We start from the raw sequence: 144,179 nt of genomic DNA, 5'->3' as shown, positions 1-144,179 counted from the left end.
TATAAGCATTGACTGTGTATTTGTTTCGTTTCATTGAGGTATAAATCGAAAAACCGATGTGCAAACTTTTGTAAGAATCCACTACGCAGATTCATACAATTTGCACATCGGTTTTTCGATTCATATCGCGGATTCATACAATTTGCACATCGGTTTTTCGATTCATATTTCAATGAACTGAAATACAAACACAGTCAATCGTTAAATAAGCGACTACGTCCATAGCACAAGCATAGCACAGATGTTTATATTACGTCACTTTGAAAATACTAAAGTGCTGAAGCGCCATAGTTGCATGTGATTTCAACATATATGAAGTAGAGGTTAATTCCTTGTGGTCTTTACTTATTTCGTGATAGGACTGCCAATTTGATGAACATTTGCGATGAGGTGTTTCAAAATAACCACACAGAAGATTAAGATTTTCTGCATTATTATTCCCAAAAGTAATGAGGCATGTCTCCAGTGATGTTCCATACACTGCAATAAAGTACTGACGTTCTGTTAGGATAAGAAAGACAAACGTGATATTGATTGTATTATATTCTGCAATAAAGAGTGTCATGTAATCTGTGCAGTCTGGTAAAATCAGCAGCTGATAGCACACAGATAGGTAGACAATACATGCTGAGGAATCATATAAATCTTTTAAAAAAATCGTGTTGAGGCTTACTCTTTTCGCGAACACCTGGTGTCATCACTGCTTTACAGAGGTCAATTCATATAATTTCCACACTTATCTGCCCTTTACAAGTAGAATTTGTTTCGGCACAAATTATAGGCTGGTTGTTCTCTTTCATTCATAATACATATCTACGAGTCAATGAAAGTCACGTGCCACAGGTGATTTTAACTTAGCTCAATCGAACAGCTATTTTGTACATAGAAATATCAATATATTTTAATTCTTTCATAGTCGGCAAGATAAATTTGTTGTAGCAGTATCACTCATGGTATGTGTGTTTTTATCCATCCCTCGTGGTATAAAACCTAACGCGGGACGCACACTACTACCATACTATTACAATCAGTACAGTGTTTTTGCATGATTCAAGGGGCGGTCGGGTAGCCTAGTGGTTAAAGCGTTAGGTCGTTACGCCGAGGACCCGGGTATGATTCCCGACATGGTACAATGTGTGAAGCCCATGTTCCCCGCCGTGATATTGCTGGAACATTGCTGAAACCATACTCACATTGCATGATTTCAGGGTACGCCTACTTTCTTCCTCGTATAGATGTCAGTTGTGTGAGAAAAATGGAATATTTTATTCATTATTTGTTGTTTTAATATATTTTAAATATTTCACTGCGGTGTGTGAATAGACATACATTGAGTTCAACAGAATAATACTTCAAACGCATTAAAAATTGACACATATTAATTTAACACCAGACAATGGCCGCCCTTTAGAATTCAGGGGTCCGTCCCATAAAGTTTTTGTAGCGCTTACGTGATCGTAGCTCCCATACGTTAACAAAAACAGTAATTGTCGCTGCGCTAGAATCGCTTTGTAGAACGGGGCTCAGCACCACCACGTTTACAAACACCTCACAATATACTATGACGTCATTCGTGAAATTTGTTGCGATGTACACTGGCGAAACACTGCAATTCCAGGATATTGTTATCAAACAGTGGTTTCTTCAGCAGGTGAGTAATAAATCACATCTCCATAAGGTTTCCAAATAATGTATTATTAGATTAAATCAGCAGCTTTTGATTTGACTATTTGAGTGATACACAACTTGATTTCAAATGTACTATACAAAGATGTACTTGTCGCCAAACTTCAGACTACAGCTGCGGACACAATACCAAATATTTCACTTATTTCTCTTTTCTGACTTTTGCCTCCCGAATGAGGATGATATTAATACAGACGAAAACATGCGCCAAACCAATGAGCAGTTTGAATGGCCTAAATACATGTTAAGTGTAATGCGTATGACTTGGGTTGTTGCAATGTGTGAGCTGACGGAGGTTATCGTTGCTCTATCGACAACCTTGCCCAAATAATGTGATACAGCTGCAGTATTTGTCACGACTGTTTTGTTATTCCCATGCTTGGACACTATATGCTGTTATAGAAGAGTATATCTGATACAATGAAACCCTACCAATCCGGACAGAATTATCGCATGTATATATGTAAACCGGACCAACGAGGTAGCATTGTATTCTAATATTTGATTAAAATAATAGTGTTACCATTCGTAGGATGCTTAAAGGAGACCAATTACAAAAATACTTTTTTAAGACATGTGAAAGAGTCTTACAAAGTACTTATTTACACCAAAAAAAATCATATGTGATTTCATTGTTTTTTTTATAAAAAGCATCAATCTACTGCCCTGATCCCACAGTCAGCATATTGAAATCCCAGCTAGAGGCCCAGCTGTAGCTGTGACGTCATAGTACAGAGACCTCCGCCTTATTGTTTCGTCGACATCGCATTAATCTACATGACAATGAAGTGCAAAACTGGGTATTGTGTGGTCGTGGGGGTGGACTTGTTCATCAAACAAAAGTACCAAGTGTCTTTTATCTTGAAATTTCCAAGCGAAAGGCCTATTTTGCGAGGAGGAATGTTGGGATAAGGCGTTGTTAGTGAGGAGGAAAGTGGAAACCGACTGGACATGCCACTTTGATTCTTGCATTTTGAGAATTTGTTTATGATAGAGATCAAAACAAACTAAACGAACATGGTTACGAAAATAAATTTATCATTCACTGTTACATATAACCCATGACTGACTCCCCTCGTACAACAATTACAAAGGACCATGCACATTGATCAGATTACATGCTAAGGTCACATATTTGGCACAATTTTGGTGTGCCTAAATTTACATATTCATTTCATGGTCTTGAGTACATGATGCTGTTGTCTGATTCTGCAAAAAAGGTCCCTCTTACTTTATTCACAAAACATGCAGGATGTTTTTTTCTACATTTCTTACAGTGCCAAACGAAAAGAGTAAAATTACTGAAAAAATATCGAAATGGAAACTTTTACACCATTAAACATTTTTAATTTGTTGAATCTGCATACAAAATACGATGTTATAGGAGTTCCGCGTACCACATAGTTGAGTATTGAATACCCTCTAAATAACCCCCTTCAATCCCGCGTACCAAATCGGGCCTGGAAGCCTCATTTATTTGGACGTCTATAATAAACTCGACTTGAAGTTGAGAGTCTTTTGTGTGCAAAGTACACTCTTCAAAACAAGAAACGCACAGGTAGATTTTTAGTAAATTTATTGTACCTAATAAAGTCGATATATTTAATTTAATATGATAAATACAAATATGAAATTTTGGAGCTCGATAGTCACATGTTGTCGTTGTACAAAGGCATTGAAAACTGTTCATTGTCATATGTGTACGAATTCTGTCCTGCGCCATTCTGCTTGTAACGCGTTGGTCAATTGTGGGAGTGTTTGCGGCGTGTTAAGACGTTGATGTACACGTCGATCGAGATCATCCCAGAGGTGTTCGATTTTGTTGAAATCTGGAGATCTCGCACGAGCTGTGTGCGGTGGAGCGTTGTCCTGTTGAACCAGCTCCCTCTGGCGGTCAATGATTGGAAGAAGGTGAGGTTGAAGAATTTGATTCATGTAGCGATTTGCTGTCAAACTTCCCTGAACCAAAACCAAGTCAGATTCTCTAAGTGTAGGATATGACCCCCCACACCATGACACTTCCGCCACCGAAATTGTCGAATTCACGTTCACAATGTGGAGCAAAACGATTATTTTGACGATGATAAACACGTTGTCTTCCATCTCACCGGTAAACATGAAAAGATTTGGTAAATATCTGTTGTCAACGAGTTGGGTGTTCACATGCTTTGCAAATCCTGCAATCGACAGAAATCTGAACCACATTTTACGAACCGGATTTCGATTTCGATGCGCGATTTTGATTGGACTATGCATAGAATCGTTAGTCCAGCCAAACTGTAACTCCATAATACTAGCCAAGTTCGGCAAGTGTGGAAACTGGACTTTTATAGTCAGTTAACTCACTTGCCTCGGGTAGATGACTAACCACTGGCTCATATCGATATAGACGAATATGTGTAGGGTTCATTGAGCGAAAATTCAACGTTTTCATCGATGGCATTGTCAGTTGATGCCATGGCGAACACTCATAATCTACCAAACACAATACAGAAACAGTGATCGTCTGTAGGTCAACTCTCCACTCTGCCATGTGCTGACAACTCTGCTAATTAACGCTCTGTAGTTTCCGGAATATGAGTAATTTTAACGTTTTTTTTGTCACAAATATATTGCTTTCGAATTTTCTCCTTCAAGATACTTGTTTCAACATGCTTTATAAATGTTTTAATCAAATATTAATATAAAATCTTCTTTGAGCATGTGGTTCGATACAACCATGCTATTATGATGTCAATTCTTATACATAAATAAGTCAACAATGATAAACTTCACAAACGATGTATGAATGGAATGGAAACAAAGGTGAGGTGAGGTGAGGTGAGGTGAGGTGAGGTGAGGTGAGGTGAGGTGAGGTGAAGTGAAGTGAAGTGAGGTGAGGTGAGTTGAGTTGTGGTGAGGTGGGGTGAGGTGAGGTGAGGTGAGGTGAGGTGAGATGAGGTGAGGTGAAATGGGATCAACGTCGAGTTCAACATTATTGCATGCATATAGCGACCTGCAGGCACGTGTGTTTCTGTGCGTGTGCGTGCGTAGGTTGTGTGCACTAGTCCGGACTAAATCACTACAAAGTGTCAGAACAGAGATACGTTGTGGCATGTAGTTTCACTCAGTGCCATGTGGTGTCATGAAAGTGTAATGAGTGAGTGGGTATGATTTTACACCGCTTTTAGCAATATTCCAGCAATATCACGTTGGGGGTCACCAGAAATGGACTTTACACATTGTACCCATGTCGGGAATCGAGACGTGACGAGCGAACGCTTTAACCACTAGGCTACCCGACCGCCCCGAAAGTGTAATGAGAGTAAGTTGCATGCAGATTCATTTAGTATCATGTAGAGTCATGTTGACGCATGTAGTGGCATATAGAGTGATGTAGAGCACGAAAATATCTTGTAGTGTCCTGTGTTGTCAAGCAGTGCCATAAAGCAGTATCTAGTCTCACGTAGTCATTAAGGTACATGGGTTGTGTTGGGTGGGTAACATGGAAACTTGTTTCTCATGGTCATAACAAAAGTCTCTATTGTCACACACACACATGCAAGACTGGTGTTTGTCGTCTTTACGCATCTTTCCTCGCAGTTGAAAACAAATTGATTAGGTAGCACCTTAAAATGGTGGTCAGCTAATGCGTCGCAGTTTTGACAAGAAATATGTCAATTGTTTAGTGCGCTATCACATCTAACAGTAGTCTACATAGGAATAACAACATCAGATCAAATAGTAGTTTGTTTTGATCTAAAATTGGATTGGATTCATAATGTGATTCGAAGTCAAGTTTATTGTAGTCCCGTGAAAGATTAATCCATACATTTCTCGAGGTCTTGTTAGTTTAGTGGACGATGTTTGTATGGACATGGTACATAAATAACTTCAACAAAAAGGAAATGTAGCTCAATAGAATTGATCAATTGATTATTTTTTCAGAATCACATCCAGGCACACTTGACGTTTTGTACTTTTTCATCACTGTCGATGGTGTTACTGATGTAAAGTCTGCGCTTGTGTCAGGTCTGATATTAACCCCAGATCGACATATCAGTAAACAATATGGAATGTTCTGAAATGACCGTGTCCTCGTTATCTACTGGTCAGATGCCCCTGTCCCTATTCCCAGGACCCCCTGTCTTGTCCAGGGCAGACTGTGTCTCTCTGTGTTTCTTCAGTGCATACTGTACCACAATGTTCTACAACAAGGAAACCAAGTCTTGTCTTGTGATGGAAGCCTTCAAACAGACACTGCTGTTTGCCACCTCTCAGCCTATTGAACACCTGGTGTTGGGTAAAGGTAAGATTTGTGATCTTTTATCGTTACATGTGTTCATAAGGACCTACAATTCAGGTATGAAATAGAAGGAACATCGAGGATATGGCATGTACAAGAAAATAGATAAAATACATGAACTAATCTGTACCTTAAGGCTGTCTGTGTGTTATTTTTTTGTAACTATTTTAAAGTCTCCATGTTAGTACAAGGCCGATTCCTGCCTGCCTGTTTTCAAATATATAGTATTAATTTCTTTGCAATGTAATTGTTTGGCATGTAAAAGTACCAGGCTAATTCCCGTCTGACTGTTTTCAAATATATGGTATTATATGGTTACAATGTACAATATGCCATTAAGCTTGTTTGCTTACCTATTTCTTCGAACATGATTGGACATATTGGTAGTAACAGCCAAGCAGTAATCTAAACCTTTCTAAAAACAACCACAGTTCAGCACAATAGCTCTGTTCATTACTAGTGCCATCAATAATTGATAGAACATGTAACACTTTGGCAAACTTAAAAGAATCCTTCTAAGCATTTTCAACATTTTTCCTAATCAGCATAGAACATGTAACCTCCCACTGATGCTAACATCTGTAACACCCTGCTGAAGATTCAATTGATAACCTCCGCCTTAGAAGGATTGAATATATAACATTTAACAACGGATATATTGACAATAATTTACGAGTGACGAGGAATGATGGATTAACTGTCCCAAGTGAAAGTAATGTTTGGATTGATTCTGCAACAAGTAAGGATTATTTTGAAAGAGTCTTTCAAGTTAGCATATGTCATACTTTTTCCGTGGTTATTCTCTCCCCTGCTGTCATCGAATTCGTTTTCTACCACAATTATGCTTAAAGGTATCATGATGTTCTATGTATTATTTCTGGTATTTCTTCCATTTAGTTTCAAGGGAAGGGCATGTCGCTCACAATTGTCAGTTTTGATCACAAAGACGTTAAAACGGTTCAATGACTATATTATGTTCACTATTCTTTCTACCAGATTTCCTTTAAAGTTCACAGGATCGTTCACTTGTATCCGGATACGAATGTTAACATTGTTGTTTACATGCAAGCAGACTATTTGTTCCATCAAATTTAATGTACTTACAAATCTTAATTAGTTTTTATGATTTGTTTATCACATGTGTGAACGTAATTTATTTGGATCAATAATAAATATAGTTTTTGAATGCTTTTAGTTGAAAATGACATGTCTCGTTTGGCAAATTTGTTTGTTAAAAAAATGACTAAAATCTCCCATCCTATATTGGTAATAAAATCTGTAACCTCACACGAAACATTGAATCTTTAGTTCACTATTAGGAAAGATTGTAACCTACTAGGTTCAATAACGTAGTCCCCATTCCCCAAATTGAAAATATATGTTTACTCTGTACGTTAAATGTTTTAGTGTGAAACCAACAAGTAACCAACAAACAGTATACAATCAACAAATGTATTACAAAATTCACTAGTTTTAAAAATCAGTACTTACTGTAGGACAATTACAATGGCAGTACACAATAGAGTGGTAGTACAACATTCAATGGCAATACATAATATGATGACAGTGGTCAGTATCAAATACCAAAAAAAATAGTGGTGATAGCAAAAATCAGTGGTAACAATATATTCGCCCAGCAGTGGCAGTGGTCAAGCTTCCGAGATTGGATGTTTTGGGGAATCCGAGGTGATAAGGGATTTTCACACAAAAACTGGTCTTGATGTCATGAAATGTGAGAGATGAAACAGGCACGCGCCCCCTCCACTTATATAATCCAGCTTCCAGAACTTTCCACAAAGTGCCAGACCAGTCTAGTGTCACAAGAACATCGCAGAATAGTCCACATGTTGACATCCATCTATGTTATTCTGGAAGTTTACACATCACAGGAAGCATCTGAATACAGTAATTTCTTCACCACTGCCTACATTAAATGTTACTACATTCCTGACAACTAATCATTGCTAATTAACTTCTATATATAAGTTTATATATAAATCCAAAGGGTTTATAAATCTAAATCATAGAATGGGATAGCTTCGCGCCTTTGATAGTGGACTGCTCTTTTTCTGCATTGTATTGTATATCTACCTCACGTTCATATCGTATTTCACGCACGCTAGTGTTCAACACCAATCATGAAAATGTATGTCCCGTCACATATGTATCTTACCCCTATATTTTATGCAAAGTCTCATTAATGATCAATGTCTATCTCTTATGTAACGATACGTCAGTGGTCTGCACCTTTCTAAAATACCACAGGGCGGTCGCATAGCCTAGTGGTTAAAACGTTTGCTCGTCACGGGTTCTATTCCCCATATGGGTACAATGTGTAAAGCCCATTTCTGGTGTCCCCTGTCGTGATATTGCTGTGATATTGTTAAAAGCGGCGTAAAACCATACTCACTCACTCATATATCACAACACATTAATGTTATACAACTAAGTCTTATGGCATGTCACGTCAAAATCATATGCCTACATGTATGTCACGTCATGTTAATATTCTATACCTATCTCATATGTTACATAAAGTTTGTGCTTTATACCTTTGTCTTACGTCACGTTACGTTAGTGTCCTAGACTAGTCTTGTCATTGTACGTTTTGTGTTCCAGCTCCCTGTCCGCTCGAGTCAGGCTATCTATACAGCCGGAGACTGAACATGTGTTACAAGAAACACACCGACCCTAAACTGTGGACTGACGCCAAGACAGCATGCTCAGCAGTGGGCAGCTACCTCGTCATCATCAACAGCGCTGAACGGAACCAATTCATGTACGACATTGCTGCAGATATTGGTAGGTCACGTGTAGGATGTTTTATGAGTCAGTGAATCATTCAGTCAGTGATGAGTGAGTCAGCGAGTGAGTGAGAGGGTGAATCAGTCGGTCGGTATGTTCGTCAGCCTGAGGTACGATAAGGCACACTCAGCCAAGTCACACATAATAACCACCCAATCCTCACAAGTCGCCCATTTGTGATTAGCCTTTTCTGCCCTAAAAGCGCCATAAATGCATATCTGGATAGAAAAATATATAACTATTTCTTTTTTATGTACAAGAGTCCTGACAATGCACTATTTCAGCCGAGCTTATGCAATTGTTGGATCAATTTCTATTACAGGACCGTTTTGGACGAGCGGGAATATACTGGGATCATCCTGGAGATGGGGAGACAACTCTTCAGTTGCTGAGCCAACTTTCTGGAGCCCCGGGGAACCGAACGATCATCTAACCGAGAAATGTCTCACCTTCTGGGACCTGAGCCTCCCCAACAGCTGGCACGGTGGTGACTGTTACTCCCATCCACTGGCCTATGTCTGTGAAATATCTATGTAGATTTGAACAGTTCTGTTTTGATTTTTGTTTTTGTGCGTGTGTGAGAGAGTATGTGTGTGTGAATTTGTGTGTGAGTATGTGTGAGTGAGTGTGTGTGTGTGTTAAAATGCAGTCTGATGGAATAATATATAACGCCGATTGTATTGTTTATTGTATTAAAGAAGTCGTATATCCATAGAGCTATCTCTGATAGTTGTTCTGATAACAGGATATAGTTTCGATGGATTCCCCAAGGATTTCTGTTTCAAGAGGTATTACTTTATATACTCCAAGGGTGAGTGAGTGAGTGAGTGAGTGAGTGAGTGAGTGAGTGGGTGGGTGGGTGGGTGGGTGAGTGAGTGAGTGAGTGAGTGAGTGAGTGAGTGAGTGAGTGAGTGAGTGAGTGAGTGAGTGGTCGAGTAAATATTTATTTACGTCGCATCAACAGTACAGTCTTGGGTAAAATTAATTGCTTTATCACTATATTGATAACTAAAACTGTCATCACAGACCAGGGTAGCCTGATGCTGTTTTAATGCGCATTGAAGTGAAACAGAAATCCCTTCCAAGCAATAAAGTTTGGATTTTCAGTTCATTTAGTAATCACCAGAGCACATTCTATCTTAAAATTAAAACAAGTCTTCAGTTATGTGCATCTACAAAATGGTAATATGACAAGTAAGAGTAAACTAATTCAGACACGCGCACCAACCGTTTTCCAAGTAATGATCAACGACTACGGGCGTCCATAGATGACACAAGCATAGCACTGGTGTCACTTTGCTAATACTGAATCGCTGAAGCATCCTAGTGGCATGTTATTGAGACCTATATGAAGTTGAGGTTAATTCGTTTGCGGTCTATACTTATCTCGTGATAGCACTGTCATTGTGATTAATATTGAGGTTTTTCAAAATAACCACACAGACTATTAATTTTTTCTGCATCATTATTCTCGGTTGACAATACAGTTCCACTGCTGATGAATCTTATAAAGCTTCCATAAAATCGTGCAAACTGATTGCTTTTATTGAGGTATTAGCCCAAACCCCTCACCTCCATGTCAGAATGTTGAGATCTGATTGGTGAATGCGATCTGGATAAAGTGCGACGTATCCTGTCTGGAAGGAAATTTTGTTTTGAGCGGAAGAAAAAATCCTTATACCCCTCCGTGAAGATAATTTCTCAGTGGAATGATAAAACTCGTGCACCCCGCTACGAAGCAAAAAGTTGCACGTTGTTTACGTGAAAGTCACGTGTTACAGCACACATTAACTCAGCCCAATCGGTTTTTTTCAATATGTTTTAATCCTTTATAGTTGCAGATTGAAACTTGTCGTCAGAATACATTTGTCGTGGAAGTATCACTCGTGGTAGATGTGTTTTTATCCATCTCTGATGGTATAAAACCTAACGCGGGACGCACGAAGCCACATACATGTATACCCGGAGTGATACTACTACAATGTATGATACCACTACCATGGGGAGGGCATACACTTCCGCTTATTTCAGTACAGTGTTTTTGATTGTTTTACGGTGCGCCGGGTTTCGTTCTGATGTATAGGTGGCCACTGTGTGAGATATATAGAATATTTTATTTATTACTTGCCGTTTGTAACATTTTTCAAAATATTTCTCTGTCGTATGTACATAGGCAGACATCTACGTGATCCACAGCAATAATCCCTTTGAGTTTAACAGAATAATACATGTATTTCAAAGACATTAAAAGTTAACAAGTATAAATTTAATACCATAAAAGGGCTTACCTTTAGAATTCAGGGGCCCGTCCCACAAAGCTATTGTAGCGCTAAGGTGATCGTAACTCCCATACTTTAACATAAACTTGTGACTGTCGTTGCGCTACAATCGCTTTGTAGAACGGGACCACAAAGTTTACAAACTTGTCACAATACCCAATCACGTAATTTGTGAAATTTTGTTGCAAGGTACAGCGGAGAAACAAATTACGTCAGCCTAGCAACAAGGTTGTTGGGGTCATCAGGAGAGCATAAGCTTTTCACAGTGATCTAGCATCTCTACACACAACGTAAATGAGTAAGCCCCGGGATGTTGGGAGTTTTCAGTATTTGTCAGTGAAACTAGTTTCAGCTGTACATGGTCAGCGAGTATGGTTTTACGCCGCTTTTAGCAATATTCCAGCGATATCACGGCGGGGGACACCAGAAATGGGCTTCACACATTGTACCCATGTGGGGAATCGAATCCTGGTCTTTGGCGTGACGAGCGAACGCTTTAACCACTAAGCTACCCCACCGCCCCTCGCAGAACATAAGGACGCGCTTTTGTATTAAAAACTGTGTAATACCAGCATATTGTTATTTAACAGCGGAATCGTCAACGGGCGAGAAATGAATAACATCTCTCCATTAGGGTCTAAAACGACTAATTATTAGATTAGATCGAGGACAGTAGCACTTTTTGACGATTTGTGATAAACACAACTTGATTCCACATGTATTATCTTAAGATGTACTTTTCGCCAAACTTTAGACTGCAGTTGATGCGCAAGTCACCCAATGCAAATATGACATTAATTTCCCTTTTCTGAGTTTTGCTCCCGTATGAAGATGTTATTGATACATAAAAAAACTTGCGTCAAACCAGTTAGCAGTTTGAATGGCCTCAATACCTGTTAAGTGTAATGTGTATGACTTGGGTTGTTGCAGTGTGTAAGCTGTAGGGGTTGATCGTGGCTCTGTCGACAACCTGGCCCAAATAATGCTCTGGATTCCGTGATACAGCTGCAATATTTCTGACTACTGTTTTCTTATTCCCATGCTTGGAAACTATATGCTGTTATACCAACCAGGTAGCACTCTATTCTAATATGTGATAAGATAATATTTCTGACAACTGTTTAGTTATTCCAATGCTTGGACACAGTGTATCTTTACATAAATAAGTTAACAATAATAACTTCACAAAATGTTTTTTACGCATTAATTCACAAACGATAAGCGCAACGATACAAAATCACTGACATCGTTCAGCGCAATGATACAACAGAAGCCCCGCCCACTACAGTATCAACCAATCATTCTACACTAGTTCCTCGATGGGCGCAGGCTAATTTATTCGAGTTTTGGGAAACAAAGGTGAGGTGAGGTGAAATGGGGGTTTAACGTCGAGTATATAGCGACCTGCATGTACGTGTATCTGTGTGTGTGTGTGCGTGCGTGCTAGCGTGCGTGCGTACGTGCGTGCGTGCGTCTGTATGTGTGAGTGTTGCTTGTATTGGTCCGGACTGATGCCGGTTTTTAAAATCACTCCAAATTAAATGTACTCGTGAGAGTTTTATTTTGTGTTCCTTTTTGAAACAAGCAATATGTTGTTATCTATTCAATGATTTGTCTGTTTACACTGTTTAAAGTACACAGATATTTAATTGTGTGCTGCTAATAAACACCAGAATCCTGTTTGAATATAATGAACAGTTTCTGGAAAGCTGTGTCAAGGAAAGCTCGTGGAACTTGGTTTGGATATCGTGACTGTATTGTGCAATTTTTTAATGCATCTTGTGATTTAAAAGTATATTCTAAACTCGGTAAATATGTAGCATTAGTCAATGATACCTTTAGAAATCCTACACGAGGTGTGACTAGCTGGATCAGAGACATGTAGTGTCATGTAATTTGTGTCATGTTTATGTCATGTAGAGTTATGTGGTGTCATGTAAATCTCCTAAGTGTCATTTACTGTCATGTAGTTGAATGGAGTGTAATATGCGTGTAGTTCTATTTAGTGTCATGTAGTTGAATGGAGTGTAAGATGCGCTTAGTTCTTTTTAGTGTCATGTTGTTGAATGGAGTGTATGAGGCGTGTAGGTCCATGGACAGCCCTAAATTTACATGTTGTGCCACATGATGTCATGTTGTGTAATGTTTTGCCACAAAGTGCCATGAGTTGTCATGAACATGCAGTCATGCAGGTGTCCTAACAATCTCATTAAAATCAGATCTTAGTTCTCGCTATCGCTAAACAAAGATCTGAGGACATCCCATTGCGGGTCACGTCAGAACGACCTTTCATCCGACCAATCAGAGCGTCGCTTACCAGATCATGAAAGTGACAGTCGGAATGTGTTTTCTAATCATGCAACCACGATATATTTAACACGGGGTATTCCGAACGACAGTTACGGGTTTTATGATTATATCCATACAATCTAGGCCATCTATAAACCATTCCAGAATGTTCTTCTGATCAGTTTTAATTTTTTTAATCGAGAATACGTCAAAATATGTTTCGAAGCGTCGTCGCCAGTCGTAAAGCTCGAGAAAGCTACCTTCTGATTGGCCAATGTCGATTACTTGTCAGTCATTTCCTTGGTCGGTCAAAATTCGCGAAAGGTCGTTCTGACGTGACCCGTAATGGGATGTCCTCAGATCTTTTTTTAGCGGTAGCGAAAACTAAGATCTGATTTTAATAAGATTGGTGTCCTGAAAGTTAATTGTAAGGGAACGTTTTGTATTGTCCTCTTTTTCGAATAAACATGGAATAGTGCCAGTGAATTTTGGCCAGATGTGTTCCATACTCCTTTCGAAGGCTGGTATGTTTGTGAAAAACTTGTTTCTCTTGGTAATAATGAAGGTCTATAGTAACACAGACACAGACAGACAGACAGACAGACAGACACACAGACACACACACACACACACACACACACACACACACACACACACACACACACACACACACATCGTGAGACAATGCATATGTTTACGCATCATTCTTCTCAGTGAAAACAAATTGATAATGTAGCATCATTTACAAATGGTGTTATCGAGCATGTCAATACTTCACGTCGTCAACTAAGGCTTATCAGATTCCCAGACAGCGCGTACACCCATTATGACAAGAAACATTTCAGTTGTTTAGTGCAGCATCACTGTTTTACACCAGACTAAACAGAATTAATCTTGAAAGTCTGTTTTGATCTTAAATCGGATAGTATTCATAATATGATAACACATTATGTTAAGCTACAGTCACACAGGCAATGCAACAGCAATGCAAACTCTTGGCGACTGATTTACTTTGCGACCGACTGGCAATCGCTGAGACCGGTGCAACGATCAATCAGCGATAGGTTTTGCAACTTGTCAGTGATTTATCGGCAACTGTTCACCGCAGATACGGCGAAATGTTTGCAACTGGTTGAGACCGATCGGTGACTAGTCAGCGAATCATCGGTGACTTGTTGCAACTGAATTGGGGACTGTTGGTGACTACTTGTCGATCGATCACCGATCAAAACATAATGCATATAAAAAGCGTGCTCTTCTGAATCAAATCATTTCTTTGCAAGTTGTCAAGATGTTAACAGCAGAACAGTTGCAGTTGCTCCGCCTGCAAAGAATACATCAAAATGCTGCAGTTGCTGCCAGGATGGTGTACAGAAGAATGAGAAGGACAGGGCGAAAGCTGTATCGACTGAGACCTTAGATCGCAAGAAGGCCACAGCTAGGAGACTATGAGAATCTGATGGCAGAGTTGGAGAGAGAAAGTCGTGGTGATTTCGTGGGCTACCTCAGAATGGAGCCTGTCAACATCGGGCCTCTCTGGCTCTTTTTCCTCATTAGGTATCCGCCTCTTCTTTTGTTGAGATATTGTTGGCTCTGGCTGAATTGTAGCAGACCTGTGCACCACAGCAGTTGTCTCGATTGTATCTTCTACAATTTCTGGTTCTTTTGTTTTCCTGCCTTTACGGACCATAGTGATGAATGGAAATAATTGATGTAAACTCTCTGAATACTTATTGCAAAATGATGCTGTAACGCACAAACAGGTCATTGGAAAGACGGTGACATGTCAAACTAAACGGAATGATCCACACACGCTTGGAAACCACTTAACTACCGATCGACGACCAGTCCCCGATGAGGCGCCGGTCGATCACCGCCTAATCACTGATTAATCACCGAGAGGTCGCCACTAGGTTGCAAAGAGTCAACACCCTTGTGTAGACGAAACCAATCGCCGCACAGTGGAAACCAATCTGCGATTGAAATAACACCACTTAGGGACCTCTAGGAGACCAATGAAAGCTCCGAGCGACCAAATCGGTCGCAGCCAGTCTTTTGTGTATGTTCAAAAGACTGGTTGCAATAAATGGGTTTTGCGACCGCTCTGAAACCTTGTAGCGACCTCAGGGAGACCTTTTGGAGACCCCTGAAACCTTATTGTGATCGTCAAATATTTTGGTCGCCAGGAGGCTGCATCGCGGTGGCATTGTCTGTGTCACTGAGGCTTTACTCTATTCTCTTTGTTTGTTGCCATACCAAATTATGGTTATGGCAGCATGTGGTCAACTCGAAAACACCCCAAACATTTACAAAATATTATTGACCCGATGCAAAAACTTGGGTGCGCACCTACTTACTACACGATGAATAAAATAACAAATGACACAATTCTCAGTCAGTTGTAAACTTGCTTTGCGTATTCACTAACGTCCTGCTTTTGTGTATACTATATTTAGCATTAATAATTTTAGTGTTGATATTCCGAAAGGCACACAATCCATGTTATGATACTTCCTTTATCGGATGTTTCAAACTTGATGGCCACCACAACCATGTATTGATGACAAGCCTCCTTTGCGAATACACACAGTAAATTCTGAAAGAAACCAATCATAATCATAAGTCTATTTTCATTAAATCAATTACTTTGTAATTTACCATTCATGATTCGTAAATCTTGATTCTAAAATAGCATAAAGCAAAATTTTCCATTATCTGTCACATAAAAATAATGTAACTATGATTTAAAAGTTGCCATTATAAACGGTTCGCGTGTTTGCTGTGTGCACTACAGGAAAACACAATGCATATTCCAATAAGTATTTGCTTTGACATATGAGATGTTGTACTTTTGACGTGTGCAGAAAGGTAATACCATTGTAACGTTGGTAAGCCACGTGCGACTTCAGGTCATTTACTTCTTTTAAGGATGGACTGATGTCATGAGAATCTACATTCTGTAGTTTGTGATAGATTAATCGATAAATTGCCGAAGGAGACAATGGTGTGCGTTTAGGCACGATGCATAAACATCTTCAATAAAAAGGAAACTTACCTCATCAATAGAATTGATCAACCATTCATTGAATCGTTCAACACAGAACGCTATGAAAACCTTGCATCGCAGAAAGACTTCAGAACCAACATAATAAAATAATGGTCATGGGAACCTACATGTGCGGTGTCACGGGTGGCCAAGTCGTCCAAGGCAACTCAATTCGATGTGTACATTTGCTTCCCTTGGGCACGCCAGAAACCTATGATCGTGGATTCGAATCCCAGTTCGCACAGGCTATGTTTCTAGGGTCGTCAGCACTTTAACTGTGCCCGTGAGAATCACCAAAGTGGTAAACGTCTAAGACCCGCATATTTATCATCCAAAACTGGCTCCCAAAGGCGATATCGCTTGGGTGAGATCAAGCAATATCTACATTGTAAATATCGCTGCAATGAAATTGCATCGCAATGCTCTGCAGGCCAGTATGACGTCATTGGTTACCATGGCGTCACAATCAAATGACATCTCTGTGGCTCTGCTACTGAAGCTGTTAGCAGTACTTTATACACTTATGACACTGCTTATTACTGTATGAAAACTTAAAAAGTTGGAAGAATGATGTTGGATGATAAATAAAATCTCACCCTTGTGTCTTTTGATCTCAAATATATCAACACCCGTTGATATCAATAGAGACTCGGGTGAGATTCTACATATCTTCGGACTTTCTTCCCATATCATGCTGGCACACAGTGATATAACTGGAATAATGTTAAAAGCGGCACTCACTAACCAGCATGTTCTCTTCTGCAGCCATGCCTTGTACATTGGGGCAGCAGCCATGCCGTCTACATTGGGGCAGCAGCCATGCCTTGTACATTGGGGCAGCAGCCATGCCTTGTACACTGGGGCAGCAGCTATGCCTTGTACATTGGGGCAGATGCCATGCCTTGTACATTTGGGCAGCAGCCATGCCTTGTACATTTGGGCAGCCTAGTAATTTAGGCCCTGATTAGATGTGAAAAGTCCATTTCTCGTGTCTCCCTCTGTGATAGTGATGGAATATTGCTAAAAGCGGCGCAAAACCATACTCACCCATTTACTATACAACTTTGATGTCCTGACACATTAACGTGGCAGCAGTCCCTCCCACTACCTCATACCAAGAACATGTAACCTCCCAATACCTCATACCAAGAACATGTAACCTCCCAATACCTCATACCAAGAACATGTAACCTCCCAATACCTCATACCAAGAACATGTAACCTCCCAATACCTCATACTAAAAACATGTAACCTCCCAATACCTCATACCAAGAACACGTAACCTCCCAATACATCATACCAAGAACACGTAACCTCCTAATACCTCATACCAAGAACATGTAACCTCCCAATACATCATACCAAGAACATGTAACCTCCCAATACCTCATACTAAGAACATGTAACCTCCCACTACCTCATACCAAGAACACGTAACATCCCAATACCTCATACTAAGAACATGTAACCTACCACTACCTCATACCAAGAACACGTAACCTCCCAATACATCATACCAAGAACACGTAACCTCCTAATACCTCATACCAAGAACATGTAACCTCCCACTACCTCATACCAAGAACACGTAAACTCCCACTACCACACATTAACGTCCTTGGATATAGCAGACATTTCTGTGTGTCTGCGTGTGTTCATGCGTGAGCAGAGTAAGCCTACCGCAAATAATTCAGTCATATGGTTTAATTTCAGTTGAAAAAATTCCAGGTAAAAACCTTGTTAGGGCTTGACCACATATATCCTATCTACTTAAGTACTCACTACAAAACGTGGGTGAATACTGTTTTATGAAAATTTAAATAAATCTGTGGCGGACATTTCCTGTCATGACGGTTGGACACATCCTCGTTGCAGACATCCAGTAGTGGGTTAGGTCAAGTCCTGGGACATTTGATAACCCCGTTCTGTATGAGCTATACAGTCCATAATTTACTTGTATTGCTTTTCAGTTGTCAATAGCCATGTCTATAAGTGATCAATCCTTCCTTTCCATTGTGTGTAGCTGAGATAACCAATGTTACCAAGGTTTACACCAGTACTTGCTTATTTCACCCTGGCGGACCTCAGAGACATAGCGCTGGTATAAATGTATGTATGTGTAAAATATCTTCGACTTATTGTAATATATTATAACATTTGATATATGTTGTCATACCGGCTAGAGTTTCATAAACCTTCATATTTGGTAGGATGTAAACTTCAATGTATATATTTCTGCATATTTCCTACATCTGTGACGTTAAGATATGGTGGAGAAATTAGCACAAGGGGGATATTCTGAATGCTTTAATCATATTAAGCATTTCCGTGGTTTTAAGACCTGCAAAGAAAGAACATCAATAATTTTGATAACGTATCTTGGTAAAGTGGAGTGGAACTTCACATAAGTAGTTGTTATGTGTTCGCTGAAGTTTGAATTTTAAGCATTAATTAATCTTTGAAATGTTATAGGTCTCCCAGTGTTGTGTCATTGCTTCATCTTTTCCTGGTCCTTGAAACTCCGTTCTATGTTTAGCTATTTAGGTAAAAAATTACTAAATAGTTTAATGCCTTAAATACATATTAGTAGGAAGTGGTACTCACTCACTCACTCACTCGCTCACAAAATCACCAAAAAGGAAGACATTTTTGCATTTTTTCTGTTCAATTTTTGAGGATTATATTTCAGCGAATTTGCTTTACTTTCAGATTTGCTCTCAGCGAAATCTGACAGTTGGTGTTTTGTGTTGTATTACCTGTGAGGGGTGCCACGGTGCGTTGTAAATATCTTCTGTATGTTCAGTATCTTCTGTAGGTACATTATCATCTAGATGTATATTATCTTATGTAGGTCCAATATCTTCTGTATGTACATCATCTTCCGTATATACAGTATCTTCTGCATGTACAGTATTGTTCCGTAGGTACAGTATCTTCCGTAGGTACGTTATCTTCCGTTGGTACATTATCTTCCGTAGGTACAGTATCTTCCGTTGGTACAGTATCTTCCGTTGGTACAGTATCTTCCGTAGGTACAGTATCATCTGTAGGTAGAGTATCTTCTGTAGGTACAGTATCTTCCTTAGTCTTCCGTAGGTACAGTATCTTCGGTTGGTACATTATCTCCCGTTGGTACAGTATCTTCCGTAGGTACAGTATTGTTCCGTAGGTACAGTATCTTCCGTAGATACATTATCTTCCGTAGGTACAGTACGTTCCGTAGGTACATTATCTTCCGTTGGTACAGCATTTTCTCTATGTACAGTATTGTTCCGTAGGTACAGTATGTTCCGTAGGTACATTATCTTCCGTTGGTACAGTATTATTCCGTAGGTACAGTATTGTTCCGTAGGTACAGTATCTTCTGTAGGTACAGTATCTTCCGTTGGTACAGTATCTTCCGTAGGTACATTATCTTCCGTTGGTACAGTATCTTCCGTTGGTACATTATCTTCCGTAGGTACATTATCTTCCGTAGGTACAGTATCTTCCGTAGGTACAGTATCTTCTGTATGTACAGTATCTTCTGTAGGTACATTATCTTCTGTAGGTACAGTATCTTCCGTAGGTACAGTATCTTCTTTAGGTACAGTATCTTCCGTTGGTACATTATCTTCCGTTGGTACAGTATCTTCCGTAGGTACAGTATCTTCTGTAGGTAAGTTATCTTCTGTAGGTACATTATCTTCCGTTGGTACGTTATCTTCCGTAGGTACATTATCTTCTGTAGGTACAATATCTTCTGTATGTACAGTATCGTTCCGTAGGTACAGTATCCTTTCCTAGGTACAGTATCTTCCGTAGGTACAGTATCTTCCGTAGGTACAGTATCTCCTGTAGGTACAATATCTTCTATATGTACAGTATCGTTCCGTAGGTACAGTATCGTTCCGTAGGTACAGTATCTTCCGTAGGTACAGTATCTTCCGTAGGTACAGTATCTTCCGTAGGTACAATATCTTCTGTATGTACAGTATCTTCTGTATGTACATACATCTTCTGTATGTACAGTATATAACAGTATGTTCTCTATGTGTCTACAGGATGAGCAATGATTTGGGGACATGAGAGTTAGGATCGCCTTTTGTAGGAACAGGGACTAAGTATTGGGTAGCACATAGTACCTTGAAAAACGTATGGTCGTTTCGTCGTCCCTCTTTTGTTGTGCATTCACAGATCCATATTTTTACATTTCTATGAACGCTGACACAGAATCACGTCACAGCCACATTCCATGTTTCGTACTTTGTTATCACTCTCGATGGTGTTACTGAAGTAAAGACTGTCTTTGTTTCAGGCTTTCCTGGACATTGTGAGAACAATATTTTGCCAAAGAGCTTCCCTGAATTCAAGACCCGATCAACTTATCAGTAAACAACATGGAATGTTCCGACATGACCGTGTCCACGTTATCTACTGGTCAGATGCCCCCGTCCCTACCCCCAGGGTCCTCTGCCTTGTCCAGGGTAGACTGTGTCTCTCTGTGTTTCTTCAGTGCATACTGTACCACAATATTCTACAACAAGGAAACCAAGTCTTGTCATCTGATGAAAGACTTCAATCAGACACTGCTGGAAGCCACTGCCGAAATCATAGAACACCTGGTGTTGGGCAAAGGTAAGGGAGATTTCATCGTTACAGGTTTGTCAAGGGGAATGAACTTCAGAGAGCAAACAGAAAGAATATACATTTTCATTTTCGATAAATAGATCAGCTAACCCACACGTTGAGGCGGTCTTCGTCCTAGTTCTTTGTAGCTTTTAGCTATTTTAAAGTCTCCAAGGCAGAAAAAGGCGAACAATGTAATATCTTTCCTGTTTGACAGTTTATGAATCTTTACTTTGCAATACTTTGCATTGTTTGACACGTAAACCTATTCCGCTCATAATTCACGTGTGGTTGCCTTGAAGGTCGTTTACGTGCCTATTTTTCTCCATCGATAAATGGATTTATTGCTGGTAACCGCCAGTCGGTAATATAAACATTCCAAAAACAACCTCAGTCCCCGTGATATCTCTGGTTATAACTGCTGTACTCCCCAGGGAGCTGGGACTGAAAATCGAGTTCAGACTGATCCGTTGATATTGGTAATAATATTAGCACATGGCGCATTCACAGAGCGTATGGAGGCTAGCCAAATATAAGTACGCACATTATTAGGACCATCAATAATGGATAGAATATGTAACAGCTTACAACGTATTGAATCCGTAACCTCCCTCAATAATGGATATTATCGTGACATCTTACCTTAAAAAAAAGAGCCTAACACGTCCTGAGCAGGATAGAATCTGTAACCTTCTAGCCACAGTTGTAACATCCTGCAGAGAAGATTCAGTCGATAACCCCCAACTTGAAAGGATTTAATCTTTAACTGAGGATATAATATGTAACCAAATACAAGGAACATGTAACCTACCACGACATCATATCAAAAACATGTAACCTCCCACAACCTCATACAAAGATCGTATAACCTCGCACTACCTCATACTAAGAACATGTAACCTCCACTACCTCATACTAAGATCGTATAACCTCGAAATACCTCATACTAAGTACATGTAACCTCCCACAACCTCATACAAAGAACATGTAACATCCACTACCTCATACTAAGAACATGTAACCTCCCACTATCTCATACTAAGAACATGTAACCTCCACTACCTCATACAAAAAACATGTAACCTCCACTACCTCATACTAAGAACATGTAACCTCCCACTATATCATACTAAGAACATGTAACCTCCACTACCTCATACAAAGATCGTGTAACCTCCACTACCTCATACTAAGAACATGTAACCTCCCAATACCTCATACAAAGATCGTGTAACCTCCACTACCTCATACTAAGAACATGTAACCTCCCACTACCTCATACTTAGAACACGTAACCTCCCAATTCCTCATACTAAGAACATGTAACCTCCCACTGCTTTATACCAAGAACATGTAACCTCCCACTACCTCATATCAAGAACACGTAACCTCCCAATACCTCGTACCAAGAACATGTAACCTCCCACTGCTTTATACCAAGAACATGTAACCTCCCACTACCTCATATCAAGAACATGTAACCTCCCAATACCTCATACTAAGAACATGTAACCTCCACTACCTCATACTAAGAACATGTAACCTCCCAATACCTCATACTAAGAACATGTAACCTCCCAATACCTCATACAAAGATCGTGTAACCTCCACTACCTCATACTAAGAACATGTAACCTCCCACTACCTCATACTTAGAACATGTAACCTCCCAATTCCTCATACTAAGAACATGTAACCTCCCACTGCTTTATACCAAGAACATGTAACCTCCCAATACCTCATACTAAGAACATGTAACCTCCCAATACCTCATACTAAGAACATGTAACCTCCCAATACCTTATACCAAGAACATGTAACCTCCCACTACCTCATATCAAGAACATGTAACCTCCCAATACCTTATACCAAGAACACGTAACCTCCCAATACCTCATACTAAGAACACGTAACCTCCCAATACCTCATACCAAGAACACGTAAACTCCAAATACCTCATACTAAGAGCATGTAACCTCCCACTGCCTCATACTAAGAGCATGTAACCTCCCACTGCCTCATACTAAGAGCATGTATGCTACCACTACTAAACGTTAAATGTTTGGTCTCCTACTAGAATGGATGGAATCCTCCCACTAAGAAGGATAGAATCCTCCCACTAAGGAGGACAGAATCCTCCAACAAAGGAGGATAGAATCCTGCCACTAAGGAGGATAGAATCCTGCTAATAAGAGGATAGAATCCTGCAACTAAGGAGGATAGAATCCTCCCACAAAGGGGGATGGAATCCTGCCACTAAGGAGGATAGAATCCTCCCACTAAGGAGGATAGAATCCTGCTTATAAGGAGGATAGAATTCTCCCTCAAAGAAGGATAGAATCCTGCTAATAAGGAGAATAGAATCCTCCCACTAAGGAGGATAAAATCCTCCCACTAAGGAGGATAGAATCCTGCTAATAAGGAGGATTGAATCCACCCACTAAGGAGGATAGAATCCTCCCACTAAGGAGGATAGAATCCACCCACAAAGGAGGATAGAATCCTGCCACAAAGGAGGATAGAATCCTCCCACTAAGAAGGATAGAATCCTCCCACACTGAGTATAGAATCCTGCCACGAAGGAGGATAGAATCCTGCCACAAAGGAGGATAGAATCCTCCCACTATGGAGGATAGAATCCTCCCAGTAAGGAGGATAGAATCCTGCCACTAAGAGAGTAGAATCTGCGACCTTATACTGAATAATGAAGTCTACCTTCTGCCGTCAGGGTTCGATGAAGCACCATCAACCATGTCACCTGGATTGACCATGCGGCATAACGACGAGGTTACCCCTTTTGTTCGCCTTAGTATTCCACCTGACATGTTTCCATTGTAAATGGTTGTCGATCTTACAAATACAATTCCTTTCAACCAGTGTGACAATGGTTTATCGAGTGCTTTTCGTTGAACCAATATACAATATCAATTTGCGGTCTCTTCATATATAAACTAGTGTCCAAAAGAAACGATACCACCTGTTTGCAACGACATAGAAGAAAAACTAAACAATGCAGAAGTTTAGGATTGGTGTTATGCTTTTGAGAAATCCTTTCACAACATCTGTACAAAAATTTCATTTCAATAAAATCTGTACAACCAATATGACAAGCCTTTAAAGATGGGTGGGGTCGAAAAATGAACATTTCGTTAGAGCACTGATCACAGATACAACGGGAAATGTCACACCACACGTCTCAAAGTCAAGTCCGTAGCGGGTATGTCCACCGTGAGCATCAATACATGCCAGAACACGCCTACGGACTGATGACGTCAACCGTCTGATGACGTTGGGAGTGATGCGTTGCCATTCCTCGAGGAGACATCGTTCCAAGTCCTGGACGTTGACTGGAGGCACACGGCGACGTCGGATTTGCCGATCGAGGTGGTCCCATAAGTGCTCGATGGGATTCATGTCCGGTGAACATGCGGGCCATGGCAAAACCTGTACGTTGGCGTTGGCAAGGAAGTTCTGTGTCAATCTTGCTGTGTGTGGCCTTGCATTGTCATGTTGGAAAAGGAGTCCACGAGGCTGTTGCTGAATAAAGGGCACCACAACAGGCCGTAGGATGTCATCAAGATAACGCTGTGCATTCAGGTTTCCACGAATTACGACAAGCATCATTTTGACGTCGCCACATATACCACCCAAACCATTAACCCTCCACCTCCAAACGGCCGGACCTGTTGGATACAGTTAGGCGCCAAACGTTCACCAAATCGTCGGTATACAAGCTGCCGTCCATCGTTTCTGAAGATGAGGAATCTGCTCTCATCAGAGAACATAACACGTGCCCAGTCCCGCCGTTGCCAACGTCGAACTCGCCTGGCCCAGATCAGTCTGTTATTCCGGTGTCGAGGCGTCAGGAGCGGTCCGCGGTAGGGATGACGTGGCCGGATACCATACTGCCGTAGTCTCCTGTAGACGGTCTGTCGACTGATGTCCCAGTGCTGTAGCCGCCGTGGACGTCGCTGTTACGGTGCGGTTCCTCAGGTGTAATACCCGGATGTAACGATCTTCACGGGGCGTGATTACTCGTGGTCTTCCACTCCTGGGCCTGTCTGACGTCTGACCTGTCTGACGTAACCGCTGCATCAACCTGGTGGTAGTGATGAGTGCGCAGCCCAACCTTCTGGCGACGTCGACGTGTGACGCTCCTTGATGGACCATTCCAACGGCTCTCTCTCTCTCGATGGCTGTCAAACGTGGCATATCTTGTGTTCTTTTTGTTGCTGTGATATCAACGTGTCTGATCAGCCGTTTTATACAGTTTTTATGCACGTGCAGAACATGCTAGAGAGGGAAATGTCACTTTCACGAAATTTACGTTTTTTCCCGGAAGTGATCACGTGTTCCCGGTATTTTTTATCGACTATGCTGTGTTTGGGATGTGCAATACGAATTGGCATGTTTTCATACTAGACAATTCACTTAGTAAAAAACAATTTTGAAAATAAGTTGGTATCGTTTCTTTTGGACACTAGTTTATGTTCTTTTGCACAAAACAGACGAATCTATCGATTTCTGAAGATGCTTTATTAATAGTGTTGGAAATTATAATCAGTTATTGAGTGTGGCGTGGTGTTGGTAGTGGATGGGCCTGTTTTAGGGGTAGGGATGGGGTTGGTGGAGTGTGTTGAGGGTAGGGGTATAAGGATACGGTTGTGTCGGTTGGTTGGGCGGGTGGGCTGAATTTGCATTCTTAGATCACAACATAAGATCTGAACAGTTATTGTGTGCGACTTTAAAACAATCTCAGGTATTAATAAAATGGCCAAGAATCTATCTCGTATGCCACATACCGTTAGTGTTCTTCACATATCGTGTCGTTGCCCTCTGTTTTCTTCAGCCCCTTGTCTAGTCATGTCAGGCTATCCGTGCACCCGGAGACTGAACATGTGTTTCAAGAAACACGCCGACCTCACAGGGTGAACCGACGCATTACGTTAGTGTTCTACACTAGTCTTGTCATTGTTCGTTTTGTGTTCCAGCTCCCTGTCCGCTCGAGTCAGGCTATCTATACAGCCGGAGACTGAACATGTGTTACAAGAAACACACCGACCCTAAACTGTGGACTGACGCCAAGACAGCATGCTCAGCAGTAGGCAGCTACCTTGTCATCATCAACAGCGCTGAACGAAACCAATTCATGTACGACATTGCTGCAGATATTGGTAAGTTATATGGAAGATGTTTTTGGTTGGCTCATTTGCATCATAACTCTGTGTGTTTGTGTGTTTATATATATGACACTGAGCCAAGTCACGCACAATAACCACCCGATTCTCAGAAGTCGCCTCTTATGGTAAGCATAGTGCTGAGGACCTGTTATGCCATGAAATCACAATGAGGACATATTTGGAATATCAATAATGATACTACTAATAAAATGTGAACATGAAATGTAGATTATGTAATGAATTTAATGAGACTGTCCAACACATTGTGAGTGGATGCCCAGCTTTAGCACAAAAACAGTATCTTAAGCGACATGATGGTGTAGCTCGATCATTCTATTACAGTCTTCGCCATGCTTGTGGTTTTGACACAGAGGTCCATCCATGGTTCGATTTGTAGAGGGCGTCATGGAAAATGATAGATACACAATCCTTTGGAATAGGCCCATATACAACCTCAGACATATCCAGGCCAACAAACCTGATCTTGTCCTTTTTCTGAATGAAATCATTTACATCATTGAATTTTCTGTCCCTTTTGACACTAATGTGATTGACAAAATTCAGGGAAAACATGGCAAATATGCAGACCTCGCTTTCGAAATGACACGCTTGCATCCCAAGTAGCAAGTTGTCCGACTCCCCATTGTTCTCGGTGCCTTAGGTTTGGTACCTCCCAATCTGTTGACTGACATCGGGAGAGTACCCGTGTTTGCTACCAGGAATACAGCCCTTCTGACAATCTGGGTAATGCAGAAGGCTGCAGTGTTGGGGAGTCTTCACATTCTCCGAAAAGTTCTGGGTGGGTTTGACTAGACAGCGCTTCCTGGGAGAAGTCCAATTCGCTGTCTGGGCTGCGTGTAGAGGGGACAAGGGCCCTGAGCTGATGATGAGCCTAACCAGCATGAGTGGGCCAGGATCACCCAAACCCTCCTTGCTGCATTTTGTATTTCAGTCTGTAGATAATAATGATAAAAGTTCCTTATTTATGAACTTACGATTTAAGTCATGACTATGCACTATTTGAGCTGAGCCTCTGCAATAGTTATACGTGTTTTGTCAATAATAAACATAAGTATAATTACATCCAACACTTTTTCTATCGAAGGACCGTTTTGGACGAGCGGGAATATAATGGGATCATCCTGGAGATGGGGAGACAACTCTTCAGTTGCTGAGCCCACATTCTGGAGCCCCGGGGAACCGAACACAGTTCATCCACCCCAAGAATGTCTGACCTTCTGGGACCTGAGTCTCCCCAACAGCTGGCATAGCGGTGACTGTTACAACGTCTCGCTGGCCTATGTCTGCGAAATAGAGATGTAGGGAGTTGCTCCATGAATAAACGTCAGCGACGCCATAAAGGTGTTTATATCTTCATGTGCAAAATGTACACGCAAGCAGACATAAAAGAACATGTATCATATGATTATCAATGATATGAGGCATTTTGCACATGCGAAAGAGCCAACATGGAGACGGTAATCTCACAGGGGGTGTAATAGCCAGACCCGTTTTACACCCCTGTGGGACTGATATGGCAAGTCAATGCATTTTGACATTTTGAATAGGCGATCGATATCAGCCCGGGTGGTAAGAATTAAGAGTTATTACCCTTAAAGCGTCGTATACTCGTCCGCTCAGCTAGCGTTTCCGTGACAATGACTTCCAATGTGAAAATGTTTTGCGTTCACTTGCAAAAAGATACAATTTACAATTTTTATGTTATGTTATTTATTTAAAGGTTATTTTATGGCAGTTATCATATCATACCCCTTATCAACCACAGGATCTCGTTTTTGTCAGTATATATATATATATATCGTGCTGACAATAACCTCTCACAAAAACAACCATATTACGCAATTATTCAACATTACGAAATGCCACGCCTGTCCGAAAATGAGCGTCTGCGAGCCATTGGTATGCTTGAAGCAGTATCGAGTCAACGTGATGTTGCAAGACAATTTAACGTCCACAGAAACACCATTTGGTGTTTATGGCAACGTTGGCAACAGACGAATGCAGTCAGAGACCATCCTCGGAGTGGCAGGCCACGTGTAACCAATAATCGACAAGAAAACATGATTCGAACAACACACCTACGAAATCGATTCCAGCCAGCAACAGTGACTGCAAGAAGCATCCCTGGCCTTCGAGGAATATCTTAACAAACCGTACGTCATCGCCTCAAATATGCAGGGATTGCCGCCAGAAGACCCGCCAGACGTCCCATTTTGACACAAAACCACCGTCAAACACGTCTACAGTGGTGCAGACAGCGTCTACGCTGGACGGCCATGCAATAGGGACAAATTCTATTCACTGACGAGTCTCAGCCACAGCGATTGACGGATTCGAGCGTACCGACGTCGAGGTGAACGTTACGTTACGTCAATCATTGTGTCATGGAGTGGTATGGGGTGGGATTACAGCAAGACAGGGGACCCGTTTGATAGTGGTAGAGGGAAATCTCAATGGACAGCGCTACCGCGACGAGATCATCGGCCCTGTTGTTCTACCGTTTTTTGCGTCGTCATGGCCCAGGTATTACCTTTCAGCATGACAACGCCCGGCCTCATATTGCTCGATTTGTTCAGGATTCTCTTCAACAAAACAACGTGAATGTCATCCCCTGGCCGACTCGCTCCCCTGATCTCTCACCAATCGAGCACATGTGGGATGAGATGGATCGGCGCCTTCGACGTCAACCACGTGTTCCACAGCCACTCTAGGAACTTCGGAACATGCTCCAGCAGATATGGACAGATATCCCACAGGACTGTGCGACGCCTGGTCCATTGCATGAGACGAAGATGTGTTGCTTGCATCGCAACCAGAGGTGGACACACACGCTATTGATTTGTAAATTGACATTTTGGCATGGTCATGTTTTTTATGAAATCAAGCATTTTCTGAAGTCAGTATGACAAATTAAGCCATTTGAGCACTTACAGGAGTCTTTTATCTGTTGCAAACCGAAATTGTTTCAGATTTGGTAAAAAAACAAAACTTTGCATTTAATCTTATTCAATGTCATAGGAACTTTTGTTGTTCAGTAAACATGAATCAAAATGTAAATGTATCGCAAAAATGCATTATACTCCTTATGTTGTCGAAGAATTAATACCGTTCAAACGAACTATTTCGCATTCGCTGAATCTTAGTGTTGAGTGTAGACGCTATGTGATCGTGTAAAAATCCACGAATCCAATACAGTTTCACACGCGTAGTAATATTTTGAAATGCGACATTGCCTCAAATAAACTGTATCTTTCCTTTTAGCTTTATATTTTAAATTATAAAGCTAAAAGGAAAGACACCGTTTATTTATTTTTGACGAAATGTAATGATAAACAATGAACCACAATTTTCGGGACGTAAAACATTAATTTCATTTGGGACAGTTTGTCGTCACTCGTAAATTATTGTCTATATATCCGTTGTTAAATGTTATATGTTCAATCCCTCTAAGGCGGGGGTTATCAACTGAATCTTCAGCAGGGTGTTACAGATGTTGCCATCAGTGGGAGGTTACATGTTCCATGCTGATTAGAAAAATGTTGAAAATGCTTAGGAGGATTCTTTTAAGTATGCCAAAATGTTACCTGTTCTATCCATTATTGATGGCACTAGTAATGAACAGAGCTATTATGCTGAACTGTGGATGTTTTCAGAACGGTTTAGATTACTGATTGGTTGTTATTAGCCATCGTCCTGTAGTGTGCTGTACACAGCCAACACAAATGTCATATAATTGAACTTTCAAATCATAGCTGCATACTATTTCTGTGACAAATCCCGGAAATCTTGGCTTTAAAATAATTTTAAAATGCAGATTTACGGATCGTGAGTGGTAAATTGCAAAGTAAAATGGTTTAATGAGAAATTATAACAGGACTCCTTCAGAATTTAGTGTGTTTGTTTTCGCAAAGGAGGCTTGTCATCATCACACAGTTGTAGTGGCCATCAAGCTTAAAACATCAGATAACGGAAGTATCAATGGATTAATGCTTGATGCAGTACAATATCCAGAAGTGTCATTTGTTATCTTATTACACTTTTATCAGGTGCAGTCCCCATCAGGTCAATCACATTTTGTAAATTGTTGGAGTGTTTTTGAGTTGACCATGTCCCACTATCGTATCACTTGGGAACACGGTTTGTCATAATATTATGAATCCAATCCAATTTTAGATCAAAACAAACTTCTATTTGATCTGATGTTGTTATTCCTTTGAAGACTACTGTTAGATGTGATAGGGTACTAAACAACTGACATATTTCTTGTTAAAACTGCGACGCCTTAGCTGTCCTATTGAATTAGTGCAAATGTTCGATACCACCATTTTCAGGTGCGACCTAATCAATTTGTTTTTAACTGCGAGGAAAGATGCGTAAAGACGACAAACACCAATCTTGGATGTGTGTGTGTGTGTGTGTGTGTGTGTGTGTGTGTGTGTGTGTGTTACAATAGAGACTTTTATGATAACCATGAGAAACAAATTTCCATGTTACCCACCAAACAACCCATGTCCCTAAATGACTACGTGAGACTAGATACTGCTTCATGGCACTGCTTGACAACACAGGTCACTACAAGATTTTCTCTTGCTCTATATGCCACGACATGCCTCTACATGAAACTACATGGAACTGTATGCAACTTACATTCATTACACTTTCGGGGCGGTCGGGTAGCCTAGTGGTTAAAGCTTTCGCTCGTCACGCCGAAGACCCGAAAATATAGTTTTACAACATGCATTAAAAATTTGTAAAATACAGTTAAAATTTACAAGGTACGATCACACGTCGTTAAGAAATCCAAAACTCGTTGCAAGAGCTTTGCTTGAGACTTCTTTCGTCTAACTGTTCAATGTATTCAACAAGGATAGCCTTGGCTATAGCCGTACATCATTTAATCTTTGTATTTTTTTCAAATAAAGTAAACAGATAAATTATTCAATGGATATAAACAACATGTTGCGTGTGTCATATTATTCAAAATACAACTTTCATAAATATATGTAATTTGTATTGATTTAAACCGGCAACAGTCCGGACTATTGCACGCAACCCACGCACGCACACGCACACGCACAGACACACACGTGCCTGCAGGTCGCTATATGCGTGCAATAATTTTGAACTCGGCGTTGAACCCATTTCACCTCACCTCACCTTTGTTTCCATTCCATTCAAACATCGTTTGTGAAGATTATCATTGTTTACTTATTTATGTATAAGAATTGACATCATAATAGCATTGCTTCTATGGACCAGTGTGCATTCATAAGCGCAACAAAATATTGAATTCAACTGTTCAGTGACTGTTTCTGGATGTATCGAACCACATGCTTAAAGAAGATTTTATATTAATATTGGATTAAAACATTTATAAAGCATGTTAAAACAAGTAACTTGAAGGAGAAAATTCGAAAGCAATATATTTGTGACCAAAAAACGTTACAATTACTCATATTCCGGCAACTACCGAGCGTTAATCAGCAGAGTTGTCACCTCCGGACTGTTTCTGTATTGTGTTTGGTAGATTATGAGTGTTCGCCATGGCATCAACTGACAATACCATCGATGAAATCGTTGAATTTCCTCTCAATGAACCTTACACATATTCGTCAATATCGATTTGAACCAGTGGTTAGTCATCTTCCCGAGGCAAGTGAGTTAACTGACTATAAAAGTCCAGTTTCCACTCGACTATCCTGACATTTGTAAATAAAATGGATGTTTTTCAATAAAAAATAATTCGTAAATACAGTTATTCTTGTAAAAAATGTCCAAGGTGTAGGTAGATACACGCTCAGCATTGTCTAAACGTTGTTAATTGTGTTGTCTTGATGCCAATCAATTAGCATAGGACTAAAGCTAAATTTGTTTTTTATACAAATGAATGTTTTGTATTAAAATTGTACTGTCTAGTGATTGTTGGTTCAGTTAATACTGCCGTGTAAACAGTTATAGTTATAATATGTCCTTCATTGATCAATAGAGGGATATTAGTGGCAGGCATTCAGCTTACTCCATGCACAGTGACTCTACTCGTCTTGTAAAAACACATTCGCAATCTTAACATGGACTATATTAAAGAGAGAATGATAAAATAATTATTTATCAAACAAATAAATAAACTATAAGTGACAATATCACACTAAAACTACCTGTCACACTAAAATTTCTTTCAGAATGTACACCAAAATCACACTTATCTAACCTAAAACAATTTTGTGTCAAACAATAACTTATCCCAAATTTAGACAGAAAATGACAGATCCATCGACAGCGACGCTTGCGTTGGTGCCATACATTACAGCCTTTGAGAAACTGGATACCAGTGTGGTTATTAGCGATGAATCTTCACCGGCGAGATGGAAGACAACATGTTTATCGTCGTCGAAATGAGCGTTTTGCCCTACATTGTGAACGTGAATTCGACAATTTCGGTGGTTGAAGTGTCATGGTGTGGGGGGTCATATCCTACTCTACTTTGGGTTCAGGGAAGTTTGACAGCAAAACACTGCATGAATCAAATTCTTCAACCTCACCTTCTTCCAATCATTGACCGCCAGAGGGAGCTGGTTCAACAGGACAACGCTCCACCGCACACAGCTCGTGCGAGATCTCCAGATTTCAACCCAATCGAACACCTCTGGGATGAACTCGATCGACGTGTACGTCAACGTCTGGCCATAGCGTTACAAACAGAATGGCTCAGAATTCCGAAGGACAGAATTCGTACAGTTATCCAGTCAGTGCCGAGGAGATGCAGAGTCGTGATTTCTGACGGGGGCGGTCACACGAGATACTGAGTTCAGCGCCACATTGTGGCCTTATGTGACATGACAATGAACAGTTTTCAATACCTTTGTACAACGACAACATGTGACAATCGAGCTCCAAAATTTCATATTTGTATCTATGATATTAAATTAAATATTTCGACTTTATTAGGTACAATAAATTTACTAAAAATCTACCTGTGCGTTTCTTTTTTTAAAGAGTGTACTTTGCACACAAAAGAGTCTCAACTTCGAGTCGAGTTTATTATAGACGTCCCAATAAATGGCTTCAAACCCCGATTTGGTACGCGAGATTAAGGGGGATAATTTAGAGGGTGTTAAATACTCAACGATGTGTAACGCAGATTCAACAAATTAAAAATGTTTAATGGTGTATGCAAAAAATTTTCTCAATTCTTTCGAGATTTGTGTTGTGTAGTGTTCTTGTTTCAGGGATGAGCAAATGAGACGCCCTCCCCCTCGGTTTTCAGGGGAGGAGGGGTTTAAGAAATGTAGAAAAGTTCATCCTGCATGTTTTGTGAATAAAGTAAGAGAGAACTTTCTTGCAGAATCTGACAACAGCATCATGTACTCAAGGACATGAACTGAATATGTAAATTTAGGCACAACAAAATTGCGCCAAATATGTAACCTTAGCATGTAATCTGATCAATGTGCATGGTCTTTTGTAATTGTTGTACGAGGGGAATCAGTCATGGATTATATGTAACAGTGAATGCTAAATTTATTTTCGTAACCAAGTTTGTTTAGTTGGTTGCATCAATATCACAGACAAATGTGTAAAAATGCAAGAATCATAAAATGGCCAAACCACGCACTACCCAGTTTTGCACTTAATTGTCATGTTGATTAATGCACTGTCAACGAAACAATATGGCGGACATCTCTCTACTATGACGTCACAGCTACAGCTGGGCCTCCAGCAGTTGGCAGTTGATTGATGCTTTTTAGAAAACAATGAAATCACGTATGACTCTCTTTTGGTGTAAATATGTACTTTGTAAGACCTGTTTGACATGTTTTAAAAAGTATTTTTTTAATTGGTGCTACAACAAATTTATCTTGCCGACTATAAAAGAATTAAAACATATTGATTTTTCTATGTACAAAATAGCTGTTCGATTGAGCTAAGTTAATTTCTGCTGTGGCACGTGACTTTCATTTACTCGTAGATATGTATTATGAATGCAGGAGAACAACCAGCCTATAATTTGTGCCGAAACAAATTCTACTTGTAAAGGGCATATAACTGTGGAAATTATATGAATGGACCTCTGTAAAGCAGTGATGACACCAGGTGTTCGCGAAAAGAGTAAGCCTCATCACGATTTTCACGATTTTATTAAAGCTTCATATGATTCCTCAGCATGTATTGTCTACCTATCTGTGTGCTATCAGCTGCTGATTTTACCAGGCTGGACAGATTATATGACACTCTTTATTGCAGAATATAATACAGTTTTCGATCAATATCACGTTTGTCTTTCTAATCCTAACAGAACGTCGGTACTTTATTGCAGTGTGCGAAACATCACTGGAGACATGCCTCATTACTTTTGGGAATAATAATGCAGAAAATCTTAATCTTCTGTGTGGTTATTTTGAAACACCACATCGCAAATGTTAATCAAATTGACAGTCCTATTACGAAATAAATAAAAACCACAAGGAATTAACCTCTACTTCACATATGTTAAAATGACATGCAACTATGGCGCTTCAGCACTTTAGTATTTTCAAAGTGACATAATATAAACATCTGTGCTATGCTTTTTATTTAAGGATTGACTGTGTTTGTATTTCAGTTCATTGAGATAGCGGATTCTTACAAACGTTTGCACATCGGTTTTTCGATTCATACCTCAATGAACCGAAACAAATACACAGTCAATGCTTATAATTACATTCTACAACGAAAACATGTTTCATCTACAATAATTTAACCAAAAATAGTTGTATATATCAAAGCAGACAAAAATGACGAGACTGATGAACATTTAAGTGGAGGAATATATTCTGAATCAGGTGATTGTTTAATTTATGCACATAACTTGACTGGCCTGGGAAGTCAGTAGCCAATCAACGCAGCGTAAGATTAAAACAATGTTCACAAAACCTTTCAATCAAGGCAAGAGGCGAGAGGAACTGCAACATTCAGACTGTAACGAGCCGGAAACAAATATGTCCGGGAGAAGGCGGCTGTTTCAAATGGTATGGCCAGTTACCGCCAGTTTCAAACATTAGTTCCCTGAGAACGGGAAGACACAGTTGGAAACAAGTCAGTTACAAATCAAACCTGAAGGCATAAAAGTTGTGGAACCGATCGAGACGAGCAGGAAAAAAACTGGCGAGCGAGCCTGCACGTTTGCTGTTCCATTCTTTCTCGGCCTTCGGTCTCAAAGGTTTTTTTTAACAATGAATATGCATGAATTTCGCTAAAGGATACACGTGAGCAGAAAGGGAATTTCCTCGTCTGTAATATTGGGATTCACGTAATTTCGTAGTAATAAAAGTAGTTCGCTTCGGTGGCTTAAGTTTTTACATTCATTGGGAAACGAATGTAGAATGTAGAATGTAGAATGTAGGAATTTCAATGAACACAACGAAAATTTAATTGTCATAACTTGACAAAACGGTCTGTGCGTGTGAATGAATTAATTTACTAAAATGGAATTATTATTACTTGTCGCATTACCATTTTGTAGAAGCACAAATAGATTGAAGATAGAATGTGCAATTAATTGAACAGAAAATCCATTCAAAGGCGAGTTCACTTTTATGGCTTGAAAAGGATTTCTGTTTCACTTCAATGTGCATTAAAACGGCACTAAGCTACCTTGGTCTGTGATGACAAGTTCAGTTATCAATATATTTATACATCTTTATAACAATATATGCGATGTTTCGGCGTTATTTATTATTTCACTAGATTGCACTTACAAACTATCTTGTTTATATGTTTGAGGTCGACATTACATCTGACATAACAACCTAACCAATAGCTCAACCTAATCAGTGTGTCGACATATTCGGATATTAGGACCAGTCTAATACTAGCATATTGACCAAGCCGATAACTGAATGATATCATCATATGTATATATGCAGTGTGTTATTGCTTTTAACAAGATGCCAGTGTAACTGCTGAAGTTGTTACATATATGATAACCTGCTGAAAACATTCACGAATGTCCATGGAGCAAAACACAACTGTCTACATAGATATTTCACAGACATAGGCCATTGGATGGTGGTAACAGTCCACAGCGCGTCAGCTGTTGGGGAGGCTCAGGTATATGTATATATGCAGTGTGTTATTGCTTTTAACAAGATGCCAGTGTAACTGCTGAAGTTGTTACATATATGATAACCTGCTGAAAACATTCACGAATGTCCATGGAGCAAAACACAACTGTCTACATAGATATTTCACAGACATAGGCCATTGGATGGATGTAACAGTCACCAGCGTGCTAGCTGTTGGGGAGGCTCGGGTGCCAGAAGGTGAGACATTTTTGGGGTGGATGATCTATGTTGGGTTCTCCGGGGCTTCAGAATGTGGGCTCAGCAATTGAAGAGGTGTCTCCCCATCTCCAAGACGATCCCATTATATTCCCGCTCGTCCAAAACGGTCCTGTAATAGAAATGTGTTCAATAAACATTTACTTAATGATAGTGATGGACAAATGACTTGATTCAACAATTGCATAAGCTCGGCTGTCAGGAAGGAAGGAGTTTTTATCTTATTATTCTGACATTTTTTATTCCTTTCAAAGGGTTGTACACCAGGTTCAGAGGTTACACAGTAGGTTTAGTCAATTGTAGTGAAAATACGTTACATGGATGTACATTTCTTGTGATATAAATATAGCATGCATAACTGAAACACACACACACACACACACACACACACACACACACACACACACACACACACACACACACACACACACACACACACACACACACACACATGATATGCCTCAAGAAGAGCATGAAAAGTTGTACCGATAGTCAGATATAACTAAAACAATTATGATAGTATTGCTATTTGAGGCGTAACTGATATATAGCCTTATTGTACAGGGCATGATTATTATTTTAATTTGTGTAGGATTTTTCCCCATTTTAGTTCAAATTGTAATAGACCGTTGTTTTTTGTGGCAATGAATTTTTCAATCATCGCTGACTCTTTTAGTATTTTTCTAAAATAATCAAAAAATGGTTTCTCACCCTTAATACTATATATATATATATATATATATATATATATATATATATATATATATATATATATATATATATATATATATATATCTTTTACTGGATATTATAATATGATTAGGTAAAAGTTTATTTTTGTCGAATCCAAAGTGTGATCCTAGTATTTGTGTCAAGGTTTAAAAAGGTTTCCAGTTTGCTCCAAAAGTGTTTAACATATTCACATTCCCAATATACATGTATAAGGTTTTCGCCATTTAAGTCACAAAAGGAGCAAATATCATTATCAACTAGTTTCATTTTTAATAATTCCTTTTTGGTGTAAATTATTCTATGGATAAACTTAAACAGAAAGTCAATCAATTTAGTATCTTTAGTACATTTTCTGAAATTTGCATAAACTTCTTTCAATTGAATATCATTGTCAGTTATATGTGTGACTTGGCTGAGTGTGTGTCATAGTACCTCACTCACTCACTCACTCACTCACTCAACATCCTACACGTGACCTACCAATATCTGCAGCAATGTCGTACATGAATTGGTTCCGTTCAGCGCTGTTGATGATGACGAGGTAGCTCCCTACTGCTGAGCATGCTGTCTTGGCGTCAGGCCACAGTTTAGGGTCGGTGTGCTTCTTGTAACACATGTTTAGTCTCCGGCTGTACAGATAGCCTGACTTGAGCGGACAGGGAGCTGGAACAAATAACGAACAAAAGACATTAATGTGACGTAGCGAACCAGACAGGAGTATACACACTTATGTTAAACATACAAAAGCGATGTAGACGTGACGAGTAGGACGCTAATATGACGGGACATAAGGCACTAGCCTTACGTAGCATATGAGATACGCATAGAATATTACGATGACCTGACATAGTCGTATGACATGCCATAAGACGTTACATAAGAGATAGACATAGATCATTCATGAGAGTTTGCATAAAATATAGGTGTAGGATACATATGTGACAGGATGTACATTTTACAAGAATGGTGTAGAATACTGGCGTGCCTGGAATAAGAGATAAACGTGAGGTAGCTATACAATACAAGGAAGAAAAAGTATACTTCACACATGTTGAAGTGACATGTTCAATGCATGAGTTTTTGGTCGACAGCTAGGCTCCTGATATGCCTCTAGACACATTTTACTTTCAGCTAGGCTTTTCAATCAAGGCCCCACAATCAAAAGCGCGATGCTATCCATACTATGACTTTTACAGGGAGTGTTCACACCTTACTCACTGACGACACTTCCTATAATGGATCGGGTGGTCATGCTCAGTGACTTGTGGACAGCGTGGTGTTGTACACCACGAAACAGATCATTGCTCATGATACTGATCATCAAGACTCGATTGTATATATACCGTCGTCGTATGGCGGTAGTATTTCTGGTTGCGGCTTTAGGCAACAAACACTTTTGTCATGATTAGAGGATGCTACCAGTAGAACAGGACACACTTAAACTTTCGCGAACATCTGGTGTATCACTGAGTTTAAGCGATTCATTCATATACTTGTCATCACTGTTTTGCCTTTTACGCCCAATGGAATCTGTTTCGGCAGATTCTGGAGACTAATTATTCCCTGGCATTGACGTTTGAATTTGGCAACGACACGCTACGTGTTTCGAAGGGTCATCATACGTTTACGTCTCAACGAGTTTATGCAAGGAAGTTTCTCATATTTGAAGAAGTATTTGTGCAATAAAACTGACACTGATGTCGGTGTTGGGGCATTTTGAGAGAAATCTTGAATTACGTCTCATGATACTACAAAACTCAGTTTTTACAAGTCCTTCTGAACTGCATGAAAAATTAATCATTGTTCCAGCTGACAAAACGCCCAACTTCCTCACTTTCATTTATACCATTATATGAACTTTGTGATGCTGAATTATGTCTTCGTACTCGAGGCATTTCTTTGCCCGTTGCAATTGCTTACTTTGACGTGTATCAAATGCCCCTGTTTTGGTTTAAGTGAACAAATGACTTGCCCTTGCATGCGTTTGTGACGATTCATCACCTCATAGTGATTCATAAACACGGGCTGTGATATATTCGGAATCATAAAAGGGACTCTGCTGTTAGCTCAAATTTCTTATCTTTATCAAAAGGGTTTTGTCGCTTTTATTTCATTATACAGTGCGGTAAATAGTAGTTACTTGCCGATAAGATTTTGTTTTTCTTTCGTAGTCATGAAGGCTAGTGACTTTGAGCAAGATTGGCGTTGTGGTGACTGACGGAAACTTCGACGGAAAGCAACTGGCGAACAGTTTGAAAAACAAATTCATTCTTGTGAAATCATACATGAATCAAAATGACGTGTATTTATCGCCAAAATGCATTATACCACTAAAAGTGTCGGAGAATTAATACTTCACATTCGTTAGTGTTGAGTGTAGACTGTATGTGATCATGTAAGATTCCACGAACTAAATGCATTTTCACACTGTGTAATTGTTTGAAATGCGACAGTACCTCTGTAATAAAAATAAACTATGTCTTTCCTTTTAGCTTGATATTTTAAAACTTGACGATAGGTAATAAAAAACAATGAACTACAAGTTTCGAGACGTAAAACTTTAATTTCACTTGGGACAGATAATCTATCATTCCTCGTCACTTGTAAACGTAATCCTTCTAAGTCGGGTGTTACAGGGTATTACAGATGTTACCATCAATGTGAGGGTACATGTTCTATGCTGATTAGTAAACTGTAAAACATGCTTTGGAGAATTCATCACTAGTTATGAACAGAGCTTTTATGCTGAACTGTGGTTGTTTTAGAAAGGTTTAGATTACTGCTTGGCCGTTACTACCAATATGTCCAATCATGTTTGAAGAAATAAAGGCACCTTAACGATGAAATATCAAAATCTTACCTTTGCCCAACACCAGGTGTTCTATAGACTCGGAGGTGGCCACTAGCTGTGTCTGATTTAATCCTTCCATCAGATGACAAGACTTGGTATCCTTGGTAAAGAACATTGTGGTACAGTATGCACTGAAGAAGCACATAGCTACACAGTCTGCCCTGGACAAGACAGGGGTTGCTGTGGGCAGGGGCGGGGTAATCTGGCTTATAGCTAACGAGGATACGGTCATGTCGGAACATTCCATGTTGTTTACTGATATGTCGATATGGGGCTAATATTAGGGAGGGTCCTTGAAAAAATACTGTTCTCACAATGGCGAGGAAATCCTGAAACAAGAACAGACATTATATTACTTCAGTAACACCATCGAGAGTGATGGCAAGTACAACACATTTCATTTCACATGTGTCTAAATCAATGCTCATCCGAAGTTACTGTACATCGAGAATATAATGTTCATACAGAAGACAAGGTACATCAAAAGTTACTGTACATACAGAAGATACTATACATCAGAAAATAATGTACATACAGAAGATAATGTATATACAGAAGACAAGGCACATCAAAAGATACTGTAAATCCGAAGATAATGTACATCGGAAGAAACTCTACATAGAGAAGTTACTGTACATCCAGAAGACACTGTACACCCAGAAGATGATGAACATCCAGAAGATAATGTACATACAGAAGATACTGTACATACAGAAGATGCTGTACATCAGAAGATAATGCACACCCAGAAGTTAATGTACATACAGAAGATACTGTACATCCAGAAGATGATGTACATTCAGAAGATACTGTACATACAGAAGATGCTGTACATCAGAAGATAATGCACATCCAGAAGATAATGTACATACAGAACATACTGTACATACAGAACATACTGTACATCCAGAAGATAATGTACAAACAGAAGATACTGTACATTCAGAAGATACTGTAAATCCAGAAGATAATATACAAACAGAAGATACTATACATAAGAAGATAATGTACATACAGAAGATACTGTACATAAGAAGATAATGTACAAACAGAAGATACTATACATAAGAAGATAGTGTACATACAGAAGATACTGTACATACAGAAGATACTGTACATAAGAAGACACTGTACATACAGAAGATACTGTACATCCAGAAGATAATGTATAAACAGAAGATACTATACATAAGAAGACACTGTACATACAGAAGATACTGTACATACAGAAGATACCGTACATACAGAAGATACTGTACATCCAGAAGATAATGTACAAACAGAAGATAATATACATAAGAAGATAATGATAATGTACATCCATAAGATACTGTACATACAGAAGATATTGTACATACAGAAGATACTGTACATCCAGAAGATACTGTACATCCAGAAGATACTGTACATCCAGAAGATACTATACATACAGAAGATATTGTACATTCAGAAGATAATGCACATGCAGAAGATAATGTACATACAGAAGATATTGTACATACCGAAGATACTGTACATGCAGATGCTGTACATCCAGAAGATAATGTACATCCAGAAGATACTGTTCATCAGAAGACAATGCACATCCAGAAGATACTGTACATCAGAACATACTGTACATCCAGAAGATAATGTACAAACAGAAGATACTATACATAAGAAGATAATGTACATACAGAAGATACTGTACATTCAGAAGATAATGTACACCCAGAAGATACTGTACATCCAGAAGATAATGTACATACAGAAGATACTGTATATCAGAAGATAATGTACATCCAGAAGACACTGTACATCCAGAAGATAATGTACAAACAGAACATACTGTACATCCAGAAGATAATGTACAAACAGAACATACTGTACATCCAGAAGATAATGTACAAACAGAAGATACTCTACATTCAGAAGATACTATACATCAGAAGATACTGTACATACAGAAGATACTGTACATCAGAAGATACTGTACATTCAGAAGATACTGTACATCCAGAAGATACTGTACATACAGAAGCAAAGAACTACAGGCCTGTGTCTAACTTGCCATACATTTCCAAGGTATTGGAAAAAGAAGTTGGATCCGGGTTATCTCAACATCTTGCCAGATATAACTTGCTGGATAAACACCAGTCAGCCTATCGTGCTAACCACAGGACGGAAACGACCCTCATCTAAGTAACGAATGACTTTCTAGCTGAAGCAGACAAGGGGAATGTATCAATGCTCATATCATTAGATCTGTCAGCCTCATTCGATACAATAGACCATTCCATTCTGCTGACACGGTTAGGCTCTACCATGGGAATCCAAGGCAATGTTCTGAAGTGGTTTACTTCATACCTGACAGAGAGGACACAGGCTATCGTCATCAAGGACAATACGCGTTCGGTTTCAAATTCAATTTAGCGCAGTTAAAGCTACAGGTAACCTAGCTCTACATTGAAAACACATTAGGTTTATCTCCTAATTAGCATGTGCTATTTACAAGTGTACACATGCTTACAATATATACATTGTTTAGTATAAGCAGCTTCGGATGACTTCATCCCAATTTTTATCTGCACCACCAATATTTATCATGCTTTCTGCCCACACATTGTAGCCTAATTCATCTTGTTGAATTCTTCAGGCAAACCTCCAAGCAAAAAAGACAGAAAGGTATCATCGTCCGTCCAGATTCTAACAAATATTTTAACATAAAGCAAATCAATGATTTTATCAAATGATATTTCTTTCTTCTTACTTCTTTTGATATGACATGAAAACGTGTTCCACTATAACATTCGCAACTGTTCCACAAATACATTCGTTTGATTCTTAAGCATTGAACCTAAGCCAACTAGTCCAGCTAAGGAAGTAAAATATTCTGGTCTATCGAGTTCAAGTGTCCATAACCTATGTTCTCATCCAGATCGTGTTGTTAGATATCTAGATAGAGATATTCTGTCCAGAAGCGCCTTGTTTAGTAATTGTTTTTCGTGTAGGTGAATCGTTTCTTTCACCAGTTTTGATCACAACCGTTTCTTGGTGAAATCTGAGCACATTATATAATCATTAACTGTAAAATATTTTTATATTTTATATATTTTTTTAATAATAAATTCTGGGGGTAAACAGAAGTCGTTCATGTAATGTTATTAGTGGTTCGGAAAACATTGTTACGTAACGTACGTGCAATACGTGCTCGGGCTTGGTTACCGATTGTCATTTTCGTCTGATGAATAAACGAAGTGGGAAGTTGGCAGGTTGTCTCTTGGCTATTGAAAGAACACTACATTAACCTCGTCAGAAAAATTATATTTGTAGAAAAGAGGTAGCATGTTAAAATAGGTGAATTCGTGTCCCACTTGTTCTTATTAACAGTCACTGGATTGTCTTGTCCAGACTCGATTATTTATTATTCCATGATAATCCAGTGATCAATATCATGAGCATCCATCAACGCAATTGGGATCGATGATATGCATCAACCAAGTCAGTGAGCCTGACCACCCGATCCCGTTAGTCGCCTTTAACAAGTATAGTCGCCTTTTACGGCAAGCATGGGTTGCTGAAGAACTATTCTACTCCGGAATCTTCACGGGTCCTCTTTGAATTGAAATGTATAGGGACTGGAATTTGTCCCAACCAGTGGACACGTGGTGTTGTCTGTTTATAAGAACGGAAGCTCCAATAATTCAGGAAACAATAGACCTGTTACATTATTGAAAGTTGCAGGGAAAATATTTGCAAAATTATCTGCTCTAGATTAACATTATGGGCTGATATTGAGGATAAAATCATAAAGGAACAGGAGGGATTTCGGAAAGGATTTCGGACCACAGATAATATATTTATTTTAAATACTATAATTCAAAAGTACTTATTGCAGAAGCAATGTCATGTCTAGTGTGCATTTATAGATTTGGAGTCTGTATTCGACTGTGTTTACGAAAATGGTTAATCGTATAAACTTTGGTCTGGTTGGGTGAAGGGTACACTGTGAAGATGATTAAAAATGTGCAAGAACAAGTGGCTTAGATTAAGCTTGTATTGTCTTGATAGTAACTATAGATTTTTTTTTATGCAAATGTGGATTGAGACAGGGCTGCCAAATGTCACCTTTTTTGTTTTTCTTTCTCTTTTAAGGATATTGTAGACTTTATCAATGGATAAAGAGAAATTACCATTGGTCTATTGGAGTTGTTTATATTGCTGTTTGCTGACGATATTGTCATGCTTGGTTAAATTGTTAAAACAATTTGGGCTTATAGACAAAATACCTATTTTTGTAATAAATTGAAATTCAAGGTTAATCTGGAAAACATTAAGATCATTGGATTAAGAAATGGTGCACATTACGATGTTATGAAAACGTTTGTTTCAACACTCACTATCTTGAAATAGTATCCAGCTATAAATACCTGGCTGTTCATTTTTCCTTATCTGGTTCATAGTACGTAACCCCAAAAACATTTACGCAACAAGCTTGGAAAGGTATAGGTTTATGTTTCCAAATACTTCCCATAAGTATACAGCTTCATAATTTTATATTAAAATCATGCCAATCTTATTATATGGATATGAGGTATTGGGTTTCCACCCATCCCAAAATGTTGATATAATTCATGACAAGTTTTTAAACTTGGTATTGGGTCTTAAACACCAAACCCCAAATCAAATTGCGAGACGGGGGATTTTCTTTCAAGGCTTTTCAATATAAGAGAATAGTTTCATGTTGGTAGCGATTGTTCAGCCAAAATTCAAATAGTATTCTTACGCATACGTACCACTTCGAGATTAGCAAGGCCAAAATTTGGAATAATGCTAGGCTTATGATATTATATACCTGTTAAAAAGAGAAGTTTTTTGTTTTGGAGAAGTGTGACACGATGAAGGGGTTGTCTATGTTGATTTATTTATCGACCAATTTGTTAGACGCTGTAAAGATATTGATATTAAGGTGTGGAACGATAATATCACAGCTTCCCAAAATGTAGACTTTTTCAGACATGGTCAAATAGAATTTGGTTTGGAAGATTATATGGTTTATATTCACTATATCATTTATCTGAAGGTTTTGTCTAAATTAAGATGCTCTTTTCATAGTTTAATGATAGAGATGGGTCGACAGCATAATATTAACAGAAATGTAAGATTTTGTCCATTTCGTAAAGTATTTATTGTAGAATCAGAATACCAATTTTGCATCAAACGCCATTCTATGCAGATGTAAGGGACAGTATTTCTCTAAAGTATTATAGTGTCCAACCAAACCAGCGAAAATGTTGTAAGAAATTGATATATACATATGATTTAAGTAAATACCTGTATAATGGACCGATGGTTTCATTACAGAATAAACAATGCAATAGACAGATTATCGTAATGCTTTTGTCGCTTTATGTTTATATACGTCACTTGTCGCCTGATCTGAGGTATCTGATATACAGTAAACTACGTTTATAACGAAGTCAAAGGGACCACTAATTTGTGCTCGTTATAACCGTAGTTCGTTATAAGCATATATACAGCATAACTACAGCACATTTTAGGGACAAAAAAGTAAGTTCGTTATATCCGTCAGTTCGTTATAAGCGTGTTCGTTACAACCGTAGTTTACTGTATGTAAGTACTTTAGAAACTGCCGAAGCAGTGATTTCAGGGTTTACTTTTGGATTTCAACGTCCTTTTTGTTTTGGTCCAGATGCTAGAACCTATCATGGTATCATGTCATTGTCACTAGAAGTCCCGCACCTTGTAGATTGTCCATATTAGCGGGCCAAAAGGGCCTATATGGTCCCTTAAGTAACTGTTTGCAGAACGTCTTGCATCACGTTCATTTTGAATTATTATAAATCATCCTTAAACTGTTCTCGCTACATGGCTATGGACAATCTGAGGTCCAAAAGACCCTATTAAACATGCTAAAATGACAAGAAACCAACCCTTTCCCTTCCTATTGCTTGAAAGTTTTCGCCAAGTGATATGATCGAAGAGAACGAATTTTTCATACTGTCACAGAAATCTAAGACAAATCTTTGAGCCATCCAATGTCCAACTAACCGTCTATAAGAGTATGTCCTGTTCCGTTCGATCTGCCTGGAAAATAGCAGTAAATTTGTCAGTGTGTATTGATTTATGCCAGTAAACACCCGACTGTCACCGGTCAAGCAGCCAATGAAATATGTAGTAGTATGAAGCATTTTAATCGATTATGTTCCAATCGATTATGTTGCTTGGCTTGTATGGGTGCATTGTAACTTAAAGAGTCGTACAGGCTGCAAATTTCTTTCTGGTTTAGCATCACACTCAGCAGTATTCCAGCTAATATACATGACGGCGGTCTGTAATAATCGAGTCTTGACGAGACAATCCAGTGATTGACACCATGAGCATCGATCTACGTAATTGAGATATGATGACATGCATCAACCAAGTCCGCGAGTCTGATCACCCGATCCCGTTAGTCGCCTCTAACGACAAGCATAGTCGCCTCTTCTGACAGACATGGGTTGCTAAAGAACAATGCTAACCCGGATCTTCACGGGTAGGCCGCAAAGTAACAGCCCTAAACATCATAATATAGAATATATAAAGGTAGTCAATTCACAACATTGTCAATAATGTTAGGGCGTTATTGCAGAGTTTTCTTCCCTTTATTTATTTCTGTGATCAGAAATCTGCCAATCTGGGAAACCAACACATAAAATACCCGACGACAATGTTAACACGAATCTTCTTGTCCATTATTGCGTAACCTGGTGTTAAGGCTGTCCTCCATCTTGATGACAAATTAATAGAATGCACTCAAGGACTGAAGGGATAATGATCTATCTCCGCTTATAACGAATATATCATTATTCCTATTCCCTTCTGTAAACTAGAGATAAAAAGCAAAATCAAAGCCTCCATAGCCCAAGGATGGCAAACCCAGTGGGACGCAAGTAAGATCGGAAGATGACTATACAAACCAGTGACGCTTATCAACAACTCTGTAGCCTCGTGGTACACTCACTGGGCTACAGAAATGAAAGTTGCGAGTTCGATCCTCGGGAATATAAAGGAAACATTTGTCATATGATTTTACATTTCATTACATGTTACAATCTGAATGGAAGTTATATCAATAAAATACCCAGGACATTATATAAAATCCCAGGGACATTACAACGTCCCTGTTTATGAGATTTAACCCAACTGGAAAGTAAAACCTCACAATAGGTTTAAATGCCTATAGAAAGAAGTCTCTTACTTAACAGCGACCCCAATGAATAGGTTTATAAGCTGACACACGGTGATATGAGTAGAACAGTGTTCAAAGCGGCATTAACCCCAGTAACACACTCTCCACTGTCCTATCATGACACCCCGAGGATCAGGGTTAGAATGTGTCTTCAGCAACGCATCATAAGATGCAACTAACGGGATCAGGTGGTCAAACCAACTGACCTGGTTGATGCATGTCATCGTATCCCAATTGCGCAGACCGATGCTCATAATCACCAGACTTGATTATTTATAGACAGCTGTCAGATAGCTGGAATATTACTAAGCGCCATGATAAACACAACCAATTCTTAATGGTCAACGGTCATTTTATTTTATTTTTCTAATTACTGTCGTTTTTTTGTTGGTCGGTCTTGTGAACCAACTGGAAAAAATATAAGGCCTAAGAGACAAAAGAAGACAAAACTAATTTGTTGTTTGTTTATTCAGATGTCATATATTTTATGTTCACAGGTACATTCATTATCATACATAATCATAAATAGGCTAAATTTGTTCATTTTAAATAACATTAAATAATCCAAAATATTAACACCTCCTTTTTACAACTATTTGTCAGACAATTTTAATTGCATCCATTTAATTTAATTCAAAAGGCGATATGATGTACTAATCATGCCAACACAACTATAATCATGATCATGCAAAAATAATAAACAAAAATTCATGTATAATTTAAATCATCACACAAGGGGGAAGGTTATTTATTTTGAGAGGATCAAACGGGGATGAGAATGGTGTTTTTCAACCAAAAAGCCTCTCAAAACACACACACTGAAAGTAAGCCTAGATCTTGGAACAATATGACTTATGTGTTGCGTGTATTGCTGCTGTGTATAAGGTGCGTACCTTCAAATAGGGGGCTTTCAAGGGTGGTCGTCTTATACACAGGGTTGAAGAGTTTTGATGTCCCCCCCCCCCCCAACACAGGCATAACTGTGAGCACGTAACACTGGAAATACCATGTCAACAAATCAAACCGGTGTTACGGGGCTGCAGGTGAGGTGTTTGCCTGGAACAACAATCAGTGGGTATCAGGTGTGTATCACTGGGATCTCACAGTTGCTACTCTGTGTACAACATAAATTTTACATACCATAGGGGGCTTTCAAGGGTGGTCGTCTTATACACAGGGTTGAAGAGTTTTGATGTCCCCCCCCCCCCCCCCCCAACACAGGCATAACTGTTAGCATGTAACACTGGAAACACCACGTCAACAAATCTGTGTATTATAGTGGCAGGTATCACAAAAATGACCTTGAGGTAACGAAATACATGGATTTCCACAGATCAGGAAAAAGATTATCAACCCTGATTGAGGGAGCATTTCGGAAATTTTTACATAAAAACCTTATTTCCTTTAGTTTTCAGACATACCACAGCCCCACCTCAAAAATAAATTGTGTACAACTAAAAAGAAGTAAAGAACATGCATTTGACTCTAGCTAATCTGTCGTCTGTTCTTTAACTTCTTTTAAGTAGTATATAATTGAAATTGTACACATATATTGTCATGACAATTTAAACATAGTCATATGAAAAAAATGGGTGTTCTTTAACTTCTTTTAAGTATTATTTGAGTTATATCACAGTGTCAGCTTAATGTTAAGGAAATTTGAAATTGGTATTGGTGAAAACCAGACCAAACACTAGTATGGTTTGTTTGTTGTTTAACGCCGCACTAAACAATATTCCAGATAGATGACCCTGTCTGTAAATAACAGAGTCTGGATCCGACAATCTGGTGATTGACATCATGAGCATTGATATGGTGCTGACAAACCAAGAATCATAATAAGGGCCAAGCTTGGATTCAAACACATGATTATTGGATCCAGGCACTTAAAAGGGATTTAACTGTGTCTTAGATCACTTGGAAAACTCTTTCCTATCACAATTTTTTACAAAAATCAATTCATAGCCACACAAGAATATACATTGGATGACAGTAGTAGTTTACAATACCTATAAACATGACCACAATGTCCTTTTTCAAATATTGTTATAAATATATATCACAAATATATCTGACAAAAGACTGACATTTGGGAACATTTGCTAACATTATTTCGTTTAATCATCAAAATATGTAATGTCACTTTTAAGTATGTCAGCTGATTTCAGCCATATAATTTATCATATGTTCATAAAGATGGCACACTAAAATAATAGTCCCTATGGCTACAGTAAAGAGCCTACTTATGACAATGGAGAGGCCGCCTTTTGCCAGTGGGTGGCCTCCTTTTGAATCATAAACATGATACCACACTCGTTCTGCCAGTGGAGAGGCCACATTTTGATGGTGATATGGCCTCCTATTGATGGTGGAATGGCCCCCTTTCATGGTTGAGAATCATCTTTTTGCTTCGAGAGGTAGTCACATAACTTTATTGGCCAACTTCATCCATTCGCCATAAAGAAACAAACATTCCATCAGTCTACAAAGAACGGGTGTCTTAGGGCTTCTTCAGCAGTTATTCTTGTTGCAGGATTAAGGTCAAGTAAACTTTTAAGCAAATCAAAACCACAGTCAGAAATATTTTCCCACAAATCTGTAGAATTCTCTTTGTTTGGAATGTGAGTATTCTTCTGTGCCTGGTTCCCTGCAGCGAGACTGGGGGCGCTCCTAAGCTTCACACACAGTCGTTTCAGGTCCACTGCCGGTGTTACGGGGCTGCAGGTGAGGTGTTTGCCTGGAAGAACAATCAGTGGGTATCAGGTATGTATCACTGGGCTATCATAGTTGCTACTCTGTGTACAACATAAATTTTACATACCATATTCGACGTAATAAGCGCCCAGGGTGCTCTCAAAATTAGAAATAGGGGGCTCTTATTAGATGATTTTGGTGAAAAAAAGTGAGTTGAAAGATAAATTTCATGGTTTATGCTAACAGCCTGAAATGTTTATATACGACAGATATATTTTTCAAGAATTTAATGGCCCATAATTAAGGGTGCATATAACACACGAGTGTGTATTATACGCAAATGAATAAGTCTTTTGTACATTGATCAATTGGAAGGGGTGCTAATTGGGATTGTTCACTAGCCAATATATTAGCAAATATCGCTGTGGGCCCTTATTACGTTGAATACGGTACTTTGTGTCAACTCCTTCACATTGCTATATGGCTGAAACATTGGCAATATCCTGTTATATAAGATAGCTATGCAATAAATTGCAAACAGTGAAAAACGAAGCGTGGTTTATTTTACGATGAAACATTTGAGGAGATTTGAATATGCGCTCGCAACTTGATGATGCCAGATACTGGATGACGTTAATTTCGAGAGGAAAGTGACGAGTAAGTTCCCCTTAGATGTAGCTGGGCAACACAGATAAACGCAGTCGCAGAACCATCGCATCCAAAAGCGGGAGAGATATGACAATCGGTATTAGGAGGAAAGATAGAGATGATCGACGTAATGATTGTGAAAATATGTGGGAAATACCAAATTTAACCCACCTGATTGTAAAATTGACTTGTCCGACATTTCCGAGGTCGGATTCCATTCAGAGAGTCATCATCATTAAAATTTGGGTACATAATTTTAAAGCTTGTAAATTTTATCAACATCCTTAAAGAGGCTGTAGATGATGTTGATATCTCATATGAAGAAATAATTGACTCGTGGTCGTTGTTTATTGGACAATAAAACACTGCTGCGCCCCTCATGGTTTATTCTCCCTGCAGTGTTTTATTGTATGATAAAGAAGTACCACTTGCCGTTTATTTACTGAATAAGTTTACATTTTTGTTTGTTTGTTGTTTAACGCCGCACTCAGCAATATTCCAGCTATATGGCGGCAGTCTGTAATTAATCGAGTCTGGATCAGACAATCCAATGATTAATATCATGAGCATCGGTCCACGCAATTGGGATCGATGACATGCATCAACCAAGTCAGCAAGCCTGACCACCCGATCCCGTTAGTCGCCTTTTACGACAAGCATACTCGTCTTTTACGGCAAGTATGGGTTGCTGAAGACCTATTCTACCCAGGACAGATTTTCCCGAATTTCCTCATAGCACCAAAAATAGGTGTTTGCAGGAATTTCAAGATGTGCTACCACATGTACGCATCAGTGCACCGAACAGCCCTTTGCACGTAACGCCTTTTTAAGACAAACCAAGCACGCAGACGAAACCTGTCTGGCATTGGATGAGGCAATACGCTGTGAGGGTGGATGAGTAGGTTGGACCACAGTGGGAGGGTAAGTGGATCATCTTCAGCTAGATTTCTGGGGTCGACGAACCACCCTCTCGCCTCTCGCCCGAATTTCTTTATGGCACCAAATGTAGGTGCTTTTAGGAAGTTCAACATATGCTCCGAAATACAAGAATCGGTATTATGAAATGCAGGTCCACGGTATTATACCAAACTTCAGCCATCAAATTTAAGGTCGTTAATATGGGGTATTTTCAAGTCAATGATGGTGTGTCACAACTTTATATGGTGATAAACCCTCATGTGTAACTGGATATGCTGGACTGGTGTGATCTTACCGAAAGTCTTCGCTGCAACCTTGACCTCTTCACTGCCCATGATGGAGATGATCTGTGCGAGAGCTGTGACGTCATCATTGGCTCGGAAGAAAGGGTAGCGGCCACTGAGCAGTGACATGAAGATGACCCCGGCTGACCAGATGTCCACAGCTTAAAAACATCGGCAGTCAGGGCTTTACATCAATGTCAATACAAGCAATGTTTCACGTCGGTTTATATCAGAGGACATACACTGATTTCTCTGCAAAATATCCTCAATTTTTTTCAAAAATAAAAAAATGCCTTATCAGGGAACGTCATGAGAACCATGGCGACATACCTGTTGACTGGTCAGGACATTTCATGAGAACTTCGGGCGAGCGGAAACCAGGTGTTCCTGCACGAGGGGCGGTCTGATTGCTTCTGGAACCAAAAAATTATCCAACACTTATTGCTGGGAGCATTCAATTTCAGTTTGATCAATAAACTTACCAAAAAATATCACCCAGGCACAGTCGCTCAACGTATACATCAAGTAATGGAACTGATGATGTGTATTAGCTTCTGTGATTGACCAATCCGAAGTGAGTATTTTCCAAATTTATGGTAGAATACAGAACAAAAACATGCATCATCAACTTAAACTTTGCTGTGCATAATTTCAGTAATACTACCTGTATCGTACAGCATCACCTATGTTATATCATAATCAATGATTTCCGCAGCAACTAATCTTTTTAACCTTTTGTAAGATTACAGGGATTCCCATGGTTACGTTGCATTCTGTTTGCCGGATGAACCATTTAACAACTGCACCAAAATTCATTTCACTACATGCTTGCTGTAAAAAAGCGACTATGCTTGTCATAAGAGGCGACAATCGGGATCGGGTGGTCAGACTAGCTAACTTGGTTGATGCATGTCATCGTATCCCAATTGCGTTGATCGCTGCTCATGATGTCAATCACTGGATTGTCTGGTCCAGACTTGATTATTTACAGACCGCCGTCCTATAGCTGGAATATTGGTGAGTGCGGCGTTAACCAACAAACATCACATCGTACTTCTATTTGACATTTTGAAAGTTTGGAGTATTGTTGATTGCGGCGTTAAAGAACAAACAAACCAACAAACATTTCACTATAGAGGCTTATAGGAAAATCACTTAATGTATCAGTTTTGCATAACAGTATTATCATTAGTTTTAAGTTTTTCAATATGTAAACCGGATATGTATAAAACATCATCTACAAGAAAACGTGTTTATTCCTTTTTCAGTATGCTATTTCTTCAGCAAATAGACAAAAACCCGCACATTTACGTATTTTTCCTCAATTTTAACACGCAGTGATATATATTCTATGGCCCAGACACAAGATTTTTGTTACCATGATGTATCAATGACTTCACAATTTCGAAGCCAACTACTTTCATAAGACATCAAACAAAATGGAGACCTCAACGAGATGGCTAAAAGTCTTTCTCAGCTTTTGTCATCACTTTTTATGAGCTGAAATACATATACAGCGTGAAACAAATATTCAATCACATCAATTTGAAAGTTTAGTGGAATATCCCTCTTCTTCTAGTCTCACCTGGCAACACAAATACTGCACACCATAGGCTGGCCAAAACACTGACAGGTGTTCTGACTGCCCGGCCGTGACGATGAAGACGACCGCGGCTTGCTGGAAACATGGCCCTCTTTTATCATCAGAGCCCTCTTGGCCAGCAGCATGCGACGGGGAGACTTTATTTTGTTGGATAAGTGAAGCATGTCAAGATTTGCTGTTGGCGGCGTGTACTGCCGTCGGTGGGCTGCCAGTTTACCACTGGCGCCTGGCTTCAGTTCAGACGGTTGCTCCCTTTTCATGTCGGTAGAAGCAGGGGACTGGAGACATACAAATGTTATCATTATCATGGGATCATCCTCTTTATCTCCAGGGCTTGCATTTCGGTAAACGTACATTGACTCATGTATCCATTTCCATGGTTATCGTGATCTCAAATTACGTGAGGGGGCACGGGTGGCCCAGTCGTCTAAGGCGCCGCGATTTGCTGTGCAGAGTTGTGTCCCTTAGGCACGCCAGAAACCTATGATTGTGGGTTCGAATCCCAGTTCGCCCCAATAATGTTTATAGGTTTGTCAGCACCATACCCGTGCTCGTGGGTTTCACCGAAGTGGTAAACGTCATAGACCTGCATCACTTCAGGCTTTCCTCCCACATTAAGCTGACACGCCATGATATAACTGGAATAATGTTAAAAGCGGCGTTAAACCCAACTCACTCACTCACTCACTCAAATTACTTGCCCTTGATTTTCACTCACACTTTACTGACCTATCAAACGAGATAAGGAAAAAGGACATGGGTTGGGTCCATTGCCTGTTCTAATGGACACAAAGACACAATTTCCATCAAAAATAGTCTTGAGGGCTTTCTTTTTTGTGCCAGTCAGTTTTTCAATGTTAAATTTCTCGCAAACTCTATTGCAATCATCTGGGACTGGCTGTCATGGTGTTGATGCCGCCAATCCAACATTGAGGCCAATTTCATAAAAATCAGATCTTAGTTTTCGCTACCGCTAAACAAAGATCTGAGGACATCCCATTATGGGTCACGTCAGAACGACCCCTTTTGACCGACCAATGAAATGACTGACAAGAAATTGACATTAGCCAATCAGAAGGCAGTTTCTCGAGCTTTACGATACTAGTTTCAAACTGGCGACTATGGTTCGAAACATATTTTGACGTATTCTCGATTTAAAAAATTAAAACTGATAAGAAGAACACTCCGGAATGGCTTATAGATGGCCTAGCTTGTATGGATATAATCATAAAACCTGTAACTGTCGTTTGGAATACCCCATGTTAAATATTTCCTGGTTTCATGATTAGAAAACTCATTCCGACTGTCACTTTCATGATCTGGAAAGCGACGCTCTGATTGGTTGGATGAAAGGTCGTTCTGATGTGACCCTTAATGGGATGACCTCAGTTCTTTGTTTAGCGATAGCGAAAACAAAGATCTGATTTTAATGAGATTGGTTTGTAACTCCCATTCTGATTGGTCCGTTAGACTTAGGAGCGTAACATTATCGAATTGGCTAATGAAAATAAAGGGTGGCTAACTTGAGATTGTGAGAACCATGGGAATTAATCCAAGGTTTAGTGTAGGTTTACTGAAATGTGAGCTATGGAGATACAGAGGATGGTTGTTTGGTTTGTTGTTTAACGCTGCAATCAGCAATATTCCAGCTATATGACGGCGGTCTGTAAATAATCGAGTCTGGACTAGACAATATAATATAATCATAATTATATTATAATAAATAAATTAATTCAATCACTGTGACAAGCCTACTCAAGACTGACCCCAGCAAGTGTGATTAAATAAAGGTCCCTGGAAAATCCTCCAAGCATGATAGTTATTGTCAAACATAAATAATCAGCTTTCGTGCTACATGCATCTGTGGTCCACGGACAACTAAGGGGTTTTGGAGGGCTTTGAACAAATTTGCTGGGACAGCCAATAAGAGTGTTTTCTTTAACAATGCTAACCATTCAATATTCTGAGGGTAGCCTAGGATTTGTATGGGGACTAGATATGTATTCAGCTACAGCTGAAAAACCAGATATTATTTTTATTCAACTATGAGCCTCAGAGCTTTAACCACTTGCCTATCACCCCTTGTAGTGTTGGTGGAATCAGTGAAACAATAATAAAACAAAAATCTCGCCTGAACATAAGTATATTCCTGTTCTTACCTTGACATTGTTATCCTGAAGATATTTTTTGGACGGAGAGAGCGGGACTGACTTGTGATGTTTGTCTGCGAGTTTTACATCTACACTGGGAGACGTCTTGCATTTCTTCATCAGACACACTGGTGCTTGGTGGGCCAAACCAAAGTCTACCAGAGAAAACCTGCACAGAAAACAACCCATGTGAACATACACAGTGTCTAAAACAATTTTTACTCCCAACAATCCAGGCGGGCTAGTGACTAGGAGAACGGCGAGTTATCAAACAATCAAACTATTGCAATTGTTTGCTCTTTGATAGTACTACAATGACAGTATTGTCAGTAATATGCATAGCAATGGATAGTTTCAATACTTGCAATTATAATTATAAACCATATGTAATGCCAATTTTAAACCTGCCTGTGTGTTGGTTAGCAAAGATTATGACCACTTCAGATTAGAGTTACTTCCCTTTGAGTTCAGTATGCCACTGTGAGGAAAATGGCTGACTATTAGATTGTAAGCAATGCTTTATTCATTATTATTACATTGATTCCTGTAATTATCAAGCCTTAAAGTTGGTTAACTACTTTAACAATATTACTGCAATATTGTGGGCCACTATTGCAATACAATCTCACCCCTACTGGTGACTCATGACTGTAACTAGCCCACCTTGAAAGTTGCAGACCCACATTTGTGTATACATGCTGGAGTTAAAGACATATCATCACTGTGGTATCAGATTGGTTTGTTGTTTAATGCTGCACTCACCAATATTCCAGCTATATGGCGTCAGTCTGTAAATAATCGAGTCTGGACCAGACAATCCAGTGATTGACATCATGAGCATCGATCCACGCAACTAGGATACGATGACATGCATTAACCAAGTCAGCGAGTCACCACCCGATCAAGATAGTCGCCTTTTACGGCAAGCATGGGTTGCTGAAGACCTATTCTACACTGAATGTTCACGGATCCTGTGGCATCAGACCAACACTTTAAAAGTTCATAAGCAAAGAAACGGATAACCAGGCAAGATAACGGGTAACACAGAGTGACATCCATGCAGTAAAGCAAATGTTCAGTAAATCTTAACTGAAAGAAATGTTACCAGCCAGAGAACAGCAGGCAGGCAGGCAGGCAGCTATTTCGGACACTGAACACACAAACTACCAGACATAAGACTGACAGTCTCAACTTTCATTGTATTTCTTATCAGAATTGGAATATCAGTTAAATTTAACTTGCAAGCTTCAAATGAACATGTTTACAAAATGATGTGTCCTGTTGGACATATTTGTTGGAATATTTGAGGATTTAAATAAAAAAAAAAAAGGGAAATAAAAACGAAACATGCAACTTTGTGATGATGTGGGCAGTGCCTGAGAACCAAGATTATTAATTTGTTTAGCCAAACATACTGTTGTGTCTCTCGGTTGTAGAGGAAGTTGCTGGGTTTTACATCTCTGTGTATGATGTCGAACTTGTGCACGCGTCGGAGAGCTATGAGAAGGTTCCGCATGTAGTCTCGCACCTCAGTCAGCGACATCTCAAGCACGTAATCCTGGGGACAGAGAGGCAGAGTTTCACAAAATTATAAGTAGCAGTCACTGGTACTTCCTGTATTTTATTAGCCAGGGACCAGCAGACTTAAGGCAATTTTGAACCCTGACATGAAAAAGAATGTGTTACCATGGTAACATACAATGCCATTGAGAAGGTACTTCACAGTCAAGAGACATGCTTGATGTCATAGCTAATACTAGAGTGGTAACATTACACATTGTTACGACACCATAATGATAATAATAAGACTGTTTATACGGCGCCATATTTCCACGCCACACAAGGGCGTTCACAAAGTGCTACATGATTATTGTCCCAGGCAATGAATCAGCATGCACTCAATTTTCATTCTCAGCTCCCTGGGGAGAATACAACCCAAGCTGCCTGAGGCGCATTACTTTCTCATCCTAACAGGTACCCATTTCACTGCTGTGTAACAGAGACATATTTCAAACAAGTTCACTTGCTAAAGAGTGAGTGAGTGAGTATGGTTTTACGCCGCTTTTAGCAATATTCCAGCAATATCACGGCGGGGGACACCACAAATGGGCTTCACACATTGTACCCATGTCGGGAATCGAACCAGGGTCTTCGGCGTGACGAGCGAACGCTTTAACCACTAGGCTACCCGCCCGCCCCACACTTGCTCAAGAAGACACTATAAGCGCTACATGTGCTTCAGTTTGGGGCAGGAACAAATTTCCTTGTAACTCTCAGAAGACAAGTTGCCAAGCACAGTCACACATCCAACTACTCTCTGTGACAGGTGCACGACATATAATATTTGTATTTGTTGTTTAACACTTCACTCAGCAATATTCCAGATATATGATGACAGTCTGTAAATAATCGAGTCTGGACCAGACAATCCAGTGATAGACATCATGAGCATCATCATTCTATGCATTTGGGATACGATGACACGCATCAATCAAGTCAGTGAGCCTGACCCCCCGATCCCGCTAGTCGCCTCTTACTACAAGCATTGTCACCTCTTATGGCATAGACTGATAGAAGCCCAATCATATATTAGGTAAATTTGAGTCCATTAACAAAATAGGGGCTTGAGCATGTGGAGCATGTTTAGTATTTTTAATAATAATGTTTATACTATTTCATCATGCTTATACTACTTAGAAGAAGTATTCTTTCATATTACCATAGCATGACAGATAAGCTATATGTAAGGATAAGATTTATAGATGAACAACTTCTTTATTACAATTAAGAGCGGTGTTTCAGTGTAGGTTCTCACACCGTTATCAAGCAAACCTACACCATGTGTACACCGCAACGTTGCTCTTAATTGTAATAAAGTTGTTAATCCATAAATCTTATTCTTACTTAGTACTCCAACTTCTAAATGCCTATCAAAGAAGAAGATTAGCTATAGCAATATGAAGGAATCGGGAGTTCTTTTACTTCTTTTGAGTAGTATATACATATATCGTTTTGGATCAATACATGTCCATTTGATTTGAAACTTGTAGTGAGTGAGTGAGTGAGTATGGGTTTACGCGGCTTTTAGCAATATTCCAGCAATATTCCAGCAATATCACGGCGGGGGACACCAGAAATGGGCTTCACATATTGTACCCATATCGGGAATCGAACCCGGGTCTTCGGCGTGACGAGCCAACGCTGTAACCACTAGGCTCCCCGACCGCCCCTGAAACTTGTAGGGTAACACAGGGAATCACGATGCATCTCATGTATGGTATAGTTACATGCTTATGTTACAGTGTTCATGGGAGCCTTGCCATTTGAAAATAAAAACACCTCACATTCACATATTGTCAGGAACACGCCAATTACTGTATTAAACAGGGTTGACTCACTGGGAACTTGTCGTGTGCGAAGTATGGCATGACGATGACGACATGGTCCCTGTTTCTGATGCACAGTTCCACACCGATCACATTCTCGCAGCCGCTGAAATACACGGACATATTCATATGATTATCAGGGTTAGGCTTAATAAAATATAAGAGCTGGTTCTCTGGCAATGGTTTTTGAAAATATAGTGCGGGCAGGCGGTGTCCTTTAATGTTTTTTTTGTGTGTGTGTGTGTGCGTGCGCGCGTGTGCATGTGCAAAACCGACCCTGGAAAAGGTCTCCCTACATAAGTGTATTCCTTGATAAGTAAAATACTGGAATACAATATTTGACTACCGTTGGACTTGGAATACTTGAGGATTTTTAGGTTTTTAAAAAAAAAATGGAAATAAAAATGAAACCCTTTGGCGGACTTTGTGATGAACCAAGATTATTATTCTTTTAAGCCTTAGAAATTAATATTTGTTGTCACTAGTACTGTACTCAAAAATGACCTGCCACAGAGTTGCAATACAAGAGATAGAGCCACATAACAGGCTGAATCTTTCTTTAGTCAGAACAATGAGGTCACAGCCAGGCCTTTTGTACATTGAAATGACAATGGCAGTCACAGGTAGTAGAATACGATTGTAATAAAATAGAACATGTACATAACAAATGATCCATATAACATGTATAAGGCAGCAAATATCAATTAAAAGATCCTGCTCTTTAAATACACACACAATCCACATAACAGTATAAATGGTAGTCCACAAGGAAATGTCCCTCGTCCTTCCTGAATTTGACTAGTCTCAGACTAGCAGACTTATGTCATACATTCTGTTTCAGAGATTATGATGATGATGATGATGATGATAGTGAAGTTTGCTCTTTCTGCAATGTCGCTGTCTAATTTTGGAACTTTCTCCTTCTTAGTCTCGAATCTACTCCTTCCCTACCACTGTTCAAGTCTAGACTGAATGCAAATTTGTTTCAAAGATATCTTGGCTGTCTGTATTCATAGGTGAAGTACTGACTTTTTAAGGGGGGAAACGATACAGCAAGGTAACGATACAATACTTATCATGATTCAAAGGTCAAGCTACAATACATATCGCCATATACACATTTACGTCAAACCGCGTAGAAACTTCTTGAATATAAATATTTCAGAGCAGGTTCAAAAGGTAAAGCTTGCTGTAGACACATGTGCATAGCAGCTATTTTAGTAGTGAACTAGAAACCCTTAACACAACACATTTTGTGATATTTGACTGACAAAGTGCTTGGTGTCATTAAACAAGTGGTAAGTAATGTATTTTCACAAGTGTATCACGTTGTGTCGAATAGAAAAAATGTATCAAGTATCGTATCACAGAGCTCCAGATAAGCTTTTGGTGTTGTGGGTATTTTACCCATGCATTCTAAAATCAGTGGGTATCAGTAATTCTATCTGGGTATTCAAATTTCTGTGACCCACTAGTTTTTACACATGTGGGTATTTAAGTTAAATATTTAAAAACACTATTCATCTAGTCCCTGCAAACTGGTGTTGTGTGGGTTTGAGAGCTTTATAGGACTAAAAAATACCACGATACTTCCACAAGGAAGTGTGATGGCAAATGATCATGATGTAACTATCATCGTGGAGTTTGGCAAGGTTGACGCAATGCCTGTTTATAATTTCAAAATAAGTTGCTGATTTGCTAATCCAATACGCAGAGTTACCTAACAATATTTTGATGATATGCACAAGTTTTATTTTGTAGCGTATCTGTAATAATCGTTGCGTATTTGATACGCTTGGATTTTTTTTTAAATGCGTATTTCTGCATTTCTGATGTGTATTTTACGCAGATACGCAGCTTATCTGGAGCTCATCTCAAAAAAACTTACAATGCACCAATGTATTGTTTCAGCCTACCAAAAAAGAACCTTATACACATGCTATAATACCATGACCTTCATAATATGACAGAAAAACAAACCCAATTTCCTGCAAGCACCGTAGTTCTCCCTCGATACGAGAAGGATGACTGGTCGGGATGATGTGTTTCAGGGCAAACTGCTGCTTCACCTCGGGGTGATGTCGGAGACAGGCTTGGAAGACTGAGCTAAACGTCCCTGTAGTGGCAAGAAACATTACAATTAGGGGTGGCTCGGAACCGGCAATTGCCAGTTTTTCACTGGTTAGATTAACGTAGAAAGGCAAAAATCGCAGAGGAAAAAAATAAAAATTGTTTCCCTGTGTTGACAAACGTCACCACTGTGTAGCAAGAGAATGACTTGGCTGGGATAACCACATGATCAGCACATATAGGTCTATCAGACTGAGCTAAACGACCCTGTAGTGGCAAGAAACATTTCAATTAGGGGTGGCACGGGAACCCGGTAATTACCAGTTTTTCACTGGTTAGATAAACATAGAAAGGCAAAAATCGGAAAAAAATAAAAATGGTCACCATGTCACCACTGTGTAGCGAGAGAATGAGTTGGCTGGGATAACCACGTGATCGGCACATATAGGTCAACCAGCATGCAAGCATGCATGACCCAGGTGTTGGGAGGTGATCATGGTAATATGTGGTATGTATGGTGAATTAATTTTAGAAGCTGGAACCCTTCGTTTCAGACACTTAGGATTGACAAAAGAAAGAGAAATGCATAGTGTGAAATAGGATAAGTTTAAAATGTAAGCATTACAATTGCGGGGTTGGGGGGTTGGGGAAGAACCCTGGGGTTTGATGCTACCAGGGCTGGGACGATACATCAACTATCACTGACTACTGACTATTAGTGTTCCCATTTACCGGTAATTGCCAGTTTTTCACTGGTAAAATTAGGCTTGGACCGGTAATTTATGTGACTGCCAGTCCCTGTGAACCAGCAAATAAAGTACCTTATAAATCTGTGTTGTAGGTTTTACGCCGCTTTTAGCAGTATTCCAGCAATATCACGGCGGGGGACACCAGAAATGGGCTCCACACATTGTGCCCGTCGGGAATCAAACCTCGGTCTTCGGCATGACGAGCGAACGCTTTAACCACTAGGCTATCCGCCCCCCCCCCCCTTAATGTTTAACACTGTAAGTGGCTATGTAAACACATATAGACAAGGAGCTGGAAACCATGGTAACACATATTATTAGAGTGTGGTAATAAACAATAAAAGAGCAAACAAATCATTTTGTATTTAATATTTTGGTCAAAAAGGATCTACGTGGTAACCATGGTAACAAGGAATACTCTTACCCTCTCCTATTTTGTTGACGATTTTAAAGTGCTGAGCAACCTCGGGAACAAATTCATACAGGCACTCAATCTCCTCTTGTACATCAACTGAAATAGACAAGACAATAATAAACATTCCTTAAATGAGTGTTGCCTGTAAACCAGCATTAGAAATTGGCACTAGTCCTATAGTCCTTGCCAAACTGCCCAATAGTCAAGGTATCATAAGGACTAGTAGAAATTTGCCACATTTAAGGGTTTTGCTATATGCTATCATCATAAGGACTAGTGGACTAAAACTGTTAGTTTCTCTCCCCGTAAACATTGTGTTGCAATCCTGGCAAATTACTGCACTACAATGTATGTGCACATGGCTACACAGAGCTACAGATAAGCTGCGTATTGGAGTAAAATACCCCCCAAAACTATTCAAAACCCAATTACTTTCAATTACCTTGCATACAGAAAGGCAGGCATTAAATGAAAAATGCAATTGTTTGAAAACAGCATGCGTAAATACCCAATGAAGCTTTTTCAGCATGAGTACAAAGGAGCTAATTTCCGAAACACAATTACGAGCTAATTTACCTTCCGAGTCTAGCCTATGTTTAGAACATATGTTTACCCATTTTGGGAAAACCCAATAGAGTGATGAATAGATGAGTGAAAAAATGTTGGTTACCCAATGAAAAATGTAATAACCCAATTAAGATAGAAACCGTAGAGTAAACATGGTAAAAACTTAACTGAACCCAGGTCCTCGGCATGACGAGAGAATGCCCAATGAAAAATGTAATAACCAAATTTCTGAATATATTTGATATTGGAATTTACAATAAAAAATTTGACCAACCCCACAAATGTCTGGGCCCCTTCCACAAAGCTCTTTTCGTGCTAAGTTGATAGTAACTTCCATACTTTAACACTGGCTTATGATCATCGTAGTGCAAAGATCGCTTTGTGGAAATGGGCCCTGGCCTTACTATAATGATCATGAATATCATGACCTGGAAAACGTTCAATTCCCATTTGGAAATATCTACTGACATATGCTGCAGACTTGGGAATGAAAACTGGCTCTTAGCATGCTTAGTATGTCTCAATAAATCCCAGTAGTGTGTACATACTTGGCAGTGCCTCCTGCGTGGAAGGGGGGCAAGGTTTCTTGGACCCATCAACATTGTCCATACTCTCTGCCACGCTCCGGTCACTGAGGGTTTCCGTTTCACTCATTCTGAAATGGAAAGGAACAAAATTGTTTCAGCTGTGTTAATTTCAAAATCAATTCATATTCCTTATTCAGTTTTAATTTTATGCATAAAAACTAGACTCAAATATTGAAAAATTAAATGAGTGTTCTTTTTTTGAGTATATTATGTATGTACTGAGGACTATTTACACCCTTACTAATACTGTATCATATACCAACACGAGTTGGTTGGTTGTTTGTTGTTTAACGCCGCACTCGGCAATATTCCAGCTACATGACGGCGGTCTGTAATTAATCAAGTCTGGACCAGACAATCCAGTAATTGATATCATGAGCATCGATCCACGCGATTGGGATCTATGACATGCTTCAACCAAGTCAGCGAGTCTGACCACTGGATCCAATTAGTCGCCTCTTACGACAAGCATAGTCGCCTTTAACGGCAAGCATGTTATGTATCTATCTTGATTTTGGACCAGTGCAGTTACGAGTGAGTGAGTGAGTGAGTTGGGTTTAACGCTGCTTTTAACAGTATTCCAGTTATATCACAGCGTGTCAAGCTTAATGTGGGAGGAAAGTTCGAAGTGATGCAAGTCTCAGACGTTTACCAATTCGGTGAAACCCACAAGCACGGGTATGGTGCTGACAAACCTAGAAACATAAAAGGGGCGAACCAGGATTTGAACCCACAATCATAGGTTTCTGGCAAATCGTGGTGCCTTAGACGACTGCGCCACCTGTGCCCCCCAGTGCTGGGATGACTGCCACAAGATAATTTGCATATCACGTGACCAGATGTTTCTCGTCTGTAAACAAACATGCATATTCTGCAATCAGCATGATCAGAGCAAGACTTGCCTTTTGGTGCTCTTTACACATTGTTTTGCATAACTATGTAGATATGCTACTACAACTGCAACATGCGGAGCATTACTATATATTTACACATCAACATGATGAAAGTGAAAGTATCACCAGCTCTTTGATGGCTTCGATGACCGCAAATGGAGACATAAAACCAATGTAAACAAAAGATAAATATGCAAATGGAAACAGTTTTTCAAGTAGTAGGATATTTTCCTAGTGAAAGTTAACCATTTATCATCATGATCATGTTTATGTTTTATGTTTATCTAAACATGCTAAATGTGCAGACACATTAGAATGTCTGCACAATTAGCGTTCATGCCAAACAGTGTTAGAAATTGGCATTAGTCCTACAGTCCTTGCCAAGCTGCCCAATTGTTGAGGTATCCTAAGAACTAGTAGAAATTTGCAATTTTTAGGGGTTTTGCTGTATGTTATCATTATAAGGACTAGTGGACTAACACCGTTAGTCTCAATCACTGCCAAAGGCTTGGGTTCAGTTCCCAACATGGTAAACTTCATTGATTGTGTGAAGTCCATGTCTGGTGTCCCCATCTGGTGATACAGCTGAAAAATTGTTTAAACCCATACTCACTCACTCACTCACTCACTATGTGATGCCATAATATACAAGCAATTTTTTTATCGCATCGGAGACTGTGTGCTGAAAAGGAGTATATGACCAAACATATTTAACTATAAGGTCATCCAGTCTTTGGGTACGACTCAAAGAAGATCTTTACTTGTTTGTTCGAAAGATGAACAACATTTCTAGACTGAAGGACCGTTAGGGCTTCAACTCAAGGGATTCCTTGTTAGATTTGGTCTCCAGCATTCATATTTCTTAAGTTGAGAGGTACTTAAACATTGTTTACACATTGCAACTTATGCTGGTCATCGTTATGGAAAGGATTCCGTCGGTATCCCCTCCCAAAGTTACATTTGTATGCATTGCCACTAACATCACATATATTTTTTAGGGAGGATAAAAGGGCTGCGACAGGTAACTCGGTTGAGGTGGGTACTGAGTAGGACCCGGGTACCCACAGGCCTACCCGGACCTGTGGTCAGTCACGTGATTATATTGTTTAATGGCAAAAATTGGTCTAAGGTTACAATATACATGATATAACTGACAAATGTCAGGGTTAGAAACTAACAGTTTTTGTCCACTAGTCCATATAATGATAACATATAGCAAAACCTTTAAAATGGGCCAATTTCTACTAGTCCTTAGGATACCTTTACTATTGGGCAGTTTGGGAAGGACTACAGGACTAGTGCCAATTTCTAACGCTGAATGTTCATTTCTTTCTGACTATGCACACATTCGATCTGACTTTATATGTTTGCATAAAGACAAACTTCAGTCAACTTCAGTGTATGCATGACCAGATCGGTTTAACGTGTAGTACATTTAAATATATTTTGACAGGGGTAGTCAAACATTTCCCAATCAGACATTTGTACCTATATCTTGTGACCTAAAGTGGTTACCTGGGAAGGGTCGTGTATTAATGGGTAGGGTACCCGTGTAGTAAATTTGGACTCGTCCCAGCCCTAGAGGATACCGGTGGAAGTCTTACCATCGTACTGGATGAGATTATTCAGGTAGTCAGGCTCTGCGACTTAATTGGTGGATCACATGTAATTTTATCTCAATTGCGTGGATAGAGACTCATGATGTCAATCACTTGATTGTTTGGTTCAGACTTAAATGCTGACGTCATATAGCTGGAATATTGCTGAGTGAGGCGTTAAACAACAAACAAAAAATGTGATGGAATAAAAAGTTGTATAAAATAATACATTGTATTACTGGCTTGTGAGTGATCATTTATTATGGGGAGGAGGGTCATGGGAAAGAGCTACATACAATTCGGAGTAGGGGTGGGAGGTATAAGAATAGTATAGTATGATAGTCCTAAGACCAGTCCCATCTCTCCACCACGATATATAACCAAACTGTAAGGTCAAACACTACAATCGTGCAGACGATCTTTCTGTCGACAGAACATGAAAACGTATAAATTCAAAGAAAATCTCAATCTTAGTAACTCTTCAGTACCCGGCCCGGTTCAATACTATTATACACATAGTTATAACATATTTTTGATATATCTCACCTGCCAACTTTCTATTTTCTTCGAGTAAGCTGTTGCTTTTCTTCTCGAAATCTGGCGCCAAGTGTTGACGTTCTATTTCCCGTTTACTTCCGGATCAGCACAACTGCCATGCGCACATTACCGGAAGTTTACAGTGTAAAACAAGTGCACGTGGGAAGACAGTACATTTTAGTGAAATGGATACAGGTGTGACTAGCAGTCTGCCTACTAAGACAAATGTCAACACGAAAGTAGGACATGTTTTATAAATATTCACATTTATGTTCCCGTCAAATGAATTAATAAAATAAGTATCAGCTATGAACACATTTCGTGATTAATTTTCACTTCCAGTACAGAATATCGTCAATATGATCAGCTGATGGCAGTGATGCCTGGTCATGCTAGAAGAAATAACGTGATGTATTTACGTTTGTTACAAAGTTATAAACTTAGAGTTGCACAGTACAACAGCTACTATTTGATAGCTATTTCTACTTCGTTTTATTCTCATATATCTCTAAAAGACAGGAGCAAATTAAACATGACATGCTCTGACAGGGCTGTAGGGAAGTTCATAACCAAACTAATTCGTAGTCAAGGAGAATGTTTAGAGACCCTGATCGCCTCTGTGGGCTTGTGGATAGAGAGTCTGCCTGGAGAGCGGACAGTTGTGGGTTCAATACTGGCTGCGTCAGACGACAGATGTTGAATGATGGAACATGTTGTTACCCTGCCTGGCGTTAGAGCTGAAACAAATGCAGGCCGGCTCGGAGTTGGTATACTGTGTCTGAGAGGGGTATTCACTATAGGTGCAGTAATCTTGAATGCAACGTTAAAACCCTATTAACCTCACCTCACCTTACTGGCAAGATTTTGAAGTGATACTGAATACACTTATAAAAATGACCACCTTCGTAGTCTAGTGGTTGGGCGTCCGACCGGATAGCGGAAGGTCCAAGGTTCGATTCCCGGCCACGTCATACCAAAAGACATTATAAGATGGTATTTGTTCTTACCCTGTCTATCGCTCGGCATAAAGGGTCCAAATCAAGGACTGGTCAGCATGGAACGTTATGCTGTGTCTGAGTGGGGTATTCATGTTAAACTGCCGCATGGTATCTCAGTGGGCTAACACTATAAATTGGCATCGGTCCAGACTAGTAGAAGCAGCCACACACTCACACACTGCATCCACGTCGCAATAAAAGTGCAATAATCTTGGACGCGACGTTAAACCTCACCTCACCTCACCTCACCTCACCTCACCTCACCTCACTAATACAAATAGATTGATTTACATGATATCAGGGTTATAATATACATAAAATATAATATATATTTTTCAGGTAAAGAAACACAAGAAGAAGAAGAAAAATAAGGAGAACAGTAAACAGAATGAAACAAAGACGTTTGTGCCAGATTTAGACAATTTAACAGGCAACAAAAATAAAAAGCGTTTCTTTAAGTGGAAATCTAAACATAAGCAATTGTTTACTAAAGGCGAGGGAAAACCAACTCAAGAAAAACCTGGGCGGAAAAAGACACACAGGAAACACAAGGCTGACAAAGTTGTCAAATCCCTGCGAGAGGTAAGTTTACCATACAGACGTTTAACAATACTTCACATATACTGGGACCAAGCTGTTACTTACATATGAAATCCTGGGGTATCAAATAGTTAGTGACATCATTTAAGCCCTTATATAAAAGAACATTTTTAGTGTTGCAACAAGGAAATCATGTTTCTTCATGCTGTTTGTGTCGGTGAATCTGAAGCCTCAATTTGGTTCCAAATAAATTGTGACGGTTCCTACCATATTTCTTTGACAAACGTCCTTGAACTTGAACATGGAGCCCTGATATACTGTAAATCTTAAGATTAACGCGAGCGTGAATTAAATGCGAAAAATGCGAGAGCTCTTTGATCGCATTATTAGACATCGCATTTATATCAACAATAGGACATTTGTAAGGTTGGATTAAGTTGAGGATTCTCCTGTAAACCTGACAGAGGACATTTTCCAGACAGACTCCACCCACGCAACACAGTGTCTTTGTTCTCTGCGTCTGCGTCAAAGGCAGACACGAGCCAGAGTGCATGGATTGTTTTAGCGGAAGTACTCTACTCAATAATAAGCAGTGCTATTTGGTTTGTGATTGGATTAAGGTGAGGATTCTCCTGTAAACCTGACAGAGGACATTTTCTTTAGATTTATCCACTGAGGCTTGAGAGGAGGGGGGATGTCGCATTCATATTGAGTCGCATTTTTGGCTAGGGGCCAGCGGTCGCATTCATTTGGAGATGCATTAATTTCATGATAAACAATATTTGGTCAAGGAGGCCCATTGAATGTTTTTGCTTAGACAGCATTATCCACCACCTTCCTCCCATGCAGTCGGAGCTCAGAAGCTGCCTGTGCAATAGAGCTACATTATGAAAGGCTAAAAGCAACTGAAAGGCTATGACGGCCTCTGTCTGTGTCCCAGTCATCAACTCTAGGGTGCCGCAATTCACTGTGCAGAGTTGTGTCCCTTTGTCGTGCCTGACATTTGTGATCTTGGGTTTGAATCCCAGATTTACCCTGATTATGTTTCAAGTGTTTGTTGACACTTTGAACATCACCACAATCAGGGTGGTGGGGTAGCCTAGTGGTTAAAGTTTTGTTCATCACGCTGAATGTCTGGGTTCGATTTCTGCATGGGTACTATGTGTGAAGACCATTTCTGGTGTCCCCGCTGTGATATTGCTGGAATATTGCTAAAAGTAAAAGCGGAATAAAACCATATACACTGACTCACATGTCACAATGATCACTTAAGGTTTTCCTCCCTCACCAAGCTGACATGCTGTGAACTGAAACCCAACTCACTCACTCTCTCACTCACTGTTCCAGGAAGAAGATCCCTACCCAGGGGATACCCCTGTAGATGAGGAGAAGCTGAAGAAGTACCAGCGATCCGAGAAACTGACCACTGTAAGTACCTGGGCACTTCCGGGATATACCGCGGTGATATTCAGTCCCAGATCTACTGAAAATGTAAAACCTATCCCAATTGCAGGGATCGATGCTCATGATATCAATCACTGGATTGTCTGGTCGGAACTTAATTATTTGCAGACCGCCGTCATATAATTGAAATATTGGTGAGTGCAGTGTTTAAGAACAAACAAACAAACATGCAAATGCACTGTAGGTCCTATGATTCTACTGTGTGTTGATTGTGAGCCTGTTACTCTTCAGACAGAGGCGCGGACCAGGTTGGACAGTCACAGGTTGAGGCAGGAGGAGCGGAGGGTGGACTTTGCTGTGTCCCAGGCTGCCAGGGCAGAGCTACTGCTTCAAGAGGAGAGTGGGTAGGTGGGGGGGGGGGGGGGGGGGGAAGACGTACATTCTCTTGGGTGTAATGTAAGAGCGGGGGGAGGGGGCATATTCATTCTCTTCAGCATCATGTTTAAACACAAGTGGAAGGTTTCATTAGGAAAAGACATTCTTTACTCTTTGTTTTAGAATGTTTTTATGATTGGACCACAGCCACACAAAATATGAGGTCTGTCCAAAGTGATGCAGTGTATTAAGTCTCCAATCTAATATGAAACAAGACCTAGACCCATTCGACACCCGATTTTTGTTTTGAGTTTGCTCCCAGCTCAACGATGCTAAATATAGAAAGCCAATCAAATTACACTGTTTTCCATGATTAATCCAATCATCCATATCACCAACGTCTGTCTTGACTTTTATGTGCTGTCACAAATACAGCTCCAAGATGTCGATATCTTAACATTTACTGGTGAAGTCCGAAATGAACTGTGGTGGCAAATGGGTCCAGGGGATGGACCATCAAAGAAGTCAGACATAATGTGCTGGATAATTGAGGATTTCATCATCATAAATGTAATGCCTGTTGCATCATGTTGCAGATTCCTAGAAGCAGAGGAAGGGGAGACAACTGTTGACATAACACAGCAAGATATCGTCGACTCGGTCGACATTCTCAGTGCCCAGAAGGTGAGTTGATGGAAGACTTGACCACTGGACAAAACTAATAAGACAGCACGATATTATTGGTATACTGCATTATGCTTTTCAAACAATACATATTGCAATGTTCTTTCTGTGTTTCAGTACATCATGTGTATAAGGTGAACTAGATATAACAAGCTTTGCTATCATTTGTGTCGTTTAACCTTAATTCCACATAGAAATGTTTATCTTTGAAATTGATTGCCAGAAACACGGAAGTGATTCTTCTTTTACATTGTTATCTCCCCTGTATAATTGACCTCAAAATGTCTGCGACTGACCAAGCTGACTTTGACATGTTGTAATAGGACCTGCATGTACAAGCAGTGTCAATCACTGTCAAACACTTTACCTCCCAATATATCACAATACTTATCGCAATACAGATTCCTGTATCGTAAGGTCTTCAGCAAACCATGCTTGTCGTAAGAGGCGACTAATGGGATCGGGCTTATGATAGGGTTTCTTATCAGCGAATATGGTTTTATGCTGCTTTTAGCAATATTCTAGCAATATAACGACGCGGGGCACATAAATGGGTTTCACGCATTGTACCCATGTGGGGAATTGAACCCAGCCTTCAGCGTGACAAGTGACCGTTTTAATCACTATACTATACCCCCAGGGCTTCTTATATATAGCTTGAATATTGCTGAGTGCGGCTTTAAAGAACAAACAACACAAAAACCTGAATCATAATATTTTGCGATACAATTATTATGCCAATACACAGACCTAACAATAAGCTGATCCTAGATACTCCCAGAACTCCAACACCATGCTGTATGTCTGTCATTTTAGTATATGATATATAGAAATGTCTCAATCAAGTATGGTGGTCACAAGCGCTCTTATATTTTCAAAATCTGTTATTTGTAACTGGCATCTATATTATCTCAATATCGTGTTGATATGGTTCTTATCTGTTGTGTTATTAATATAAAATTATTTATTTGTTTCAGTATTTTCAACTGACGTTAAAAGACTTTGGTCCATATCGGTTAAACTACTCAAGAAATGGGAGGTGTGTATGGACTACAACATAGAGAAATGCAGTCTTTAGCTATTAGAATTGTTTTGATACTCATCTGAAAATAAAACTGTTTTCGAGGCAAGCGAATCCACTAGCCTATATCAAGGCCTAGTTTCTACCCTTGACACATCAAGGCCACTTTTCTTGGCTCGACCCTGGCGCCACCACACGTAGATCACGAGTTGTGCCCCTTGCAATAAAAACGTGGTAGCCAATCAGATTGCTGTTCTCATTTCGTATAGCTTCACTAAAATGGCGACAACCATAGGCGACAACCTAGTCAAACAGATAACGAAAACATTCGTGATTTCATCCTTGACGCAAAAACATAGATAATTGTTGGGGGGTTTTAAAGATGAAAAAGACATGTCAACAGACAGGCAGTGGTAAATCACTTTCATACGAAGGTGTACCAATTGTGGATGTTGATTTTGTGAAACGTTCTCCGATTGGTCTACCGATATGTGCGACAGTCAAATCCTATTTAGCACAGGAATGTGGGCTTGATGTGGCAAGGGTGGAAACAAGACTTTGATAAAAAGGCTAGTGGACACTCTTGCCTCAGGAAGATGGTTCTAGGGTAATGTGGGGGCATGGGTGGCCCAGTCGTCTAAGGTGCCGCGATTCACTGTGCAGAGTTGCGTCCCTTGGGCACGCCAGAAACCTGTGATTGTGGGTTCGAATCCCGGTTCGCGCCGATTATGTTTCTAGGTTTGTCAGCACCATACCCGTGCTCGTGGGTTTCATCGAAGTGGTAAACGTCTGAGACCTGCATCACTTCGGGCTTTCCTCCCACATTAAGCTGACACGCAGCGATATAACTGGAATACTGTTAAAAGCGGCGTTAAACCCAACTCACTCACTCACTCTGAGGTAATGTAACTCAAGTTGATAAGAAACACACTGTGATAAAGAATATATATTTATGGCACAGGACTAATCTTATGGGAAAAAAAACATACTGAAAATTGTTTTGTGTTCATAATAAAACTGATTGTTATGTCAATTCAAACATAACCTAAGCTAATGACAACATTGCGGTTGTATAGCACCCTCATATACCTTAATAGTTAGAACAAACTCAAAACACTTTGATAAACTCCATTTTCATGATATCAACATGTTCTAGATGCAAATTTTCTCTCCATTTTATTTTTCTGAGGATTGATTTGTCAGAATGGTTGTGGGGGAGAATTTTTCAACTGCCAGCTTTTGTTGATGGCACATTTGCTTGTTGCCATAGTTACTGTACACTGAATGACAGCTATCGTGTTTACAGACATCTCTTGCTGGGAGGGGCCAAAGGTCACATGGCTGCCTTTGACTGGCAGACAAAGAAACTTATGTGCGAGTTTAATGTCATGGAAACTGTCAATGACATCAAGTAGGTATTTATAGTAAAAATAATAAAACATACAACTTTATGGATAACAACTTTTGGTTTATTGCTTTAGTGGCCCTTCGATGTACAGAGCTCCAGATAAGCTGCGTATCTGTGTGAAATACGCATCAGAAATGCAGAAATACGCAGTAAAATATAATCCAAGCGTATCAAATACACAACGAACATTACAGATACGCTACAAAAATAAAACTTGTGCGTATCATCAAATTATTGTGAAGTAACCTCTGTATTTCGATTCGAAAATCAGCAACTTATTTTGAAATTATAAACAGGCATTCCATCAACCTTGCCAAACTTCACGATGACAGTTACATCATGATCATTTGCCATCACACTTTCTTGTGGAAGTATCGTGGTATTTTTGAGTCCTATAAAGCTCTCGAACCCTCACGACACCAGTTTGCAGGGACTAGATGAATAGTGTTTTTAAATATTTAACTTAAATACCCACATGTGTAAAAACTAGTGGGTAACAGAAATTTGAATACGCAGATAGAATTACTGATACCCAATGATTTTAAAATGCATGGGTAAAATACCCACAACACCAAAAGCTTATCTGGAGCTCTGGATGTAGATTCTATCATTCGAGCTTGAGAACCATGTAAGAATCTAATAAAACGTCACTAATGCAATAAATCAGTAGTTGTTTTCCATTAAGTTGTAACTTTTCTTATTTTCTCTTATTAAATGCATAGTAAGATAGGATAAGTTTAAAAAATTGTAAATTTTATATTAAATTGTGTATTTTTATACTTATCATATCTCACATGCTATATGCCCCCCGACCCTCCCCGCATCACAGCCCCTCCAGCCTGTTAGCTCTAAGAAAGAGAATGATGTGGCAGGGGTAGTCAGGTGATCAGGTCTTGTAAGGTCACAACGCACAGGATTACAGTGCGTTACCTATTTCTGGGTGTGGTGACCCTGGTGACACTGGGATGTTTTGGGGTGAAATGTTTTTAGAAGCATAAGGATCGAAAGAAGAAGTGCATAGTGAGGGATAGGATAAGTATATAAATATACAATTTAGTGTAAAATGTAGTTACTATGATAACTACATTAATATGGTTTGCTCTTGTCCTCGGGACTAGGGGGCGGTCGGGTAGCCTAGTGGTTAAAGCATTCGCTCGTCACGCCGAAGACCCGGGTTCGATTCCCGACATGGGTACTATGTGTGAAGCCCATTTCTGGTGTTCCCCACCGTGATATTGCTGGAATATTGCTAAAAGCGGTGTAAAACCAAACTCACTCACTCACTCACTCCTCGGGACTAGTGTTGGAGAAAAAACAAATTTGTGGGGCTGCAAATACTGAACAAGTGCAGATCCAGCAATTTTAAAAGGGAAGGGTCCAAAGTAGGGCTGTTACGATTCTCTCGCGTATTCGGTGAATTGAACCGTATCCATTCATGAATTGAATTCGTTATTCGTGGCAAATAGAATCGAATATTTATGAATATGCAATCATGTGCATTTACATACCCTGTACCTAAAAATAGCCATGAGAACATATTATATGCATAGATGTCTTCAAAAGAGAACACTCTCATAATATTTAATTTGACAGTATTGTGGTCACTGGTCATTGTCGCATTTGAGCAGATACTAGTACCTGGATTAGTGCAGTATATAAATGCATAATATATTTATGATTAACAAACCAAGTCAAACAATTTATGTTGGTATTGTTTCACTGAATATAACAAATAATGCATCAACTGCTGACTTGTTATTGTATTCGTGAATTAATATTCGTATTCTTTACCCTATATTCGTGATATGAATCGTATTCGCCTCATAGTGTATTCGTTGCAGCCCTAGTCCAAAGTATCAAAATCCCCTCTCAGTGGAGGAGGGGTGTGTGAGGAGAGATCTACAGCATACTACATTTTGTTTTCAAAAGGGTGGGTCTGGACCCCATGGACCTCCCCTCTCTCATTATAAATATACTGCTCCACTCTTGATGGGGATATTTTTGTCCTTCCATGATACACAAAACTGATTCTCGTATGACATGTGTATATTTCTATTTCTTGTATGACGTGTATATTTATATTTCTCGTATGACATGTGTATATTCATATAGAATGATATATCTGATTATCCTTATAAATAGGTGAGTAGTATGTACATTGAATGCGAGCTATGCATATATACCTCTTATTGTAAGATAATAGGGATGCACCTAAGATCACAGTGTGGTGACACAATCGTGCCTGTTTCCCATTTGATTGCTTAGTCCCAGATAAATCCATGTCTCCACAACTAGTTCAGGTGACACATTATCTCCCTAGGTGGCTCCACCAGGAGACAATGTTTGCTGTTGCCAAGCGACAGTGGACGTATAGTCGTAGATGAATCCATGTCTGCCCAACGCTAACACTGTATTCGTGCGTGCGTGATTCCCATGCACCCTTTCCAGTTGAGTTGATTGGTTCAACTGCGTCATATGGCCCTGTGACGCAGAGGTAGCATTATGCAGATGGCTATTTCAATGAATGCTCGTTCCACCCATGACGAACAGGTCTGGTTGTTGATGAAATATAGTGATAGCTAAATAGACAGACTTTTTATTCATGCACCGATTGTCTTTAAATGTCATTTCCAGTTATGTATGACTGTTTAATAATCTCATACCAACTTTGACTGGAGTAGGTCCAATAGTTTTTCAGATATTGTAGTAAACGTCGGTACCTTAAATTACCTTCCAGACTATAGTTCAGGTGACACATTATCTCCCTAGGTGGCTCCACCAGGAGACAATGTTTGCTGTTGCCCAGCGACAGTGGACGTATATCTATGACAACCAGGGCATCGAGCTGCACTGCCTGAAGGCCATTGACACGGCCCTGCGGATGGAGTTCCTGCCCTACCACTTCCTCCTGGCCACCGCGGTGAGTAGGCGTAAGATTCCGGCATCGTGACGAGGCGATGTAAGATTCCGGCACCGTGACGAGGCGATGTAAGATTCCAGCACTGTGACGAGTCAATGTAAGATTCCCAGCCACAGTAGCGAGTAGATGAGATGATAGAGGATATTTCGTGGGTCTTGTGAAATATCATGTTTCACTTATCGCGTGATGGGGTAAAGGAGAGTGAAGATATCTCCTTTCCTCTGTCATGCGATGAGAGAAACATGATATTTCACGAGACCCACGAATTATCCTCTATCATCTCATCTACTCGCTACTGTGGCTGGGAATCTTACATGGAATATCCAATTTTTTATATACTTTGTGTGTAGTTGTCTACCGGAATATTGCTTTTTTCATTACAAATGTAAAACCTTGAAACGTAAATTCTCCCTACCTATCAAGCGGGGACGTTTCACCACCCCTTGTAATTGCAACTTAAAAAGTAGTTCTGAATTTGCAATATCTTAAAAAATATAATAATGTAATAAAAAATATTTGAGGTCACTAAAGTTCTTTATCATACATTTGGATATGATAATATACAAAATCGACTTAAAAATATATATTCTTGAAAGCTGGAAAGCTGTTTGAATAAAAGGTATGACCATCTGTCATTGTTTTGCTTGACAATGAGGAACCAACATAAAAGGAAGTCAAAAGTTTGTGCATGGGCCAGACTCTTACGATAAAGGGAGACAATTTGCAGGGAGGTAACTCTTGTATGACAATAGTTCTGCAAAGCGTTCTGTTCACTGCAGTGAAATATCAAGTGTTATGTACACTGCAATGAAAATATCACTTTTCTCAACTTCAGAAAACTCATCTTTCTTACTGAAGTATATAATAAATATCTTAAAGTCAGTTATGTTTCCCTGTATTCTAGAGTGCAAAGGGTTTCCTGACGTACGTGGACACGTCAGTAGGGAAGAAGGTGGCCGGAGTCTACACCCACAGTGGCCGCCTGGACGTTATGTGTCAGAACCGCAGCAACGCCGTGGTCCACCTCGGACACCCCGGAGGTAAGAGCAAGCATTTGAGGCCATGACAACCAAGTTCCCAGACAAGGGATCCCCAGACCTGCCCACCATATGACCCAGACAACAAATCACTCAACAGCTTTTGTCAACCATTAATGGTTTAAGAGCAGACGTCACTATGCCATAATGTACGCCATGGACAAGGCAGTGTTGCCATCCCATGACTCCTGGTCTGTGACGGGGATAGCCAAGTGGTAAAAGTGTTCACTCATAATGCCTGGGCCATTGGCTCCATTCTCTGTAAAACCTAGTCATGGTGTTCACGCCTCAATATGGAAAAATATTGTTAAAGACAGAGCTCCAGATAAGCTGCGTATCTGCGTAAAATACGCATCAGAAATGAAGAAATAAACATTAAAATAAAAACCAAGCGTATCAAATACGCAACGAACATTACAGATATGCAACAAAAATAAAACTTGTGCGTATCATCAAAATATTGTGAAGTAACCCTGCGTATTCGATTAGCAAATCAGCAACTTATTTTGAAATAATAAACGGGCATTCTGTCAACCTTGCAAAACTCCACGATGACAGTTAGATCATGATGATTTACCATCACACTTTCTTGTGGAAGTATCGTGGTATTTTTGAGTCCTATAAAGCTCTCGAACCTACACAACACCAGTTTGCAGGGACTAGATGAACAGTGTTTTTAAATAATTAACTTAAATACCCACATGTGTAAAAACTAGTGGATAACAGAAATTTGAATACCCAGATAGAATTACTGATACCCAATGGTTTTAGAATGCATGGGTAAAAAACCCACTACACCAAAAGCTTATCTGGAGCTCTGAAAAGAGCTTTAAGGCTACAGGGTACTCCAAGGCTATGACAAAAACCTGTGATAGTGGGTTCGAATCATTGTTTGTCCCGATTATGTTTTTAGGTTTGTCACCACCAGACCAATGCTCGGGGGTTTCACTGAAGTGGTAAGCATCTCAAGACCTGCATCACTTCGGGCTTTCCCCCCACATTGAGCTGACACACTATGATATAATTGGAATACTGTTCAAAGCTGCGTTAAACCCAGCTCACCTTTGCTATTTGTGTGTGAAGGTACAGTGACGTTGTGGACTCCTAATCTGAAGAGCTATGCAGCCAAGATGCTGTGTCACATTGGGGGCGTGAGATCCCTGGCGATTGACAACTCGGGGAAGTAAGTGTTTGAATTAAAATGCATTTTACTGTACTACTCCTTGACTGTATTGGCAAGAGTTCTGCATTATTCACACCTTGGAATAATTGAACTACCGATACTCAGCAAATGAAATTTCAGTTTAAACATGGTCTGTTGAACCATATTTATTTTCCTTTTCGCACAGCCCTTACTGTAATGCTAAGGCCTTAAAATGGCTAAATGAAAGGTTCATGAATCACCCATCATTCTAGGGTTCCTTTTCAATTTAAATGTAACTGCTTGTTTTCATCAAAATTATGTAGTTTCAACATGTTCAAAGACGAAGGGTCTGTTTTCAGTCAAAATTTTCTGTATTTTTTCCACACTCACTCACCTACTCACTCACTCACCTACTTACTCACTCACTCACTCACTCACTCACTCACTCACTCACTCACTCACTCACTCACTCACCTACTCACTCACTCACTCACTCACTTTTAGGTACATGGCCTCCTCTGGGATTGATGGGAAGATGAAGATCTGGGATCTGCGGACGTACAAGATGCTGCAGAGTTACAAGCTACAAACAGGGGCGGGATCCCTTGCCTTCAGTCAGCAGGGCATGGTCGCAGCTGGCACGGGCAACGTCGTCCAGGTCTGACACTCCTAACCAGCATCATGACTGATATTTACCACTCAATAGAAGTTAGAGAACACCCAGTTCTTTTATGTTACTACAGTTAATCTCATGACAATTAATGTTCAGGAATTGGGTGTTTACTCGGATTTGCCCTTTGGCCATGTTTGTTTGCTGCTTCTAATATTGTGATGTGTAATATAGGGGTGTTTAATATTGCTGCTATTTTAACTTTTGCGATTGTACTGTAATAGTAACACACACTATTGCAAAAGTAGTTAACCAACTTTGAGGCTTTGATAATTATATGAATCAAATAATATAAAGGAAGTATTGCTGACAATCTCAAAGTCAGCCATTTTCCTCTCTGTGGCAAACACAATTCAAAGGGAAGTAACTCTAATCTGAAGTAATCCTTGAAACTATTAAACCTATTGATTGTTATACACACTATTGACAGTACTATTGGTATTTTTAAACTGTTGCAACTGTTTGCCCTAAGAAAAATACCTACTGCCTATGAAAGTATGTAACAGAAATGTCCAAAAATCCTCAACATGAAACTGACATGTTAATCTTGAACCACAATATTCATGTCTGTTTTTTATGACTTATAATGTTTGTTGTTGTTGTTGGTGTGTTGTTTAACGCCGCACTCAGCAATATTCCAGCTATATGACAGCGGTCTGTAAATAATCGAGTCTGGACCAGATTTTGATTAATATCATGAACAATTGGGATCGATGACCTGCATCAACCAAGTCAGCGAGCCTGACCACCCGATCCCGTTAGTCGCCTTTTACGGCAAGTATGGGTTGCTGAAGACCCATTCTACCCTGGATCTTCACAGGTCTATGAATTATTTATGTAGTGGTCTCTGACCTTTGAATGTAGCACCACAACATTATGAATTATAATGAAGTGGTGTTACATTCAAAGGTCACAAGATTCTTTGACCTTTGACCACAATTCAAAGATCAGAGATTCTTTGACCCAATTCAATGACCAGTTTCTTTTGTGTTTAGTAATTTTGTGTTCAGTCAATAAATCACGGAAGTAGGCATCACTGAGAATTGTTCCTTAGACATTGTAGATAAAATATTTGAATTATATTTTGATTGAGATAGAAGTACTCTGATGATGGTGTATTTCCAAGTATTTATTTTCAATTTACAGCCCATTCCTGGTCTTCGGAAGTGATATTGCTAGGAATTTTTCATGGATGCATAAATCTCTTTTCACTCCCAGTGCACATCCTTTGAGGTTAGGTCGTGACAGGTGCATGTGTACATGCTGTACATGAATGATTTCAGGTATTTAAAGACTGCTGTCAGCAGAGAGTTACCTCCCCTTACATGCAGCATCGCATCCCATCCTCCATCAGGAGTGTACAGTTCTGTCCATATGAGGATGTTCTTGGTGTGAGCCACTCGGAAGGATTTGCCAGCCTTCTTGTTCCAGGTGAGTCGCCTACGTGCATTCCTTGTCCACGGACCCTTAGAGATCCGGGTTCGATAAGGTCTTCAGCAACCATCCTTTACGTAAGAGGCTGGATCAGGTGTCCAGGCTTGCGGACTTAGTTCATGCATGTCTTTGTATCCTTATTGCATGGATCGATGCTCATGATATCAATCATGTGACTATATGACTTGTTAGTCAAGCCAAAATATAACTGAGAAATTCCAGCCAAGTTTGACAAGGGTGGCAACAGGACTTTTATCGTCATTTAACTCTCTTGCCTCGGGAAGATCCCCAAATTATGGTGACACACTAAGATATAATTAAAATACTTCAAGTGGTGTGAAACCCAACTCACTCACTGTAAGATGGTTCTGTGAGATAAGCCAAAGATCAGCTCACGCAGCAGACAAGGGTCATCACACCTCAGTTATAGCTTTTCTGTCTGCATGGCCATTACATCTATTTGTGTTTGTGCAGGGTCTGGAGAGGCCAACTTTGATGCTCTGGAGGTGAATCCATACCAGACCAAGAAACAGCGGCGACAGGCCGAGGTCAAGATGCTGCTGGACAAGGTATGTCTCTTTTTTCCTTGCTGGGGACCACCTCTGCTGTCTAATAGAGCGGAAGTGTTTGCCTACAGAGCGGAAGGTTGGTGGTCCCATCCTCGGCCGAGTCGTGCCAAAAGAGGGGCAGTGGTTAAAGCATTCGCTCGTCAACAGAAGACCCAAGTGCGATTCCCGATATGGGTACAATGTGTGAAGCCCATTTCTGGTGTCCCCCGTTGTGATATGGCTGGAATATTGCTAAAATTTGGCGTAAAACCATACTCACTCACTCATGCCAAAAGATTTGTTTTTACGTGTTAATGCCTCGCGCTCAGCATAAGGGGACATAACAAGGACTGGTCAACTCAGAGTCAGTATGATGTGTTTAAATGGGGAGGATTTTATTGGTTTGAGATCAGCCTGTAATTCGTTAATGTTTAGCAGGTCCTCATTTATTTTTTAAACAGAGAAGGGCACTACATTATTTTTCCTACAAATCAAGGTATGTGATTGCTCCATGAATCACAGGCACCATGACATAAATTGAATATTTTTGACTGCAGTTTGTTATGGGGTCAATGCACATGTTCTCTATATTTGTATGGATAACTTGTCTGTACTATGCTGGTGCAGGAACTTGTGTTGCAATATATCACATTATTTCCTTTGCAGATACCCATAGATATGATCACTCTGGACACCAAGAAAGTGGGTCAGATTGAGGCGAAGAGCTACGATGAGATGATCAAAGAGAAGAATAAACTGGAGGTAAGTCTTACATCCTCGAGATATGAGCAGAGAGTTCATGCAGCATGTACAGCAGCTAAAGCACATGGCAAGTGAAGCCTTCACAGCTGGAGCACATGGCAAGTGAAGCCTTCACTGGTTGAGCACATGGCAGGTGAAGCCTTCACAGCTGGAGCACATGGCAAGTGAAGCCTTCACAGCTGGAGCACATGGCAAGTGAAGCCTTCACAGCTGGAGCACATGGCAGGTGAAGCCTTCACAACTGGAGCACCATGCAAGTGAAGCCTTCACAGCTGGAACACATGGCAGGTGAAGCCTTCACAGCTGGAGCACATGGCAAGTGAAGCCTTCACAGCTGGAGCACCATGCAAGTGAAGCCTTCACAGCTGGAGCACATGGCTAGTGAACCCTTACAGCTGGAACACATGGCAAGTGAAGCCTTCACAGCTGGAGCACCATGCAAGTGAAGCCTTCACAGCTGGAACACATGGCAGGTGAAGCCTTCACAGCTGGAGCACATGGCAGGTGAAGCCTTCACAGCTGGAGCACATGGCTAGTGAAGCCTTCACAGCCTGAGCACATGGCGGGTGAAGCCTTCACAGCTGGAGCGCCATGCAAGTGAAGCCTTCACAGCTGGAGCACATGGCAAGTGAAGCCTTCACAGCTGGAGCACATGGCGGGTGAAGCCTTCACAGCTGGAGCACCATGCAAGTGAAGCCTTCACAGCTGGAGCACATGGCAAGTGAAGCCTTCACAGCTGGAGCACCATGCAAGTGAAGCCTTCACAGCTGGAACACATGGCAGGTGAAGCCTTCACAGCTGGAGCACATGGCAAGTGAAGCCTTCACAGCTGGAGCACCATGCAAGTGAAGCCTTCACAACTGGAGCACATGGCGGGTGAAGCCTTCACAACTGGAGCACCTGGCAAGTGAAGCCTTCACAGCTGGAGCACATGGCAAGTGAAGCCTTCACAGCTGGAGCTGTTGCTTGAAGACCTGTGAAGATCCGGGTTGGAATAGGTCTTCAGGAACCCATGCTTGTCATAAAAGGTGATTATGCTTGTCGTAAGAGGCAACTAACGGGATCGGGTGGTCAGGCTTGCTGACTTGGTTGATGCATGTCATCGTATCTCAAATGCATGGATTGATGCCCATGATATCAGTCACTGGAGTGTCTGGCCCGGTTTCTCATGCTATCAATCACTGGTTTGTCTGGCCTTGACTACTTTTATGTGCTCGAACATATGTACCATTCGGGGGTATGGTATATGTTGGTTTTAAATCCCAGTTTGCCTCGATTGTTTGTGGGTCTGCTGGTACCATTCCTGTGCTCATGGGTTTAAACATCTGAGACCTGCATCACTTCGGGCTTTGCTGCCATATTAAGCTGACATGCTGTGATGTAAGTGTAATCTGGTCAAAGCGGCATTAAATGCAACTAACTCACTCACCATTCATTTTGATTTTCAGTTTCTGAAGGTGGAGAAGACAGAGTTCACTCCTCGTTACAAGATGCGAGGCGGCAGCAAGGCGGGGAAAGTGGAACACAGGAAGCAAGAGGTCAAGGACACTGTGAGAAGAGAAGTAGCACGCGAGTCAAACAAACTGAAACAGGAGCAGTCCCGAGAGCAGACGAGGAATGAAGGTCGCGGCAAGCTTCAACATGGAGTCCTTAACAGACTCAGCAAGAAGAATGTGTAGCTTAAGCAGTATCAGTGTATCATGTGTAAATAAAATGTTCATTCAGTTTGTTTCCCAGCCTTTTGAGTGTAATTATTATAAGCAGTGTGTGAAGGTGGAGTTTGAAGGTGGCTTCGGGAGAGGCATAGTACTTCAAGTCTGGTCTGAGGTTGTGTTTATTTGGGTAGGGTTTTCCCCTTAAACTGAGGTTATAAAATCGGAATGGTAGTGCATAGTGGTATTTGATGAAACTAGTTCACCTAGCTACAAGAACACTTGGTATTTGCACATATCTATCAGATCTTACCCGTAGTTTTCATTTTTATCATGTTGTTTACCAAAAGGTTGGCCGGAGAGTCAGTGTGGGTGTTTTGTTGTTGTTTATTTTTAATTATTAACTTCAGAGTAGTACTGTAACTAATGAATGAACAAAAAGCCTGTAGGTCACACCGTCACGGAAGTATGATTGTGAGACGTTACCCAATGATATTTGATTGGGATTTTTGTTAGAATAAAGACGTGTATACATATACTACTCAACATTTGCTAAGGATCACACCTTTGACTATTTTGGTCCTTAGCTATTGGTTGAATAGCATATTATTCAGAATATCTTATAACCCATGTTGTGGTTTATGGGGTTTCAGCATACTGTTTCATTATAATTATCTTCTATCAAACGACTTTTAGAGAAATCTGGTATCGACTTGTCACACTGACCTCTTTATAGCCTTAGATGTTTGTCCTTCTGTGCATATCCAACTTGTCTCCCACGTTTGGTGAGAGATCACACCATCGACTATTTTGGTCCATAGCTATTGGTTGAATAGCATATTATTCACGATATCTCATGAACTTCAATGACAAAATCTTGTTTTTTCATTTCACTAAATGTTTGTCAAAAGACTTTTCTTTTTTCCTACACAACTACTACAAAATAAGATCTTACACATGTACGACATCAAAGGTCAGTGGCATTCATGTCAAGGTCAAATAGGGTTGGTTGTGTTTCAGACCAGTAAGTACCCTTTGAATTGTTTAATCCTGATGCTTGGGTACAGGACAACCGACTACAGAGTCCAAGGTCAAAGTCGTAAACATGTTTCAGGCAATGAACATACTTTCCAAACAACACACACACAGTTTAAAGAGTATTTATCTGTTGATTTGAAGCCTTCACAGCTAGAGCACATGGCTGAATCATTTGCCAAGTTAGAGAAAAAGAAATAATTGTAGTAAGGTATTTGCCGTGTTTAGTGCCCCAACAAGCTACTAGTGGTACTGGGAAGCCAGGATTAGCTGAGTTGTGACCTGACAATTGACCCAGTATGACTCTGAATGAGGTCCGCCCAGACACGTACCATTGTGTAGGGGTAATGGCAATTAATACGATCAATATGTGTGTGTCCTGTCTCGGCTAATAAGTTCCAGTGGCGAGTTCAGTAACACATAGTAGTACATGTTGATGTGAGGTACCCGATGACTGAAAACGGTGAACTTTTCATAGATAACATTTGAGAAGTATCATGACAAGTGAAGAGAATTCACTTGCTGTGGGGGGACGCGGGTGGCCCAGTCGTCTAAGGCGCTGCGAATCTCTGTGCAGGGTTACGTCCCTTGGGCACGCCAGAAACCTATGATTGTGGGTTCGAATCCCGGTTCGCTTCGATTATGTTTCTAGGTTTGTCGGCACCATACCTGTGCTCGTGGGTTTCACCGAAATGGTAAACGTCTAAGACTTGCATCACTTTGGGCTTTCCTCCCACATTAGGCTGAAACGCTATGATATGACTGGAAGACTGTTAAAAGCGGCGTTAAACCAAACCCACTCACTCACTTGCTGTGCAAATGAAATACTTTTTTTTAACCCAGAGAGCAATAATGAATAGTGTCAAGTCATTCATCAAATGATTGTGAAGGTTGAGACTTTAACATTGTAATAGTTGACTCCATGACATAGCCCTTAAATCATCCCATGTCGTGGTTTATGGGGTTTCAGCATATTGTTTGATTATAATTATCTTCTATAAAACGACTTTTAGAGAAATCTGGTACTGACTTGTCACACTGACCTCTTTATAGCCTTATAAGCAACACGTGTCCACAGGAGAGTAGATAATTTCATCGTTATAACTTGCACAACATGAGTACTCCCTCTATACCTGTAAGAAACCAAGATATGTTTTTCCAGGTTCTGTGCATATCCAACTTGTCTCCCACGTTTGGCGAGTTGGTTCAACTCTATTACCAGTAGATGAGTGCTCCCTACAAAAACTGAATTTTCTTCTGCATGGTTCAGAAAACAGCTTGAAAGGGGCATATTTTTACCGAGTAATCATTATCCCCTGCCAAGTGAAGGGTGATATAGTAATCATCTGGTCTGTCCATCTGTATTTCTTTTCTGCAGCATATCTTGAGAACTGTGAAAGATTTTTCATCCAAACTTGGTACACGCATTAACCAGGAACTGCAGTGGTGCCTTTTGCTATTTAAAGATTTTTCAAATTTTCCTTTTCCCCTTATTTCCAAGGAAACAAGTTAAATCTTATCTGAAATGGAGGTAGATGTTACTTCCGGATCAGAACTTCAACATTCAACATTTTTCATCCAAACTTGGTAGATGTAGTAATCAGGGGCTGAAGTGTGGCCGTTTGCTATTTAGGATTTTTTATTTTATTTCCTGTTTCCATGGCAACAAGTTTGACTTTGATGACATGTTAATTACTATTATAAAAAAAAAGGTTAAGTTTCCCTATGTGGCTGTGCATACGATGCTGTGACTATGGAGTATTCAGTCATATAACTTGATTTGAAGACCTGTGTGTATATGTATACGTGAAATGTGTATGCAACCATTTTTATTTGCAACTGTTTCCATGACACATATAATTTTCAAAATGATAAGAAAAAGGCAGAATGTCACCCAGAAATTAATAAAGAGACCTGAAATAACAGACATGATCAAAATCGTGATTGAGTTTAGTGCCGTTTCAATCACATTAAAATCAGATCTCAGTTCTCGCTACAGCCAAAGAAAGATCTGTGGACATCTCATTACAGGTCACGTCAGGCCAGCCTTGCGCAAACTTTGACCAACCAACGATTGACTGACAAGATGTCAACATAAGCCAATAAGAAGGCTGCTTTCTCGTGCTTTACGGCACTGATTTCAAACTGGCGACTACACTTTGAAACAAATTTTGACAAATTCTCGATTTAAATTTTAAAACCTGAACAAAAAAATCATTCTGGAATGGCCAATAGATTTTCTAGATTGTATGGATTCAGTCGTTAAGCCTGTAACTATTGTTAGGAATACCCCGTGTTAAAGTTTTCGAGGTTGCCTGATTAGAAATAACATTCCGACTGTCACTTTCATGATCTGGGAAGCAACGCTCTGATTGGTTGGGATTATGTACAGGATTTACAGTTACCTCAAGACATGTCAGTCTATTGTGGTAGGCAAGTGATGCATGTCACAGTGGTGTTCCTGTTGGGCATCTGGACTTGGTTCTAGCCCATTGAGCATACATGTCTAAGCAGGGTATCCTTGTTAAACTACGTCATTAGAGCTGTGTATTGGCCAAAATAATATATTGCGATATATTGGGAGGTAGTGTTTGACAGTCATTTACACTACTGTTTGTAGCAGATCCTATTTTCGACAAACTAAAGTGAGTGAGTGAGTGAGTGAGTGAGTGAGTGGTTTTACGCCGCTTTTAGCAAAAATTCAAGCAATATCAGGGCGGGGGACACCAGAAATGGGCTTCACACATTGTACCCATGTCAGGAATCAAACCCGGGTCTTCAGTGTGACGAGTGAACGCTTTAACCACTAGGCTACCCGACCACCCCAACAAACTAAAGTAATGATTACTCAGCATGGCAAGTCACCACCACTTTGGATACAGGAGAGACAATGTGAGAAAAATCCCTTTCAATTTCGAATTGAGGTATCATTCGCAAATGAATTTCTGTGTAGATATTAGGTTAAACGATACAAATAATAACAAAAGTTATGACATTTGTTTTGCCCAAAATACTGGAACACACAAACAATACTGCAATACATGCAATACTGAAAAGCAGTATACCGATAATACCGTGCAGTCTTATGCGTCATGGTATCTGACTCCATGCTGACCAGTCCTTGATTTTACCAATAAACTCTGAGCACCAGGCAGGGTAAGAACTACCGTCTTGCAATGTCCTTTGGTATGATGAGACCAGGGATAGAACCTGACATTCTGCTCTCTGGGCAGACAGGAACAGACTAGGATATTTGGGAAGTCTTGAATATATACAAACAATACAAACTTATTTGTTTCTTGCTTTAGAGCTGCTCAGCAATATTCCAGCTCAATGATATCATATAATCCAGTCTAAAACACAATCCAGTGATTATCCATCAAATCAACCAGAATGGGTTGCTGGGACCAATTCTAACCCAGGGTATTTTAAAAAGAATTTACAAAAAAATCACGGAGTTTTTCTTGTTTATTTTGACATTTACAGAGCTGCGGAGATTTACTTCTTCTTGGCCACACCAACGGTCCTTCCACGACGTCCAGTGGTCTTTGTGTGCTGACCTCTGACCCTCAACCTGAAACAAACGTATCACTGAATCACTGGCAACACACACACACACATGTTGGAAATAGAAGAGCCACAAAAATATTTCCTGGTACTACATCCAGGTAAATCTTTGTTACATACAGAACAAAACTAGATTTCAAGTTGCACAATGCTGCTCAGTTCGGCGAGTGAAAGATTGAAATCACAGAATGTCATCCACCCAGAGGGTGTGTTCATCATGGCAGCTTGTGCTTAATGATATCCGCACATTTCAGGGTTAGAAACTAACAGTTTTCGTCCACTAGTCCTTTTAAATGGTAACATAAGGCAAAACCCTTAAAAAGGGCACATTTCTACTTGTCCTTATAATACCTTTACCATTGGGCAGTTTGGCAAGGACTATTTCTAATGCTGCATTTTGTTCTACATGAGAAATTTAGTTAAAAGGTTACTCAGTTGTTATGTCATTTGAATCAGATTCCAAGTAATGAAGGTCAAGGCATGGTTTTATCATGGCCTACAAAACTAGGGTTCAAGGGGACTCCCAATAATTGATTTCAAGGGTCCTTACGGGAAATATTAGGGTCCTGTATAGTAATGAAATGGTGTAGTGTACTGTACTGTAAGATTTACAAGAAGTACGGGACCTTTAAATTTCTTGTCAAGAATATGGTACAATGAATATTATTTTGTGTCCTTCAGGATGCAATATATATAATTTTCTTTCTTCAGTTTACATATTCGGCCATTTGGATACCTCCCAATAAAAACAATTCGCAGAATTCTGCCAAAAACAAAAACACAGTGGTAGATGTCAGACAGTGATACTCTAAAAAATGGCCGATTTGGCTCAGGGTAGTGGTAATTCCTATCTCTGCACATGAAGCTGCTCAGTTCGGCGAGTGAAAGATTGAAATCACAGAATGTCATCCACCCAGAGGGTATGTTCATCATGGCTGCTTGTGCTTAATGATATCCGCACATTTTGTCCTACATATGAAAAATGTAAAGGTTACTCAGTTATGTCATTCGAATCAGATTCCAAGTAATGAAGGTCAGGGCATGGTTTTATCATGGCCTACCAAACTAGGGTTCAAAGGGACCTCCCAATAATTGATTTCAAGGGTCCTTACAGGAAATATGAGGGTCCTGTATAGTAATGAAATGGTGTAGTGTACTGTACTGTAAGATTTACAAGAAGTACGGGACCTTTAAATTTCTTGTCAAGAATATGGTACAATGAATATTATTTTGTGTCCTTCAGGATGCAATATATATTATTTTCTTTCTTCAGTTTACATATTCGGCCATTTGGATACCTCCCAATAAAAACAATAAGCGGAATTCTGGAAAAACAGTGGTAGATATCAGATACTCTTAAAAAATGGCCGATTTGGCTCAGGGTAGTGGGAATTCCTATCTCTGCACACGAAGCTGCTCAGTTCGGCGAGTGAAAGATTGAAATCACAGAATGTCATCCACCCAGAGGGTATGTTCATCATTGCAGCTTATGACACCCATGTCACACAACTTTTCACCAGTATCGTAGATGTGACACCGAGAGACCAAGGACCACATATGGGATGAACCAGCAGATGGCTAAGGGGAGTAACTCTGCAGTGAAACACTGTGACAAAGCAAGGAATCAAGAAGTTTACAATGACACATGGACGTTTGATGTGAGATTCAAGCACCCTTTAAACCACTGTCAAGGAACTTGAGAATATTATTCACCAAGTCAGGAAAATAAGCCCTTTCAAAATCTGAGTCTGGGACTTAAAAACTATCCCCGATCCATAAATACTATGCCCTTAGAATTCCATTTTGTGCTGGGAACAATTTTTACACCTTCTTTTCTATATGCAGTTAACTTTGTTACACAAATCCCTAAAACTTCACATATTTATTAAGCTGCTCAGTTCGGCGAGTGAAAGATTGAAATCACAGATTATCATCCACCCAGAGGGTATGTTCATCATGGCAGCAAAATACTGTGTTAACTATTTGAGGGTCATATGAGAGTGGTCATTTCAATTACTAGCCCCAACCATTAACCTACCCCACATCGCAAGGCATTATCCATTCAATTATCAAACTGCATTTCATCACATTTGAGAGTGAGCGAGCATGTTTAATTCTGCTTTGAACAGCTGTAATAAGCTACAATTCAGTGTCAGCTTGATGCAAGTGGAAAGCCAGCAGTGATGCAGGTCTTAGACGATTACCGCTTTGGTGAAACCAACATTCTGACAAACAAACAAACCAAGAAACAATTGGCATATCTGGGATTTGAACCAATGATCACGTGTTTCTGGCAAGCAGTGATGCAGGTCTTAGACGATTACCGCTTTGGTGAAACCAACATTCTGACAAACAAACAAACCAAGAAACAATTGGCATATCTGGGATTTGAACCAATGATCACGTGTTTCTGGCAAGCCTAAGGGTGCACACCTGTACAGCGATTTGTGGCCCCTTACACAACTGGGCCAACCGTGCCCAGCGTTACATTTAATCATCAGGAGCAGTGCTTTACTTCAGGCTGAAAAATGCTGCTCAGTTCGGCGAGTGAAAGATTGAAATCACAGAATGTCATCCACCCAAAGGGTATGTTCATCATTGCAGCAACATTTTTTACATCTTTAGTTTTTATTAAGATCATTTTTCACTTTTAACATGACATTTCTGTCACATCTAGACTCAACATCGACATTGGACATCGTATGGAATAAACTCATCTTCAAATGCTCAAACATATCATCATGTCCCTAAATCTACATGCAATCAACATTTATGACTGAAAAAACACAATAGTAGCCATCAGGGCACTTTAAAAAGAAAATGGCCGATTTAGCCCAGTAGGACTTTCTATCTCTGTACACAAAGCTGCTCAGTTCGGCGAGTGAAAGATTGAAATCAAAGAATGTCATCCACCCAGAGGGTATGTTCATCATTGCAGCTTATGACACCCATGTCACACAACTTTTCACAAGTATCGTAGATGTGACACCGAGAGACCAAGGACCACATATGGGATGAACCAGCAGATCCTGCATGACTAAGGGGAGTAACTCTACTGGGGTGTTATCAATTGGACCTATTACAGCAAGGAATCAGGAAGTGACCATTTAACAATCACAGGTTTACAGTAATACACTCATTTGAAAATTTACACATGGATGTCAGATTCAAGTACCTCCTGATGGCTGTCAAGGACTTCACAAATACTATCCATCAAGCCCCCAAATATGAGTCCGAAACTTGAAGATTATCTCTGGTCAGGATAGAGTATGCCCTCAGAATTCCATTTTGCACTGGGGACCATTTTCACACCATTATTGTTTATGAGGTACACAAATCTTTAAAAAGAGTTGTGGTTCTCAGTTCAGCGAGTGAAAGATTGAAATCACAGAGTGACATCCACCCAGAGGGTATGTTCTTCATGGCAGCTATATTCAGTTTTCCACAGGGATTTTTCATTTCACACAAGCGTCTAGAAATGTTCTGTTGTATGCCACTCTCCTTCACTGACTTTGACGAAAGGTTTAACAATTCATCTACCTGTGCATCATGGTGCATCAACATAACATATCCCCATCTACATGCATGTCTGATACTCACTGGATGTCAAATTAATTATTAATCAGCTGCTCAGTTCGGCGAGTGAAAGATTGAAATCACAGAATGTCATCCACCCAGAGGGTATGTTCATCATGGCAGCATGATTAAAGTTAAAGTTCAATCCACAGCTGACCTCAAGCATGCAATGAGTGCGTCATGTTTCCTAAATCTATTGTTACAACTTCTGTATGTCTTTTAAAGTATAGTCGTTATGACGGTCAAAGCTGTCGCCCAGTGATGCCCGTCCAAGTCTTACTGTACATCCATGCATAACTTGGAAATGTCACCCTAAACAAAGTAATTCTTCTCTTCATGTGAGCATCTTAAATGAAGACAAAATACAGCTGACGTTAACTAGTTCCTACTCCTGAGACAAATCAATCTTACAAAAACAGAACCAGATCATATTAATGCAGCTTTAGAAATTGGCACTAGTCCTGTAGTCCTTACCAAACTGCCCAATAGTAAAGGTATCCTAAGGACTAGTAGAAATTGGCTCATTTTAAGGGTTTTGCTATATGTTATCATTAAAAGGACCAGTGGACAAAAACTGTTAGTTTCTAACCCTGTTAATGTATTGTTTCAAGATGCCAAAACATCCAACAATTTAAGACAAGATTTTCATATAAAAAGCTGCTTTGAAAATAACGTGTCAGAATACATCTACAGATGGGAGAAATAGAACTTTCAAATAATTTCTCAATCAGCTGCTCAGTTCGGCGAGTGAAAGATTGAAATCACAAAATGTCATCCACCCAGAGGGTGTGTTCATCATGGCAGCGTAATACTGTGTCAACTTTTGGATAGCTCAATCTACAAAACATCTAAGGAACATTTCATCTGGTGCCAGGACATTACCAACATATCTAGTTTAATGTATTGACCGACTTTGCAAACCCCAAAGATACAGAACACAACAGTTTGTGCAGTGTGCTAAAAGATGCTGATTCCATAATCAAAATTATCCTGAAGTCAGTAATGAAGCTATCTCCTAATCCTGTTCAGGCATATTTCTGAATATAACCATGTACTTAGCATGTTTAATACCTCATGAACAAACAACATAAAATAATACACTGGGTAATCGAGATGTTGCAACTCGACCATTTGATACTTGACTACTTCAAACCGAAACAGTTCTAGTGCGAAGTGGTATTCTGAAATTACACACAATGCTGCTCAGTTCGGCGAGTGAAAGATTGAAATCACAGAATGTCATCCACCCAGAGGGTATGTTCATCATTGCAGCATAATAATAGTTAAAGCTCAATCCACAGTTGACCTCAAGCATACAATGAGTGCGTCATGTTTCCTAAATCTATTGTTACAACTTCTGTATGTCTTTTAAAGTATAGTCATTATGACGGTTAAAGCTGTCGCCCAGTGATGCCCGTCCCAATCTTACTGTACATCCAGACATAACTTGGAAATGTCACCCTAAACAATAATAATTCTTCTCGTCATGTGAGCATCTTAAATGAAGACAAAATACAGCTGATGTGAACTAGTTCCTACTCAACAGAGCCAGATTATATTAATGTGTTGTTTCAAGAAGCCAAATTATCCAACAATTTAAGGCACAAGATTTCCATAAAAAGTTGTTTTGAAAATAATAACTTGTCAGAATACATCTACAGATGGGGGAAATAGAACTTTCAAATTATTTCTCAATCAGCTGCTCAGTTCGGCGAGTGAAAGATTGAAATCACAGAATTTCATCCACCCAGAGGGTATGTTCATCATGGCAGCGTAATACTGTGTAAACTATTTGAAAACCTTATCCACAAAACCCACAACATAAAATAGTTGAGGTTATTTTTCCTTAGAAAGACGGAGCATGTCCTGGTTGATCAACCAAAACATAACAAACAATTGAGGCAGGTTAAAACTGCTCTGACAAGTTTCTACCACTTAACACAAAAAACTTGATTTGTGTGTTTTTCAGGGTAAGATGACGAAACAAATCACAAATACCACTTTGCTTGAATATCCCCAACTTCTGTTTGAATATCCCCAACATTGATGTATAAATAATCTTAAGTTTCTATGACAATGACAGATACCAGTCCTTATTACCCTATACTAGCCAAAGTATTATGAAACAATATTGAAATGTTTGGCACCAGAAACAAGAACACTCATATTAACATGCTGCCAAGGTAGCACCCAAAGAAATCCTGAATCACCATGATCACAAAACATTCAAAAGGCACCTGTTCAACTATATGCAGTAGCAAACATGATCAGTTTGTAAGTTATGTTCAGTGAGTGAGTGAGTTTTGTTTTACGCCGCTTTTAGCAATATTCCAGCAATATCACAGCTGGGGATACCAGAAATGGGCTTCACACATTGTACCCATGTCGGGAATCGAACCCGGGTCTTCGGCGTGACGAGCGAACGCTTTAACCACTAGGCTACCCGACCGCCCCAAGTTATGTTCAGAGTAAAAAGACTAACCTTGACTATATCAACAGAAAAGGAGAACAAATTTTCAAATTATTTCTCAATCAGCTGCTCAGTTCGGCGAGTGAAAGATTGAAATCACAGAATTTCATCCACCCAGAGGGTATATTCATCATGACAGCTTATTACATTAAAAAAAAATTTAATCACAAGATTTATAGACACTGACTTCAAGAAGCAAGGCGGGCTACGGACTCAAAACTGTAACCTGCCTTTGATATTTACAGCTTTATCATGTTTATAACCACAAAGGTTGTTCCGCTCTCACACAATGTCAGATTCAAAACTGTCACTGTCAGTGTAGCATAGCAATGAAATTTCCTTCTCGACAATCGGGCAGGTAGGAAAAAATTTCACCTATCCTGACAAAAATGTTACCAGCCACGGGATGGCACACAGACAGTGTTTTTAAATATTTAACTTAAATACCCACATGTGTAAAAACTAGTGGGTAACAGAAATTTGAATACCCAGATAGAATTACTGATACCCAATGATTTTAAAATGCATGGGTAAAATACCCACAACAGCAAAAGCTTATCTGGAGCTCTGACAGGGTCATCAAGATGTTGCAACTCGACCATTTGATACTTGACTACTTCAAACCGAAACAGTTCTAGTGCAAAGGGGTATTTTGAAATTACACACAATGCTGCTCAGTTCGGCGAGTGAAAGATTGAAATCACAGAATGTCATCCACCCAGATGGTATGTTCATCATTGCAGCATAATCAAAATTAAAGCTCAATCCACAGTTGACCTCAAGCATGCAATGAGTGCGTCATGTTTCCTAAATCTATTGTTACAACTTCTGTATGACGGTAAAAGCTGTCGCCCAGTGATGCCTGTCCCAGTCTTACTGTACATCCATGCATAACTTGGAAATGTCACCCTAAACAAAGTAATTCTTCTCTTCATGTGAGCATCTTAAATGAAGACAAAATACAGCTGATGTTAACTAGTTACTACTCCTGAGACAACTCAATCTTACAAAACAGAACCAGACAGACAGCTATTTCGGACACTGCACGTAATTAAAACATGTTTCTGTATCTTGTGTAAACAAAAATATTAATGATTGATTTGATTGGAGTATCAAATAAATTATCAAATAAATTATTGCAGATGACCAAAAGCTTGTATGAAACTTCATTCAATGGGAACTGCAAAAAGGATTTTTTTCTCCATAACCCTGATCTACTAATAGAGAACCTTGTATCAGTTGACGTCTGCTCAGTTCGGCGAGTGAAAGATTGAAATCACAGAATATCATCCACCCAGAGGGTGTGTTCATCATGGCACAGTAACGCTCACAAATTAACTAAACATGTGAACTTTAATCACAAGGCTATTCCAATCAGAGCAATCTGTAGGTCAATCCACGAAAATTCTAAAATAGCAACGTTTTATTTTGTTGATATTATTGTCTTCAGACTCATTGTGATGAAAAGGTCTTTGAACGGCATTTAGAGTGAGTGAGTATGGTTTTACGTCGCTTTTAGCAATATTCCAGCAATATCACGGCGGGGGACACCAGAAATGGGCTTCACACATTGTACCCATGTCGGGAATCAAACCCGGGTCTTCGGCGTGACGAGCGAACGCTTTAACCACTAGGCTACCCGACCGCCCCGAAAGGCATTTAGAAGTGATACACATAAGGAAGAGAATATATGGATGTCAACTTCTTTATTATGAGGAACTGCTGCACACCACTTGGTTACCGATAACTCAAAATAACTTGTGACAATATTTGTTTAAGGTATCTTTTGGCTCCTAAAATATTCTTGTTTGGAGCACGCCCCCCCCACGAAAAAAAACGAACTTAGAGGGCTGTAAAACGACACAAATGTGCAGATAAAAATATAATCGAACTATTAACCGATCTTACTTTCACGAAATACTTCCTAAATCGTACCTCTGCTCAGTTCGGCGAGTGAAAGATTGAAATCACAGAATGTCATCCACCCAGAGGGTATGTTCATCATTGCAAAGATACATTTTATTAGGCATATTTACTAGCACTCATTACAAAAATCAGAAAGCTGCATTGGAAAAAATTCTGTGTGAAAATTTCCAAAATAAACCATAAAACTGATTCTGTTACCATGGTTACAACTCACTGACTGACTTACTGCACAAACACTAACACATCGTAAGGGCATGCACTTAGAAAGATGTCTTAGGGGCATAGTGCTGTCAAACAAGGATAATGGTTTTCGTCCTATGAGAAGACTGCAGTACTGTGGGCTTTTTCTGCCCAGAATCCTAACAAGGGACTTGCTACCCTGGGTCGGTCCATGTACTCACCCCCAGTAGTGACGGAGGCCTCGGTGGTTCCTGATCTTCTTCAATCTCTCCAAATCCTCACGAAGTTTGTTGTCGAGCATGTTGGCCAGGACCTGGTTGAACTTGCCATCCTTCACATCCTTCTGTCTGTTGAGAAACCAATCTGGGATCTTATACTGGCGGGGGTTCGTCATCACTGTGATAACCCTGTCCACCTACAACAAACAGTCAAGTATCAAGCATCTGCAAAACATGAATGTGAAGAAAGTGCAGGTAGTCAACATAACTATCAAGCAGAAATTTAGAGCTACTCAGTTCGGCGAGTGAAAGATTGAAATCACTGGTTTTCATCCACCCAAGAGGGTATATTCATCATTGTAGCTCTCTTAAAATCAAAGTTAATACAACTACGTTCCAATTGATTTGGTAATGTAAGGTCATCCATTCAACACTGGTGAAACCACAGCGTACAAACAAGTTATTTCATTTATTATTTTTTAAATATAACCTGTGCGTAGATGTTCAATCATACCTCCTCATCAGAAAGCTCTCCTGCACGTTTAGTAAGGTCGATGTTTGCCTTCTTCAACACAACGTTGGAGAATCTACGACCCATACCCTGAAATGAAATCAAATAATGTTTCACCAAGTCTTTAGTAAAAGTCACTCTGGACCAAAAGTACTAAGTTGTGATAAAAATACAATGATGGTAGTCTTCAGTGACTAATTGCATTTGAGGGCTATATTTCCGAACAAGTTCTCAATGCTTCAGAATTTTCTGGTAATGTGTATTACACAATCGTCAGAATACCCAAAATACTCTGTTCAGAGTATTATAGTGATGTATTGTGAGCATGACAAAGTCACTGAATATATATTTAACATGATAAATAAACATGATAAATGCCTTGAGAAAATAAAACATGACAACATACCATTCAAACATGACTGCATTCAATTTTTTTTACTAGTATGGATGAATATTAATTAAACAAATAATCTACATATGCAAGAAAGTACGGTACACACCTTAATTGCTGTAAGGGCGAACATAATCTTTGTGCGTCCATCAATGTTGGTGTTCATCACACGCAAGATGTGCTGGAACTTCTCGGGTATAACCAGAGACCCCTGAAAAGAAATATCCTGTTTATACAAATATCCAATCAACACGCAAACAAATCGAACCCCATGAAGTCACGTTTCGAGATCAAGTAAAAATGGAGACTTCAGCTTGATATGTTGCCTAGAATTGCCAAATAAAGTTGACATATACCAAAGCTCTGGGCAATGGTTCATATTTATCGCCACACAGTATTGGTTACAGCTTCCTAAAATATAAATAGCAAGCCTTGTGAAATATCAGACGATCAGAAGTGCAACTACCCGTAAAACAATATGTCACAGTAACACAGAAATCAATTTTAAAAAATTAAAATCGTGTCAAATATGGCAAGTCAACATATCAATGTTTGATTCTGATGGGTTTTATTTTTCATAAATATCATATATATCCATGGATGAGTGGATTCTAATCTGGAGTCGCTTCCACAACTCACCGACATGTTGGAGGCTTAGAGGAAAAGGAAGTAGAAGGGCGATAACTGTGTAAGACGAGTGACAACTTCCGCCTTCTCAAAATGTCGGCAGTCATAGCAGATGACACGAAGACTAGCGATGGTATTATTGGCATTGGAGAAGAAGTGGTAATCTTTTAATTAATGATTATATAAATTTGTCTAGCAATACAGTTTTGAGACGATTCTATTTTGTTTGTTCTTAATTCAAATTTGCTTGACCTAAATAAAGTAATTGTATTTATCCACGAGAGTGAAAACCAAATTTACAGTTTGCACTGTGTTGTGTAGTGTATACAGTTTCTTTCTCCTTTAAAAAATAAGTTAGATCGTCTCAGGTCTCAGGTCTCGCTACAGACGAATTAAGCAGCTGTTAAGTGAACCCTTCGGGGAAGTGGGACAAGTATACCTAGTCATTAAATACATCAACCAGTGCATAAACATGATAAACACTTTACCATGATGAAGTTCTCAATCTCATGTGCAATCTCTCCCTGAGCTCACTGGCACATCATAGCGTGCACATGTTTTTGCTCTTTTTTATTATAGTAAAATGATGAGCAAAATCTTAAAAAGAAAACATATGAGTACCTTGTTAAAAAATATTTGGAATACATAACATGCCTCGTTTGTAGCTAACTAGGCCTAGTTTGTAAACAAGATAATGCATGTTTAGTTCAGTTATTGCTTATAATCTGTGTGTCATTTGCCCTCTAAAATACGTTTTTACAGACTAATTTGGCACCACCGTCCCTCCATAGAAGTAATAAGGTTGGTCATGAGCTGTTGTAATCTGGTTGTATTACCACAAGCCAACAGAATACATCAGTTCTGGCAACAAAGTTATTCAGTTTTCATAAAATTGAAATTATGTGTTCAGCAACTTTTCAATTTCAAGGTAGGATTTATGTACAAAGATAACAATGCGGAAGTTAAACATGCTGATAAGTTAACGTTGTTAAAACACTAAAGAAGTGTTCATTGCAGCTCCAGCATTTTCCAAAATATTGACAATGCTACATCGCCATTATCATGATCATATATATGTTGCAGGGTATTGAAGAGGTTCATCTCAATCTGGGAGAGCTGGACTTGACGTCAAATGAGTTTCTCCTGGATGAAGTCGATGGTGAGACCAGTGGAGATTATTTGATATGGGGTTTCTCAAATTTCTCAAAAGCTTCAAAAACATTAGACCCAGACTGAATCTGTCAATGGGCCACTATGTATTATTGTAAGCTGTCTGGATATGACCAGGTAAATTTTAAATATATATTACCTGCTCATTGATCAATATTTGACCCCAGTTCTGCAGCAAATATCATTGAAGAATTGAGGTGTCAAAATAATAGATCCAGCCTCAATTTGTCACAAATCTGCTCATTTTGGACCAAACCAGACCTTTTATGCCATTGACATAGACAAATTACTTCAAATACCTTTGACGATTCATAGTTATACTGTATGTGCATGTTACTATTTTTGATAAACCCAATATTTACCTTATCTCAGCAATCTTCTAAAGCAATGGTGGGCACTGGTGGCCCAGTCGTCTAAGGCACTGCAATTCACTGTGCAGAGTTGCATTCCTTGGGCACGCCAGAAACCTATGATTGTGGGTTCAAATCACGGTTCAACCCGATTATGTTTCTAGGTTTGTCAGCACAATACCTGTGCTCGTGGGTTTCACCGAAGTGGTAAACGTCTGAGACCTGCATCACTCCGGGCTTTCCTCCCAAATTAAGCTGATACACTGTGATATAACTGGAATACTGGAAAAAGCAGCGTTTAGCCCAACTCACTCACTCTAAAACAATGTACAGTGGAAACAGCATCTTCCCAAGGCAAGGGAGTTAACTGACTCAAAAATCCAGTTTCCACTTTTGCCCAAATAGGCTGGAATTTCGTGGTTCGATCGTAGCGCCGCCTGTGGCTGTTACAAGTTATGCCTCTTCTAATTCCCTCCTGTTGACCAATCAGATTCCACCTCTCATATCACTTGCATTTGCTTTAAACAAAATGGCAGCTCCCAGTCAAGATCTGATCACTTGAGCACACTCTGTAAATTGTGCAATTGTCAGAAATCTGCACTGAAGTTTGCGAAACAGATGTCAATTTCGTTATGCCATTTTCATTGCACAGACAAGGGTGGAAACTTGACTTTTACAGTCAGTTAACTCCTTGCCTCAGGAATATTTGGAAACAGTGGACCTGCTGAACTGAACCAAAAAATGTGCACCGTTGAAAGATAAAGACATTCTGTCACAAGACACTACTGTCATAGTCATGGTAGCAATGGACTATTGATATCATTATTCTGACCTCTATAGTATCTGGGTATCTGGTACTATTAGAAAAGGGAGGTAACTTCAGACTTTTGTGATGTTTCTGTGTTTATTTGTTTGTTTGTTGTTTAACGCTTTACAGTCTGTAAATAATCGATTCTGGACCAGACAATCCAGTGATTGAAATCATGAGCATCGATCCACGCAATTGTGATCGATGACATGCATGAACCAAGTCAGCGGCCCTGACCACCCGATCCCGTTAGTCGCCTCTTACGACAAGCATAGTCGCCTTTTGGGTTGCTGAAGACCAATTCCACCCCGGATCTCCACGGGTCGATTTTGCTGTGACAATTTAAATAAACCCAATACTTTTGCAATAGTTACAATAGTTATAAGCTCCAGTAGTCATACCCCAGTAATTTGGTGTGTGTCATATTTCAGTACACATCCAGCAGAATCTTGAAGATGACATTGTGAAGGAAGCCCTGAAGACCGTAAGTAATCAGTAGAGTATGTTCAGCGAGCTGTGAGGAGTTATTTTTATGGCCCCTGTGAATGAAGCTGTGACCTTTTAGCAAGGGACAGCAGTCTAAGGCACTGCGATTAGCTGTGAAGAGTTGCCTCCATTGAAACCTATGATTGTGGGTTCAAATCCTGCTTCGCCTGATTAAGTTTTTTAGCTTGTCAGCACGTCTTTCACAAGTTCTTCTATAAATAGCCCATTGTCATTTTAAGAAAGATGAAGAGAAATGTTTGAAATTACAAAGTAAGTGAACAATATGTTGACATCAGTGCAAATGACATTTAAGAATTGACCTTCACTTTGAGTTCATTGGAGTAAGCACCTTCATAGAGTGAGGGCCAAACATTGTATGAACGATGTCGCAAGCTCCGATATCGAGAATATTCGTTCACGAATATATAATTGTTTCACCACACCAGGCACCAGACAACACAAACATAAAGGGTTTACGGGTTGTTATACAATTCCATAGACCAGACAAGACAAATATGTAGAGTTTAAGGGTTATAAAACCACACCAGGGACCAGGCAACACAAACATTATGGGTTTACGGGTTGTTACACCACACCAGGGACCAGAGAACACAAACATAAAGGGTTTACGGGTTGTTACACCACACCAGGGAACAGACAACACAAACATTGAGGGTTTACGGGTTGTTACACCACACCAGGGACCAGTCAACACAGACATAAAGGGTTTACGGGTTGTTACACCACACCAGTGACCAGACAACACAAACATTGAGGGTTTACGGGTTGTTACACCACACCAGGGACCAGACAACACAAACATAAAGGGTTTACGGGTTGTTACACCACACCAGGGACCAGACAACACAGACATAAAGGGTTTACGGGTTGTTACACCACACCAGGGACCAGAGAACACAGACATAAAGGGTTTACGGGTTGTTACACCACACCAGGGACCAAACAACATAAACATTAAGAGTTTACAGGTTGTTACACCGCTCCAGGGACCAAACAACACAAACATTAAGAGTTTACAGGTTGTTACACCGCTCCAGGGACCAGACAACACAAAAATTAAGAGTTTACAGGTTGTTTCATCACACCAGGCAAACATTAAGGCTTTACGGGTTATTACACCACACCTGGGACCAGACAACACAAACAAAGGGTTTACAGGTTATCATACCACACCTGGGACCAGACAACACAAACGTAAAGGGTTTACAGGTTGTTACACCGCTCCAGGGAATACAACACAAACATAGAGGGTTTACGGGTTCTTACACCGCCCCAGGGACCAGACAACACAAACATTAAGGCTTTACAGGTTATTATACCACACCAGTGACCAGACAAGACGGACATTTTGGGTTATTGGGTTATTACACTACACCTCGGACCAGACAACACAAACATTAAGGCTTTACGGTTTATTATACCACACCTTGGCGCAGACAACACAAACATTAAGGCTTTATGGTTAATTATACTGGGTTGACGGGTTGTTACACCGCTCCAGGGACCAGACAACACAAACAAAGGGTTTACGGGTTATTATACCACACCTGGGACCAGACAACACAAACATTTGCAGTTTATGGGTTGTAACACCGTGCCAGTGACCAGACAAGACAGACATTGAGGGTTTTTGGGTTATTACACCACACCTGGGACCAGACAACACAAACATTAAGGCTTTACGGGTTATTATACCACACCTGGGACCAGACAACACAAACATTAAGGCTTTACGGGTTATTATACCACACCTGGGACCAGACAACATAAAGGGTTTACAGGTTGTCACACCGCTCCAGGAAATACAACACAAACATAAAGGGTTTATGGTCTGGTACACACCTCCAGGGAATACAACACAAACATTTGGAGTTTATGGGTTGTAACACCGCACCAGGGACCTGACAACACTAACACAGGGTTTCCGGGATATTACACCACACCTTGGACCAGACAACACAAACTTTTGGAGTTTATGGGTTGTAACACTGCACCAGGGACCTGACAACACTAACACAGGGTTTCCGGGATATTACACCACACCTTGGACCAGACAACACAAACATAAAGGGTTTACAGGTTGTTACACCGCTCCAGGGAATACAACACAAACATAAATGGTTTACAGGTTGTTACACCGCTCCAGGGACCAGACAACACAACCATAAAGGGTTTACGGGTTATTATACCACACCTGGGACAAGACAACACAAACATTAAGGCTTTACGGGTTATTACACCACACCTTGGACCAGACAACACAAACATTAAGGCTTTATGGGTTATCACACCACACCTGGGACCAGACAACACAAACATTAAGGCTTTACGGGTTATAGCAACCACACCTTGGAGCAAACAACACAAAGATTAAGGCTTTACGGGTTATCACACCACACCTTGGAGCAGACAACACAAACATTAAGGCTTTACGGGTTATTATACCACACCAGGGAGCAAACAACACAAAGATTAAGGCTTAACGGGTTATCACACCACACCTTGGAGCAGACAACACAAACATTAAGGCTTTACGGGTTATTATACCACACCAGGGACCAGACAACACAAACAATTGGAGTTTACAGGTTATCATACCACACCTGGGACCAGACAACACAAACATAAAGGGTTTATGGGTTGTTACACCGCACCAGTGATCATACAAGACAGACATTTTGGGTTTCCGGGTTATTGCACCACACGCAAGAGCAGACAACACAAACATTAAGGCTTTACTGTTTATTATACCACACCTTGGAGCAGACAACACAAACATTAAGGCTGTACGGGTTATAACACCACACCTTGGAAAGACAACACAAACATTAAGGCTTTACGGGTTATTATACCACACCAGGGACATTACAACAGAAACATAAATGGTTTACGGGTTGTTACACCGCTCCAGGGACCAGACAACACAAACATAAAGGGTTTACGGGTTGTTACACCGCTCCAGGGACCAGACAACACAAACATAAAGGGTTTACGGGTTGTTACACCGCTCCAGGGACCAGACAACACAAACATAAAGGGTTTACGGGTTGTTACACCGCTCCAGGGACCAGACAACACAAACATAAAGGGTTTACGGGTTGTTACACCGCTCCAGGGACCAGACAACACAAACATAAAGGGTTTACGGGTTGTTACACCGCTCCAGGGACCAGACAACACAAACATTAAGGCTTTAGGGGTTATAACATCACACCTTGGAGCAAACAACACAAACATAAAGGGTTTACGGGTTATTATACCACACCTGGGACCAGACAACACAAACATTAAGGCTTTACGGGTTATTATACCACACCTGGGACCAGACAACATAAAGGGCTTACAGGTTGTCACACCGCTCCAGGAAGTACAACACAAACATAAAGGGTTTATGGTCTGGTACACACCTCCAGGGAATACAACACAAACATTTGGAGTTTATGGGTTGTAACACCGCGCCAGGGACCTGACAACTCTAACACAGGCTTTATGGGTTATTACACCACACCTGGGACCAGACAACACAAACATTAAGGCTTTACGGGTTATTACACCACACCTTGGAGCAAACAACACAAAGATTAAGGCTTTACGGGTTATTACACCACACCTTGGAGCAGACAACACAAACATTAAGGCTTTACGGGTCTTTCCACAAGTCTCCAGGTGTGTTTAGGTGAAACTTTCCCAAACTGACTTTCAGTGTTGGCAACACTAATTTTGTTACAAAAATTCTAAAACATGCCAAAAGGTATTATTTAATAACACTAAATGTGTTGGTTCATTTGAAGTGACTGCTTAGAACAAAGCTTAGGAATACAGCTTGGATGCATCACAGTGAACATGACTTTAAGTTACCATTTCTTGGCCCTTTAACTCAGTTAAGCGTACTCAGCCCTTTAACTCAGTTAAGCGTACTCAGAGTTACAGATAAGCTGCATGTTTGTGTAAAATACCCCCCCAAAAACATTCAAAACCCAATCACTTTGCATACAGATATGCATGCATTACATGAAAAACTCAAATGTATAAAAACAACATGCATAAGCTCTGCAGTACTTCAATAACAGAAAAGTTCAACATGTGTTAGATGGGAATAATGCCCTGTGATGACAAAACGATGTGTTGAGTTCTTTATTCAGATATATTCAAGATCAAACATGTATATGAGCACACAGCAGCACTCTGAAACAGACAAACCTCTAACTGTCATTCCCCAGCAACCTACCTCCCTCACGTCACATATTCCATCGCACAGAACATTACTTACCAGTGACAAGTTACGCTGACAACATTAAATGCTATCACTCGCTGGACACCGCCATCTTGAATAGTCTTGCTCTAGCAAGCTCTTGTTATATATTTCCAAACTATCTTTTCACATTTAAGACATGGTTAAATTGCAGGATTTCTTTCAAAAATTCTTATTGAAAATACTGACTTAATTCTGGGTTAGAGAAAATCAGACGACAGAATTTCTTTACCACTTCCAGAAAAAGCTTCAATCGAGCAATGGAGTCTGTGGGTCCTATTGGTGGAATGAAGGTGGATGTACATTGTTCTTATAGGCAAACATGCTTTATCTTGTTACAGTGTTGTAAAAGCTGTGAGCTGAACATATTACGTGTTATGAACTACACCAATTCCCCAGTCCATCCCCCTACTGCACTGTCCAGCTTGTGTCATGGAGTCCCCTGTCAGCCCACACAACATATGGGTTTCTGTGTGGTCAGTCAGGTATTTGTTTGGGCTTGGCCTGTGATTGGGTCTGCTTTTGTTCAGTAATTTAGTCCACATGACCACCAACACCTTTGCAGTTCAAACAATTAAGAAAAAGTCACTTGACCAAGGACAGATGACCTCTCATTTGCCTGAAATTCAAATTCACCTGAACATTTTTTGAAACATCTTTGTTCCTTAACTGTAAGGAAAAACCTTTTACAACTTGAATAGGATATTTTTAGTTTTACTTTTACTTGAGCGAAATTGTCTGGTTACATCTTGAATATTATCATGTACGAAAGGTCGTAGCCCAAACACTTTCATTTCTTGTAAGGCCTCTTTTTTAGTAGAGATTTACATTTTTCTCTCCAAAACATGAGTTGATGAAGGATATAAAATTTACTTTAAATGTTTAAGTAATCCCATAAAACAGTTGTCAGGATGAATAAAAAAATGTTTTTTATATAGATAGAAAAAAGGTTATGTCCCTTCCTATATTGACCTATTTTGTAGTTTTTTTCATTACTGAAATGAATTACCAGACTGGGTAGGAAGACAAAAAAGACATATAGTTATGAATATTATTTTGGCACAGATAAAAACTATACTACTTAAAAGAAGTTAAAGAACACCGGATTATAAATATTACTATTGTTAATCTGTCACGTCACAGATTGACTACATTAATATGAAAAATATGATGTTCTTTAACTTCTTTTGAGTAGTTTATGCTGTTGTGCTGGTAATGTTAACAGTTGAAGTTATACTAATGAATTAAGTATTAATTAAGTCAACAGGGAAAGTAGACAAACATATGTTATCAAATTATCAGAGAACTAAGAGAACGAAATCATTGTATTTTGATTTTAATGCGCTATATAAACAGAGAGATACAAGACAAGACTGCTAGTTTTACACATAATCAGCGAACAGTTTAATATCATGGAATGAAAAGTTAAGTCCATTAGAAAGAAGGTCATCATTGACCAGATTGTAGATTTTTTCATGGGAATGCATTGTTTGGGAAGCAAGCATAGTTCTTCTGATACTGGCACCAGATTTGTTTGTTTATAGTTTAACAGTGTTTGACACCGACAAAAAATGTCAGTAGTCCAATGGTCACCAGCAATAAGAAAAAAATTACTTGTCCTGTTAGATCTCTACTGGGCACAATGGCCCCAAATATAAAGGGTTTTAAAGGTATTACCGTATTTGATGTAATAAGCACCCAGCTCTAATAAGCGCCCACGGTGATATTTGCTAATATATTGGCAAGTGAATAATCCCAATTAGCACCCCTTCCGATTGATCAATGTATGCGTGTGTTATATACGCCCTTAATTATGGGCAATTAAATTCAGGAAAAATATATCTGTAGTATATAAACAGTTCAGGCCATAAGCATAAACCACAAAATTTATCTTTCAACTCTGTTTTTTCCACCAAAATAATATTGTAATAAGAGCCCCCTATTTCTATTTTTGAAAGCGCCCTGGTCGCCTATTACGTCGAATACGTTTCGTCTTTCTGCAATTAGAATGGGATACCAGCCACTGTACCACGCATGGTTGTTTAGGTTGCTGGTTTTGTTTATAGTTTAGAGTTGATCTATCGCTGATTTCCAAAAACTCAAAATTTAAATTACTTTGTTTGTCCCCAAAATAACACTATACCACTGGACCAGCATCTTTCTAATTTTACTGGCCCTTTAGAAACTATACTAGATTCGGACCAGCGGTGTTTGTGTCAAGCACTGAGTTGCATGATACTACCTTGTGTAGTGGGGGAGGAACTCTGGAATGTCTGCTGACCACAGACCGCCTCCGTGGTCTAGTGGTAGAACATCCGCCCATAGAGCGGAAGGTCTCGTATTCGATCCCTGGCCGCGTCGTACCAAAAGACGTTAAAAGATGGTACTTGTTGACACCCTTGCTGGCGCTCGGCATTAAGGGACTAAAACAAGGACTGGTCGGCAAGGAGTCAGTATACTGTGTCTGAGTGGGGTATTCATGTTAAACTGCAGCATGGTATCTCAGTGGGCTAGCATTATATAACTGGCATTAGTTCGGACTAGTTTCTACTAATACCAGTTGATTCAGCTTTGAGACATCGGAAGTAAGTGATGATTATACAGTCACACCAGCAGGAGGTTGCACATCTGATATCTGACATTTGTTTCAGGGTGTGGACCTTCGTCAGTATTCCAAGCAGATAGAGAAGGAGTTGCTGGATGTGGAGAATGCCTCCATACAAGACTGTATCCTTCTTAGAGAACCAAGACCACATTGTTGTTAGCCTTGGCAATAGGCTTTAGGGCTGGGACGTGTCCAAATTTACTACCCGTGTACCGAACCCCCTATTACCCGACCCCACTTGTAGTGTAACCATAGAGTTCCAGGTAATTTATGTCATCAAACAATATATCACGTGAGTAACTATGGGTCCAGGTAGTCCTGTGGGTACCCGGGTCCTACTCAGTACCCACCTGACGCAGGTAACCAAGTTACCCGTCCTAGCCCTAATAGGCTTCTCTACTACATGTATGTACTGTAATGTTGAAGGCAGGGGCACATCACTAAAAGACTTGACCCGTGAAGATCCGGGGTAGAATAGGTCTTCAGCAACCCATGCTTGCCATAAAAGGCAACTGTGCTTGTCGTAAGAGGCGACTAACGGGATCAGGTGGTCAGGCTTGCTGACTTGGTTGATGCATGTCATCGATCCCAATTGCATGGATCGATGTTCATGATTTCAATCACTGGATTGTCTGGTCCAGACTCAATTATATACAGACCGCCGTCATATAGCTGGAATATTGCTGAGTGCGGCGTTAAACAACAAACATACTTAAAGACTTAGTCATGGCTGCCTACACTTGTGTGAACTGTTGCTCAAATCACAAGGACACATTCACTCACAGACTTACTGATCATGCTGTAGGATTTATTCTTGCACAAATCAATTTTTCCAACCTCACATTTAACACAGATTTTACCTTCCCAGTTCCCAATTAGGCTGTTCACTCATCCTTAATGTTTGCAAATGCATAAAAATCCATTAGAAAAAAACTTTACCCCTGAATGCTGAAGAGTCAAAGTAATCAGTCGATATACGAGGGTATATCACACAGAATGGACTCATCACACAGAATGGACTCATCAAGTTCACTTTTGTGTAAGAAAATTCCCACACTCAGCTGTTCCGTATCCCATCATGCTTAGTGTAAACTGTAAAATATTATATTTTTAAGGCCTTTTTTATTGCTTTACATATTTTATTCATAGTTTCGTTTTACAACACCAGAAGTGATCCAAGGATTCTGATTTCCATGTCAATCTTTTTAAGGGTTTGAGATGTTTGTTATGTCCTTGACCTTGGTTAGATATCAAAGAGAGCCAGAATATTGCCAGCTTGCACAAACAGATTGCAGCCTGTGATACCATTCTGGAGGTGAGTGAGTGGATGGAACTCTCCTACAGTTAGTGGGTGGGTGTTTGAGTGAGTGGGTGAGTGAGTGAGTGGGTGAGTGAGTGGGTGAGTGAGTGGGTGAGTGAGTTATGAGAGTGTGGATGGGTCATGAGTGGATGACTGAGTGAGCAAACGAGATAGTGAGTGGATGGGTGGAACCCTCATACAGTCTGTCGGTGGTTGGGTGAGTGAGTGAGTGGGTGAGTGAGTGGGTGAGTGAGTACCTTGGAGTAATTCAGTGAGTGTTACCAGGGTGTTTGTGTGAGTGACTGTGGTGACTGTGTCACCAGGTTGTTTGTGTGAGTGAATGTGGTGACTGTGTCACCAGGGTGTTTGTGTGAGTGACCGTGGTGACTGTGTCACCAGGGTGTTTGTGTGAGTGACTGTGGTGAGAGTGTCAGCAGGGTGTTTGTGTGAGTGACTGTGGTGAATGTGTCAGCAGGGTGTTTGTGTGAGTGACCGTGGTGAGTGTGTCAGCAGGGTGTTTGTGTGAGTGACTGTGGTGAATGTGTCAGCAGGGTGTTTGTGTGAGTGACCGTGGTGAGTGTGTCACCAGGGTGTTTGTGTGAGTGACTGTGGTGAATGTGTCAGCAGGGTGTTTGTGTGAGTGACCGTGGTGAGTGTGTCAGCAGGGTGTTTGTGTGAGTGACCGTGGTGAATGTGTCAGCAGGGTGTTTGTGTGAGTGACCGTGGTGAGTGTGTCACCAGGGTGTTTGTGTGAGTGACCGTGGTGAGTGTGTCACTTTGAACAGTATTTCAGTTAAACCATGTCTGCTTAATGTGGGAGGAAAGCCCGAGGTGATGCAGGTGTTTCATGTTTTACGACTTTGATGGAACCCACTAGAGCAAGCAGGTGCGTTGTTTTACGCCTGACCCTGTATTTGTGTTACAGCGGATGGAGATGATGCTGAATGGTTTCCAGGGCGACCTGAGCAGCATCAGTAATGAGATTCAGACTCTACAGGATCAGTCCATCACCATGAATGTCAAACTGAAGAACAGACAGGTCAGTTTGCATGTAATGAGGTCTCTGACAACAGGAATGAACACGAGCCAAGGGTTACATATTTCTCAAGTTACCATTAGTTTGTCTTGGCATCCAATGTAAGAACTCTTAGCTCATATCGGTGTACACAGCTGGTACACGTAAATTGGAATGTAAAACCGTGCATGCTCATATAATAAACTTAGGGCGAAATATGTTTTTGGTCACTCATGGCCAGGAAAAAGGTCAAAACATACATTTCAGCGAAATATTGGCATCTGTGCACCTGGTTATAACAATTTTTGGCATAGGGATTATCACTAAATATGGCTTGGCATCTGGCTATCAAAAGGGGTTGGCACCCTCTCCTATTCCTCTAATGATCACACGGAACTGAGAGACCCCTGCATGAAACTGATTCTCAACTCTATATACCCGAGGTTTACATATGAATTTTGTTGAAATCAGTATTCCCAGCTCTTGCTGACATTGATTCTTCTCCTGTGAGACTGATGTGACTGTGGTGTGTTTCAGGCAATCCGAGGGGAGCTGAGTCAGTTTGTGGATGAGATGGTGATCCCCGAGAGTATGATCACGTGAGTCGTTTCCAAGATGTTGCCATGCACCAGATACTGCTGATCTTAAAACTAATAAAAGGGGTGAAACGATACATCGGTGCATCGTGACCTTTCATGCACCAGATACTGCTGATCTTTTATAGGGGTGAAACGATACATCGGTGCATCGTGACCTTTCATGCAACAGATACTGCTGATCTTATAGGGGTGAAACGATACATCGGTGCATCGTGACTTTTCATGCACCAGATACTGCTGATCTTAACAGGGGTGAAACGATACATCGGTGCATCGTGACTTTTCATGCACCAGATACTGCTGATCTTATAGGGGTGAAACGATACATCGGTGCATCGTGACTTTTCATGCATCAGATACTGCTGATCTTAAAAGGGTAAAACGATACATCGGTGCATCGTGACTTTTCATGCATCAGATACTGCTGATCTTTTATAGGGGTGAAACGATACATCGGTGCATCATGACTTTTCATGCACCAGATACTGCTGATCTTATAGGGGTGAAACGATACATCGGTGCATCGTGACTTTTCATGCACCAGATACTGCTGATCTTTTATAGGGGTGAAACGATACATCGGTGCATCATGACTTTTCATGCACCAGATACTGCTGATCTTATAGGGGTGAAACGATACATCGGTGCATCGTGACTTTTCATGCATCAGATACTGCTGATCTTAAAAGGGTAAAACGATACATCGGTGCATCGTGACTTTTCATGCATCAGATACTGCTGATCTTTTATAGGGGTGAAACGATACATCGGTGCATCATGACTTTTCATGCACCAGATACTGCTGATCTTAACAGGGGTGAAACGATACATCGGTGCATCGTGACTTTTCATGCATCAGATACTGCTGATCTTAAAAGGGTAAAACGATACATCGGTGCATCGTGACTTTTCATGCATCAGATACTGCTGATCTTAACAGGAGTTAAATGATACATCGGTGCATCGTGACTTTTCATGCACCAGGTACTGCTGATCTTAAAAGGGTAAAACGATACATCGGTGCATCGTGACTTTTCGTGCACCAGATACTGCTGATCTTAACAGGGGTGAAACGATACATCGGTGCATCGTGACTTTTCATGCACCAGATACTGCTGATCTTAAAAGGGGTGAAACGATACATTGGTTCATTGTGACCTTTCATGCACCAGATACTGCTGATCTTAAAACTAATAAAAGGGGTGAAACGATACATCGGTGCATCGTGACTTTTCATGCACCAGATACTGCTGATCTTATAGGGGTGAACGGATACATCGGTGCATCGTGAATTTTCATGCACCAGATACTGCTGATCTTAAAAGGGGTGAAACGATACATCGGTGCATCGTGACTTTTCATGCACCAGATACTGCTGATCTTAAAAGGGGTGATAGATACATCGGTGCATCGTGACTTTTCATGCACCAGATACTGCTGATCTTATAGGGGTGATAGATACATCGGTGCATCGTGACTTTTCATGCACCAGATACTGCTGATCTTAACAGGGGTGAAACGATACATCGGTGCATCGTGACTTTTCATGCGCCAGATACTGCTGATCTTAACAGGGGTGAAACGATACATCGGTGCATCGTGACTTTTCATGTGTTGATGCAACACACGATACATTTTATCCCTCCAGCATATAATGACTTTCTTGTTTAACATTTCCAAGAGTGCTGATATGTGCATGCTTTTTTTTTTCAGGCACATATTAGATACAGCAGTAACGGAGCGGGAATTCTTAGAGCAACTCCATGAACTCAACCACAAGATTAACTTTGTCAAGGAACAGAGCTTCAGGGAGGCACGGTCCTGTCAGGATGTGAAAGATATACTAGAAAAACTTAAAATAAAGGTGAGATTTTGAAGAATTGTCTTGCCGGTGGGGATTGTAGGATAGGTCCACAGTACATTATGGATCTTGACCTGTGGGGATTCCAGGTCAGAATAAATACCCAGTATATCATGCTTGCCTTGTCCTGTGGGGATTCTAGGTCAGAATAGGTACCCAGTATGTCATGCTTGTCTTGCCCTGTAGAGCTTCCAGGTCAGAATAAATACCCAGTATGTCATGCATATCTGGCCCTGTTGGGATTCTAGGTCAGAATAGGTACCCAGTATATCATGCATATCTGGCCCTGTGGGATTCCAGGTCAGAATAGGTACCCAGTATGTCATACGTATCTGGCCCTGTGGGGATTCCAGGTCAGAATAGGTACCCAGTATGTCATGTATATCTGGCCCTGTGGGGATTCTAGGTAAGAATAGGTACCCAGTATGTCATGCATATCTGGCCCTGTGGGGATTCTAGGTCAGAATAGGTACCCAGTATGTCATGCGTATCTGGCCCTGTGGGGATTCCAGGTCAGAATAGGTACCCAGTATGTCATGCATATCTGGCCCTGTAGAGATTCCAGGTTAGAATAGGTACCCAGTATGTCATGCGTATCTGGCCCTGTAGAGATTCCAGGTCAGAATAGGTACCCAGTATGTCATGTGTATCTGGCCCTGTAGAGATTCCAGGTTAGAATAGGTACCCAGTATGTCATGCGTATCTGGCCCTGTAGAGATTTTAGGTCAGAATAGGTACCCAGTATGTCATGCATATCTGGCCCTATGGGGATTCCAGGTCAGAATAGGTACCCAGTATGTCATGCGTATCTGGCCCTGTGGGGATTCTAGGTCGGAATAGGTACCCAGTATGTCATGCATATCTGGCCCTATGGGGATTCCAGGTCAGAATAGGTACCCAGTATGTGATGCATATCTGGCCCTATGGGGATTCCAGGTCAGAATAGGTACCCAGTATGTCATGCATATCTGGCCCTGTGAAGATTCCAGGTTAGAATAGGTACCCAGTATGTCATGCGTATCTGGCCCTGTGGGGATTCTAGGTCAGAATAGGTACCCAGTATGTCATGCATATCTGGCCCTGTGAAGATTCCAGGTCAGAACAGGTACCCAGTACATCATGCGTATCTGGCCCTGTGGGGATTCCAGGTCAGAATAGGTACCCAGTATGTCATGCACAGGTGGCTTTGAGTCAGTTATATACATGTGTGAGAAAAACTTGGTCAGAATTTTTTGATAAGGAAATAGATGCTTTTCATCAATGCAGGATACAAGAATGTTTGGCTTTGTTTTAGTGACAGTGTTTCAACCAATAATATTTTTGAATTTTGCTTTTTCAACAGGCAATAGCAAAAATCAGAGAATTTCTCCTCCAAAAGATCTACTCATTCCGAAAAGCAATGGCAAACTATCAGATCCCACAGAATACCATGTTAAAATTTAGGTAAGTTGGTTCAAGATGCAGAGAATGGCAAGAATGTATGCTCTGTGTGCAAGAGTGACATGTTCTAGAGCTGTAAATGTTGTTGATGCTCTTTGTACACTTCCTGGTTTCAAACCCTCTGAGGTCACTCTGTCACACGGGATGGGCGTTACGAAGATGAAGCATGGGTCCAATGGCGCCGTTTTGTTGGAGCTACTGTACTGGAGTGGGAGGTGCATATCACAGCGACACCAAGCTTAAATGCAGTGTTGGAAATTGGCACTAGTCCTGTAGTCATTGCCAAACTGCCTAATAGTTAAGGTGTGATAAGGACTAGTAGAAAAGTGCCCTTTTTAAGGGTTTTGCTACATGTTATCATTATAAGGACTAGTGGACTAAAACTGTTTGTTTGTACCTCTGAAATGCATTATTTAGGGGCGGTCGGGTAGCCTAGTGGTTAAAGCGTTCGCTCGTCACGCCAAAGACCCGGGTTCGATTCCCGACATGGGTACAACGTGTGAAGCCCATTTCTGGTGACCCCCGCCGTGATATTGCTGGAATATTGCTAAAAGCGGCGTAAAACCTAATCACTCACTCACTCTGAAATGTATTACAGCTTTATTATTTACTCATTAAGCGAGAAGCGGTGGGGTCCCCGAGTTGGTACCATCATGCTCGGGTTTAATTCCCAACATGGGTTCAATGCGTGAAGCCCATTTTTGGTGTTACTGTCGTGATATTGCTGGAATATTGTTAAAAGCGGCTTAAAACCATTTTTACTCATTTGGTGATAATGTGCAAAAAGCATACATCAAAACACTGATCAGTGAAACTGCCAGCCAAAGTATATTGGCCAAAGTTATAATTTGTTTATTTAAATCAGTACCAGTTACAATTAACCTGTATGAACATTTATCATATCAACTGAAGATATCATATTTATTGTTTTCATTGACAGGTTTTTTAATGAGTTTTTAATGGCTAATGAGCGTCACATTGCCAAGGAAATACGAGACGAATACATTGACACAATGAGCAAAATATACTACTCGTACTTCAAAGGGTATTCCAGCAGACTGATGAAACTACAAGTAAGTAGTCTTGTGGACAATAGCATCCTATATCATGTATCAGCCATGCTTATCTGCTTCATTCAAATCAAAATAATTCCTCCAAGTACGCTCCTAGGTTAAAGTAATTGTGATCATATAAGTACATATATCAGGGATTTATCTGGCATTCCAATCTAAGTGAATTAGCAGGAAAATTAGGGAAAAGTCGTTATTTTGGTCATGGGATTTTAAAAAAAGTTTATATTGTCTTAAATTCCTAATATTTTAACATTGTATTCAATGCTATAATGTTAAACTAACCATAAAAGCCTCTTCCTCTAATTATATTATTCATGTTTAGAAATTTAGAAACTTTCGCTGACATTTGCTGATGTGGGGCTGAATGTTAATAGATAAATCCCTGATATTTGAAATTGATAATGACTGTGATGATATGGACAGAAGGGTAAAGATTGATTTTTCGTCCGTGTGCACAGCAAACCACTGTCAAGGCAGACCAGACCTTTTGGTGCCCGTACAATCCATACTGGGGTAAAAAGAAAGTGTAACTCAAATATTCTTCCTCTTGCTTAATCGCAACATCTTGAATCCATTTCAACTCACCCTTTTAAGATTTCTAAAGAGGTGGAACAGCCAGACTTCCCACCATAGCTTATGCGGGGAACAAAAGAATTGCTAGGCAGAATTTGAAATTGAAATTATTTAAATTTTAACTCTTGATAGACATTTAGAAGTAGGAGGAACGTGGAGATGTGACCCTTTCATGGATAACAACTTCTCTATTGGTTTTATTGACATATCAGGGCTACTTATATATATGTTCAATACGCTTCTTGACCCAAATGGGCCGGTCGGGTACCCTAGTGGTTAAAGCCTTCGCTCGTCACGCTGAGGACCCGGGTTCGATTCCCGACATGGGTACAATGTGTGAAGCCTTTTCTGGTGTCCCCCGCCGTGATATTGCTGGAATATTGCTTAAAGCGGCGTAAAACTAAACACTCACTTACTCTTGCCCAATATAAGCATATACGTGTATATTTAAACACAGGATGCCAACTCCGTGTTCACTGGTTACTGGGTCAAGGAGAAGCCCTGACATTTTGTTACTTACAGTAAACAAGTAGTCGTCCGTGAGGAGTGTCATGTTTTCATGTTTAATAAAAAAAATTAAATGAAAAATCTTTATGAAGCCAAGGGGAATGCTGGGAATCGTTTTCATCCATATAAGAGACCAATACACGTTATAGCGTCAATAGAGAAGGTGTTTGAGTTCCACACTTCTACACAGTCACAATACGACTACTTCCATGCTCACAGACACTTTCACCTTAGAGGATATTCTTTTCTTAGCTACCTATGCTTGTGGTTCCTTTTACGAATTGTTTGTCATAAGACACGACTACAATGGGGATCGGTTGGACATAATGTCCAAAGGGTATGGATAGTGTACTCACCGACAAAAGAAACGTGAATACTATATATATATATGTTTGTTAATCTATGAATAATTACTTATATTGGTTTGATGCACAAACAAACATACTGGTATGTTGTGTGAACCGACGCTTATGAACGCATCACATGTGACATCATAGGTCCATGAGTCGATATGCACCATTTGTCTCGTGCAGGATTAGCATGTAAAGTTTGAAATCATTGCAACATATCATGAAAAGGAATTAAGACACCCTTGGTAACTCTTGACTAATTGTTAGTTTTGTCATTAGTGGTACACATTGGAAACATCTCTTCCTAACATACATACTTCTCTATATATTCTATGGTTCACATTTCTTTTGGTGGTGAGTATACTTTGTGGGCCCACTGAAGAAACCTTTGACCAATCACTGGTTTGTCTGGTTTTCTAGTTTTACAGGAGGCCTTGATAACATTATATTTTTACACAGAAAATATCATTTGAAAGGTTCCGGCAACACTGAATTGCAGTATCCTTTCATATCATAGATTATATGTAAATACTCTACATCACACTTGATTCCACATCCGTGCATTGCTTCAGATTGCTTAGGGAACAAATAACCCTCCGTTTATCACTGCAGTAAACTACGGTTATAACAAACTCAAAGGGACCACTAATTTTAGCTTGTAATAACTGTAGTTCGTTATAAGAATATATAAAGCAAATGGCCGCAACTAAAAAAAACCAGTTTGTTATATCCGCATTGATATGGCAGTCAGTCTGAAGTTCTGTGATTGGTCGACCTTGACAGTAGTTTGTGGATGCAGCCAATGGGGTGACAGAAATGATGTGATCACATCTGTTGAGGCTGTACATCTAACACTGTATTTTGTCCGTTTTGCATCTATGCTTCATGCCATCCATGTCAATACTTCACAGACTTGTACACTTCGTTCCTCCATCACTGATAGATGCAGACTGTCACTTCTCAGTCTGTTGATTTTTTTCAGGACTTTCTTGCATATTTGCTTAAAGTTACTTCTCAGATATTTATTGATTATTGATCGATATTTAGTTAGTGATTATTTATCTATTTTGAGAGCCAGCTCTACTATTTGCATAATGTTTATACACACACTAGGGCTCAGTTGACTTCGTCCATGAGCTATATTCAGACTCATTGGATGAAGATTAAGAAAGCTAACTAGTAACTACTACACAACATAGCAGCTGTATGTACTAAGAGCAGGGCTCTGACAGGTAGAAACAAGTGCACTGAAGTACCCATGCTTCAAAACCCGAATACCTGATTTGAACAATTGTACCCATGCTTCAAAACCTGAATACACGATTTGAACAATCGTACCCATGCTTCAAAACCTGAATATCCGATTTGAACAATCGTACCCATGCTTCAAAACCTGAATACCCGATTTGAACAATCGTACCCATGCTTCAAAACCTGAATACCCGATTTGAACAATCGTACCCATGCTTCAAAACCCGGATACCCGATTTGAACAATCGTACCCATGCTTCAAAACCTGAATACCCGATTTGAACAATCGTACCCATGCTTCAAAACCTGAATACCCGATTTGAACAATCGTACCCATGCTTCAAAACCCAAGCCAGAATCAAATACCCGATTTGAACAATAAGGGACTGACCATTTCATATTCTGATGGGCACCTTGGATTTTGTTTGGAGATCAGATATATTGATCAGCTACAGATGCAAACCAGATATATTTTTTAATTAAAACTATGACTCCCAATATATTTTTTACAAAACATCATGCAACAATGTCCCCCAAGAATTTCAGATGGTCAGTCATGCCACACAATGGACATTTTGTCTTTTTTCTCAGCATCATCTAATTCAAAATCCGGCTAGAAACAACCATTTCTCTTCCATGTCGGCAATGGGTGCTAGAGAAGTGACTGAGTTATCTCCCCTGGTTAGGTTATCGAGTCCTTTGACATAGCCAATCAAACCCTGGCCTTTTTTTGAATACACATCCTGGCCTTTATTTAGAGTGATGGAGGAAAGGAAAGTATATCAGTCTGTGAAGTATACACGATAGGTGCCGTCTCATCTGTGTACTAATATCATCATTCTCATTTCATCTTTCAGCCCATCCAATTAATGGTAAAGTTAAGCTTGGCATCATCACTGTTTTAACTCTGTGTGTTGTAGTCGGATGTAGATTGTTCATGTGTTTGTATTTGTCATCATCATTATTCACCACATGTCTACAGTCGAATAAAATTAATTCTAGCAGTTCTCTAAAAATACTCACCAAATTAACTATCACCTAATATAATACAGTTCAGCCTATCAAACGGATGCTCTAAGATCAGCATCAGTGCTTCAGAGTGCAAGAGTGTACAGGTAAAACAGCCTTGACACTCCATTTCGGGACAATATGAATCTTAGGACCTGGACCCAGATTGGTCCAGGTTGTTGATTCATGTTTGTTAAAGATTATGCTAGTCGTAAGCGGCAACCAAGTGGATTGGGAGGTCAGACTCGCTGACTTGGTTGATGGTGTGTCCTCATAGCCCGATGGCAAGGATCATTGCTCACAATTTCGATCACTGTATTGTCTGGTCCAAACTCGATTATATCCATGCCGCTGTGATGGAGCTGGAATATTGCTGGGTGCAGCGTTACATCCACTCACTGTCACTGTAAGGCTTGTGTGATGTTTTATCGGCTACTGCATGTCTCTCTCTGTCCGTCACAGATTCCCAGGCTGTTTTAGTCTCTGTGTTGTAAAGACCTGCTTGCCACAGGTAGCTGTGTAAACTGTTGCTGACGTAGCTAAAGAACCTCTCAATCTCTCACCTTTCTAGAAGTATTTTATCAATATTTGTATCAGACATTATACAGAATATCCGCTTCACAAAGTCATCTGAGGCCAAATTTAGTTTCTGTGTTATATTGTAAAAACCAGCTTGCCACAGATAGCTGTGTAAACTGTTGCTGACGTAGCTAAAGAACCTCTCAATCTCTCACCTTTCTAGAAGTATTTTACCAATATTTGTATCGGACATTATACAGAATATCTGCTTCACAAAGTCATCCTAGGCTGAGTTTAGTCTCTGTGTTGTAAAGACCTGCTTGCCACAGGTAGCTGTGTAAACTGTTGCTGACGTAGCTAAAGAACCTCTCAATCTCTCACCTTTCTAGAAGTATTTTACCAATATTTGTATCGGACATTATACAGAATATCTGCTTCACAAAGTCATCCTAGGCTGAGTTTAGTGGGTTTTTACAGGTTTTTTAACCATTGTGGTAGGAGAGCTACTTTTGATTTATTGACTTAATGAATCGTAAATATTGCTATATTGCTATAGGTAAGCACTTAAAGTCAATAAATTGATTGTTAAATCAGTTTCCGATCAAAAGTTTCGATTTCAGTTAGGAATATTGATAGTTTTGATTGTATTTACCGTATCATGCGATTGAGTCAATGCTGTTGACATGGAATGTGGAAGTTTCTTTTTCTTAAATTATTAGGGTGAAGAAAAAACAAATCAGTCATATCTCAAACTTTACTTTTTATTCATTGTTATGGTTATCACATTCAAAGGAAACTTCAGTTCCAAGGTTTAATTCAACTCTAAAATCCATATAAAATGATACACTGAAAACTATCGATATTTATAGTTACTTGCCATATCAATAGTTATCTCAATAGTTTCTTTCAATATCAATAGTTATCGCAATAGTGATTTCCAGACCAATAGTCACCTCTAGTGTTTTCTGTGAAAAAGGTCCAGTAAGTTGTCAGAATTTGAAACGATAAAGAACACACTGTTTTTGACTGATGGGGAGGTCTGACTATTTTCATTTAACTGAAACTGTCCTAGCTCATCGGCCTGTAATTATGTATTGAGGATTTCTGGCATAGGGATAGACCGTGGTCCGTAAGGGGTTAGAATTAGTTTTGAACAATCTATGCTGGTCGTAACAGGCGACTTATGTCACCTTCACTTTATTCAAGTGTTAATTCATGTAATATTGGTGAGCTTCTGTACCTAGGTGAGCTTCTGGTAATCTAGTTGCATTGCATTTTTATCATATGGTGACTTTCGACCATTATGTTTCTCGTTATATAACTGCTGGTTCTTTGAAAACAATGTCGTAACATTACTATCTTTGAACTACATCATTGAGCTACGACTGTCCTGAGAACGCTTCCTTGGTCTTGTGGTAGAGCATCTCCATAGATTGGAAGGTCAGGATTTGACCCAGGCCGCATACCTAAAGACGTTTAAAGATGGTACTTGTTGTTACCCTGCCTGGCACACAGCATTAAGGCCCTAAAACAAGGACTGGTCGGCTCGGAGTCAGTATACTGTGTCTGAGTGGGGTATTCATGTTAAACTGCGACATGTTATCCCAGTGGGCTAGCGCTATCAAATCGACATTAGACCGGACTAGAACAAGCAGCCACACACACATACACACATACACACAAACACACACACACATGTATGCACATGACTATTTAAGTGCAATAATCGTGAACGCAATGTTAAACCCCATTTGACCTCACCTCACCTCACCTGACTTGTAACCTTTAGTCGTAGCTACGATGACTTTGTGGAGCAGGTGCTGATCCACAGAAGTCCGTATCTAAAAATAGACGCCCTCATGCATATTCATGACCTTCTCCGGACGCGAGCCCTCATATGCATGAGGGCATCTATTTTAAGATACAGACTCCTGTGGCTGATCAGTATGGCAGCTCGTGATTGTCTTGTGCGTAATGGCTTGGAACAGGTGCTTGTCATGTATGTCAGCAGCTACAATAGTCTGGGAATCCTACAACCAAATTGGTGGTGTTCTGCATTTAACATACTTCTGTTACCATGGTTACACTCTATTTCTGTGGCCAGTTTTATTGAGGTCGTCTGCTGCTATTTTCTTCTGTTACTTGCACAGCTCTTAACTGTCGTGTATCAGATTTGCTTCAATGACATATTTTATATCAATGCTGCCAAGAATTCATTTTACAAAAGGTCATAATTTGCTTAGAAATATGAGTAGTGTGTAACTATCTTTTATGATAATGTCCCTGCTTTGTGGTCCCATTGGTAACATCTACAATAAAATATTGCTGCATGGTAGAATTTAAGAAACCGTGAAATGAGTCAACAAACACATTTTTATCCAATTGATGAAACAAACAATTTGCTCGCTAATATCATCTTCCCGGGCAAGGGAGTTAACTGACTATTAAAGTTCAGTTTCCACTCTTGCTGAACTAAGCTTGAATTGTTGAGTTATATTTTGGCTGGACTAACAAGTCTGTGTATAATCCAATCAAAATCGCATAACGAAATCGACGTCTTGTTCGTAAACTGCCGTGCAGATTTCGGTCAATTACAGGATTTGCAATGGATATGAAATATGGAATCCGATTGGTCAATAGGAGGGACATAGATGGGACATAACCCAATGATGGTGATCAAGCTCAGAAATACTAACCTAGTTTGGCAAGGGTGGAAACTGAACTTTTTCAAGTTTTCTTATAGATGAGTATTTTATCCACTTGTAATAGCATGTTCATTTAGGTACAGTAGACATTGAGTATTCTGACCCTGATCCAGGGGCGGTCAGGTAGCCTAGTGGTCTAAGCTTTAGCTCGTCACGCGTAAGACCCGGGTTCGATTCCCGACATGGGTACAGTGTGTGAAGCCCATTTCTGGTGTCCCCCGCCGTGATATTGCTGGAATATTGCTAAAAGCAGCGTAAAACCAAACTCACTCACAGACCCTGATCCAGACCAGGAGAAAATGGCGGATTAGATGTGTTCAACTGTAGATGAGAGTGTACTACAATGCAAAGATGCTGACACTGGGATGACGTTTTAATTCATAATTAAATAGAATGCACAGCCTGCCCTTGTTCGATGATTTAGGACAGTTGGATCAAATCATTTTAAATTAGAAAACGTTAAAAACTTTTGATACAGACCAAGACGTCCTTAAGATGAGGTTAACCCTGAACTGGTTGTAGATAGAGCTAACGTTTTTGTTGATGTTATTTAACTGGTGTTTGTACTGATACACTTCTAACATCTAACATCACAGTTGAAGCACAAATATCTATTACAAAATCAGGACAGTGTGATTGCAGTGCTATGCAAATACTTCTTTGAAAGGCACTGGATAAACATGAGCCCGTTATATTATATTTGTTGTGTCTCAGATCCTCAACAGAAAATGACATCCATAAAGCTTTGTGCTCAGTACATTAGCCTAATGGGGACAAATGGAGATCTAAGGGGGGTCTCATAGAGGCCTAATGGAGGTCTAAGGGGGTCTCATAGAGGCCTAATGGATCGCTAATGGGGTCTAATGGAGGTTTAATGGGGTCTAATGAAGGTTTAATGAGGGTCTCATTAAGGTCTATTGAGGTCTAATGGAGGTACAATGGGGGTCTAATGGGAGGCCTTATGGAGGTTTAATGGGGTCTAGTGGAAGTCTAATGAGGGTCTCATGGAGGTCTAATGAGGGTCTCATTGATGTCTATTGAGGTCTAATGGAGGTACAATGGAGGTACAATGGGGTCTAACAGGAGGCCTTATAGAGGTTAAATGGGGTCTAAGAAAGGTCTAATGAGGGTCTCATGGAGGTCTAATGGGGACCTCATGGAGGTCTAATGGGGATCTAATGGAGGTCTTATTGTGTCAAATGAAGGTCTAATGGAGGTCTATGGAGGTTTAATGGGGTCTAATGGAGGTCTTATGGGGATATAATGGTGGTTTAATGGGGTCTAATTGAGGTTGAATGAGGGTCTCATGGAGGTCTATTTGGTGTTCTATGGTGTCTAATGGAGGTCTCATGGAGTTCCAGTGGAGATCTAACTGGGTCAAATAGGGGTCCAGTGGAGATCTAACTGGAGGTCTTATGGGGGTCTTATGGATGCCTAATGGGTCTAATGGAGGTCTGATGGGTGTGTTATGGAAGTCTTATTGGGGTTTCATGGAGGTCTTATGCGTGTCTTATGGGGCCTTATGGAGGTCTAATGGGGTCCATTGGAGATCATATGGAGTCCACTAGGGGTCTAATGGAGGGTCTAATGGAGGTCTCATGGAGTAATGGAGGTCTCATGGGATTAATGAGGTCTCATGGGAGTTTAATGGGGGTCTAATGGAGGTCTCATGGGATTAATGGAGGTCTCATGGGAGTGTAATGGGGTCTAATGGAGGTCTCATGGGATTAATGGAGGTCTCATGGGAGTGTAATGGAGGTCTAATGGGAGGTCAATATTAATTGATATTTTATTCAAATGATAATGTTTGTCTAAATTATTGATAAGAGTGATCATGTAGCCTATTGCTTAATCATTTGATCATCATGCCGAAAACCCGGGTTCGATTCCTCGCAAAGGTAGATGTGTGAATCCCATTTCTGGTGTTCCCTGCCGTGATATTTACTGGAATATTGCTAAAATCGGCATAAATCCACACATGCTACTTTATTGATAGTGTAGTGTGGTATTGATGTTGTGTCTATTAAATTTTTAACTTGTCATCGATGTTTTGCAATTGGGCCATGTACTATTGCAGTTCATCTATAGTTTGTATTTTATTTCTAAATTACGCTGAAGGGGACCCGGTTCCTGCTCAAGACCCATCCGACTCCTGCTACCCGACCTGGGTACCCAACCTTACAGTGAAGCCATTAATAGTAGTCCTGTATTTTGAGTCAGTGGCTCCGTAAAAAATTCCCAATCAGACATTTTGTTCCCAACTCTTGAGACCATACTCACTCACTCACTCTTTAAACATGATTCCTTCATAATTCAGTTGAGCTGCAGAACCTTGTGGCTCCAATTGGTCAGTGGCCGAACTGTACCTAAAAATAAAATTAGACACTTGTTTTTGTTGGAAAGAATATAGGGTCAGTGGGAAGATCGAAAAATCAAATTGTCAATTTCAGGAATGTTGACAATTTTATAGTTTTAACATGGGGACAAAATGTTTAGCGTACCAGTGAAGCCATATTAGTAGTCCTGTATTTTGAGTCAGTGGTTCTGTAAGCCAAATAATACAAATAAAAAGCCTATTGTATACATCAACCAGAGTCTGTTCCTCTAGATCACTTCGCCGCGAATAGCTGCAAAATTGCTGATGCGGCATTAAGCAATATTCACTCACTCACTCCTCTAGATCACTTAAAATGTCATACAGATTTGACAAAATTTAAAAAGCTCTTCTTTTGGTTAGTAAAATGGGGCATGAAGACGTGTCATGCCCTTTTATGATCACAACATTAAACCCTATTTCATGTCACGTCACCTCATGTCCATTTACCACATTGCTTGTTGGGTAAGGTGATAATGCACTATAGTTGTCTCCCTTTAAGCACTTGCGTTTGCCTACATCTGTATTCAATAACTGATTCATACTTGTAGGATTGTCTGCAACTACAAGAAATAAAGACAATATTTTACTGTGTCGAGGTAGTATTTTTTCAAAATAAATTGATAAAGAATAAATTTGACAGGAAATATTTTCAAAAGTTGTCTGAACAGCAAGTAAATGTGAAGATCTGATAATCCTGTATGTGGACCTATTTGTGTTTGTCTGAAGTGGCTATAAGTGTATCTATGGTTAAGTAGGAAGGGTTGTGACAGCTCTTGCTTCAGGTCTGGGTTTGGTTTCATGGTGCGGGGCATGTAGGTTTGGTTTTAAACTTTCCTTGAATTGTCCTTTGACTTTTTCTTTTAATAAATGAAAAGAGTGATGACACAACTGTGTCACAAGTGCAGCGTTAGAAATTTGCACTAGTCCTGTAGTCCTTGCCAAACTGCCCAATAGTTAAGGTATCATAAGGACTAGTAGAAATTTGCCATTTTTAAGGGCTTTGCTATATGTTATCATTATAAGGACTAGTGGACTAAAACTTCTACCCCTGTAGTGATGTATTTATATGGGCATTTTGCTATAAAGAGCTGAAGTGTTTCAGAGTGATTCACACTGACTGTACATGCAGATCCTATTTTTTACTTACTGAAGTAAATACTATGATGTCAAAGTGTCAATTAACACCTTTTTGTAGTCATGGAAACAGGGGAGATTTCAATGTGAGAGAAACATCATATCTGTGTTTCCGCTGTTTTGTTAATCAATTGCAAAGGGACACATCATTTGTGAATAAATTTCTGTGTAGATTTTATGTTGAAAGACACAAATAATAACGAAACTTGTTATCTTATATTTTTACCTGATATACCGGTACACAGGAATAATATTGCAATATGTATCATTTGGAAAGTGTATTGCAATGAACCTGTATACCAAGGCCTAAGTATGGGATTATGGTCTAATATTTTATGTTTTTTTAATATACTACTCAAAATAAATTCAAGAACACCCAATGTTTTTCATATGACTATATATGGACCGTGAAGATCCGGGGTAGAATAGGCCTTCAGCAACCCATGCTTGCCGTAAAAGGCGACTATGCTTGTTGTATGAGGCGAATAATGGGATCGGGTGGTCAGACTCTCTGACTTGGTTGATGCATGTCATCGTACCCCAATTGTGTAGATTGATGCTCATGATGTCAATCACTGGATTATCTGGTCCAGACTCGAATATTTACAGACTGCCATCATATAGCTGGAATATTGCTGAATGCGGCGTTCAACAACAAACAAACAAATCATATGACTATAGTTCATCTGTCATAGTCAAATTGCAGCGTTAGAAATTGGCACTAGTCCTATAGTCCTTGCAAAACTGCCAAATAGTTAAGGTATCATAAGGACTAGTAGAAATTTGCCCTTTTTTAAGTTTTTTTTTATATGTTATCATTATAAGGACTAGTGGACGAAAACTGTTAGCTTCTAACCCTGAATTGGGTGTTATTTAACTTCTTTTGAGTAGTATATGAGAGTGCAGCGTTAAACAACAAACAAACACCCTTGACACACATGTTCTTATGAAATTTGACAAATCATCTGTAGGAAGTGGTGGAGAGGGTATCAAAGATTCATGTTTGTGTATGGAGCCCAGCATAATGCACCATGATCTGGAACTTGAGTAACGTATTCGACGTAATAAGCGCCCAGAGCGCTCTCAAAATTAGAAAGAGGGGGCTCTTATTAGAATATTATTTTGGTGAAAAAAAAGTTGAAAGATAAATTTCGTGGTTTATGCTGACAGCCTGAAATGTTTATGTACGACAGATATATTTTTCTAGAATTTAATTGACCATAATTAAGGGTGCATATAACACACGAGTGCATATTGTACGCGAATTCATAAATTAGTCTTGTGAACATTGATCAATCGGAAGGGGTGCTAATTGGGATTGTTCACAAGCCAATATATTAGCAAATATTATTAGAGCGGGGGCGCTTATTACGTCGAATACGGTAATACTTATTACATGTATCACGACCTGTGACCCCTTTCTGGAATGTTCTAGATCGCTGTCCTATGTACCCATGTGTAATTACGCCTTCCAAAAGACTGTGGTTTCAATGGGTTCTTAATGCATTATTGCCATCATGGTAGAATGGGGATAAACCTGGTTTTTTTAAATTTTAGGTCATCTCACTGTGAATTTGATGCAACTTATTCTCAAGAGTAAACGGGGCGGTCGAGTAGCCTAGTGGTTAAAGCGTTCGCTCGTCTCACCGAAGACCCATGTTCGTTTCCTGCATGGGTACAATGTGTGAAGCCCATTTCTGGTGTCCCCCGCCGTGATATTGCTGGAATATTGCTAAAAGCGGCATAAAACCAAACTCACTCACTCACTGACTCACTGAAGAGTAAACATTGAAAACCCATGCCATGCTTAAGATCAATAAATTACAATCATTTACAGTGAAGTCTTTTTAATCCGGAAACTGCCTTTAGATGATACTTTTATATGGGGGTGTCTACATATGTGAACGGGCATTATTGGAATGGTCATAGGTTTATATCCCAAATCCACCCTGATTAAGAAGGGTTCATATTAACGGGGTTTCACTCTGCGTGTATGTGTGTGTTTGTGTAAAATAGGTCTGATTAGGTTCCTGATGATAACTTTATATGCGGATCTCCATCTACCTTTTCCAAGGGACATTATGTGAAGTGTCATAGGTTTGTATCCCAGGTCCACTCTGATTTTAGAAGGGTCCAGATTAACAGGGTTTCACTCTGTGTGTGTAAACTAGGTCTGATTAGGTAGCAGACGATAACTTTTTATGGAGATGTCTATCTATATATGTCGAGGGACATTATGTGAAGTGTCAAAGGTTTGTATCCCAGATCCACTCTGATTAAGAAGGGTCCAGATTAACAGGGTTTCACTCTGTGTGTGTAAAATAGGTCTGATTGGGTTGCGGATGGTAACTTTTTATGGGGATGTCAATCTATGTATGCCAAGGGACATTATGTGAAGTGTCAAAGGTTTGTATCCCAGATCCACTCCGATTAAGAAGGGTCCAGAATAATGGGGTTTCTCTCTGTGTGTTCCATCAGTATGTCCTCAGTGTGTAACATAGGTCTGATCAGGTAATGTCTCTATTGCTATAGATATGGCAGCCGTAACAGTAAGGCGGATGTCTGTGATTGTTCATTGTTTGATATATTTTCTTGCAGTTTGAGGAGATGGCGACCAGGGATGACCTGATGGGTGTTGAGGACACAGCTAAAAAAAGTATCCTTCTACAAACAAACTTCTGAACTTCTGAACTAGATTGTGGCAAGCTGGGCAGTATAAAGCCCTGTCATTGACCTCATAAGTTACAGTCGTGGGATTCAGACAGCACTTTAAACAACACTTTTGGTTTGGCATTCGACTTAACAGGGCCAAAAGACACATTTGACTTAACAGAGCCAAAAGACACATTTGACTTAACAGAGCCAAAAGACACATTTTACTTAACAGAGCCAAAAGACACATTTGACTTATCAGAGCCAAAAGACACATTTGACTTAACAGAGCAAAAGACACATTTGACTTAACAAAGCCAAAAGACACATTTGACTCAACAGAGCCAAAAGACACATTTGACTCAACAGAGCCAAAAGACACATTTGACTTAACAAAGCCAAAAGACACATTCGACTCAACAGAGCCAAAAGACACATTTGACTTAACAAAGCCAAAAGACACATTTGACTTAACAAAGCCAAAAGACACATTTGACTTAACAAAGCCAAAAGACACATTCGACTTAACAGAGCCAAAAGACACATTTGACTTAACAAAGCCAAAAGACCCTTCGACTCAACAGAGCTAAAAGACACATTTGACTTAACAAAGCCAAAAGACACATTTGACTTAACAAAGCCAAAAGACACATTCGACTTAACAGAGCCAAAAGACACATCCGACTCAACAGAGCCAAAAGACACATCCGACTCAACAGAGCCAAAAGACACATTCGACTTAACAAAGCCAAAAGACACATTCGACTCAACAGAGCCAAAAGACACATTCGACTTATCAGAGCCAAAAGACACATTCGACTTAACAGAGCCAAAAGACACATTCGACTTAACAGAGCCAAAAGACACATTCGACTTAACAAAGCCAAAAGACACATTTGACTCAACAGAGCCAAAAGACACACTCGACTTAACAAAGCCAAAAGACACATTTGACTTAACAGAGCCAAAAGACACATTGGACTTAACAGAGCCAAAAGACACATTGGACTTAACAGAGCCGAAAGACACATTCGACTTAACAGAGCCAAGAGACACATTCGACTTAACAGAGCCAAAAGACACATTCGACTTAACAGAGCCAAAAGACACATTGGACTTAACAGAGCCAAAAGACACATTGGACTTAACAGAGCCTAAAGACACATTCAGAAAATATATTAGGAATCATTTGGTATTAACATTATTTTGACTTTTCCTACCACTCTCTCTTTCAGGTAAAATACAAAGATTCAATTATAAATACAAGTATCAAACAAAAAGTACCTGTATGTAGTCTTTGGCCACCGCTGAAGGAAACATTGAGGTAACAAAACTTTTTTCTGACAGAAGTATATGTGGCATCTAGTTTTGAAAATACCTTGAAGTTTATAGCTGAAATTCTGTAATGAAAAAATGTTACATTTAATGGGGGGTCAGCCAAATATGATACAGTCCTAGGACCAATCTCACCCGCATCTCCCACCACTGTGATGAATGACCAGTCCCCTAATATGTAGTGGACTGATCGTACCATCCTCGACTGATATAGCACCTTACCAGGTGCCTGTATAACATAAGAATATATCCCTACTTTCCAAAATTGATCCATCACACCCATATAAAAGGGCACTTGTTTTTCAATATTCCTTAACTGTAGCAGGCTTCTTCTCCTCAAGGCCATCCTTGACAAACAGATCAACTGTCTTCACACTCGGACATCGAGGGGAGGTGTTGACATCGGAGTTAGAAGCTCCAGTCATTGTTCCCCATGCTGCCCAGAAGTCAGAAGCCAAGGTAGGTCTGAACAGATCAACTGTCTTCCCACTCGGACATCGAGGGGAGGTGTTGACATCGGAGTTGGAAGCTCCAGTCATTGTTCCCCATGCTGCCCAGAAGTCAGAAGCCAAGGTAGGTCTGAACAGATCAACTGTCTTCCCACTCGGACATCGAGGGGAGGTGTTGACATCGGAGTTAGAAGCCCCAGTCATTGTTCCTCATGCTGCCCAGAAGTCAGAAGCCAAGGTAGGTCTGAACAGATCAACTGTCTTCACACTGGGACATCGAGGGGAGGTGTTGACATCGGAGTTAGAAGCTCCAGTCATTGTTCCCCATGCTGCCCAGAAGTCAGAAGCCAAGGTAGGTCTGAACAGAGAAACTGTCTTCCCACTCGGACATCGAGGGGAGGTGTTGACATCGGAGTTGGAAGCTCCAGTCATTGTTCCTCATGCTGCCCAGAAGTCAGAAGCCAAGGTAGGTCTGAACAGATCAACTGTCTTCCCACTCGGACATCGAGGGGAGGTGTTGACATCGGAGTTAGAAGCTCCAGTCATTGTTCCTCATGCTGCCCAGAAGTCAGAAGCCAAGGTAGGTCTGAACAGATCAACTGTCTTCACACTGGGACATCGAGGGGAGGTGTTGACATCGGAGTTAGAAGCTCCAGTCATTGTTCCTCATGCTGCCCAGAAGTCAGAAGCCAAGGTAGGTCTGAACAGATCAACTGTCTTCCCACTCGGACATCGAGGGGAGGTGTTGACATCGGAGTTAGAAGCTCCAGTCATTGTTCCCTACGCTGCCCAGAAGTCAGAAGCCAAGGTAGGTCTGAACAGAGAAACTGTCTTCACACTGGGACATCGAGGGGAGGTGTTGACATCGGAGTTAGAAGCTCCAGTCATTGTTCCTCATGCTGCCCAGAAGTCAGAAGCCAAGGTAGGTCTGAACAGAGAAACTGTCTTCACACTCGGACATCGAGGGGAGGTTTTGACATCGGAGTTAGAAGCTCCAGTCATTGTTCCTCATGCTGCCCAGAAGTCAGAAGCCAAGGTAGGTCTGAACAGATCAACTGTCTTCCCACTCGGACATCGAGGGGAGGTGTTGACATCGGAGTTAGAAGCTCCAGTCATTGTTCCCCATGCTGCCCAGAAGTCAGAAGCCAAGGTAGGTCTGAACAGAGAAACTGTCTTCACACTCGGACATCGAGGGGAGGTGTTGACATCGGGGTTAGAAGCTCCAGTCATTGTTCCTCATGCTGCCCAGAAGTCAGAAGCCAAGGTAGGTCTGAACAGATCAACTGTCTTCCCACTCGGACATCGAGGGGAGGTGTTGACATCGGAGTTAGAAGCTCCAGTCATTGTTCCCTACGCTGCCCAGAAGTCAGAAGCCAAGGTAGGTCTGAACAGATCAACTGTCTTCCCACTGGGACATCGAGGGGAGGTGTTGACATCGGAGTTAGAAGCTCCAGTCATTGTTCCTCATGCTGCCCAGAAGTCAGAAGCCAAGGTAGGTCTGAACAGATCAACTGTCTTCCCACTCGGACATCGAGGGGAGGTGTTGACATCGGAGTTAGAAGCTCCAGTCATTGTTCCCCACGCTGCCCAGAAGTCAGAAGCCAAGGTAGGTCTGAACAGATCAACTGTCTTCACACTCGGACATCGAGGGGAGGTGTTGACATCGGAGTTAGAAGCTCCAGTCATTGTTCCCTACGCTGCCCAGAAGTCAGAAGCCAAGGTAGGTCTGAACAGAGAAACTGTCTTCCCACTCGGACATCGAGGGGAGGTGTTGACATTGGAGTTAGAAGCTCCAGTCATTGTTCCCCACGCTGCCCAGAAGTCAGAAGCCAAGGTAAGCCTGAACAGATCAACTGTCTTCCCACTCGGACATCGAGGGGAGGTGTTGACATCGGAGTTGGAAGCTCCAGTCATTGTTCCCCATGCTGCCCAGAAGTCAGAAGCCAAGGTAGGTCTGAACAGAGAAACTGTCTTCCCACTCGGACATCGAGGGGAGGTGTTGACATCGGAGTTAGAAGCTCCAGTCATTGTTCCTCATGCTGCCCAGAAGTCGGAAGCCAAGGTAGGTCTGAACAGAGAAACTGTCTTCCCACTCGGACATCGAGGGGAGGTGTTGACATCGGAGTTAGAAGCTCCAGTCATTGTTCCCCACGCTGCCCAGAAGTCAGAAGCCAAGGTAGGTCTGAACAGATCAACTGTCTTCCCACTCGGACATCGAGGGGAGGTGTTGACATCGGAGTTGGAAGCTCCAGTCATTGTTCCCCATGCTGCCCAGAAGTCAGAAGCCAAGGTAGGTCTGAACAGATCAACTGTCTTCCCACTCGGACATCGAGGGGAGGTGTTGACATCGGAGTTAGAAGCTCCAGTCATTGTTCCTCATGCTGCCCAGAAGTCAGAAGCCAAGGTAGGTCTGAACAGAGAAACTGTCTTCCCACTCGGACATCGAGGGGAGGTGTTGACATCGGAGTTAGAAGCTCCAGTCATTGTTCCCCATGCTGCCCAGAAGTCAGAAGCCAAGGTAGGTCTGAACAGAGAAACTGTCTTCCCACTCGGACATCGAGGGGAGGTGTTGACATCGGGGTTAGAAGCTCCAGTCATTGTTCCTCATGCTGCCCAGAAGTCGGAAGCCAAGGTAGGTCTGAACAGATCAACTGTCTTCCCACTCGGACATCGAGGGGAGGTGTTGACATCGGAGTTAGAAGCTCCAGTCATTGTTCCCCATGCTGCCCAGAAGTCAGAAGCCAAGGTAGGTCTGAACAGATCAACTGTCTTCACACTCGGACATCGAGGGGAGGTGTTGACATCGGAGTTAGAAGCTCCAGTCATTGTTCCTCATGCTGCCCAGAAGTCAGAAGCCAAGGTAGGTCTGAACAGATCAACTGTCTTCCCACTCGGACATCGAGGGGAGGTGTTGACATCGGAGTTAGAAGCTCCAGTCATTGTTCCCCATGCTGCCCAGAAGTCAGAAGCCAAGGTAGGTCTGAACAGATCAACTGTCTTCCCACTCGGACATCGAGGGGAGGTGTTGACATCGGAGTTGGAAGCTCCAGTCATTGTTCCCCATGCTGCCCAGAAGTCAGAAGCCAAGGTAGGTCTGAACAGAGAAACTGTCTTCCCACTCGGACATCGAGGGGAGGTGTTGACATCGGAGTTAGAAGCTCCAGTCATTGTTCCTCATGCTGCCCAGAAGTCAGAAGCCAAGGTAGGTCTGAACAGAGAAACTGTCTTCCCACTCGGACATCGAGGGGAGGTGTTGACATCGGAGTTAGAAGCTCCAGTCATTGTTCCTCATGCTGCCCAGAAGTCAGAAGCCAAGGTAGGTCTGAACAGAGAAACTGTCTTCCCACTCGGACATCGAGGGGAGGTGTTGACATCGGAGTTAGAAGCTCCAGTCATTGTTCCCCACGCTGCCCAGAAGTCAGAAGCCAAGGTAGGTCTGAACAGATCAACTGTCTTCACACTGGGACATCGAGGGGAGGTGTTGACATCGGAGTTAGAAGCTCCAGTCATTGTTCCCTACGCTGCCCAGAAGTCAGAAGCCAAGGTAGGTCTGAACAGATCAACTGTCTTCCCACTCGGACATCGAGGGGAGGTGTTGACATCGGAGTTAGAAGCTCCAGTCATTGTTCCTCATGCTGCCCAGAAGTCAGAAGCCAAGGTAGGTCTGAACAGATCAACTGTCTTCCCACTCGGACATCGAGGGGAGGTGTTGACATCGGGGTACGAAGCTCCAGTCATTGTTCCTCATGCTGCCCAGAAGTCAGAAGCCAAGGTAGGTCTGAACAGATCAACTGTCTTCCCAATCGGACATCGAGGGGAGGTGTTGACATCGGAGTTAGAAGCTCCAGTCATTGTTCCCTACGCTGCCCAGAAGTCAGAAGCCAAGGTAGGTCTGAACAGAGAAACTGTCTTCCCACTCGGACATCGAGGGGAGGTGTTGACATCGGAGTTAGAAGCTCCAGTCATTGTTCCCTACGCTGCCCAGAAGTCAGAAGCCAAGGTAGGTCTGAACAGATCAACTGTCTTCCCACTCGGACATCGAGGGGAGGTGTTGACATCGGGGTAAGAAGCTCCAGTCATTGTTCCTCATGCTGCCCAGAAGTCAGAAGCCAAGGTAGGTCTGAACAGATCAACTGTCTTCACACTCTGTGTTTTCCCTTCTTTCTTTGAAATGAAATATAATATATATAATATATAATATATTCCTGATTTATGTGAATCACAACTGCTGACAGTTGATGTACACAGATGCCTTGAACAGTTTAGAAAAAAAGGAAATTACTCTTGCTAATAACTTTGAAATATTTGGATAAAAAGCAAATAATGAATTTTTTTTTACATATTGAGAACAGTAGAGACACATATTAGTGCTACATGGATGGAAATTAACTAAAAAAACAAACAATCCCACAGGGCTGGTTGGTTATTTTCAGTTATCCTTGCAAAAGATCATGTGAACTCGGTAATGCGAATGTTATGCATTACGAGAAAGACTGGGAACGTTGTGCTGAATGTCACAGGTCAATGGTCAAGCATTAATTTCCATCCCTGGGCTGTCAGCTGCTGCATCGTACTAAGATGAGGACCTTCGTGAGGACCCGTTGAAGCACGCTCCAAGTTATGACGTCCTCCTGTCTCGATGTTTGATCCAATGTTCCATTATCTGCTGTTCCAGTACACGTTCGAGTGCCTGTTCCGCAGCCTGCACTTTGCGCTGATGGACAACTGCTGTCGGGAGTTCCTGTTCGTGGTGGACTTCTACATGGCTACAGGATCCGTGGCACAGAATCTCTTTGATGCCATCATGGGGAAGACTCTTACCATGTTTCTGGTGAGTCAGGGTTTTGTGGTGTCGTGGATAGAGTATCTGCACTATAAAACCGGCATAAATCCTGACTAGTTCAAGCAGACAGACAGACGGACAGACAGACAGACAGACAGACAGACAGACAGACAGGCGCACACGCACACGCACCCGTATCCACACCCACACCCACACCCACACCCACACCCACACTCACACTCACACTCACACAATCACACTCACACAATCACACTCACATGCGTGCACATTGCTAGATAAATTTAAAAGCGTGAACATGATGTTAAACCTTATTTCACCTCACCTCATGGTCCTGTGGCCTAAGGCATCTCAATCCATGTGCAGTTGCATCCCTTAACTGTGTCAGGATCTGCTGATCGTGGGTCCAAAGTATAGAGCCATATCACTTATGAACCTTGGTTTCTCAGCTCCATACATGACCCGTGACGATCCGGGGAAGATTAGCTCTTCAGCAACCCATGCTTGCTGTAAAAGGCGACTAAGCTTGTCGTAAGAGGTGACATGGTTGATGCATGTCATCGTATCCCAATTGCATGGATATCAATCACTTGATTGTCTGGTCCAGATTGTTTACAGATCGCTGTCATATAGCTGGAATATTACTGAATGCGGCATTAAACAACAAACAAACAAACAACAAACAAACAACAGCTCCATACACATCCTTGTGTGTCTCAGCAGAGTGGTGAACACCCCTACATCTAGCCAGGATATAACTGAAATACTGTTCAAAGTGGCATTAACCCAACTCGCTCACAAAGGGAGAAAGCCATCCGGTTTTAATAAGGACAGTTTTACAATTAACTTTTTATGTGTAAATGTTTTATATTATACAAGATTAGTGAAGATCCTTCTTGATGTCTTTACTCTGTTCACAGAAACAAATGGAGGACTATGTGAACGACTGTTACGACTCCATCGCCATCTTTCTCAGTATTCACATTATATACAGATATCGCAGCATGATGCAGAAGAGAAGCGTACCAGGCTTAGACAGGTACATCATCACCATCTTGTTTCATACCGTACTCGACGTAATAAGTGCCCAGGGCGCTCTCAAAATTAGAAATAGGGGGCTCTTATTGGAATATTATTTTGGTGAAAAAAAACAGAGTTGAAAGATAAATTCGTGGTTTATGCTGACAGCCTGCTCTAATAAGCGCCCACAACGATATTTGCTAATGTATTGGCTAGTGAACAATCCCAATTAGCACCCATTCTGATTGATCAATGTACACAAGACTTATTTATTCATGTATAATATGCACTCTTGTCTTATATGCACTTATAATTATGGGCAATTAAATTCTGGAAAAATAAATCTGTCGTATATAAACATTTCAGGCTGTCAGCAAAAACCACGAAATTTATGATCTTTCAACTCTGTTTTTTTCTACCAAAATAATATTCTGAGAAGAGCCCCCTATTTGTAATTTTGAGAGCCCCCTGGGCGCTTGTTACGTCGAATATGGTAATTTAAGTGGTACCAAATTATGCTATAACATCATCTATTTCTAAACATGCAAACAGGTATCAAAGAGTATCTGTTTCTGTAGTGAAATCGTTCCTTTGTATTTCTCCGGGAATTATTCCCATGGAACAGTATTTACCAGGAGATTCTTCCCACAATTCATCTAGATCTACACTGGCAATATTTGTTCCGGATGGAAGAATTACTATTCATTTTTGACAGATGCACTCCACCTTTTCACGTCCTTTTTCTCGTTTCATACGTATAGGATGCAGGATTTCGCCTCTTTGTTTTCTTTTCTTTTTTTATTTGTGTGTTCTTTGTGTGTGTTTTTTCAGGTTGTTTTTTTTACAAAAAATATCCACAATTTAGATGTAGTCCCTGCCCCTTAGTCTTGAACACTGCCATAACATCCCAGAAGTTCCTTCACTGACTGTTGCAGGTACTGGGAGGCACTGCTGAATGCCCTGTGGCCACGCTTTGACTATATCATGCAGCTGAACATTCAGAGTGTGAGGGACTGTGACCCACAGAGACTCCGGCACATCGACGTCAGGCCACATTATGTAAGGAAAGCAATTGACCTTTTCAAAACAAGTCTTTGAAAGGCATTTAGAGGTTGGGAGAACATGAATTTGTCATTATATTGTTCTCTTTATACATTAATCCTCTGGAACTGGCTTTGTCAGTATGTTGTCATCTTTGTACAATCATCCCACCTTGTGTTGTGTAAGCATCATGATTTATATATATTGTACTCTATGCACATACTAAGCATTCAGGGGTGGTCGGGTAGCCTAGTGGTTAAAGCGTTCGCTCATCACGCCGAAGACCCGGGTTCAAATCCCGACATGGGTATAATGTGTGAAGCCCATTTCTGGTGTCCCCCGCCGTGATATTGCTGAAATATTGCTAAAAGCGGTGTAAAACCAAAACTCACTCACTCACTCACTCACTCACTCACTCACTCAACTGTTGAATGAGCAAGAAGTAGCTCACATAAAGAATAAAAAAAGTTGCTATCCATAAAAAAGTGTCATGTGTTCATTTTTCAAAACATTTCTTAACTTTTCTGTTTTAAATGAATTGAATTTACATTGGTTTTTCTTACGTCTAGTTACAGATGTGATTGCAAGTGAAGTAATCGTTAGTTGATTTGCCCAGTCAGTCATCCAAGTTGACATTGATAGGTCGTGTACACCTTAGTAACTACAGTTTCCGATTTTTTATTTGTTTTCTTGTGATTTCAGATAACACGACGCTATGCCGAGTTTTCTGCAGCCATTGTTGGCATCAACCAGTCGTATCCGGATGAGCGAGTTGACCGTCTGCTGGGACAGCTGCAATCAGAAGTGGAGAACTTCATCCTGAAGATGGCCGCCGAGTTCCCACAACGCAAGGAGCAGCTGGTGTACCTCATTAACAACTATGACATGATGCTGGCCGTGCTCATGGTTAGAGATGTGTTTGTTGTGTCTCCTCCTGTAAATATACACCTCGTCAAAAGTATCACACCACCAAATTTGAAGTGTCATTGTAGATTTATTTTCAGTATCGAGAGGGGCGGTTGGGTAGCCTAGTAGTTAAAGCATTCGCTCATCATGCTGAAGGCCCAGGTTCGATTCTCGACATGGGTACAATGTGTGAAGCCCATTTCTGGTGTCCCCCGCTGTGATATCAAATCAAAAATCAAACTCACTCACTCGCTCAATGTAGAGATTTTCAAATGGTACACTGTGTGTTGACACATAAGCTGCCTGTAGAATTGTAGCCACCTTAACTGCCAAACCTTGTGGGTGCATTGATGCAAGCTGTATGCACACCTAAGGGGTCTCTGTAGAGAAATTAAGGTTTGATGATAGTAAGTTCATGCTTCTTTACTGCTGTTAATTTTGAAAGTGGTCGGGTAGCCTAGTTCCTTGTATTTGGAACGATTGTAACTGAAATGCCAAAGCATACTGTCCCAGAAAATCAAAGATGGCAAATCTTTGGCAGGCACCAAACAGGCATGTCATGTCAGCTATTGCCACCGTGTTGAACATCAGTCATACTGTAATCAGTCGACTCATTAGAAAAGACACATTGACTGACATGTTGGGGACTTGCCGAGATCAGGATGTCCACGGAACACCAGTGCCAGAGAGGACAGGGTGCATGTACATCAGGCAAAACGGCCACTAACTTCAACTTGCACCGTTCTTTGTCATCACTGGCATAGCCACAAGAGAGTGTCCCTTAGCATCATTAGGCATGACTGACTGCAGCAGGACTAAGGCCCAGAAGACCAATAAGACATCCGCTCCTCTCAGCCCAACAGATGTGGGACCATTTATTGTCTAGGTTTATCAGCATCATACCTGTGCTCCTGGTATTCACGAAAGTAATAACGTCTAACACCTGCATCACTTTGAGGTTTCCTCTCACTATAAGCTGACATGTTCTCATTGTACAGACCGCCTCCGTGGTCTAGTGGTAGAGCGTCCGCCCGGAGAGCGGAAGGTCCGGGGTTCGATTCCCGGCCGTGTCATACCAAAAGACGTTAAAAGATGGTACTTGTTATTACCCTGTCTGGCGCTTGGCATTAAGGGGCTAAAACAAGGACTGGTTGGCTCGGAGTCAGTATACTGTGTCTGAGTGGGGTATTCATGTTAAACTGCGGCATGGTATCTCAGTGAGCTAGCATTATAAATCGGCATCAATCATGACTAGTACAAGCAGCCACACAAACACACATGTGCATGCACGTCGCTATATAAGTGCACCTCACCTCACCTCACCTCACCTCGTTGTACAGAAATGCTGTCATTAAACTAACTCACTCAGTCATTCCCATGTTTACTTGTTGCAGGAACGGACTGCCGAGGATTCCAAAGAAACTGAAAGCTTCAAAGAGTTGCTTCAGGCCCGAACCCAGGAATACATAGAAGAGATTCTGGCACCTCACTTCGGGGGAATGATAACATTTGTCAAGGACTGTGAGGTCATGCTGGAGAGAGGTCAAGCTGAACAGCTCAAACAAGAAGAGAGTGAGTTAACTCACCTTATAACAGATTGCGTGTATGGCAGAAGTATTTGGGGCGTTGGGGTAGCCTAGTTGTTAAAGCATTTGTTTGTCACGGCGAAGACCTGGGTTCGATTCCCCACATGGTTACAATGTGTGAAGCGTATTTCTGGTATCCCCTGCCTAGATATCGCTGTAATATTGCTGAAAGTGGCATAAAACAATACTCACTCACTTAGAAGTATTGCGAAGAAGCCAAACTAGCTGCAGTTAATGATATTAATCAGTTAACAGATGCTGTACCAGTGTCTGTGGTACTTCAGGTTTATTGCTATAGCATGTGAATCTGGGACCCTCTAAGTCTGTGAGTTTAGAATAAGGGTATATAGGGGCAGGAGGGTAGCCTGGTGGTTTGAATTCCCCACATGGGTACAATGTATGAAGCCCATTTCTGCATCCCTGCCTTGACATTGCTGGAATATTGCTAAAAGTGATGAAAAACCGTAGTCACTCACTCACTCACTCACTCACTCACTCACTCACTCACTCACTCACTCACTCATAGGGGTTATGACTAGGGCTCCCTTCTACACAATTTGCTACATATGTATGGAAGAAATAGGCTAGGATGTATGTAACAATTTTTTTCCAACAAAGCTGTCATGGTTTAACTGAAACACTATTCAAGGCAGCATGCAATCTCGCTCATCAAAAAATGTTTACGTTTACAAAGACCCTCGGCAGTCTTAACTTGAGGATTGTTTGTGACATGTTGCTTGTAGGGAGGGTGCAGCAGATAGTGCGTGGGTTTAACAACGACTGGAAGAAAGCTCTCGAGACGATTAACCAAGATGTAATGCGGTCCTTCACCAACTTCAAGAATGGCACCCAGATACTACAGGTGAGAGGGATACGCTATGGTTATCTCCTAAGTCTCCAGCAACCTTATCTTGTCTCTTCAGATTCCAGGGCAGAATAGGTCCCCAGTACCCCATGCTTGTCTTCTGATAGAGATTCCAGGGCAGAATAGGTCCCCAGTACCCCATGCTTGTCTCCCAATAGAGATTCCAGGGCAGAATAGGTCCCAAGTACCCCATGCTTGTCTCCCATGGCAGAATAGGTCCCCAGTACCCCATGCTTGTCTTCCGATAGAGATTCCAGGGCAGAATAGGTCCCCAGTTCCCCATGCTTGTCTCCCATGGCAGAATAGGTCCCCAGTACCCCATGCTTGTCTCCCAATAGAGATTCCAGGGCAGAATAGGTCCCAAGTACCCCATGCTTGTCTCCCATGGCAGAATAGGTCCCCAGTACCCCATGCTTGTCTTCCGATAGAGATTCCAGGGCAGAATAGGTCCCCAGTACCCCATGCTTGTCTCCAATGGCAGAATAGGTCCCCAGTACCCCATGCTTGTCTTCCGATAGAGATTCCAGGGCAGAATAGGTCCCCAGTTTCCCATGCTTGTCTCCCGATAGAGATTCCAGGCCAGAATAGGTCCCCAGTACCCCATGCTTGTCTTCCAATAGAGATTCCAGGGCAGAGTAGGTCCCCAGTACCCCATGCTTGTCTCCCAGGGCAGAATAGGTCCCCAGTACCCCATGTTTGTCTCCCAATAGAGATTCCAGGGCAGAATAGGTCCCCAGTACCCCATGCTTGTCTACCGATAGAGATTCCAGGGCAGAATAGGTCCCCAGTACCCCATGCTTGTCTTCCGATAGAGATTCCAGGGCAGAATAGGTCCCCAGTACCCCATGCTTTTCTCCCGATAGAGATTCCAGGGCAGAATAGGTCCCCAGTACCCCATGCTTGTCTTCCGATAGAGATTCCAGGGCAGAATAGGTCCCCAGTACCCCATGCTTGTCTTCCGATAGAGATTCCAGGGCAGAGTAGGTCCCCAGTACCCCATGCTTGTCTCTTGATAGAGATTCCAAGGCAGAGTAGGTCTGCATGAACTATGTGTATACTTGTACTATGGTAAGTTGAGATCTACAAGGCAGTGTATATTTCAGGGAGGCTTGACTCAACTCATCCAGTACTACCACGGCTTTCAGAAGGTCCTCTCGCAGGGACCCTTACGCAACTTCCAGATCCGTAACGAGCTCATCAACATTCACCATGTCATGGTAGAGGTCAAGAAATACAAACCCAATTTCTGATCTTGACTGGCAGACATTGACTGGAGATACCAGCTACACAACCAGCACCCATGAAAGTGGTGGTCTACGGTGATGATACTTTACTGTGGGCAGCTTTGTGATAGCTAGAACAGGGCCTGATGTCTGTGGATGTGTTATATATCATTGAGAAAAGTGGCCCACGGCACCACCAGAGTTGCATCCCTTTGGCAGGCCAGGATCCTATGATTTGACCTGATTATGATGTTATGCTTGTCAGTTTCACCATAGGGATAAATGCATAGGACCTGCATCATTTTGAACTTGGGATAAGCTGACAAACTGTGATGTAACTAAAATATTATTAAAAGTGATGTTAAAACCAACTTACTCGCTCACTACCATCTAAGAACCTAACATATTTACAATTGTAGCAGGGCATGGAGTCATCCCACAGATGACATCCTTACCTTGTCAGCTTGCTGACGGGGTTAACCTCTTTGGTCATGTGGACAAGGCATCCGACCTCTGCTCAGAAGGTCTGTGGTTCGAATCCCATCACGGGACTCTGAAATTGTATGGCCGCTACACAATCATAGGCACATTTACTATTACATTCCTGTATGACTGACATTCTTGAGTTTCCAAGTATCGGTACATTATGTAATACTTCTATCACAGGTTTATGCAGACAGGCTGAGAGTCATGTATTAAAGCACCATATCAGAAGTGTCAACTCATTTCGTTGTCCAGCACATTTATTTGTATTTGAAATACAGAAAGCAGATAGTCTGGTTTGAATTCTTCAATCTCTTGTACCAAGCAGTTTGAAGCCTCGACAAAGTGATATTTTACTCCGATTACCTCTCACCATCAACATCTGACAAACCCTATAGCAGTATAGGAGGTCACGGCATGTGAGCCTTAAGCGAACTGACACCACCCAATCAAAATGAAGGATGCATGTTTTTGCTATTATTGTTCAATTTATCCTACAAGCATAGGTAAAACGGACTATTGCTATTGATTCCGACATTTTCACAATGAATTATATCATTTTAGAAAGATGACAATTGACTGGCTAAAAAAAACCCACACATCCTTTTGATTGGGATGTTTGCTCAGTAGCGCTAAGAACTTCCGATGGAGAAGAGGCGGTAGGGTAGCATAGTGGTTTAAGTGTTCGCTGGTCATGCCGAAGACCCGGGTTCCATTCCCCACAATGTGTGAAGCCTATTTCTGGTGTCCCCCAGGCGTGATATTGCCGGAATATTGCTAAAAGCGGCATAAAACAATACTCACTCTCCTATGGAGAATTTGTCAGATTGTCACAGAGATGTGTATCAGATCGGAGTTCAAGTCTGAGACTGTTATGATTTATCAGAAATTCTGCAGCATGAACCTTGCACTCACTTGTAGATGGTGTTGTTAGAATCTACATAAAGTTTGAAAAAGTTAAAGCACACCTGATTCTTTCATATTACAGTTAATTATTACAGTTTATATGAAAGCAATATGAGGAATCGGGTGTCCTATAACTCCTTTTGAACTGTATATTTCAAGGCTTTAGGAAATCATTGGTAGTTGCATTTTTATATTACATGTTTCTGTGGACATATATGCTGTGTAAATATGTAATGTGTATATAGTGTCAGAATGTGTATGTATTAAAATATATCAAAGAATGAATCTGTTTGGTTTTCTCAATGGCAGTGTCCAAGCTTAACAATGAAAGTCAAAGGGTCTTGTCATTACTCTGGGGTTTGGGTGGCCCAGTTGTCTTTCAAGAATGTTTCTCGCCACAAGCCTATAGTTTTGAGTTAGAATCCCAGATTCACCCTGATTATGTTTCTATGTTTGTCAGCACCATTCCCATGTTTGTGGGTTCTACGATCATATATAACTGAAATTAGTTAAAGCGGTGTTCAGCCAAACTAGCCAAACTCACACTCACTTTTCATGACCCTAGTGTTAGAAAATAAGAATTGGAAAAGGGGGATTCCAGGTTAGAACTGAACCCAGCAACCTAGAAGAGGTGACCAAATGGAGCGGTTGGTCAGACTCTGTGACTTGCTTGATCGAATGTCATCGTTCCTTGACGGCGTGGACTTTTGCTTATGGTATTAATCACTCGATTATTAGCTGGAACTTTGGTGAGTGTGGCGTGAAGCAATAAACACTCACTCACACACACACACACACACACACACACCGGCGCCTGTGAAGAGGCTGTATTATTACAGACTGACGCAGTACACAACTTACATTCCTTCACTGACACTATACAATTACAGACTTCATATTTGATTGATACCTCATTTAATGGACCCCCAAAATTAATATTGAAAGTCAATAAAGACAATATTGCCCTTTTGGGGGACCGTAAAAACAGGTATTGACCTCATGTTTTATATAAGAAACTATGACCATGAGTCATTTAGTTCTTAGAGGAGACATCAACATTATGTATGTCGAATACACAACATCATCAAGTTGCAAGCGCATGTTTGAATCTCCAGAATGACATCATGATAGAACCATGTCTTATCGTGAAATAAAACTCGCTCCGTTCTTCATTGTTATTTGCATTATCGTGTATCTACCTTATGTTATATGATAAAGACACAAAAGCAAATTCAACATTATTATGTTAGCTACAATAACTTCAGGAAGTTTCAACAAACAGAGACATCTGATTGGCTAAGGTTTGGGGAACCACTTCCGGGTATTTCCCATTCTATTCTTAGTAACTCAAGTCAATACCGTGAAGTACCAGACCTGACTTGAGTCAATACGTTTCTTGGTTAATGAATATGGCGGAAATCTTTGCATTATATAATAATATATAATACAAACAAAACAAAACAGTGATACCATTTAATATTTATTAATATTCAACAGCCAACTTCCACAATGTTACAAAAAGCAAATGTGACAACGTGAGTCTGGGCTTAATATCGACATGAAGATAGTATGTACACCAGAAATACTAAACATTGTATTTCAGCTGATCAAGTCATGCAACGGTCACTGTACAAAACAACCTGGACTCTTCATAACAACAGTATGTACAACCAAGTAACGTCGGCAACTACCAATATCACGTGGAAACAATGAGGTTAACAATGATAGGAATCTTAACAATAATCATAAAATAACATGAATAATTTATCAACAATGAACAAATTGCCAAAGTTAAAAATAAGCACTTTCTCCTTAAATAGAAATCTCAAGTTTGGAGTGTCAAAGATTTCACACAAGTCCAAAGACCTGAATATAAAACATCTGTAGATACAATCCATAAATTCAACACTGCCACAATAAGACAAAGCTTTGACTCACAAGCTATGTCACAGTGTACTGTACAGTGTTTATCATATCAAGG

General features: G+C 40.5%; 6 protein-coding genes and 1 pseudogene across 6 annotated transcripts; 4 read left to right on the top strand and 3 right to left on the bottom strand.

Moving 5' to 3' along the window:
* The first annotated feature begins 5,736 nt into the window (after positions 1–5,736).
* On the top strand, positions 5,737–9,313 carry LOC139459046 (perlucin-like protein). The gene is made up of 3 exons (XM_071240488.1): positions 5,737–5,974; positions 8,591–8,773; positions 9,099–9,313. Exons 1-3 carry the CDS (start codon positions 5,737–5,739, stop codon positions 9,311–9,313), a joined length of 636 nt encoding a protein of 211 aa, XP_071096589.1.
* An 11,457-nt stretch (positions 9,314–20,770) lies between these two features.
* Positions 20,771–27,502, top strand: LOC139459045 (perlucin-like protein). The gene is made up of 3 exons (XM_071240487.1): positions 20,771–21,008; positions 25,991–26,173; positions 27,285–27,502. Exons 1-3 carry the CDS (start codon positions 20,771–20,773, stop codon positions 27,500–27,502), a joined length of 639 nt encoding a protein of 212 aa, XP_071096588.1.
* An 8,908-nt stretch (positions 27,503–36,410) lies between these two features.
* On the bottom strand, positions 36,411–40,346 carry LOC139459044 (C-type lectin BfL-2-like; annotated as a pseudogene).
* A 9,188-nt stretch (positions 40,347–49,534) lies between these two features.
* On the bottom strand, positions 49,535–66,514 carry LOC139459043 (cell division cycle 7-related protein kinase-like). The gene is made up of 11 exons (XM_071240486.1): positions 66,439–66,514; positions 63,363–63,469; positions 62,257–62,343; positions 60,994–61,129; positions 59,026–59,119; positions 57,043–57,185; positions 55,637–55,796; positions 53,460–53,755; positions 52,205–52,287; positions 51,886–52,035; positions 49,535–50,067 (listed from the first exon to the last, which is right to left on the bottom strand). The coding sequence occupies exons 2-11, from the start codon at positions 63,466–63,468 to the stop codon at positions 49,808–49,810; spliced, it is 1,515 nt and encodes a 504-aa protein (XP_071096587.1). The 5' UTR covers position 63,469; positions 66,439–66,514; the 3' UTR covers positions 49,535–49,807.
* A 64-nt stretch (positions 66,515–66,578) lies between these two features.
* On the top strand, positions 66,579–83,089 carry LOC139459042 (WD repeat-containing protein 46-like). Its single transcript, XM_071240485.1, has 15 exons — positions 66,579–66,668; positions 67,767–68,009; positions 69,315–69,395; positions 69,663–69,775; positions 70,343–70,430; positions 71,408–71,469; positions 72,758–72,862; positions 75,629–75,779; positions 76,684–76,819; positions 77,900–77,999; positions 78,465–78,618; positions 79,914–80,061; positions 80,539–80,633; positions 81,279–81,374; positions 82,823–83,089. Exons 1-15 carry the CDS (start codon positions 66,615–66,617, stop codon positions 83,051–83,053), a joined length of 1,857 nt encoding a protein of 618 aa, XP_071096586.1. The 5' UTR covers positions 66,579–66,614; the 3' UTR covers positions 83,054–83,089.
* Positions 83,090–87,516: 4,427 nt separating this feature from the next.
* On the bottom strand, positions 87,517–97,621 carry LOC139459705 (small ribosomal subunit protein uS13). The gene is made up of 5 exons (XM_071241344.1): positions 97,540–97,621; positions 97,010–97,111; positions 96,513–96,599; positions 96,002–96,195; positions 87,517–87,635 (listed from the first exon to the last, which is right to left on the bottom strand). Exons 1-5 carry the CDS (start codon positions 97,543–97,545, stop codon positions 87,560–87,562), a joined length of 465 nt encoding a protein of 154 aa, XP_071097445.1. The 5' UTR covers positions 97,546–97,621; the 3' UTR covers positions 87,517–87,559.
* LOC139459706 (vacuolar protein sorting-associated protein 52 homolog) lies at positions 97,621–141,687 on the top strand. Its single transcript, XM_071241345.1, has 20 exons — positions 97,621–97,686; positions 98,611–98,686; positions 100,287–100,339; positions 107,266–107,341; positions 108,467–108,534; positions 109,445–109,558; positions 110,072–110,133; positions 111,847–111,997; positions 113,337–113,437; positions 114,375–114,507; positions 118,046–118,060; positions 127,530–127,587; positions 129,241–129,377; positions 134,043–134,198; positions 135,089–135,207; positions 136,124–136,247; positions 136,932–137,135; positions 138,530–138,707; positions 139,465–139,583; positions 140,690–141,687. Exons 1-20 carry the CDS (start codon positions 97,621–97,623, stop codon positions 140,834–140,836), a joined length of 2,157 nt encoding a protein of 718 aa, XP_071097446.1. The 3' UTR covers positions 140,837–141,687.
* Positions 141,688–144,179: the final 2,492 nt, after the last annotated feature.

This window comes from Haliotis cracherodii, unplaced genomic scaffold (assembly GCF_022045235.1).
Source record: "Haliotis cracherodii isolate W230 unplaced genomic scaffold, xgHalCrac1.p SCAF_13, whole genome shotgun sequence".
Classification (NCBI taxonomy): domain Eukaryota; kingdom Metazoa; phylum Mollusca; class Gastropoda; order Lepetellida; family Haliotidae; genus Haliotis; species Haliotis cracherodii.
Note: the sequence above shows the minus strand (reverse complement) of the source record. Positions and strands in the feature narration are given on the sequence as shown.

Coding starts and splice junctions, on each gene's coding strand:
- LOC139459045 (XM_071240487.1), top strand. CDS start 20,771: ATGGAATGTTCCGACATGACCGTGTCCACGTTATCTACTGGTCAGATG. Junction 21,009..25,990: donor ACACCTGGTGTTGGGCAAAG/GTAAGGGAGATT, acceptor TTTGTGTTCCAG/CTCCCTGTCCGCTCGAGTCA. Junction 26,174..27,284: donor CGACATTGCTGCAGATATTG/GTAAGTTATATG, acceptor TTTCTATCGAAG/GACCGTTTTGGACGAGCGGG.
- LOC139459046 (XM_071240488.1), top strand. CDS start 5,737: ATGGAATGTTCTGAAATGACCGTGTCCTCGTTATCTACTGGTCAGATG. Junction 5,975..8,590: donor ACACCTGGTGTTGGGTAAAG/GTAAGATTTGTG, acceptor TTTGTGTTCCAG/CTCCCTGTCCGCTCGAGTCA. Junction 8,774..9,098: donor CGACATTGCTGCAGATATTG/GTAGGTCACGTG, acceptor TTTCTATTACAG/GACCGTTTTGGACGAGCGGG.
- LOC139459706 (XM_071241345.1), top strand. CDS start 97,621: ATGTCGGCAGTCATAGCAGATGACACGAAGACTAGCGATGGTATTATT. Junction 110,134..111,846: donor ATCCCCGAGAGTATGATCAC/GTGAGTCGTTTC, acceptor TTTTTTTTTCAG/GCACATATTAGATACAGCAG. Junction 139,584..140,689: donor ATGGCACCCAGATACTACAG/GTGAGAGGGATA, acceptor TGTATATTTCAG/GGAGGCTTGACTCAACTCAT.
- LOC139459042 (XM_071240485.1), top strand. CDS start 66,615: ATGGATACAGGTGTGACTAGCAGTCTGCCTACTAAGACAAATGTCAAC. Junction 68,010..69,314: donor TTGTCAAATCCCTGCGAGAG/GTAAGTTTACCA, acceptor TCACTGTTCCAG/GAAGAAGATCCCTACCCAGG. Junction 75,780..76,683: donor ACTTCCTCCTGGCCACCGCG/GTGAGTAGGCGT, acceptor CCTGTATTCTAG/AGTGCAAAGGGTTTCCTGAC.
- LOC139459705 (XM_071241344.1), bottom strand. Junction 96,600..97,009: donor TCGCCCTTACAGCAATTAAG/GTGTGTACCGTA, acceptor ATTTCATTTCAG/GGTATGGGTCGTAGATTCTC. Junction 87,636..96,001: donor GGCCTCCGTCACTACTGGGG/GTGAGTACATGG, acceptor CGTTTGTTTCAG/GTTGAGGGTCAGAGGTCAGC.
- LOC139459043 (XM_071240486.1), bottom strand. CDS start 63,468: ATGAGTGAAACGGAAACCCTCAGTGACCGGAGCGTGGCAGAGAGTATG. Junction 57,186..59,025: donor TCGCACACGACAAGTTCCCA/GTGAGTCAACCC, acceptor CTCTGTCCCCAG/GATTACGTGCTTGAGATGTC. Junction 52,036..52,204: donor ATGTCCTGACCAGTCAACAG/GTATGTCGCCAT, acceptor GATGTTTTTAAG/CTGTGGACATCTGGTCAGCC.